Source organism: Mirounga leonina, unplaced genomic scaffold (genome assembly GCF_011800145.1).
Source record: "Mirounga leonina isolate KUSES-001 unplaced genomic scaffold, KU_Mleo_1.0 Mir_224, whole genome shotgun sequence".
Taxonomy (NCBI): Eukaryota; Metazoa; Chordata; class Mammalia; order Carnivora; family Phocidae; genus Mirounga; species Mirounga leonina.
This window is the reverse complement of record NW_023270615.1, coordinates 14,825,015-14,963,376: the sequence shown is the minus strand read 5'-3', so window position 1 is coordinate 14,963,376 and position 138,362 is coordinate 14,825,015. Positions and strand designations below refer to the sequence as shown.

General features: G+C 45.1%; 1 protein-coding gene across 2 annotated transcripts; it reads right to left on the bottom strand.

Annotated features, from left to right (window-relative positions):
* Window positions 1-38,382: 38,382 nt before the first annotated feature.
* On the bottom strand, window positions 38,383-101,393 carry RCL1 (RNA terminal phosphate cyclase like 1). Of its 2 annotated transcripts, XM_035029153.1 has the most exons (9): window positions 101,101-101,366; window positions 81,931-82,002; window positions 79,127-79,302; window positions 72,593-72,667; window positions 71,602-71,726; window positions 57,989-58,114; window positions 53,554-53,710; window positions 48,701-48,804; window positions 38,383-39,115 (listed from the first exon to the last, which is right to left on the bottom strand). In XM_035029153.1, the coding sequence occupies exons 1-9, from the start codon at window positions 101,234-101,236 to the stop codon at window positions 38,965-38,967; spliced, it is 1,122 nt and encodes a 373-aa protein (XP_034885044.1). In that variant the 5' UTR covers window positions 101,237-101,366; the 3' UTR covers window positions 38,383-38,964. The 2 variants fall into 2 exon arrangements, with proteins under 2 accessions (XP_034885044.1, XP_034885046.1); XM_035029155.1 differs by lacking the exons at window positions 38,383-39,115; window positions 48,701-48,804; window positions 53,554-53,710; window positions 57,989-58,114 and adding exons at window positions 63,982-65,312; window positions 65,897-65,973 and having other exon boundaries at window positions 101,101-101,393.
* Window positions 101,394-138,362: the final 36,969 nt, after the last annotated feature.

Sequence of the window (138,362 nt, the reverse complement as noted above, 5' to 3'; positions counted from 1 at the left end):
GATAGATAGATAGATAGATAGATAGATAGATAGATAGATAGATAGATAGATAAAACAGCAAGAGGGCTCCTGGGTGGCACAGTCAGTTAAGCATCTGACTGTTGGTTTCAGCTCAGGTCATGATCTAAGGGTCATGAGATCGAGCCCTGAGCTGGGCTCTGCAGGGAGTCTGTTTGGGTTTCTCTCTCCCTCTCCCTCTGTCCCTCCTCACCACCCCCATGCATGTGCTCACTCTCTCTCTGTCTCTGTCATTCTCTGAAATAAATAAATTAATCTTAAAAATAAAAACAGCAAGACTACGGAATGCAATTTAATATTTCTTTGTGGGGGCACCTGGGTGGCTCAGTTGGTTAAGCGACTGCCTTTGGCTCAGGTCATGATCCCAGGGTCCTGGGATCGAGTCCCACATGGGGCTCCCGGCTCAGCGGGGAGCCTGCTTCTCCCTCTGACCCTCTCCTCTCTCATGCTGTTTCTCTCTCGCTCGCTCTCTAATAAATAAATAAATAAATAAAATCTTTAAAAAAAAAAATTTCTTTGTGGGTTTTTGTTCTTTGGATATACCGCATTATGGATGTAAACTCAAAATACTGCATATTAAAGTCACTTCTAGTAATGATTTTGTGTGGTTTTAGCATCTTGATATATAGTTGATACACAGGGCCATTTGTTTCCAATTCCGGGGATTTCTTTGTATTCCTTTTTAATTTATTTTTTTATTTTTTTATTTTATTTTTTTAAAAGATTTTATTTTATTTATTTATTTGAGAGAGAGAATGAGATAGAGAGATCATGAGAGGGGGAGGGTCAGAGGGAGAAGCAGACCCCCCGCTGAGCAGGGAGCCCGATGCGGGACTCGATCCCGGGACTCCAGGATCATGACCTGAGCCGAAGGCAGTCGCTTAACGACTGAGCCACCCGGGCGCCCCTCCTGTTTTAATGTAAAAACATTTACATGGCTCCAAAATCAAAACTGTAACAAATTAACTTCACAAAAGTCATGTTTATCACTGCCCAATGCCCTGAATCTTGTTCTCCCACAGAGAACTTTATTGTTTTGATTCGTATTTTGATTTATTCTTTGAAAATATAAGGCATACACAGAGATGTATATGTATGCCTCTTACACAAAGACCGTGTAAACAGTACTCACATCTTACTTTTTTCATTTAAATTATATCCTAGAGATATCTCCATATAATGTACAGAAATTTCCTCACTCATTTGTATAATTGCATGGTTAAGAGACAGCTTAAAAAAAAAAAAAGATTTATTTATCTGAGAGAGAGAGAGCACAAATTGGAGGAGGGGCAGAGGAAGAGGGAGAGAATCTCAAGCAAACTCCCCGCGAAGCGTGGAGCCAAAATCAAGGCTCAATCTCAAAACCCTTGAGATCAAGACCTGAGCTGAGATCGAGTCAGGAGCTTAACCGACTAAGCCAATCAGGTGCCCCTTGTAGACTTCTACTTCTTCCTTTCCAATTCTTCACAAATTCTCCTAATACCCCTTACTCTTTCTTTGGCTTCATCTCTAGTCTGCTTTTCTTCTCTTCTGTTTCCCTCCCCCTCCTTCCTTTCCTCTTTCCTGAGACCAGAAGATCCTCCTTTCTCTCCCATGAAGCCTGGTGCAGGAGGAGGATGAGGAGGCCCTGGGTTTCGTGTCTAACTTGGCCGTGTCCTCTGTGGTGTGGGAGTGAAGAAGTCACAAGTGGTCAAAGAGTGAACATTTAGGAACTAAATGGGTTAAAATCAGGCTCCACACTTAATAATCTCTGTACCTTAGTGTTCTCATCAGGAAAAAGGACAATAATAGCAGCTCCCATAGAGAGTTCTTGAATGGATTAAATAAGATACTGTTTGTACAATGCCTCCTTCAAAGTAGGCACTCAGCAAAGAACGTGTATTAGGGAACTATGGTTGAGACACAAGGGAGGGAGTAGAAAGGCCACACTCCAGTGTTTTCTCCCACTTTCCTCCCCTCTGGCCTAAAATCATAGGAATGGGATGATGGGAAAAGGTGGCGAGACAAGGGTGTGGACAAGGCAACATACTAAATCTTAAATCTTAATCCCCAATTTCGCTGCTGGATCTAAATCAAATACTTTGACATGACAGTTTTTATTTCATATATCTGATTTGATGGTTTATTCCAAGCAATAACTTAGAGTATTTGAAACAAAAATCTCGAAGAGAAAAATGCTCTTAGACGGAACCTCCTTGAAAGGGACACAACCAGATTACTCAATGGCTTCTCAAGAGAAAGGGAAACCTGGTGATGTCATTCCTCCCCTGGCCCACTCCAATAGCAACACAGTTTCAAATTCTCAGAAGGTAATGAAAGTTCCGGTAAATAAAGCAAACTCCCAGGGACGCCTGGGTGGCTCAGTTGGTTAAGCGGCTGCCTTCGGCTCAGGTCATGATCCTGGGGTCCTGGGATCAAGCCCCGCATCGGGCTCCCTGCTCCGCAGGAAGCCTGCTTCTCCCTCTCCCTCTGCCTGCCTCTCTGCCTGCCTCTCTGCCTACTTGTTCTCTCTCTCTGTCAAATAAATAAATAACATCTTTAAAAAAAAAAATAAATAAAGCAAACTCTCCAAAACTCATAGGGGTAGTGTGGTGAACGGGGCAGGGACAGTTTTATCTAATTAGCGACTTTTCCAAATATTGTATCTTTTTCTGCATAAAAAATATGCAGAGCATTTATTCCTAATGGTAGGTAATTGCAACTCACTTGGACAGCATCTTCAATGTAGGCAGACACATTTTTCAGAACAGGTGTTCATTGTATCACTATTGCTATACTTATAATCACTCCTCTGGTTTATAGAGGGGAGTGGGGAGCAAGCTGTACCATAGTCCTCTACGAAAATGCTTCACTTCCCTCTGTCATCGTTCAAACTTGATCATATCCAATTTCAGTGTTGGTGAATCTGCACTTTTAAGTAATAAAGAACACATTCTGGTCACTGCTAAGAAGATACGTCATCAGTCTTCCTGTTAGTATGAGTCATAACACAGAATTTGATGATTTGCAAGAAGAAACCACAGTTCACCAACAAGCACTCCAAGTCTTTAGGCCACAAAAGAATGGAATGAGCAACAAATTTTACTCTAAATTTTTTTGAGCACCTACTGTATACTAGCACTATTCCAGGATTTGTGAATATGCTCTTAAAAAAGAGGGGTACCTGGGTGGCTCAGTTGGCTAAGTGTCAGACTCTTGATTTTGGCTCAGGTCACGATCTCAAGGTTATGAGACGGAGCCCTACATTGGGCTCCGTGCTTAGCATGGAGCCTGCTTAAGATTCTCTCTCTCCCTTTCCTTCCTACCCCCCCCACCCTGCTCATGCGTGTATATGCTCACTCGCTCGCTCTCTCTAAATAAAAGAAAAAAGAATATTATGTGCCCACAGCCAGAAAGCAAGCAGCAATACACCCGAAATGATCTGCTTAAGGAATCTTAGAGATTGAACACAGCAATTTGGATATAGTTCAGTTTCCAAAGCCCCAAGAAGATGAAGAGCATGAAAGGTAATGTCAGTTGAGCCATTTCTATGTGCCAAACATCGTGCTGAGTTATTTTCACGCACTGTCTCACGTGTTCCAACTTTGCTTCGAGGTAGCTATTATGATTTCTACCCTACAGAGAGGAAAACCAAGATTAAGAAAATGTTCTAAGATCCTGAGCTAGTAAGAGATGTAGCATATGAACACAGACATCTCACTCTGCCACCTCTGTGCTCATGGCCTGTTGGGCTTCATCTGGGGGTTGGATTCTGCCAAGTTTGGCTTCTAACTGCATTTCTCCTTTTAAAGGGTCACTTACCCTCACTACCTTGACTTTAAAATGGGGTAATAAGGTCTAGTTTCCAGGATGTGGTGAAGATTCTCTGAGCTAACATTTACAAAGATCCAATGCAGGGAGGGCAGAGTTCAGCCCTCATGATATGGATGGGGGCGCAGAGGACCCCATCAGCTATGCCCAGGTGCATTTGAAGAGGGGCAGCATTGTTACCAGGGGTAGTGATAATGCGACTTGAGGCATGAAAAGAATTAGGGCACTCTAGTCACACTGCTGACCTCGCTGTCACTGACTTCTGAAAAAGGAGGTTCACACACACTGGACTCACTTTAATTCCTACCCAGACTACTTCTGCCTTTGTCCAAAACTGCTCATACTGGGAACACTGGAATCATCCGCTTCTTTCCTTGTCATGAAATTTGTGCCAACAACCAAGGCTGAGTATTTTCTATAGATGCAGTCAGGTCTCCTACCACAATGTGTCAGAGCACAAAAGCTCAGAGCACTCACACCTATGCACGACTCTCTTTTCTAAGGCTTGCATTCTCCTTCCAATGATAAAGATACAGCGAGTCTATGAAATACCTCTTCTGTTCCTGGTTTGAAATTCTTACAGTTGTGATGAGATTCTCCATCTACAGGAAGCCGGACACAGAGCTACTCCAGGCAGCCACTTCCGCAGTTTTGTGCTTATAATCAAGTGTCATAAGGTAAGAGGAAGAGGGGAAGGAGTTGAGCTCTTAGCAAAAGGACTGAGCCTTCCAGCCAGCTGATGTCCTGCTAGCATTGGCCCTGAAAGGTAACTGCAACAGGAGAGCCATCTGCTACCATCTGCCTGTTTAAGAAAGCCAAATCTCTCTCCATATCCAGTCCATTCTGGGTTGAGCATTGATACTGAATTTTTATTTCTGAGACCTTACATGCCAGCTCACAATTAAATCTATCATTTGTCACAGACCTGTATCCTCTGAAACAAATAATAAGTTACATGTTAATAAAAAAAATAAAATAGCCAAGACAAAAAATAATAAATAAATCTATCATTTGTTAATTGAATGCAATTCTCATTTCTATTGTCAATCAGCGTAACTAATTTTCAGGTAAGAGTTTGTTAGTATCTTTTTTTTTTTTAATTTTTAAAGATTTTATTTGTTTATTTGATAGAGAGCGAGAGCAGGAACACGAGCAGGGGGAGTGGGAGAGGGAGAAGCAGGCTTCCCACTGAGCAGGGAGCCCGATGTGGGACTCGATCCCAGAACCCTGGGATCATGACCTGAGCCGAAGACAGACGCTTAACGACTGAGCCACCCAGGCGCCCCGAGTTTGTTAGTATCTTATACATGCCCCAGGAACCTGGAAATCAGTGGAAACCAAGTAGAGTCCCCTCTTTTCATATTTAATTGTAGGTAGTTTCCATTGGTGTCTCCTGGGTCTTCAGGGTTCTGTCCACAGGACTGCCTCATGTTCCCTTGGACTAGACTTCCCTAATGGCCACCCTCATCATAATGTCAACATATATCGAGTCCTTACCACACATACTTCACATGACTGACCTCGCCCAATCCATACAACCCTGTAAGGTTGTTCTTGTTACCCCATTTTACAGCTGAGGAAGTTGAGCCATAGAGCGGCTTCTTGCCCACAAATCAAAAAACTAGAAAGGGATGGAGCTGGGATTTATAACCACGCTTTGTGTGGCTCTAAATCCTGAGCCCTCAACCAGTCTGCCATATATGCTCTCCCATGACTAGGACCTGAAAAAAACTTCATTTCCCTCTGTTTCACTAAAACTCTGGCCCAATAAATTGCAAGTTACAGACTATTTATTAAATTATAAGAGCGTGAATTCAGTCTAAAGTGAATGACAGCTGCCTGAATGGGGATGAGTCCAAATTGTCTAAATTAATCAGGTTCAGAAATAACTGAGCTGCATTTTGATGTAAAGCGATAGATGTGAGGAAATATGGGTCTCTCTTCTTTTATTCTTTTCTGTGTGCCTTTGGGTAAGTAGCTGAGTAGCTTCTCTGCCTCTGGAGTGGTACTGGATACAGTTTAAGTTAGTGTTTTTCAAAGTGCATCTCACAAGCATTAGTGGGTAATAAAATCAATTTAATGAACCAGAATCATTAAACTTTAAGAAATTAAATAGGATATGGGATGCCTGGGTGGCTCAGTCAGTTATGCATCTGCCTTCAGCTCAGGTCATGATCCCAGGGTCCTGGGATCGAGTCCTGCATCGGGCTCCCTGCTTCTCCCTCTGCCTCTGCTCCCCCTGCTTGTGCTGGCTCTCTCTCTTTTTCTCTCTCTGGCGAATAAATAAATAAAATCTTTTTTTAAAAAAGAAATTAAATAGGATAGTAGAACATAAAGAATAAAAAAGTTACTCACATATAGTAAGAAGTACCTTTGATCAATTTTTTGTTTCAGGTGTGTGTGTAGGGTGTGTGTGTGTGTGTTAAATCATAATGTAAAATATATTTCCTTTTTTCTTTAGATTTATTTATTTGAGAGAGAGAGAGCCCGCACAAGTGGGGGGAGGGGCAGAGGCAAAGGGAGAGAGAGAATCTCAAGCAGACTCCCTGCTGAGCACAGAGCCCGATTCGGGGCTTGATCCCATGATCCTGAGATCATGACCTGAACTGAAATCAAGAGTCGGACACTCAACTGACTGAGCCACCCAGGCACCGCTGAAATATATTTCTTATGGAGGATCATAGTCAAAAAGTTTGAGTAACACTTGACTATGGTTCTCTACCTCAAAGTGGAGGATTGTATCTAAGAGTTATGATACTTCAGTCACACTTGAATTTGCAGACTGTAATTCTCTATAGTTGGTTAGTGACCATCTCACTGGTAAAATTCAGCAGAGAAAAGAAAGAGGGAAAAAGAGAGTCAAATGGAATCTAATGATGTTCAGTGTCTCCTTGATACCCAAAGATCTTTTTCTCATCAATAAGAAGTTAAATGTATTCCGATTGTGAAATAATGTTTTTCCTCTTTAATTCATGACTATTGTCATATTTTCACTGCTTTAACATAGTCACAGAAAGGACATCTATTACTTTCTTTGCTCAATAGGATTCCATGAGTGATAAGAAACCAGAGTAACACAACTAATCTGTCTGCAGATCATGATTTGTCAATACTTAGGCAAAATCCTCATGAGATACTTGGTATATTCCTCTGATTCCATTTGCTTCACAGCTGCACTCCTCTCATTTGATCCAATATGACAAACTAATGTAAAAACATGACAATCTAGTCTCCCAAGTAAACTAGACCACATCCATCTCTTGATCCATCCATCTCCTTATGTAGCAGAGAAGAGTCTGTTTCTTTTTGAGCAGGTACCAGATCAGGCCATGGTGGTCAGTGTTAGTAGGCTGCCAATGGAGTACTTGGAGGGTCTCCATAATGAAGCCCTAGGGCATTGATGGTCTCCACAAAGATCCCTCCCCAGTACAAATGAGATACAAGGTCTTGGGAAGGAGAACTAATAAAATGTCCTCATAAAAGCAGCAGTTCTCCAAAACTCAAATCTAAACGCACCAGAATCCTCAGGGAGCTTTTCAAACATAGATTCCTAAGCCTCTTACATAGACAGTTAAACTAGGTACATATTCTAATTTGGTAAGCCTGAGATAAGGCTTAGAAATCTGTATTTTTTAAAGGACGAACAGCATATATATGGAAAACTGTAAAATCATAACTGTATGGTTGGAAGAGTTTTTACATAATGAACATACCTAGGTACCCAATCATACGAAGAAACAGAACAGTCACGCATGTTTAGAATCCCCTTCATGTTCTTTTTTGAGATTCTGCCTCTTCCCCCCCAAGGCTGGCCAGTATCTTGACTTCGAACAGCATAGATTGGTTTTGACTTTTTTTGAACTTGGTATAAATGGAACTATACAATATTTACTTTTCCGCGTCTGGATTTCTTTGCTCAACATCATGTGAGTTCGTGAAGTTTATATTTGTGGCCTGTTCATGCTCATTGCTGTTCTGATGGGAGACATGCAGGTTCTTTCCAAACTGGGGCTGTTGCAAGTGGTGCCTCAATAAACATTCTTACACATGGCCTTTGGTGCACATACATATGCATTCTGTTGGGTACATACACTGGGCCAAAGACTAGCCATGTGTTTACCTCTCGTAGATACTGACAAACAGGTTTTCAATATGACTGTATCCAGTGTGAGTATTTTAAACTATTTCCCAGTTGACTTAATGCCAGGTTTGGTAACCTCTGAACTAAAGCATGAGCATTTGAAGGCAGGCACTACACTGACCTCTTTCTACCTCCCCCAATGTACTGGACAGTATCTTACACATAATAAGAGATCAACAAATAATTGATTTAAACTGGACTTTGATTGCGCTACATTTTCCCCAAGTATTAATCAATACTTGAGGAACATCAATGCTCTCACTTCACTTTATATTCTGGTCATCTTTTCTTAACAGTTTTACAGAATAGTGTTCTAAATGGGACAGTAAAAGGAGACATTATCTTACCAGAGCTGTCATCTGTGAAAATCCTGGAATGATCCCAGGGTCCTGGGATCGAGTCCTGGGGCTCGAGTATGGAGCTCCCCTGGGGCCAAAGTCCCTCAGATCCAACTAGAAAAAAATTCTTAGGGCTACTGCTGGCTTAACTACAGACACATTCTGTTATGGACTGAATGTCTGTGTCCCCCTAGAATTTATACGCTGAGGCCTTAACCCACAGTGAGGCTGTGTTTGGAGAAAGGGTCTCTAAGGAAGTAACTAAGGTTAAATGAGGTCAGCAGGGTAGGACCCTGATCTGATAAGATTAGAGTTTTAATAAAGAGCTCCTCTTCCCAGCCCACTCCCACCACACACACAGACCAGTGCACCACGAAGAGGTCACGTGAGGACACCGCGAGAAGACAGCCAACGGCAACCTGCAGGGAGAGCTCTCACCAGAGACCAACCACCCAGGCACCCCGGTCATGGATGTTCTCCCCAGAACTGTGAGAAAGTACATTTCTGCTGTTGTGGAAGCCCCAGTTTGTGATATTTTGTTACGGCAGCCCGAGCAAACTAAGACACACCCCCGTGCAACTTCACAAGCATTCACTGAGCCTCCTGGGTTGGAATGCCAACTGAAAAATTTAACTAGGTTCCAAAAGAAAAATGGAAGTTAACTTTCAGAGGCACGCTTTAGCAAACGATTGCAAAGCCACCTGTTCATTGACTTCCAGGGAAAGAGCTTTCTCATTTCTGCCTCCATCCAGGAGACAGACCCTTAAGGGGCAGGTTTAGATTGGTCCAACCAAATCCCCAAGTTCCAATACCCACAGTTGGCAATAAGAGCAGATGATGCCGGCAAGAGCTCCCAGAAAGAACGATTCTATACAGAAAGTCTGAAAGTGATGACCAAATATGCTTATGTCTAAAATACTAACGGGCGATTTCAAAACAATACTTACAGCACAATCCCAGTTTTTTAAAGCCTATTATCTATCTATGTATTTCCATATACTCATACCTTCAAATAAGAAAAGAAACAAAAAGCTTAAATGGGGAAGCAGAGAGTCTCTTATATGTCAATAAGCCTGGAGCTCTGTTAAGCCTTTATGGAAAGCAACTTGACCAATAGCTTTCAAATTTTATTTATTTATTTTTTTATTTTTTAAAGATTTTATTTATTTATTTGACAGAGAGAGACACAGCGAGAGAGGGAACACAAGCAGGGGGAGTGGGAGAGGGAGAAGCATGCTTCCTGCTGAGCAGGGAGCCCGACGCGGGGCTCGATCCCAGGACCCTGGGATGATGACCTGAGCCGAAGGCAGACGCTTAACGACTGAGCCACCCAGGCACCCCTAGCTTTCAAATTTTAAAATATGTCCTTTGAGGGCGCCTGGGTGGCTCAGTTGGTTAAGCGACTGCCTTCGGCTCAGGTCATGATCCTGGAGTCCCTGGATCGAGTCCCGCATCAGGCTCCCTGCTCGGCAGGGAGTCTGCTTCTCCCTCTGACCCTCCCCCCTCTCATGTGCTCTCTCTCATTCTCTCTCTCTCAAATAAATAAATAAAAATCTTAAAAAAAAAAAATATGTCCTTTGACCCAGTAATTCTAATTCTGGGATTCTTCTTACAGATGTATTAGCATATAAGCTCAACCCCAAACGTACAAAGATGTTTATTTAAAAAAAAGAAAAGAATGTAAATGCTCATCAATAATGGAATGGTGAAAATAAATCAGGATATACTCACACAGTGGAAGACTGCACAGTCTTCGGTGAGAATGCAGGAGGACGTACTAATGTGGAAAGCTGTCTGGATATATAGTTAAATGAAAAAAGCAAGTTGCAGAGCAATATTTATAGTATGATCCCATTTGTATAAACTGTATAAAGAAACTTCCTGTGGATGACTCTGCATGGGCAAAAGCACAGGATGTAAGTCTGGAAGAACAGCGTTGGTCGTGGTTACCTCTGGAGAGAACAGTGGGATACAGGGTAAAGGGTGTGTATTAGTTTGCTAGTTGTATCACAAAATACCACAAGCTGGTGACTTAACCAACAGTAATGCACTTTCTCAGTTTTAGAGGCTAGAAATCCAAGATCGAGATGTCTAGGGGTTTCTTCTGAGACCCCTCTCCTTGGCTTGCAGATACAAGGACCTCTTGCTGGGTCCTCACGTGGCTTTTTCTCTATGAATGCATCCCTGGTGTGTCTCTACGTGTTTAAATTTCCTCTTCTTCTAGGGACACCAGTCAGACTGGATTAGGGCCCACTCTAACAGCCTCATTTTAATTCAATCCCCTTTTTAAAGACCCTATGTCCAAACAGTCACAGTCTGAGATACTGGGGGTGAGGACTTCAACATAAGAATTTTGAGGGGGACACAATTCAGCCCATAATAGGGGGATGTCCACATTTTGTCTATATTGTCTCTGTTTTTTTTTTTTTTTTTTATGATGAGCACATATTTCTGTTGTAATTTTTTAAACAATAAAAAAGAGAAAAAATTGACTGGAAGACAAATGTTACCAGCACAATATTAATAGGAGTTACCTCTAAGGATTATAGGTGATCTTTATTTCCCCTGCCTGTGGTTTTTAACATTTCTCTCTAATGCTCTTCAATGAACATGTATTACTTTCCAATTAGGGAGCAGAATAAATGTTCTATTTTATGAAGTATTTTAATGAAATAAATAAACCCGACAGCTTCCCCTTCAAAAGCCGGGAAATCAGACATAGTCACAGACAGTAACTACCTTTAGAACTGGCTAGTGATCTTCAATAATTTACAGCGACACTTGGGCTGCGATAAGCTATTTGAAACACAGGATCACTCAGGGATGGCGTGTGATTCTCAGGTTGTGCAAACTGGCACACCTTCTCTCAGTTTCCTCGGATACAGAAGCAAGGTGAATCTAGTCTTCACTCAGTACTGCCTTTTCAAGCAGTTATTCAAATTACAGATTTTCCAAATGAGTACTGCATTATGCCTAAGGTAGGAATTGCACACTTTTTTTTTTAACTTACTAAATTTCATTCAGTAATGAGTCTTGATCCCAACACCAACAATGTCCTGTTTTTTTCCCAAGACATGTACAACATAGTCACGAATTAAATAATCCCATCCTGTTGTGAGATCACCTGTGGAGAAAGGTGTCAAGAATAAGAAAATAGTCTGTGACTCCAGTACTAGCCGTTCAGCCTCTGGGTTTAGAGCTCCATCAGAAACACCCGTGGGATGCGCGGACTTCTGAGTTCTGCTGCTTTTCCTCACAGCCTACGGGAGCGACCTACCGTCAGGTGATGGGTCTGTCAGTCTAGCTCTCAGGGAGTTCCAGTCTGCAAGTGGAGAAGCACAGGATGCTTTGAACAGAATTTCCTAACAAGGAAATGGCTGCATGTTCCCCATGTGGTAATTTGAAGGATGAAGCAATGATGTCTTCCAAAGTGGCATCTTCTTTCTTTTTTCCTCCTTTTTTCCTGAGAAGCTGCCTCTAGTGCTGATAATAGTGGATCTCCCAGAGGTGGAAAGCAATCTCAAGTAACAAATAACTGGAAATTTTGATAGTTTTCTTTTTGTGGTCAGTAATATCAACAGTCTTCTTCCGACTGGGGAACCACTCATAATTCCCAACTGTTCATTCATCCACTGGAATGGAGCAGACTTGGAAATTCCCAACCTCCAGTGTTGTCCGGGATCAATTTCATCAACCATACCAACCCTTGTCAGCCACAGCGATTCACATTTACCCGTGCTTTTGGAAACGGGCGGGGTTTCTTTTCCCTTCACATTTTTAGGAATGGTAGAGTCAAAACAAACATTTTGGAGAATGACTGTGGATAGAAGATGAAGGAGTGAATGGCATCCAGAATTACATCACCGAATATGATGTTCCACAAACTCTTTGGCAATAGCAACATTATATTTACAAATCCTTCCTTCCTGTAAAACTAAGCTAAAAGTTGGCTTACATTAGCAATCTCCTAAATGCCTATTCCAACTCTACCCCAACTCTATTCAAGCTGTGAAAATTAACCATGTTTGTCTACCTGCTGGGTAAAAAGAGTGGGACAGAAAGAAAAATGGCGGATAGGCAAGTGATTAAGAGCTACTGTTTGTTCTCTTCCATCTTTCAGGTGTAGAACCTATGCCCCTTTGTCCCTAGAGAGTAAGAAGCAGGCTCTTTGCTGAGTTCTCTGGCAAGACTGGGGAGGTACCTTGTGCTGCTGATTAGCTGCGGCGGTTCCATGTGGGCAACTGAACAGCACAGTTTCAATGGAAGAAGACAGAGCGAGAAGGAGAGAGGAGGCTGCTGGACAGGGTGGACTGGACCTTGGCTGCTCTTCCTGGTCCTACCCTGGCAAGCAGTGAGGTGAGCCCCTGTTCACCAATACTAAGTAGTTCTGTACAGTCTTCCAAGCACTTGTACGTACAAGAACTCGTCTGGTTTTCTCAACACCCCTGTGTTGAAGCAATGGCCAGTATATACAGTAAATATGATTTTGTATCATATCCTATTAGGTTTTCAGGCTTTGGAGTCCCACTATTGGGCTTCAAATCTTAACTCAGTCACTTCCTGGCTAGGTGACCTTAAGTAAGGTAATTAACTTCCCTCTGCCCGGTTTTTCTCAGTCATAAAAGGGTGATAGCAAACATACCTACTTCAAAGGATTGAGGTGAGGATTAAATGAGATAACACAAGTCCCCAGCACGTGGTCCAGCACCATAGTAAGCCCTTAATAGACGTTAGCTATTATTTGCAATCGGTGTTTGTTTGTATGGTTTCTGTCTCGGGTATCATGCCTAGAAAGTTCTTTCCTTCCCTAAGATTAAATATTCACTCATATTTCCTTTGATGATCTTATGTTTTACATTTAAATCTTTTTAAAATTTTATTGTGCTAAGAACATTTAACATGAGATCTACCCTCTTAACAAATTTTTAAGTGTAAATACTGGATTGGTAACAATAGGTACAACGCCATACAGCAGATCTCTAGGATTTATCCATCTTTTTTTTTTTTTTAAAGATTTTATTTATTTATTTGAGACAGAGAGAATGAGAGACAGAGAACATGAGAGGGAGGAGGGTCAGAGGGAGAAGCAGACTCCCTGCCGAGCAGGGAGCCCGATGTGGGACTCGATCCAGGGACTCCAGGATCATGACCTGAGCCGAGGGCAGTCGCTTAACCAACTGAGCCACCCAGGCACCCAGATTTATCCATCTTGCTTAACTGAAACTTTATGCCAACTAATTAGCAACCCCCATTTTCCCTTCCCACATTCCACTCTTTGATTCTATGACTGTGACTATTTTATGTACCTCTTATACATGGAGTCATGTATATAGAAGTACTTGTCCTTCTGTGACTGGCTTATTTCACTTATCCTAATGCCCTTAAGGTTCCATGTTATGGTCTTAGGTTTTATATTTCAATCTCAGAACTTATTTGGGTATATGGAATAAGGAAGGAATCTAACTTTACTTTTTGCCAAAAGGTCACAGGGCATAATATTTTAAACAACAAAACCGTGTAATACACAATTTACAGCAAGAGTAAGGACAAGGCCATTCCTTCATAATGAGAGCAGATCAATTTAATCTTTTAAAGATAATTTCTACCTAGAGTGCTCTCTTCAATAAGTTCAAAATGAAATTAGATTTTATTAGTTCATCTTGATTTCCATCATTTAAAAAAACCCACATTTATGTATCTTCTCTAAATATTAGCAAAAGAAGAACACTCCAAAAGGGAATGGCGGTAAAATGAGAAACTTATGGCATGCTGGTGGCACCAACTAACTTCTGTCTATTGCTGGCAGGAAGGAGCTATAAAAAATCGGTACTTCCATACAGATGAATTAGAAATGGACCAGAAAGATAAGGTAAAAGAAAAATAAGAGTAAGAGCATAAACAGGAAGCAGCAAGGAAGTTAATCTAAAAATATCACAGTATTTTGTGCACTTGCTATGAGTGGGCCACAAGTTATCTCTTTCAACTATCAGTACAGGATCCAACATAATCTCAATCACATAATGCAATGATCTATACAAAAAAGAAAAAAAAGAGCAAGGCAATTTCTTAGAGCATAATACACAGAGGTGGATATTGTTGGTTGTCTTGCCAGAATCTGTTCTCCCCTTGATTCTTCCTAAGAGAAACTCAATTTTGTTCCGGTCTCTACCCCCTCCTCATGCAGCACTCATAACTGAAGGAATCTGATCCCAGAGGTGGACCCACAGTACAAGCCAACCAGTGATTGGCTCAGGAATGAACATGATTGCATTTCGGCACATAAGACACAAGGAGATGGTCGATGCAGACTTTGGGGAATTTCTTTCTTGGCCTTAAGAGAGAGCGGTGAGAAGCCAGTGTCTCTTTCTTGCTAAATGTGAAAAGAAGCTGCAGTTGCTGCTGGCATCCATCTTGAAACCATGAGGGAAACAAGCCTGAGGACAGACCAAACATATGAGAAGAGCCAACAAGATGGTTGAAAAGAAATGGACTGAAAACCCTGATCACACTGCACCTGAAATCTACGCTATTCTAGCCATCTACCCATAAAAGCCTCATTGTTTACTAGTTTGATCCTGGTGTCTGACACCTGCAATCCAGAATGTGTTGATACATACTCCCTCAAGTGTATGAAAACATGCTCTTTTTCCTAAACTAGCCCTCTAAGTCAAATTGAGAGCGCATAATAACCATCTCCCATTCAACCATCCATACCACAAATAATTCTTGAACACGTATTATCTGCCTACTGTGCTAAGTTCTGGGAATGTAATGATATAATGGTGATGTAATAAGGGCTATGAAAGAGTACTTTCTACTGAGGGAAGGGGGTCTAACCTATTCTGGGAGCAAGAGGGCTCCATTTAAATAGAAACATGAAGAATGTGGAGACATTTGCCAGAAGACAGAAAATGGAGGAGGAAGGCTGTTCCAGGCAGAAGAAAGAGCATACATCAGACATACTGGGAGTGAAACGAGTCCAGTGGAGCTGGAGCTGAGAGAATGAAGTGGAGAATAGGATGAAATGAAGCCAAAAAATAGAAAGAGGCCTCCTAAGCCATATAAAGGCCTTCAAGCTTTAGCCTAACGGTGATGGAATACCCTACAAGAATTTTAAGCAGGAGTGATGTAATGTACTTGCACTAAAAAATTCTGACAAGGGGTAACAGTGGAAAGTGGAAAGGGGCAGTAGCGGATGCTGGAAGTCACGTTAGGAAGCACAAGCAGTAGTCAAGGTGACAGATGATGATGAAAGGGACAAGATTGGCAGCTATGACCAAAAAAGAAGTACACTGACAAGAAAAATGTATGGGAAATGTAACCTACAATATTTGCTGATAATTTAGATCTGAGGGATGGGCAAAGAGGGGAGTAAAGAACAACCCCAGGCTTGTGACTTGTACAATTGGGTCAAAGATGGTGCCCTTGGATGAAACCAATAGGCTTGAAGGAAGTAGGAAGTGATAATGAGTACAGCTTGGAGGTCTGTTAATTTTGTCCAATACTTTATTTCGGAAATGTCCAAATATATAGAAAAGTTGAAAGAACTGCACATTTTACATTCATATATCCACCACCTGGGTCCTCTAGTTAATGCTGGATTGCATTTTGTTTATCACATCACAACCAATCCATCTCATTTTTTGATGCATTTCAAAGTAAGTTGCAGAAATTAGCATATTTAACCTTTAAATCCTTCAGCATGCATACTATCAATTAAATATTTGTTTACCACTCTTTCTTTTGTTTTTTAAAGAAAGGCAGACTGCCACATGCAGCGCCTCATTTGGATGTGTCTGGAGTCTCAGAAGCTTAACTACCCTACATTCTCCTACAAATGGACCTGGGGAGCTTTGGGGAGTAGAGGAGCATAGCTACTTGTATACCCTGGACCTAGAAACGGTTGTCCTCTATCAGGGAAGGTCATCCTCTTTGACAGAGTGCAGTTTCGGGAGGGACGCACATGGAGCAGTGAGGGAGGAGGGGGACACCCGCCTCACCAGCCAAATCAGCCGAATCAAGCCTGGTGATCAGTTGGGTGACAAATGTTGCAGGCTGGAGAGCCGTCACATCCTATGGCTCTTCTTGAAGTAAAATTTACATGGATTGAAATGCACGTATCTGAGTGTACAATTTGATGTGTTTGGTAAATACACATCTGTGTGACCTAACCTTATCAGAACACTATCATCACTCTAGAAAGTTCCTTTATGCAACTTCTCAACAATTTTACTCCCCAACACTCCAGAGGCAACCACTGTTCTGATTATTTTTCACTACTGATTAGTTTTTTGCCCGTTCTAAAATTTCATTAAATCAAAATTTCATTAAAAATCAAAACACAGTAATCTCTTGTGTCTGGCTTCCTTCACTTACCATAATGTTTTTGAGATCCATCCATGTTGGCACATGGATCAGTAGCTCATTCCTTTTTATCACTGACCGGTATTCCAGTTGTATGAAGATTGTGGTTTATTTTCTGTTGCCTTGTCTATTGTACCTCTTTTCCTCTATTCTTGCCCTCTTTTATGTTAATTGAATACTTTCTAGAATTCCATTATAATTCATCTATTGGCTTCTTACATATACTTCTTTGCATCATTTCCTTAGTGATTGCCCTAGAAATTAAACAGACATCCCAAACTTCTCTTAACTCTATTTAGACTTAATATAATACTACTTTATGTAAAATGTGTGATTCTTATAACTCTATATGTCCACTTACCTCCTTTGTTCTTAATGCTATAGTTGTCATTTGTATTCATCTATGTTGACATTTGTTTTTTTTTTCTTTCAGCACTTTAAGATGACTGGCCTCCGTGATTTCTGACGATGTGTCCACAGTCACTAGAATCTTTGTTCCTCTGTATATAATGTATCATTTTCTTCTGAATGCTTTCAATATTTTCTCTTTATTTTTGGTTTTCAAAGTTTGGCTATGATATAGCTAGACATGATTTTTTTTTTTGTATTTATCCTGATTGGAGTTCTTGAATCTCTGAATAATGTCTTTTACCAAATTTGGGGACATTTTTGCTATTTATTTCTTTAAATAAATGTTAGGTCCTGTTTTCTCTTTATTCTCCTTCTAGGGCTCCAATTACCGATGTTAGACCTTTTGATACTGTTCCACAGGTACCTATGACTAATTCATTTTAAAAATATTTTTCCTCTCGGGCGCCTGGGTGGCTCAGTTGGTTAAGCGACTGCCTTCGGCTCAGGTCATGATCCTGGAGTCCTGGGATCGAGTCCCACATCAGGCTCCCTGCTCAGCAGGGAGTCTGCTTCTCCCTCTGACCCTCCTCCCTCTCATGCTCTCTGTCTCTCATTCTCTCTCTCGCAAATAAAAAAATATATATATATATATTTTTTTTTTCCTCTCTTTCCTTCAGATTGGATAGTTTTGATTGCTATATCTCCATGGTAATTACTTTAGCCATTTCTATTCTGCTGTTAAGATGTCCAATACATTTCAATTTATGATAATACATTTTTTAGTTCTAGAAGTTCTATTTTGCTTTATTTCATAATTTCCTATTTCTGCTGAGATTTTCCATCTGTTGTTCTATAATGATGAGCACATTTCCTTATCTCCATGAGTTACTATAATAGTTCTAATAGCTGTTTTAAAATATTTATCAGCTAAATCCAACATGAGTCATTTTAAGGTTGGTGTACATTGATTCTCTTTTTTTCTTAGTATAGAATCACATTTTCCTATTTCTTTGGAAGCCTAGAAATTTTGGATTTTATGTGGACACTATGAACCTTGTAGAGGCTCTTGATTTTGTTATATTCCTCTAAAGAGTGTTGATCTTTTTTGTTTGATCAGGCAATTAACTTAGGTGAGCTCCATGTCTAAACTCTGCCTTTTCCTTCATGGACAACAGCTAAGGTCTCTCTTCAATACTTGTAGCCTTGGCTAGTCTTCTTGGAGCCTACCTCAAGTGAAGAGGTCAAGTAGGTGGTTAGTTGAATACATGGATTTAGATCTCAGGAGCAAAATTTGGACTAGAGATGAAAACATTGAGAGGAATAACCATATAGATGATAGGTGAAGCCAAGGGCTTTCATAACACAGACTGGATAGCTTAAACCACAGAAATTTGTTGTCTCACAATTTTAGAGGCTAAAAGTCCAAGAGCAAGGTGTTGATAGCATTTGTTTCTTCTGATGTCTTTCTCCTTGTCTTGTAGAGGGCCATCTGTGTCAAAATTTCCTCTTCTTATAAGGACACTAAATTCCCAAAGTTAGCATCAAACCACAGCCTAGTGGTCAGTCACTAATCAAAGTCCCAGGGCTCCCATACCTCTGAGCGACCTGCTACAAATTGATAGTTCCCACAAACCCCTCCTCAGGTTTGATAATTTGCTAGAATGGCTCACAGAACTCCAGAAAGCACTTTTCTTACTATTACTAGTTTCTTATAAAGGATACAAATGGCCAGCCAGATGAAGACATACATAGGTCAAGGTCCAAAAGGGTCCTGAGTACAGGAACCTCTGTCCCCAGGGAGTTGGGAGTACAGCACACTCCTGGCATATAGATGTGTTCACTAATCTGAAAGTTCTCCAAACCCCATAGTTAGGGGGTTTTATGGAGGTTTCATTATATAGGCATGATTGATTAAATCACGGGCAATTGGTGATTAACTCAACCTCTAGCCCCTCTCCCCTCCCTGGATGTCAGATATAGGTGGGGGGAGGCTGAAATTTCCAACCCTTTAATCATGACTTGATCTTTCTGGCAACACATCCCCATTCTGAAGCTCCCCTGGGGTCCCCAGCCATTAGTCCATCTCATTAGCATACAGAAAGACACTTATGACTCAGGTAAGTTCTTGTGGCAGGAACCAGGGACAAAGACCAAATAGATATTCATTATATCACAATATCAAAACCATGTTCATGGATTGGAAAATTCAGCATTGTTAAGGCATCAGTCCTCCCCAAATTGGCCAACAGATTCAGTGTAATCAGAATAAAAAAATCCTAACAGGCTAATTTTTGTAGAAATTGACAATCCAGTTTTAAAGTTTATATGCAAATGAAAAACTTGTAGAATTAGCCAAAATAATCTTGGGAAAAAAAAAAAAAGCAAAACAAAGTTGTAAGACATCAAGTACTGAATTTAGAAACTGACTGTAAAGAAACAGAAATATTACCCTTATGTGCACCTGAGACTTGACATCTGTTCCCCACACACCAAGGCATCTTTTGTGCAGTAAGAGAACATCATTGAGATAACCTAAGTCAAAGCCTTCCCAGAGATGCAAGTTGTGATGTTATCGTATCATCCATAGTAGAGAACATAGCCAAAGCAATAAAAAGTTCTTGATCTCAGGAGAAAATTACCGGCCTACTGTAGATTGATTTTCAATTCTGTTTACCTTAATCCACTATTTTTCAAAGCATATTACTTGGTAATGGTGTTTCACAAAAAGGAAAAGGAAAGAAGGGAATTCATTTTTATTTTTTAAGATTTTTAAAATTTATTTATTTGAGAGAGACAGAGAGAGCACACAAGCGAGGGGGAGAGGCAGAGGAAGAGGGAGAAGACTCCCCGCTGAGCAGGGAGCCTGACTCAGGGCTCCATCCCAGAACCAGAGCCCAAGGTAGACGCTTAACCAGACTGCCACCCAGGCGCCCCCAGAAGGGAATTCCTAACCAAATAAATTTGGAGATTGCTGAGTTCAACAAATCTTAATTTACTGCCACAGAACTTCCCAGAACCTTTAATATGCTAATGTGCACTGTAAGTCTCCAAGATGGCAGAGAGTAGACCTTTGTGTTTGAAACCCTTTTAAAAATTGACTAGTGTTCAAAGGAACAACATACTTTGAGAAATCTACCTCAGGTCAATGGGAAAATGCTACAAATATAAATTATTTTTTTCTGACTCAAGAAGGAAGAAGTAATCTTCAAGCTTATTAAGGCAAGCCTTATATTTTAGGTGATATGAAGCATCTACTTTTTTTTTTTAAGATTTTATTTATTTATTTGAGAGAGAGAGAGAAACAGCATGAGAGGGTCAGAGGGAGAAGCAGGCTCCCCGCTGAGCCAGGAGCCTGATGCGGGACTCAATCCCAGGATCATGATCTGAGCCAAAGGCAGTCGCTTAACCAACTGAGCCACCTAGGCACCCAAAGCATCTACTTTTTAACAACAACAACAATAACACCAAACCATAGACTAAGCAGCCAGAAGATGTGCTTTCTTCTAAATATCTCTGTGAAGTTGGGCCAGTATTGCTTTAATCCCTTCTAATCCAATTTGTTTCCTAAAGCTGTAAAAGCAGAAATCCCCTAGTCACAGAGTTCTTTGTGGTGGCCAAATATGAGCATATTTGAATAACACAAAATTAAAGAGAATACAAATGTTAGGATGGAAATCCCCAGACTGTCTGATTAGAAATTCCCTGCAATTGTCCTGGTTCTTGCTCTTTGAGTACTGACCACAGTATGACCTTGGGCTTGGTTCCAGTGTCCCCACAGGCAGAGCAAGCTGAAAAGTGCATGTTGCTGGGCAAAGCCACCAGGGATGGGGCAAATCAGCAAAGACAAAGAAGCGTCCACTTTGTGGGCCTTCCTACCCACAGCTGCACTCCCTCACACGTCCACTCCTCAACCAGGCCTATGGGAATAATCGTGTGGGAAAAAAAGCAGGGAAGGATCTTTAAAGCACCTACAGTTATTATAAAACCCCAAAATAATCCAGATGATTAGCCCTAGAGGGAGAATTTGAAAAAAGTCTTTACAGTTGGTGACAGTACATGCTCCAAAATATCTTTCACCGTATTTTTTTTTCATTTTATTTTGTCACAGTGAATCCCAGTCATTAAACACTCATTCAATGCACACTCATTTTAGAAAATTGGAAATATCTCTAGTAAGGCTGAAGTGTGAATTTATTCAATGGGGGCACTTTCCTCTTAATACTTGAAATTACTTGTACTGGGAATAGGACTGTGATTGGCAGTATAGGGAGGGTAAGACCTTTGGTGGGGAGGGGCTTGCATGTCACTGGAGGAGGGCATGATGAACAGGTACAGAGTAGACATTCATACAGGGACAGAGAAGTACAAAAATGGAAGTGGGAAAGGAAGATGCTAGAGACAAATTATCCAATTCCAAATGCCTACTAAGGCTTATCCTTCTCCCATTTCTTCTTCCTCCCTCCTTCATCTTATGCTGTCCTGCTCAAGGAACCAGGAAAGCTGGGACCAAGGTTAGGCTACATCGTGAGTGAATTTAGTTTTTATAAGCTAGTTTAACAAGCTAAAAACCACCTCCCATTATGATGGCCAAGCACATTCCAAATTCCAAGGGCCTCTTCACAAGAGAAACCTTTTGGGTTATAACCTGTCCATGAGCTGGGAATTTCCAATAACATCCAGTCAATACATATTGACTAGGTGCCTACAATGTACAGGCCTTGCTAAGTGCTGAAGGTACAATAGAGAGTAAAAGACACCATCTCTATTCTCACAAAGTTAATCATCATATTCGTATTACAAAGGTTACTCAGAGGTGCAGAAAGTGGGTTGGAGGGAAACAAGATTGGAGCCAAAGATCAGTTAGGAGGCCCCTTCAGAAATGCAAAGAAAGATTGGTCCTCAACCTTCATTTCTGAATGGAAGGGTATTAGCAAGACAGTAGTCTTGTGTATTTTCAGTGGAACTTGTACTTTGATTAGTGTAATAACAGGCACTCTGTGCCTCTAGGATTATAATGAATAATTGGTTCGGTTTTAATATTCTACACCAACACCTGTCGGTCTTTGGTTGAGGACTGTTCCCTCTCTAGCTCTCAGGCAGAACGTCCAGGTGCTATCAGTCAGAGGCTCTGTCCTATAACTGGAGTGATAAGGGGAGGACAGTAGGGTTAGGGCATATATATCTGCTACCCGCCCCCCACTGGGGTGGGCAGTGACCTCTATATCCCTCCGTAGTTTACAGGAAGACCATGAAACCAGGGACAGTGTCTTAGGCCCAGCTACTTAGACACCTCTCTCAGCCATTTCTCTCTCTCTTTTTTTTAAGATTTTTATATATTTATTTAACAGAGAGATAGAGAGAGAGCACAAGTAGGCAGAGAGGCAGGCAGAGGAAGAGAGAGAAGCAGGCTCTCTGCTGAGCAGGGAGCCCAATGCAGGGCTCGATCCCAGGACCCTGGGATCATGACCTGAGCCGAAGGCAGTCACTTAACCGACTGAGCCACCCAGGCGCCCTTTTCTCAGCCATTTCTAACCATCTACCTGGGTATTCCACATGCTCTGGTGACCCACATTTTGAGAAACACAGCTCCAGTCCTTTGCATAGCGCTTAGCAAAAGTAAAAATTGGCTGAAAGAACTTAAGAGTTTGTTTATGGAACAGCATGTGTTCATATTCTCCATCATGTCTGTCTTTGTTTTAGTTTTTAATTTTCTCTCCTCTTAATCATGTGACTTGGTTTTGGCCAGTGGACATTAGCAAACATGACTCAAGTGGAGACCTGATAAGGGTTTGAGCATTGCAGCTTTCTCTCTTGGAATACCGCCACTGTCGTGTGGGGAAGCCCAGTCCAGACTCCTTGAGGATGAAAGATCATGGAGAGAGAAATCCAGCTGTCCCAGTCATCCCAGCTGAGTCCAGCATGCAAGGGACCTCATGAGAGAGCCCGGGCAAGACCAACAGAAGAACCACCCAGCCCTGCCACAGGATCAGAAGAAATAATTGTTTTGTAAGCCAAAGTTGGGGATATTTTGTTATGCAGCAACTGGTAACTGAAATGTATGACTTGTTTTCAAGGTCCTCCTCCGACTGTCATGGAAGAGCTCCATATTAGTCCTGAAGGTCTTTGGTCAACTCTTCACACTGCTATGCCTAGGTCTACCATGCAAGAAGGAAGAGCATGAGCTCTTGAATCCACCTTCTGACATCAGAGCCTTCTGGGCTATGTAGCTTTGGTTTTCATGTATCAGTTTTCAGCCTTAGAGTGGTGTTTCTCAAAATGTGGTCTACTTACATCAGAATTACCCCGGGTTTTGTTAAAAAGTAGGTTAAGGAGCTATTCTTATAACAGTCCCAAACTGGAAACAATGTCAACATCCATCAATTGGTGAAAGGATATAAATATTCATACAATGAAATACTTCCCAGCAATAAAAAAACAAAACAAAAAAACCACTATTGATATACTGAGCATGATAGATTTCTTGCCTGCAAATTTAAACTGGGCTAGTTCCTTGAATGAAGGAGATTAAAAACTGGGAGGGTGTAGGGAAACCACTTTCTTCCCACAGGGTAGACTACGAAGCAAAGAAAGGGGGATTTCAGAGAGAGAAGACTGTAGCATCTCAGCAGAAAGGAGCTGCCTGGGCCCGATTACTTCAGGTTCCCTCCAGAGGCCCAGCTCTATGCCTGCCTTGCATTCCGTGAGACACCCCTGCATCCTTATAACAAATTCCCCGTTTTCTTTAAACGGACTTGACTTACATAGTGGAGTGTAGCGCTGTAATGTCTAACACTGTGTTTCCCTACTCCCTCTGTAGATTTCCCTGAGAAATCCCTGCCCCAATTTTCATGAGGTTCTAGTAGGACAACCCACCATGGACTCTCCTCCCAAGGGTGAATGCATAATCCAGGCTGGCCGATCTGGGCACCCTGTTTCCCTGGCCACGATGACTGGCTTGCGTATGGGCACAGGACCCAAGCAAGGCCAATCAGTGTCTTCACTAGAACTGATAGAGGGAGCTGGAAAGAAGTTCTTTTTCTGCTAAGGTGGCTGAACTGAGACAATGTGAGCTTGGGACACTCAGCCACTATTTTACCCTCTTTGTGAAGAGAGCTTGCCGGGAGGAAGAGAGAGAGAGACCGAGACAGAGACACCTCTGAAGACATGAAGCTTTAGATTCCATCCTGCCTAAAGTCAGATCCATTTCTAGAATGTCCAGCTATGTCAGCCAATAGATTTCTTTTTGTCTTTGTTTAACCCAGCTGGAATTGGGTTTCCATCCCCTGCAACCAAAACGGCCCTGGCTTATATAAGTTCATTTGTATTACTTGCCACCAAAATCCCCACAACGGAACAATATATACAAATATGGGATTTTATAAAGCCTCAGAGTTTAGACACTTGTCCCTATAGAATTAACAAGACCACTGTTTTGGCAGGGGTTTTCAAGTAACCTCCACAACTCCTCCAGGTCCACCTGCTGCAGGTCCTTCAGCCTTTGGTCTCTCTTATGGGTTGAATTTTGTCTCCTCCACCCCAAAAAAGAGATATGTTAAAGTCCTCCTCCAGTACCTCAGAGTGTGAGCTTATTTGGAAATAGGATTATTGAAGATGTGATTGGTTAAGATGAAGTCATACCGCAGGAGGGTGGGTCCCTCATCCAATATGAGGGATGTCCCTCCATGAAGATAGCTACATGAAGACGGAGACCCAGGGACAACAGCAGGTGAAGATGGAGGATGCATCTACAAGCAGGGAATGCCGAGGACCACCAGAGCAAAGAGAGAGGCATCTGGAAGGGATTCTCCCTCGGAAGGGACCAAATCTGCTGAAACCTTGATTTTGGACTTCTAGCCTCCAGAACTGTGAGTGAAGAAATTCCTGTTATTTGAAGTCACCCAGATTGTAATAGTTTGTTACGGCGGCCCGAGGCCACTAATAGTCCCCAAGCCAGGAAGTGCTGTCTGGGGGATGGTTGCTGGTACAGAAGGTGCTGCCTTCGCTGCCTGATAAGAGGCTTGTGATTTTCTTTAGGTCGGAACAACTGTCCTTAGACCACCTTCCAACTTCACTACTCCCCTTTCCTGCTCTAGGGTCACTGCAGACTTAGACGGAAACTCTGATAAGGTGGCCAGAGTCAATCCAAATGGAACTGAGTTCAGAGCCCAGTTTCCAAAGGACTCAAACATCTGAGGAAGTGGCATTCACGACTGGCTGCAAGGTGGGGATGAAGACAGTGAGAACCACATGCCTCGACAGAGCCCGCGGCAAGACAGGCGCCCCATGGCCGGCACCCGAGGCCCCATTCCCTGCCCGTGTCTGGGCAGTGTGTATGCTAACCAACCTGGAGAATGTGGGACCCTCCTTCTCTTTTCCCAACAGCCAGCCCCACAACCCAACACTACCTCTGGACAGCCAACCCAGGGCACAGGAAAGCGCGGGAGATGGGGGGCCGGACAAGAAGTGATGCACGCACGGAGCCTGGCATCTCCGTCCCAAGGACAACCACCCAGAAGACCCCAGCCTGGCTACCTGTTCTCTACAGCAAACTCACAGAAGATGGGGATGACTTAGCACAGCACAGGATGAAAGGCACCCAGGCTAAGAGCTATGCAGTCCTGCTGACAATGGTGTCTCAACAAGCTGCAACAGAGATTCAGATGAGCTGGTAATTGTAACCCAAATATTTTCTCCTCTAGAGTGTTTCTTCTGAAAAGACCATAATCTCCCTTCTCACTCACAAACTCCTCACTCTGCCTTCTGGGAGGCCCTTCTGCCCTGGACACTCCTGGCCCTCCGGCTAATTGTGGGAGACGCTGCTGACTGTGTTTTCAGGCCTTGTCAAATGGCGGGGAGGAGAGTGGATGGGGAGCCATTTTCCTACAGACAAAGAATAACCTAAAGAGCAACAAGGGGCGAGTTGTGGTTTTAGGAAAAAAAAAATCTCCTCCCAGGAGATGTCAGATACTTGATTCCCGGCAACGGCTCCATTAAATTGGCATTTATTGATTTAATGTTCAAGTGAAGTCGGTGCCAAGGAGTAGAGCAAACTGTTCTTATCCTTTAGCCCACACAGGTTTTAGTGACCGAAATTCCACAGGCAAGTGAACCGAGGTCAGGCTTCTCTGTATGACGCAAGCCTCCCCCAGGCACTGTGGGTGACCAGCAGCTTCGTCCCTCCTCCCCTCACCCCAGCCCTTGCCTTGCCCCTGCCTCAGTGTCCTGTCTAGCCCCCACTCCTCCCTTCACTCAGCTCAAGCCCAACCTGAGCTCTCTGTTTCTAGAAATCTCTGGGTATCTGGATCTAGGGAAGATGTGGAAAGGATCACACCCCATCAAATTCCTCCCCAGAAAGGTTAGTGTATCCAAGGACACCAAAGTGGAGATTGTCATGGAGGAGAGAAATGAAATCCTGGGTTTGGGGTTGTTGGGTTTGTTGGGTTTTTTGTTTTGTTTTGTTTGCATTTCTTTCAGCTTTGGATATAGCACTTAAAAATGTGTCAAACCTTGAGACTGGAATTATCCTTAAGGACAACCCACTCCCACACCATAACCATGTGGCCCACATTGCTGTAGGCCCAGCGGAAATTCAGTCAAAAGACCCCAGGAGAACACACAGTAGAGTTCTTGCCCAGATGCTCTGTCCCCAGTGTTCTTCCACACTCCTGTGCCCCATCCCTGTCCCTCTGGGCATCTCCTTCTAATGCCCACCCTTTGATGGTTTAGAGTCTCATCTCACTCCAGGTACATCTCTTTTGCACTTTTCTAAAGGAAAGAAGAAATAGGAAAGAAAAAAATGACTCCAATTTATCCCCTTCACTATCTCTTTTTCTCTTGCTGACTCTCTAAGAAAAAACTCAGTGGCCCAGAACTATCAGTGTCTTTAGTGGCCCAGAACTATAGTGTCCAGGTAGGAATGACTCAGAAGTATACATGCATGGCCATGGTCAGTCCAGTCACTGTCGATTTCACTTAGTGCAAGAAAAAAAGAAAAAACTAAAGTAAAGGCAGGGACAGACCCAGGCCCCTTCTGGGAAGCAATCAGTAGAGGGAGAGAAAAGCAAGAAGGGGAATTCCAAGTACAACTGGGGCCACCAGACATTCTCAGATCAGTGGTGTGAAGGGCATCCCTGCTGATGCAAATGAACAGCATCTTCTTCCAAGTAATCACCTGGGAAGGCAATAACCTTATTTCAACAGAGAAACTCTTTGTAAGCTCTATGTTGCCTTTAGAATTTATACTTTATTATTCCAGACGTTCTCAGCAACTGCAAATCCTTTTAGGACATATTTGATGACAGGAAGGAGTTTAAAGTCATTTGGAGTAAAGCTTAACTAGTAAGCTGGGCAATTCCCTTTTAGGTCAACATCCAGGTGTGGCTGGTTTAGTCATCATTTTTCTCTTATGCCCTGCAAAATTGCCCAGAAGGGAGGCCAGGCTGGTAGGGCAGTGATCATCATGCCCGCCGCCACTCAATGGGGCGTTGACAGTGTTAGATCCAGTGTACTAAGTACCACTGACTAGCAGGGTCAGTGCCACTGGGAGGAAAAAGTCCTTACCCTCTGAAGACGTTTACTTTTCTGGGTGTGTGGTAGCCTGAGTCTCTTCTCCAACCCCCATCTCCCACGCAGTTCCCCATCAGAGGTACTTTGCCAGTCTTCCTCAAACCTTGCGATCAAGGCCAAGAGTAATCCCCCCCACATACCCTCTATTCCCCTGCAGCTCAGAGCCCCGCCCCCTTAAGCCGCCCTTAAACCACCTCAACAACAGAAAATAGGTAAAGCAAAAAGCAAACATCCCCTCCCCAATCTCACATGCCTAGGCTACTCCTGTTATCGGCCTAATGTTTCCTTCTGGACGTTTCTCTTGGGGGACTCTAAAGCATGCTCTTTTACCTAAATCAACACACATACCGGGAATGCTAGACGGAGTCCCTTGCAGTAGCTACACAGGCACATCTCCGCAGAGCCGTCAGCAGGTTGTGAATGCCTCGGGCCAAACTGCCTTCAATCCAGAGTATGGAGATCTCTTGGTCCAGCTCCAAGCCATACCAATCTCAGTCCCAGTGGGACCCGGGTGGGCTGTGGGACAAGCAAAGCTGCGCTGCTGGGCTTGCCCAAGAGCCAAGTGGCCGTGCTTGCTGGCCAACAGCTAGGAACGTGGGGCCGGGCTCTGCTCTGAACTCTGTCCTGGGGTGAGCTCCTCTGCTCTCCTACCTACTCACTTGGTGAAGACAGAGTTGGTGTAAGAGGGAGCCAGCTGGGAAGGTGCTGGGGGAACCAACCTATACTGTAATGAAATAGGGAAAATTGTACTGATCAGCCCTCTGCTCAGGGAGTGGCCTGAATGTTGTTTAAAGCAATATTCTGATTAACTGCAGGGAGCTAGGGGGACATAAGGACATTTCTATAGTACATGTCTGTTGGCTTGGTCTGCCCAGCATCCATTTCCTTGCCTTTTGGCATAAGAAATCATAGTTTCCTTGGGGAACCACCTCCCCACGTTCACTGCATGTGGTTTGGGAGTGGGACTACTCCAGGCTCTAGGTGTTGGCATGTGACCCAAAGCATGGCCAATCACAGCAACCAATCCCTCTGGTTATAGTCATTGATTACTATTTGGGCAAATGACCAAAGTCAATTCCATGATACTCAACTCTTTGGGGATACTTCTGAGAACTGTTAGACTCTTTCTATTGGGGCAGCCAAGAACTCCTCACAGCCTCTTGCCACCATCAGTGGGGAGATCCTGCTAGAGAACAGGGCAGGAGAAGGACCCAGGAGAAGGACCAGAGATATGAGAGAAAAGTGATGAGTCTTGATGACATCAGTTAAGCCTCAGGACCTAGCTAGGCCCAAAATGAGATGTAGCCCTGGCCTTTTCCTTCAAATGAGTCAATACATCCCCATTTTTGCTTCAGTCTGATTGTTTCCAGTCATTTACACTCAGGAAACACAAAACATCCTGGTTAGTATGGCTTCCTAAGTCAACAAACATGATAAAGCTGGGCTCTGGTTCCACTGAGATGTGGAAATCTGGGGTGCTCCTTTTCTACCCTCCCCTCACAGAAGGTTCATCTGCTCATCTCTAAATAAATACTAAACAAATATTTAAATAATACCCATTTAAAAAAGCACCAAGGTATGGCCAGCTAGAGAAATTCATACATCATGGTTCAGAGCTAGGAAGCACAAGTTCTGTGTGCACGTTCCATCTCTCTACTCATTGTGCGGCCCTGAGGACGTCTCACAGCTTCTATAGGTCTGAACATAAGTCCTGTGAGGCTGACGTAAGTTTGGAGAAGTGTTTAGAAATCCATATGGCAATGACAATTGCAAATCAAGGCACTGGGCAACTTGGAAGGCTGAGGCTTTGTGGAGGAAAACATCCTGAGGGAAGAAAGTATCAACTGATCTCAAAGTGAGGAGGCTTAGCTTGGACGACATTTCACCACCAGCAGATCAGTGATGCCAAATGGAACTTCACCTGTTTGAGTGACAACTGAGAATGTCCCAATAACTGAACTGACCTCCAGGACCCCATACTTCTCTCTCTCCTCACCTACCCCGACACAAGCAAACATTCCAGAACAGTCCAGAATAATCACATGACCAAAGTAGGTTATCGACAGGAGACCACTACTGGGAAGAACATAATTACACAATGTAAGAGTCATTCCAGCCTTTTCAAAAAAATATGGGAATCTCAGCTCTTTTAAACATCTAAAATTTTCACAAACCTGTTTCTCCACAATAGAATCTGTTGGTTGAGAAGGTATTTAATGGAACAAGAATGAATTCAGTAGGGATGCCTGGGTGGCTCAGTCGGTTGAGCGTAGGACTCCTGGTTTTAGCTTGGGTCAATCCAGGTCCTAGGATCGGGCCCCAAATCAGGCTCGTGCTCTGTGTGGAGTCTGCTGGGGATTCCCTCTCCCTTTCAGTCTCCCTCTGTCCCTCCCCCTACCCCCACCCCCCACTCATGCACACATGTGCTCGCTCTCTCTCTAAAAATGAATAAATAAATCTTTTTTAAAAAGAATGAATTCAGTAATGCTTTACACAATGAATTTATATATTATTCATAATAGCAGTAGTGCTTAACATTTTGGAAAGGGAGCCACACGAGACTGCATCAGTTGTATTATGTGTTCAGTGTTCACGGTCCTTTTGGGGCCAAGGATTCCTGGCAAACGGATTAGACAAGTAGGACAGCCCCTGAGGCACTGGGGCTGCCCACCCACTGCTGTTCTCCCTGGAGTCCCCCTGGTTTTGCCAGAGTTGTTTTCTTGGTATTGTTAACAGAGGCGCTGGCCGCACGCTCCCTCAGCCTGAGGTTCAGCTGTCTTCCACATCCCTTTGCACTCCTCTTCTTCAGGTAGGTAGACAGGAAGTTCAAGTTCTCTTCGCTAGCTCCTACTCTGGGTCAAATTCAGGGCTCTGATCGAACCTTTGCTGTTCTTTCACCTTCTGAACTCCCAAAGGCAAAACTCAGGACTGTAAACAGCACCCACTCAGGTTGTCAGGAGCTGCAGAAGTTTATCGTTGACGTACAGATCAGCTGCTTTAGAAAGCACCCACCTAAGGTCTACATTTTAGATAAGACCCTCAGGGAGTACACGGGCAGACTCTTTCCTGGAGAGCCCATTAGCAAAGAAGCAGGGCTGGCAGGGGCTTGTTTTAAGTGTGAGTCCCTTTTCTTTTTTCTTTTTAGGAGTCTCCTTTTATAAGCCCACTTAAAAAGCCCAAGCCTTCTCCCCATTCCTAGGTCCACTGCCTCAAAAACACTATCTTCCATCTGCTAGTAGGTGATGCCCCCATCAGAGTTCTTTCAAAATCCAGATGTTTGGGAGCTCAGGCTAAGAGTACCGCCAACCATTTCTCCATGGACCCCCTCCCCTGACCTATTACCAAGACCTGGGCTAATCAGCCACAAGGCTCTGGCACTCTCCCTGGACCCCCAGTCAGAACTTCTACACACATCTTCTGACCTCTTCTTCCTGAGAGCTCAAGAGCTCTACTGCCATGTTAAGGTTCTGAGCCAAGAAGTAAGGAACTGTCAATGCAAAGCTCAGGAAACCAGGGACACCATAATTATGACATGATGGGAAAAAAGTCCCCGCCTATCCCCATACTTGACCCTTGTAATTCTTCGAAGCCCTGACAGGAAGAAAAGATGGTACAGGGATGGGTGGGGCTGGTGGTTGCTGCTTTGAAGCTCATGTGTGTGGGTGACTAATACAGTAAGTCTGGGGCAAGGGTTAGACATGACTCTGGATTTCCCACCAGGTTCCTCAAACTGCTCAGCTTCTCACAAATACTCCAATCAAGAATGGAAGAGTTGAAGCCAGATGTCCACCAACAGATGAATGGATAAAGAAGATGTGGTGTATACACACACACACACACACACACACACACACACACACACACACCACAATGGAATATTATGCAGCCATCAAAAAAAATGAAATCTTGCCATTTGGAATGATGTGGATGGAACTAGAGGGTATTATGCTAAGCGAAATAAGTCAATCAGAGAAAGACATGTATCATATGACCTCACTGATATGAGGAATTTTTTTTTTTAAAGATTTTATTTATTTATTTGACAGAGAGAGAGATAGCGAGAGCAGGAACACAAGCAGGGGGAGTGGGAGAGGGAGAAGCAGGCTTCCCACCGAGCAGGGAGCCCGATGTGGGACTCGATCCCAGGACCCTGGGATCATGACCTGAACCGAAGGCAGACACTTAACGACTGAGCCACCCAGGCGCCTGATATGAGGAATTCTTAATCTCAGGAAACAAACTGAGGCTTGCTGGAGTGGGGGTGGGGTGGGAGGGATGGGGTGGCTGGGTGATAGACACTGGGGAGGGTATGTGCTATGGTGAGCGCTGTGAATTGTGTAAGACTGATGAATCACAGACCTGTACCTCTGAAACAATACATTATATGTTAAAAAAAAAAAAAGATAGTAGGAAGGGAAAAATGAAGGGGGGTAAATCGGAGGGAGAGACAAACTATGACAGACTATGGACTCTGAGAAACAAACTGAGGGTCCTAGAGGGGAGGGGGGTAGGGGGATGGGTTAGCCTGGTGATGCGTGTTAAGGAGGGCACGTTCTGCATGGAGCACTGGGTGTTATGCACAAACAATGAATCATGGAACACTACATCAAAAACTAATGATGTAATGTATGGTGAGTAACATAATAAAATTAAATTAAAAAAAAAAAAAAGACTGGAAGAGTTGATCTTTTCCAAAAAAAATATCCTTAAAAAGTACCAGAAGACGAGGAACACCCAAAGTATGATCTGCAGTATAAAAGCACTATGTGTTTTATATATATATATATAATTTTTTTTTGGCAGGTATGGAGAGTCCTGTGGTCAAGTCAGCTTGAAAAGTGGTAGGATGAACAAAGACAGTTTCAACTGTCAGACTTCGCAGAGCCTCTGCTAAATTAACGCACATTGTGATGCTCAAACCTGAGCTGGAGGTTATAGCGATGTCCACACCTCTAACAATCCTTTCCAGGGGAAGCATCTCATGATGCTCGTGTACCATGCAGCATGCTCTGGAAAGTGCTACAGTGGACCAGATCTGGTCAATCAAAACACTGTGTAGTCAGGAGAGGGAGACACAACTCGGAGAGATTTTTTTTTTTTTTTAAGTATTGGGCAGAGACCGTCTCTCTGTCCACCATGGTTGCTGAGAGAATAGGATATTCAAGAGAATGCCTGCAGGAGGAGGACAGCACTGAAGAAGGCAGGCTGAGGTGGGAGAGAGCTGAATTCTAACGACATCGTAGTTCCTCAGGTGGGTCTGGTGTGTGCACTAGCTCTAGGATCCAACAGCCCTGAGGCAGAGCCCGCCTTTTCAGTTCACCCTGGCTGCACAGATCCTAGCACTCTGCACTGGAACAAGGTGAACTTCATGGAGATGCCTGCAGGCCCTCTTTTGAACTCCAACATTTGTCATGGGGCAGTTTGACCCCAAGCCCACGTAGGTGCCACCATCTCATCTCTGGCCTTCTAGCTGAGCACATCCATGTACCAGATGTTAAAGATAAACCCTGTGACTCATGCTGATGCTAACCTGTTAGGCTGAAGCTGCTTTGAACCTTCACCAGGGACCAACAGCTAGCATTTAGTACATAACCATTATGTTTAAGAAATCTTCTCTATCCCAGGGTAGATGGTAGACAATTCCCATTCTGCAGGTGAGGAAATGAGCCTCAGATGCAGGCCCTGCCCAAAGCCACACACCAGCTAACACAGTTAGGGTTCACACAGGACTCATTCCTACTGTAGTTAGTTGCCCAATGCTCTACTGAAACTTGAGAAACCAAAAGCTTTCCTCAGAAATTACTAAATTAATCTTTTTAAAAATAAAGGCTTTCGGGGCGCCTGGGTGGCTCAGTCAGTTAAGCGTCTGCCTTCAGCTCACGTCATGACCCCAAGGGTCTGGAATCGAGCCCCGCGTCAGGCTCCCTGCTCAGTGGGGAGTCCGCTTCTCCCTCTACCCCTCTCAAATAAATAAAATATTTTAAAAAATAAAGGCTTTCAAAAATAGCTTTAAAATCATAGCCATATCAAACCTTAAAAGATGAACTCACTCCATCCCATCACAGGTTGACAGCAGGGACAATTCAGGAACAAATGACTGAGGGTGGTGAGTGCCAAGACAGGGGAGGCCCCCCCGGGTCTGTGAGAACATGTAGCTGGGGATGCATCATGGGATGGGGCCCCCCTCAGGAACTGCTGAGGCTTTCGGTCTAAGAGGGTGGCTCAGGGACAGGGGAGGGCTCCCACAACTTTTTACTTTCTAGGCCTCTTAGGAACAGCATTATCAAACCACACATATTAAAATGTAGCCACATCATAATTTCTGAAGCTTTTTATAATTTTGTCTTTTAAATTGCTTAGGGAACCAGCAATTCACTTAAAAGATGATTAGCTATGGTTCCTTGGCAGTCATGTCTGCTTAGAAATGCTTGTGAAGAAAGAAACTCTCATCTCTGTTGTTCTCAATATTTAACAATTTAGCAAGGAAATGTTTCATTTTGTGGGTATTTAATAATTTTTGCTCTTTTCCTTGCATAATTTGGAGCCAGGATATTTTTTTTTCCTGGTATTTTTCAAACATTTCCATTGGTTCTTCAAAGCTTACAGATCTTAGGCAAGACGACTTTAATTGCCTAACAGGTAAAATAGCAGGAAGGTCAAAACAGAGCGTGAGACGAGAGAGGAGTATGTAGAAAGTCCAGAACCAAGTGAACTCGGCATTTAAAAGAGCCTGATGTAAGCTGTCACAACCTGAAGTTGGACCCCTCCAGGTAGCACGCCAGGCACCATTTGAAAATATATGGTCCCCACCAATGTCTTTCCTTGAAGACCTATGACGAGCTTCAGGATGTTCTACCATACCCCTTCCTTTAGGGCATCATCTGCTCCCCAGGACCAGTTGCCCAAATGGACACCAGTGAGTCCAGCAGCAGGGCCAACCATTTTCATGGCTGTGGCGACAGGGTGTTCAAGGAGTGGACACTCAAGATGCATCTCCTTGCTGGGCTGGTTCCTTATCCTTTGTCTTTGAGCTGGCCTCTGATTTCTAGAAATTCATAGGTTTGAATATAACATTTCCCAAATGGTAGCAGACATTATTAACAAATTAATCAATCAATATTTTTGGGTGCAAAGCTCTTTAGAAGGTTGGGAATGGGGAGGAAACAGAAACAGAGTGTCCTGAGACCTCAGGGAAAATATCTTGATATTTATAAAACAAAAACTCACACCAACTAACCTCCCTGCTGCCTCAAATAAACATATAGGAGAATATGGGGGGAGGGCTGGTGGGGTAAGTAGGCAATGGTGGGCATCTTTCTGATTTTTTTTGGCACCATCTCACACACTGACCTCAATTCCACAGAGGAAACCAAGTGTGGGGATGTAAATTATTTAATGTCATAACAGCTGGTCAGCAGCCAAGCTGAACCAGAAAGCAAGCTGCGCCCCCCTTACCTCCTGAGATTACCATCACCTCCCCTGCAGACCCAACGGAAGGGTCTCAGCAGAGCAGGAACCACATCCAGAACCACCAGCATCAGAAGGACCAGGAAGAGAGGGAGTGGCCCCTCCACCAAAACTCTTGACCTGGTCTGGTCAACAGGGCTGACCCAGAGCCCGTGCTCAGGTTTGGGGTCAGACTATCTGGCAGGTGTGGGCCAAATATGACGAGGAATTAGAGCAGTCCCCGACAAAATGAAAGCTTTTATTTGCTTGAGAAAAGGAGTGATGTGGCTTGGCCTCTGTAAGATGCCAAACACTGATAAATTATTTCACTCGAATGGCCTCTTAGACTTAGTCAACTCGAGTCCAAAAAGACTCGGCGTGCCTATTGACATACCCATTAACCATTAGTCCTTGTGAAGAACAAGCTAGGGTGGTCTGACCGTGGATACTCTGACCGAGCGCAAGCTGCTTCTCATCCACCCTGGAGTCAGGTGAGGAACAACGGAGATGTGGGTGGGGCATCTGGTCGGTGGTGCTGCTTCCCTACTCATCACAGACTGGCAAACATTGCCCACACTCTCATCCACAGCTCTCCAATTAAGTACCAACAGGCAAAGCCAATGGAACCCCACATCCTAATCCTCACACCATGACCAAAGCCCCCAGTAAATCCATTTCATCAGCCCGCCTTGGTCCCTGACCTCACTCAGGTGAGTCCCACCCCCACCTTAGGCAGGGCCAACCCTGTGGGAAATTCCTTATTTCCCTGGTGTTTCCTCCTCTCCATCTACCTTTGATCTTATCCACTTCTTCCAGACTCCTCTACTCCATCCTGCCTACTTCCGAAGGTTCCACTCAGCATAAAACTATCTGCCACCATGGGCCTCACTGAGGAGGCCCCCGAAACAAAAGACCGAGCAGGAAATGGCCACCTCATGGGGTTTTGTTGTCCAGTGACAATGAGAAGACAGGCACCATGATGCAACTTAAGCTTTGGGGTTTTCTTGTTGGGTCTGTAATCAGTGATGTCCTTCACCACTTTTTTTCATAAAAGATTAAAAACAAACCATGAGGTTCAGCTGGCCTATGGGAGGGCAATTTGGATTTCCACAGAGCCTCCTGTTACTCTTTCCCCATCAGTATGGTATGCTGCAATATCCTGGCTTCCTCCCACCCCTTATCAACTGCCTTGATGAATACGGTAAAGTAATTATGATCAAGGAGGCTGGCTGGTGTTTACACAGAATGTAGTTGAAGGGTGTTGAAAGACAGAAGTAGGCAGATGATAGAAAGGCAAAAAGCAGTGTTCTGCCATGACCCCCGACAAGGTCAAAGGAGCATATGCCCTTAAAAAAAAAAAATCACTAGGCTCACTGAACTCAGAATGGTCTGTTTCTGTCCAACAGGGAACAGAAAAACCAAGCCTAAAATGCTAAAATCTCTCCTCCATCTACCCCAGGGGCAGCTGGGCCAACCAGGAGCGAATCTAAGAACAAGGCAGAAACTGGAGGGGCCCAATGTCAAAGACGGACCAGCCACCTGCAGAGAATGGCTTCTGCCCAGTGAACGGTATTGCTTCTCAAGGGCATTTGAGAAGGGGCTGGGAGCGCGCTGTATGAATAAATATTACATTTCTCCTCCTTTGGCAATATCATCACCACTACCAGATATTCCCATTGCAGAAGGAGGGCTGGAAACACTGGACCCTCCCGTGTTCACAGCAGAGAGGAGCACACATCCCTTCTACTGTTTGCAGTGATCTGCCTGGAGTCCACATGCCACCCTCAACATTTGCAGAGCTTGCTACAACAGACAGAAAGCCCCTGAGGACAGTATCTCTCGTGTCCAAAGCAACGTGGCCCCTTACTTCTGAATTTAATCATGGGCAATCTGGGTTCAAACGTCAGCAGCAGTAAATAAGACGGCAGCAGCATGTGTGGTAGGCAGAATTCTCAGATGGCCGTCCAAGATTCCCGGTCCCCGGCTATTCAAACACAAACTCAGGTACTGTTGTGATCAGGGGACCTTCAAATAGAGAGATTATCCAGGTAAGACAGGAGGCATGTAAAAGCAATTAAAGCCATGAGTTCTCTTCAGCTGGTACCACAAGAAAAAGTCAGAGTCAAAGCGCGAGAAAGACTGGATGCAACAGGATTCAAGGTACCGCTGCTGGCTTGAAGACAGAGGAAACCAAGTTACAAGGAATCCAGGCCATCTCTACAAGCTGAAAGACGTCCCCAGCTGACAGCCGGCCAGAAACAGGAATTCCAGTCCTAGAACCTGAATTCTGCCAACAACCTGAATGAGCTAGAAGCTCATTCTCTGCCAGAGCCCAGCCCAGCTGACACCCTGACATCAGCCTTGTGAGACTCTAAGCAGAGAATCCAGCCAAGCCCACCAGAACCTCCAATCTACATAACTGTGAGAGGGTACATAGGTATTGTTCTCAGATGCTAAGTTTGTGTTCATCTCTTACGCAAAACACAAAACTAAGTGGAATGCCATGATTCAAAATGGCCTGGCTCTCTGCCATGTTAGGCTTACATCTCCGCAACTTCCCACACCCCGAGTCATGAGAGCGCAGACTTCCTCTGGTCCCTTTTCCCCGAAAAATAAAAGGGTACAAAGATTAGGGAGGCAAAGACCTTTCCTTACTTCAAACTACTCACTGCCCCCAGACGGAGAATACCATTTGTAATTCTCGTAGAAAGAATTATCTTTCCCTTCCTACCAACTGCAGCCACATACACATACCAAACGTAGACTCTGTTAGTTGTCAGGGGCGACCCACCATGGGCTGCATGTTCCTGCTCAGGAGGCCCTTCCCTGGGCCCTTTCTCCTAATAGTGTTCACAGCAAGCAGCCCTGAGCAATGCAGTAATGTCCCCATCTGGAAGAAAGAGCAGGCTTGCTGGAGAGGAGCAGTCCCCAGGTGTGCAGACTCCTTGGCCGTGATGCAAACCCATTGCATGCTCGGCACCTCCTTTCCTCTCCTCCCTGCACATCATCACTGTGGGACTTGGGGGACAGGGGAAACCGATACAAACATGAGGCCCATGCTGCTCGCTGTGCTCTAGGTAACAAAGTTCTCTGTCTCTGACCCAAGATCCGCAGGTCTTCCACCAGCATCCACAAAACAGTAATAATCTGACTTCGTAGCTTGTGAGTAGGGTCCAATTCCAGACTCTGACGCTATTACATGCAGCACTTTAAATCAGGAGATGTAATGTCTTTACATTATAAATTTCAAAGGGATAAAACACCCTTTGTGAACTTTCTTAAGAATATAATAAAACCTACATCGAAGAGCTACCATGAGGATAAAGAAAATGTACCGCACACGTTAGATAGAGAAAATATCCAGTAACTTTAATTGAGCCCTGCCCTCCCCAGGCACTCCTCGCCCCACATACACATACGATGAGCCAGACAGGCGGGTAGCACCTGCCTCCGTGATGTCAGTCCATTCAGAAGACGAGGGACAAGTGAGCTTCACAGACCAATTGACACGTGTGGAGCAGTGCACTCCACCCCGTATTATCTCACTTAATCCCTACACAGACACCGAGGCCCAAAGCAGTCAGTCCTCGCAGGAGGAGGCATCCCTAGAAGCCCAGGGATGCAGGTGTGAGACTGTTTTAGCAGCACAGCTGTGTCCTGAAGGCACACTCTTCATTCAGGTGAGCCAAGGGAGCGCTCGTCATGACTGGGCCTCCTGAGCAATGTCCGGGCCACTGCAGAGGTGGCTAGAAACCACATGATACAGAGATGTCTTTTATTTAAATATTCTGACTTTTTTTTAATGGGAAATTAAGAAATCCTTGATGCAGAAGCATATCCTGTCCTGTATGAATGTGGACTTGGTCCCTTCGGGTGTGCGTGGCAGCTTCTGCTTGTCGGTAGGCGCTGGGGCCTTAGCTGGTGACAGTCTCACTTGAGGGTCTTGCTAAGGTTGGAGAAACCAACACCAACACAGGCCATCAGCACTTTATCCCCACCCTTGAGTTCTTCACCACATGGCTTGGTTTCAATTTTAAACATAATCTGGAAAAAACTCTTCAAATGCCGCAAAAACTCTATCCTAAAAAGGAAAAAACAAAAAAACAAAAAACGAGGGAGGAGTGAAAAAGAAATCCTATTTTCAAAAGAAGCTCTCCTTCCCCCACCTAGAACCCAAGCCTTTACTTTCACAGATCAAGAATATCTAAAATTAAGAACATCTCAATCAAAGTTCCATTAAATAGTATTTATTAACAGCCTGCCATTTTCCAAAGCGGATCTGGACAGCCTATAGAGATGCACACAATACAAGATAAATTAAATACATTTTTTAAAGGTCCGAGGTTAGTACATGACACATAAGTCATCAGGCCCCACACAGTGTGAGTGGACACAAATTCGGCATTAGTCTATGAGCAGCTCTTGCAAAGAGAGAAAAACATGGACTCCCATGACTCACAGCATCATGACATAAAACCAAGCAGATGCCAAAATAGAGAAGTCTCTCTCTTCATTCCTCAACCTCAATATAACCTTTCCATTCACTCAACACACATTTACTGAGTGTGTACTAGGTACCAAGCACTGTTCTTGGTGCTGGGGACGCTGTAGTCAACACAAAAATCCCTTCTCTCATGAAGTTGTCAATGTAGTGGGGTAGACAAGTTAAATACTCCTTAAAAGTACTATGGAAATTTAAATAAAGTAAACGAGGCAAAGGAGTGGGAAGAAATATGGGTATAACAATATTTGTGTGTATATGACAGGCCATAGTAAACAAGATGGCCAAGGAGGAGCTCACAGTAAATGTGACAATGGGTTTCACAGGGCTGTTTCTCATCATCTCCTTTAAGACAGAATGATGGCTTCATCCCAACGGTACCTTGGGAACAGCAATTCCATGGAAAGATCATTGTACAGGTAAGCAGGCTTCTACTGGTCTGCCCCAGCAGATTCACCATCTCCCCAGCTGGCCCGACCATAAGACTCACCTGGAAAGTTCATTAAACACACAAGTTCCTGAAGGTTCTATTCAACTAACAACTGGTAGGGAGCAAGGGTCCACATGGTAGAGCCTGGAAGCATAGGCCAACACAAAGACAGCCCCTCCCCACCCTTTACAGGCCATGTCTCCTCAGTGCACAGGGGCCAGAAATCTACTGTTAACAAGGATCCCTGGTGATTTTTTTTTTTTTTTAAGATTTTATTTATCTATTTGACAGAGAGAAAGCGAGCACAAGCAGGGGGAGTGGCAGAGGGAGAGGGAGGAGCAGGCTTCCGGCTGAGGAGAAAGCCCGATGAGGGGCTCGATCCCAGGACTCTGGGATCATGACCTGAGCCGAAGGCGGACGCTTAACCGACTGAGCCACCCAGGCACCCCTCCCTGGTGATTCTTAATCAGGCAAGTTTGGGAACACTGGTTTAGTTAAGAAGAGATGGTCTGCGTCTCAGTAATGAAGTATCCAGCAACCTTGTATCCTTCTGCCCCCCAACTGAACCATCCAAACTCCCTACCCTAGCCAGATGGTTCTAACCCTGCCTGCACATGGAATCACCTGAGAAGCTTTCAAAATACTGATTCTAGACATAAAGACCAATAGGAAAGAGTTGAGAGTCAAGAAATAAACCCACACATTTATGGTGAATTGATTTTTTCTTTTTTTTTTTAAAGATTTTATTTATTTATTTGACAGGGAGAGAGACAGCGAGAGAGGGAACACAAGCAGGGGGAGTGGGAGAGGGAGAAGCAGGCTTCCTGCCGAGCAGGGAGCCCGATGAGGGGCCCGATCCCAGGATCCCAGGATCATGACCTGAGCCAAAGACAGACACTTAATGACTGAGCCACCCAGGCGCCCCTGGTGAACTGATTTTCAAAAGGGGCACCAAGATAATTCAATGGGGAAAGAATTATCTTTCAACAAATGCTGCTGGAACAGCTCCACATGCAGAAAGATGAAGTTGGGCCCTTTCCTCACATCATACACAAAAATTAACTCAAAATGGATTAACGACCTCAACTTAACAGCTAACACATGAAACTCACAGAAGAAAACACAGGAGAAAATCCTCATGATCTTGGGCTGGACACCGGTTTCTTAAATACAACACCAAAAGCAGAGTGATAAAAGAAAAAAACAGATAAATTGGATTTCATCAAAATTAAAATATTTTGTGCATCAACAGACACTATCAAGAAAGTGAAAAGACAACTCCCAGGTTGGAAAAAGAAGTATTTGCAAATCATGTATCTGGTAAGAGTCTGGTATTGAGAATATAAAGAACTCTTACAACTCAATAATAAAAAAAAAAACAAATAATCCAAGATGGGCAAAGGATCTGAATATACATTTCTCCAAAGACATACAAATAGCTAATAAGCACATGAAAAGACACTCAACATCGTCAGTCATTAGGGAAACGAAAATCAGAATGACTAGGAGATCCCATTCCACACCCCACAGAGTGGCTACAATCAAAAAGAGAGACGTCACATGTCTGGGCGAGGATGTGAAGCAATTAGGTGCCTCAATACTGTCGGTTGCAATGTTAGTACGGAGTGGCCCTGTGGAAAATAGTCTGGCAGTTAAATCTCAAGTAAAGACTTATCATATGATCCAGTAATTCCCCTCTTAGGTACAGGACAAGAGAAAGGAAACATACACCCCCACAAAAGCTTGACACTAATGTTTGTGATAACATTATTCATAATAGCCAAGAAAGAAGGAACAACCCGAATGCCCATCAACTGATGAATGGATAAACAAAATGCAGGGTATCCGTACAGTGGAGTACTATTCGGCCTTGAAAAGGAGTAGATAACTGACCCACGCCACAGCACGGATGAACTCTGAAAACACTGTGCTCAGTCCAAGAAGCCAGTCACGAAAAACCACGTACTATATGAGTCTACTTGTATGAAATGTCCAGAACAGGCAAATTACAGAGGCAGAAAGCAGATTAGTGGTTGCTCAGGCCTGGGGGTTGGGGGGAGCAGGAAGGATAGGGAATACCCGTGAATAGGCAAAGGGTTTCTCTGTGCAGTGGTGAACACATTCTAAAATTATGGTTATTCTGAAACTGGGGTTATGGTCACGCAACTTTGGGAATATACCAAAAACCACTGAATTGTACACTTTATTTTTTTTACAGATTTATTTATTTATTTTAGAGAGGGAGAGTGCAAGTGCAGTGCACTTGCCTGGGGGGGAGGGGCAGAGGAAGACGATCCTGAGCAGACTCCCCCCCAGAGCGCGGAGCCTGATGTGGGGCTCGATCTCACGACCCTGAGCCAAAACCAAGAGTCGGACGCTTAACTGACTGAGCCCCCCGGGCGCCCCTGAATCGTACACTTTAAAAGGGTAAACTGTGTGGTATGTGAATTATATCTCAATACAGCTGTTCAAAATGAATAAATACACGATATTTGTGAAATTCAAAAGTGGTGGGCCCGGCTCCCACCCTCACACAGTATATACCCGAATGAGCGCAAAGCCTACTGCGGTGAATTGTGCACCCCTCCTGTCCCTCCATCCTTCAACCTACAAAGGAAGGAAAGGGGGCGGCACAACTCCTCAGCCGGTCTGGCTGACATGAGCAGCACATCAGGGACGAAGAGAAGAAACAGTAACTCCCCGCACAGTGGGTCTGGTGCATGGGGCGCGCTCGCACAAAAGTCCCTCGCTTCTCTGCTCTCTGTTCATCTCCATCTTCAAAGTAACATCCCATCTGGCAACTCTCCTAGGAAAGCTTCCTCGGCCAGCAAGCAGTGTGGTTTCCACGGCGCTCCTGGCTCTGCTCATGGGGTCTAATTAATGCTCTGTAGAGCTGTCTCGCAACTGCCCACGCCCCCTTTGGCAGAGCACCTCCCGGGCAGAGACTGAGTCTGCCGCTGAAACCCATTCTCCCTGCCGGGCGCTCGACCAGCTGCTCAGCCACGAGGCACTGAAGGGAGAGGGGGTTTGACAAGTGACGCCCTCATTCTCAGCAGGGAAGGGAAGCCCGCTCCGGCCGTGCCGGCTTCCCTGTCTTCCTCACCAACTGAAATGCTCCGTTTCGTGCTCTCTGTCCGGGCCCCACCACGTCCCCCCCCCGTCCTAGGAGAGAAAACAAACACATCGAACCCACAGATAAACAGTCGACATCTGCGGGCAGCGCTTCCAGCCGGCAGCAAGGCAGAGCGCCAGCCGCCTCACCCACTTGTCTGTGCTCTGGGGAGAAAACGGCCTGTCCTGTCGCTGCCTGGGGCGCGCTCGGCTCCCAGCGCCGTCCCGGCCAGCTGTGCTGGGAATCGCTGGGCTGGGCTGGAAAACCCAGACGCCCCCGGCAGCTGGCAGAAGCCCCGAGGGGCCTCCGGGCGCCCCGAGCTCCTGGAGAAGGATGGAGAAACACAGGCTTGAGTGTGCAGGCCCACACGTTTGCAGCCGCGGGGCATGTGTAGCCTTTGGAACGGCTAGCCAAAGCAAAGTCGGGTCCACGTTCTACAGGATGTTCTGCCAGCCCCGCTGCCTGTTTGAAGGGGCTAGGGGGAGGTTTCAGAATGTCCTCCGCCCTCCAGCTGGGTCTCCAGAAGCCGAGAAATAACCACAGACGATGTGAAATCCTAACTGCCTGCTGAAGGAATTCAACAAGTCACATCCACGCTGACCTGCACCCTTCCCCACGCGCAGCTCTGCGTGGCTGCGCCTGTTCCTCCCAGTGCAGATGCCCACCCCTCTCTCTCCCCAGCACCACACTGCGGACTCCCGCCTCTTGGACACAAGCACAGAGCCACACGGGAGAGGAGCTGTGGCTCAGTGACAGCTACTCTGCCCCTCGGGGGGCACGGTGACCACCTGCACGGAGTAACGGGCAGCTCTGCAGACCGACCATTTTAGACAACTGGAATTCTTTCTATACGACTCCTGTGTGAAGGATTTGAACTCCTGACTTAGACAACTGTATGGTGAGCCATCGGGCTCCTTGCTCAGCGGGGCTCCATCCCAGGACCCCGGGATCATGACCTGAGCCGAAGGCAGACGCTCAACCGACTGAGCCACCCAGGCGCTCCTGTAGTGAGTTTTCTTGTTATTCAGGAAAAAGTGAGGATTTATTTTCGGAAAAAACAAAACCAAAAACAACAATACTTTTGTAGAAAAATACTTTTCTATGAAAGTCTCCAGTCCATCTGACAAACTTACAGAGACTTCTGGAGCACAGAGATCCTTTTTCCTGCGTATTTTCAAAGGGTGGGTTGTTCCCACCACCACTGTTGGTCAAAAGGTGAAGGCCACTGGGCTCATGGGCACCTGCCCACTGAACCCCAACTGCCCGGGACTTTCCAGGCGGCCCACCCCACCCCTTGAACACCACGCCAGGGGGGTGCCAGGATCACAGGAGAGCCCTCTGTCCCGGAACTCCACAGACACAAAACCCGACAGAGGGTCCTGCCTTCTGTTCCACCAAGTCACTTCGCTATTACGGTTACCTGCTTCTCAGGCCTAAGGGGTTGCTCTGGAAGTTGAGGGGAAAGTTTCAGGGGCAGGAAGAGCAACTGTTCAGTGGGACCCCATAGTCATCACACACCAGCTTTTAAAAAATACACGGGTGGTGCTTTTTCTGCCCAACAGTGGCTTTCCTGAAGCCCGCTGACCTCTGTTCCAAGGATGAATGCTCATGGTGAGTCCCCAGCCCAGCTCGGCCGAGGCCCCACATCTCCCCCAGCCTGACTCTCTGCTCCCTGCCGCCTTTGTAAGTGAATTTAACTACTTCTCTCTTTTCATCTGAAAAGTAAGGATGTCCCTGGCTTTTCCCACATGCCAAATACGTTTCTGGGGTACAAACGGCATAACAGAAGGGACGGGGCTTTGCAGGACCTCCAGCACTCCGCAGAGGTAAGGTGGAGCGGGCCGCACTAGCTTGCAGAGAGCAGCTAAGCCACTGAGCCCAAACCGCCGGGTGCTCTCTCATTTGGTCTCACGCTGCTGTGCTTCAGACTGGGGGAGCCCACCGCCCCGATCAGTCTGTGTGAACAAGGACGCTGGGCTCTCACTCCCCCCCAAGCACTTCACACGCAGTGGAAAGAGGTCATTTATTAAAGTGAGGGGGAAAAAAAACAAAGTGGCATGGTTTATTTTAGACTTCTAACTAAAGATAGAAGGAGATCATTTTACAATGAGGACTCTCTGAAAAGATGCAGCAGGGCACCCTGCCTGAGGCAGGGAGGTGCCTGGGGCCCAGCGATGTGGATGGAATCCCAGCTCTTACACAAGAGCACAGTGCATCAGGGAAGCAGGGACTCTGGACGAGACTGTCTCCGTCAGAACCCCACTGGCTGACCTGTGTGCCCCCAGGGGACAGGATTCCACCTCTCCAGCCTCAACCCCTTCACCTGTAAAATGGAGCATGAAGAGTACCTACCTGCCTTTATCGCCCCCATAGGGTCATCATGAAAACTACATGAGTTCGCATTTTAAAGCACCTAAAACAACATCTAGACAACAGTAAACACTGTAAGTGTTCATTAGATAAACCTACCCTACAGAATTCTTGGAATCGCAAATCAGACATGTGTGGTGTTTAGTAACATGACTGCAGGAGGTTGGTCATAATGAATACCGATTTAGAGATAGCTGAGCAGACAATTTACAGTGACTTCAGGCTCGAGAACACCCAAAGCAGTTTCCTAGGCCTCCTGGTGTCCAAAGAGACCTTACCGAGAGACTGGACTTCCCAGGCTGAGGGGACGCCCAGGCACAAACCTGCTTCCGGCATGGACTGAGCTCTGTGAGGCATACTGCACGGCTGGAAGGGCTGAGCACCTGACCTCGTTCAAGCCTCACTCCATCTCCACAAACCCACGACTTCAGGACCATTCACCGTCTCTACTGATGAGACAAATGCTCAGGGTGCTCAGTGCCTGGTCCACGGTCTCCCAAGCCCCAGGGCAGAGCCAGACCTGAAATCCAGGTAGGCAGGACTCTGATACCTGCGCACATGCAGAATGCAGCAGGCTCTGGAGACCGCAGCCTCCAGTGATGAACAATTGCCCAAAATGCTAAGATGCTCATGAATATTCATTTTTCTTGCTGTTCACCCTGCCTTTAAATAAAGTGTATATCCTTCCCTAAATTCTAAAGTTAAGCTTTTTGAGGGGAAGGCAGAACCACTGTCACCAACTATAACCATCTAAAACTCAATAAATTCAACAGAAATAGATTCTACACATACTAGCATGCCATTTAATACTATTCTATTCTACTGAAAAAAAAAAATCTCTCTGGCCTTCCTGAAGAATTTCACACATACAGACTTACTTTCTCAAGTAACACAGAACACCACCAACAGGAATCTCCTGAAGTAAGACAGAGGGAAAAGGAAAAGGAAGGAAGAACATTGAGACCCTTATTTTCCAGAAAGGATTTAAAAGCAACACTGCACGAAAAAAACATCCTCCTTAATCCCAGTGCTCTGTAAACAGACATTTGAAAAGCTATTTATAAAAATCAAAATGTGCAAAGTGCCAGAATACATTTCTTTAAACCAAGGAGGGCCTTGCTTCTGGTTTTTGTTAAAAATCAGGTTTCAGAAAACACATTTTTATGACTTTATCTGCTCTTAAAAGTAAGTGTGACAGTTTGATCTCAAAAGCTCTTGAATCTGACTAGGATAAACTGCTCCCCCCCAGTATTATCTTCCTGATTGTGGATTTTGTCCCTTTTCAACCTTAACTGTTCACAAATACGATGTTAACTTCGCTTATCAGGTCCCTCAAGGACACACAGTTCTTCCTGCCTTTGCCCCTTCATTACTTTGGGCCACTGGAGCCTTCCATGAGGAAAATGGGTCCCAATCAGATACAACTTCCAAAAATAAACTCCCTAACCCCCACCCTTGTGCTAGTTTACCAAAAAGAAGGTAGGCTGTCCCCTCCCTGACATGAAGCCCTGGGAGGCACGTAATCCAGAGGACAAATGTCCTGTAAGGCCTAGACCCAAGTCTCAAAACACATAATTTTGCAATGTGTCCAACTCCTCTAAAGCTCCATTCAGAGCAGACCACTTTGTTTTCCCAGGAGACGTTATAATTTTAGGCAAGGTCTCTGGAAGACAGGAGACCGCAATTAATGTTTGGTGAGGAGTGAGTCGAGGAGGACAGGACACAGGGACTTTTAAAAATGCCCAGTCACATCTTGACCATCTCCACAGGGGCTGCTGACATGAAAAGATTATAAAGGCCCTGGAGCCAAACTAAAAAAAAATCTCCAAAAGAAAAAAAGAAGAAAAAAAAAAAAAAACACTGTGACGGAAAAATAAAAATATACATTCCATTTTTCACATAATGTTCTGCCAAACCCCATGCCCCATGACCGCACACGTTTCTAGACACAGCCTCACGCTACACGAGCAGTCAGGCCTGCGGCTGCCCCAGAGCAAAGGTCAGGAAGGCGCGAGGGCTGCTAACCAGCCGAAGGGGGCTGCGGCGGGCCCAAACTGTCGGCCCTGGCAGCAAACTCTCCACGGGAAGCAAATCTCTGCACTCGGGGTGCTGAGCTCCCAGCCCTGAACCGCTCTCGAATTGCCGGTGTTACAAAGTCTATCTTGGTGTTGTTGATTCCTGGCGTCAGAGTGCCATTTACTCAATTTCCTGTTTCCTGTGCTGTGAAATACTTTACACGAGCTATCGGGAGATAGTGTGGTCCTCACCACCCTCCTGCTTATCAGTCTTCCCCCTCTGTTAACAGAATGTACTCTCTTGCATCTCCTTGTTCCAAAACAATCTCCCACCAGCAATCAAAAAAAAAAAAAGCCTCCATAAGAATCTCCTCCAGTCTCCTGGTCTCCCCAGTCATGGCGGAGCGTGCCCCTCTCCCAATGTGATGGCACCACCATTCTTCAGTTATCACAGTACTGTACCTTTCAGATATACAGCATCGGTACCATGATAACCGAAAAAGGACAGTTCAGTCTCATATCTACCTGAGTATCTCCGCCCACACGAGGCCCACCCAGCCCGCTCCCACCCACAGATGACCAGGTAACGATATGAAGTAGATATGCACATACACACACACACACACACAGTTGTCGGCTGTTACTATCAATAGGAAATGCTTCTCCTCTGCTGTGTATCATTTAAGTCTTGTTTATCATTAAGTCTGAGCTGCTCTTTTTGCCTCAGTGGTCAACTTCGGATGACACCCATGGCCTCAAACTCACCTCTCTATTTTCCCCACTAGTCCAGCGGCAGGACTATGAACTTTGCCTCCTCGTTCATCTTTCCAGCCAGCTCACACCCTATCGTCTTGGACAAAAAGATAGTCCTCTTGGCCACAGCGAAGGAAGAGGGGGATTTAAAAAACTAACAACAAAATCCAAGCTATAACAGAACCGGGAGTTTACCTCCAAAATGGAAACAAAATCTAAAGCACAGACAAGAGAACGGCCCAGTATTTGTCACGTAACTCTGATGACCTGGGAATGACAGATGGGAATGGTGAAGCTACAAGAAAGAATGGAAAGCAGGATCCTTGTTAAACAGCAGGTTTAGGATGACAGGCTCTGGCTCTCTATGCATCAGCACAAGCCGGGCTTCACAGAGACGAGCTGTGTGGCACACAACACCTGTGTCGTTCTGGGCCATTGGAAGACTAAACCGGCCAGCGCGGTAAGGCTGAAGGGCAAGGACTCACGTGTAGGGAGACAGCGGTCCGAGCAGGACTTTGGAAACATCCTGCTGTCCAAGGGTCATGAGCAACAGAGCCAGGCTCTGGTTGGTCGAGTCCACACATCCACCCTGTAAACACAAACACCTTAAAGATTAATCGTTGTGCCAACCAGAAAATGGAAAACCAACAAAACAGAGGGAAGGAAAACTGCAGACACCCAGAGGATCAGAACCACGGAAGAGGAGACTACAAAGTGCAAGCAGTAATAAAATAGAGGGCAGGTCTTTGAGGAGTAACCCTTACACCAGCTGACTTTAGGGAATGAAAGTAACAGTTAATAAAAACAACTGTAATCACGGAGACTATGCGAATGAATAGACATTCAGCTGTATCTAGTGAAAAATGAAACCCTGCCTTTGTAAGGAAAGAAGAGGCAGGACATACAAGCAAAAACCCCTAATCAGCTCTAGGCAATGTATAGTTAATTACCTAGGGCTATGTGAATGCCGCCTCTCTTGTGATCTGTTCTGGAGCTAATCTGACGTGAATTCAGTCACCTTCCACGGGTCTCACCTATGCCCACATTCCGTCACACTCAGATACTGCTGGCCTGTTCCAGGAGCCTCTCGGCTCTCTCCCTGTGTGTGCCTTAGCACTGGGGAACTACTGCGCTCAGCCCGTCCCTCCTCACTGCTTGCTTACGCATTACTCCCCGCCACTTTCCCTTCCTTCTCCTCCACACCAGAACACAGCTGCTTTGGTTGTCTTCCTTCTTTCATTCTTGAACTTCTCCACTGTCCTGCCATTTTGCATCTGCCAATGCATGCATTACAGCTGTTGACATCTGTGCCCTTCAAAGTGTCTTTATTTCTCATCCTACTTCCTGGGAGAACTTGATTTACAATTCAAACTTGCATTGTGCACACAGTGAAAGCAGGATGACCCCGGTCTCTACGTATTTTGTAGGCATCAAGGTGAGACACCCTGTCTCTGAGCGCGGCTCTCCCGGACTGTGATCGGAATGGGTAGCCCCCCACTGCTGCTTCCGTGGCTGCACCTGTCCTCTCGGAGTGTGTGCAGTGTAGGGAGTAAGTCAGTGCTCAGGCGCGGCCACCCGTTCTCTGCTGCTGGACTTCATTTGTGACCATGGAGTCAGAATATAAGGGGGTTTATGCTACAGCTAGCCTTGATGAAAACCCACTGCCCCCCCAAACTACCAGAGATACTATAGGACAGTGTTTATCTCATTTAGCAAACCTTAGGACAAGAAGGGTTACAGCTTATATATTTCCATCTAAAAAGGACAACCTGACCCCTGAGGAAGAGGAGGCCCAACAACACTAACTCTGCCTTACAGAACTTGCCCCCTCTCCTAACTGCCTAAAATTAAACTGTTCTCCATCTCTCCTTCTTATCACTGTGCTGCTCTTCTACCATCCTCACCGCTAGGTTTCCAGTTAGGTGCTAGGGCGACGTTTCAGCGTGATCACTGTTATGTGTGCACGGGACACCACGGAGGGGGTAGTGGAGTCATCCCCAGGGCACAGGCTGCAGTCCTGGTACTGAGTGGCTTCGCTCTCACTGCAGCGATGAGAAAGGAGCAGGAACAGAGACAATTCAGGCGGAGCCAGTGCTATGCATTCGTCGGGGGCTGTGGGCACTGGGGCTGCCAAGGCGGGCAGGGGAGGGCGGTCACCCAGCTGGAACCAGAGGGAGACTCTGGGGACAGGGACCTGAGGTGGCCCCGGAGCAGGAGGATGGGGCAAACAGGACCCAGGGCCAGCAAGGAGCAGCTGAAAAGCGGCTGCACGCTGTGCAGACGGACGAGAAACGGTCGGGAGAAGGGAAAGGACAGACTGAGTCAGGGATTTTCTAATCCGGCCAAGGGTTTTGACTTTATCATGGGAAAGTGAGAAGCTGGAGAAGGTCTCTGAATGCAGGAGTGGAAAGATGAGATCAGTGTCTCAGGGTGAGATCTGAACAGAAGAGATGTTCGAGAGGTGGGTGGGAGGGAGGAGAAGCAGATGGGGCAACAAAAGATGAGCGAGAAAGGCAGTTCCAGGGAGCCTGCCACAGAATCAAGGGGGCTCAGTCACCGAGGAGACACAGATGGAACGAGGGATCAGAGAAGAGGATGAAAACTTTGATAAAAAATAAGTGTACCCTCAAAGGGATGGATTTTTATTACTCATTTAAACCTTGTCACATCACACACCTATAAAAAATGATTCATAGGGTCCCCTGGGTGGCTCAGTCAGTTAAGCATCTGACTCTTGATTTCGGCTCAGGTCATGATCTCAGGGTCGTGAGACCCAGCCGAGCCGAGCCCCCACATCAGGCTCTGCGCTCAGCAGGGAGTCTGCTTGTCCCTCACCTCCCCCTCTCACCCCCTGCTTGCACACACACGCTCACTCTCGAATAAATAAAATCTTAAAAATAATTATTCATAAAAGCATAAAGCACTTTCATCCTTTTAAAACTTAAAGATCCTAGACGTATATACAAAGGATGTTTTCTTAATGATTAAAAACAAAGGCAGAGGGGCACCTGGGTGGCTCAGTTAGTTAAGCGACTGCCTTCGGCTCAGGTCATGATCCTGGAGTCCCTGGATCGAGTCCCGCATCGGGCTCCCTGCTCGGCAGGGAGCCTGCTTCTCCCTCTGACCCTCCCCCCATCATGTGCTCTCTGTCTCTCTCATTCTCTCTGTCTCAAATAAATAAATAAAATCTTTAAAAAAAAAAAAAAAAAAAAACAAAGGCAGAAAACCTGGTCCAGGCATAAGAAAATAGTATAAAATAGAACTTAACTGGAGTGTAAAGAAAAAATAAAATAACCAAATCCAGATTGTATGTCTTCTCTCTTGTGGACTGATGGGCTGGCTGTGCTTTTACCTAGAAGCTTATGATCCACTATTTACGGGGATACAAAATGGGCTCCCACTGGGCTATTCTGTGACTCGATGCTTCCAATGCCCCCAGGTCCGCTGGAAAGAGACAGAACATCCCCCACAGTCAGGAAGAGGGCCTGCCAGCCACCACAGGACCCAGGAAGGGACACCTGCACACGTCAACAGGGGCTGGAGGATGCACGTAAAACACACAGGCTTTCCTCACACAATCCTAGACGACAGACTTCCTGAACTAAGTAACGGGCAGCGCAAGCTCTGGATCATTATTCCCAGCTTCCAGTTACTACCTGTCTTTCAAAAATCAGCGAAATAAAAAAAAAAAAAATCACTAAATTTAGCACCAACCATTGGGCTGATTTAGCATCAAAAGAGCTGAGGCCAGACCCTGACCACACTCTTTTTGGAGGATTTCATCTGACACGGTGCTTCCTTCCTCCACTACTTCCCAGCTGAACGGTGAGTACAGGGACATACAAGGACAGAGACACTTCACTGAAGACATACTTACAGGCTCTCTGTCTTCATCTTAATTAGGTGGACATGAAATAAAGCCATTTAGGACCTGGAAATCCTAATTAAGTCTGAAACAGTTCATTCTTACTTGTTCCACCTTGTGACCAATAACATTTTCAAGAATGCTGACTTGGATCAGGGGAGTAGACTGTTTATAAGCTGTTTTCCTTAATGCGGCCTGTATAGGGATCCCATGACCCAGCCATCACCTTACCACAGTTATCAGTGACAGTGGCAAAAGGAAGATGTGAATGAAAAAAAAAATCACCACTGTACCTGCCCTACTGGTTTTATTTCGCTGGGCTCACATGTGATTTTTGTTGCTTTCCCTGGGAGACTCCAGGAAGGACCCACAGAGAGGTCTAGTAACTGAGAATGAATACACAAATACAGAGATGAAAGGCTCTTGAGCTAGACAGAAAAGACAGGTGACAAACACCGTACACCATCTAGTAGCAAACCACCCAGAGTACAGTTCTCACCGGTGCTCAGTTCAAGAACGTGGGGCCTCGCCTACACAGCAGAGAAGTGAACATCCCTCAAAGCCTGAACTGGACTCTGCATTTCAAGGGCGAAGTTTCCGCTTCCAGATTTGGAACCAAGGTGAAAGACAGTGCAGAAAAACAGAAACCGTGGAGCTGCATTTGTGACTCTCATCTAACCAAACTTATGGGATCTTAGAGAATATTTCCAGGCAGCTTCATCTTATTTTCTCCTGCTGTCATTCTTCCTTCCCTTCCAATTTCTTCCTTGCTTCTTTTAGGTCAGCTCAACTGCCTTTAGGACACAGTAAGTGTGTGTGCACGTGCACGCAGAGAATACTCTGGCAACTGGAAGGACAGGCTGGTCCAGGCAGGTCTGAGCTGTCCCACAGCAGAGCTGCAGAAGCAAAATGGCAACTGGTGAAGTCCTGTCTTTTGCCGCATTCTGATCTTTCCAAGCCCCTACTGTGCGCCGACGCAGGACTGCCTTCCCCAGACAGCATTCTGTGCCACAGCACGCTGCAAAACCTAGCCATCGATACGATTTTCCATCTGAGTTGTCACATACAAATCCAGATCTCCGGCTTCTCTTGAAGGAGCTGAGAACAGCGAGCCCCTGCTCCCCTACAGCAGGGACTCGAGGAGCTGAGAGATGGGCAGTGTGTGCTCTTCACCTGGCCAATCACCACCAAACCGGCTTCATTTTTTAACCCTCTCTCTTTTGTATGACTCTGTTCTAGTTCCTTCCTTTCCCCATTAAACTTACCTGCCCTGTTTCCCAAACCAGTGGGGCTGGATCTCTGTCACCGACTAGCTTACTTAATCCATTCAAGTAGTTAATGCTAAACCGCTGAATGGGTAGGAACAAGTTAACTCCTTGGCTTAAGCCCTTGGAAGGGAAAAAAGTCACTAAGGAATAAAAATGAGAGACAATGATGGCTTTGCTCCCAGACCTGCAGAGACAGAGGACATACCCTATAGATCTCTTCGAGCAGCAGCTTGGCACAGTTCCTGCCGAGGTCCTCCGGAAGCACTGCTGCTCCCTGGCCCTGGGGGTTGGAGGCCAGTTCAGCACTGAGGAAGGTGCCATTGGTGGTCTCGGCAACCAGTGACAACCCAAAGCCAGGAGACCTGGGGATTCAAAGGCACAGACATGAGTAGGGTTCATAAAGTGGGGGGTGGGGGAGGTGGGGGGGGTTCACATTCACCAGCAAAAGGAAAAGAGAAGACAAACTTCTCTTTGATGGCATTCTCTCTGGCCACAGCAAGCCTTCCTAGAGATCCTACTAGCTTATGCTAGAGATATAAACAACTTAGTGAGAGCACACAAGGCAGAACCAAGATTACGCTCAAGTTTGCACGGCTTTTCCCATTGGCCTGCCTTCCTTCCCCCCACTCCAACACTGTGAAAGATCATACTGTGCGAGCCTGTAACGATCAACATATAAAGTAACATGAACAAGGGATACCAGACATTGAGCACCTACTTATGGCCAGTTTGAGCTAGGAGCTTCGACACCACAACTCTGCAGAGTAAACATTACCACCCTCATTTTACAAATGAGAAATTAAGCAACCAGCACCAAGCCCACACAGCTAGAGAGTGACTGAAATGCATTTCAAACACAGGTCCTTCCACTCCAAAGCCCGTGAAAGTTCTCCACCACAGTACTAGGCCTTCAACCAATCCAGAAAATATCAGTGGCCGGAGGCCACCGATGACAGCTTTCTTCTGAAATACCAGGCTGCTCCCCCGTAATGAAAAGTACCACATGAGCCAGAAAGGGCCTACAGACCTTTGTTTGAAGAACATCCCTCACTCAGAATTCACTTATTTTTTTTTTAAGATTTTATTTATCCATTGACAGAGAGAGAGAGCACAAGCAGGGGGAGCGGCAGCAGAGGGAGAAGCAGACTCCCTGCTGAGCAAGAAACCCGATGCCTGGACTCGATCCCAGGACCCTGGGATCATGACCTGAGCCGAAGGCAGATGATCGACTGAGCCACCCAGGCGCCCCTCAGAATTCATTTAATCTAACCAGTGAGCTGGCACCGTGTTCTCTCCTGTTGTGTTCCTACCACCAACAGCCAGAAGCTAACACCAGCTGACTCACTCACTCATGCATCCAACAAACATTTGGGGAAAAGCTGCTTCCATGGCCAGGACACCAAGCACACGGTAAACACAGGAGTTCCTGCTCTCACAGAGCTCAGTGACAACCGGTTTGGCACAAAATAAAATCAGTCCACGAACAATAACAACAGCACCTCTCCATAAAATTTCCAAGTTTGACATCACAGACATCTACTTTGCCCAGTGCCTTTTAAAAAAATATGTATTCCCAGCAGTATATTCGACATGCAATCACTACACGTGTCCCCTTTAACACAATTCAACATCCATGTTCCTAAAGCACTCTGTGTCCAGCACAAAACTAGCCAAAACATCTGTTTCAGAAAAACTACCCAGCCAAGGGTTAAGGACACCTGCCAAGGGAAGGGGGCGAGTGAGAACAAACGTTCTGGAGCGCTCCGAGTCGTGCTTTACCGCCTAATGCCGTGCCGCCCAGCCATCCCACCACGCGGCAACCTCGAGCTGCCTTCGAGTCACCTGACCAGGAGGAAGGAGGGCATCCAGCTCAGTGGTACCGGAGGCGCCATGCAAACATGGAGAGCAGGAAACAGAGGGAGGCAGAACCAGGAGGCAAGCTGCCCTCACTGCTTTCACCTGCTCACTTACAGTTCCCAAGAACTTCCGAATTTTTCCATCCATGTGAAATCTTTGAGGTGTGTGTAGTTGTTATTACAATAAGCTTTGTATTTAATCAAGACTGTTCCATATAACACTGTATTTGCTTTAGGAAAAACACAAGAACACACGAAGCCATGTGTGCATTACGCGAATTTTCTCCCTCCAATCTGGGGTGTGTGTGTGTTGTCTGGCCTGTTTCAAGTTATGATGACAAAGCAGCTGGTCACCGGGTGACCTCACTGAAGACCTGCCTTAGTAATTTGCAAGTGACAGTCTCCAAAACTTCCCAATTGGTGGGCGCCGGGGTGGTTCAGTCGGTTAAGTGTCTGCCTTCAGCTCAGCTCATGATCCCGGGGTGCTGGGATCAAGGCCCACATTGGACCCCTGCTCAGCGGGGGACTCTGCTTCTCCCTCTGCCCCTCCCCCCTGCTCATGCTCTCTCTCCACTCTCTCTCTCTCTCTCAAAAAAATAAGTAAATAAATAAAATCTTTAAAAAAAAATTCCCAATTGGTAAAGGACTAGATTTTTTTGAAAGTCCTGACTGTGAGAGCTTTTTTTTTTTTTTTAAAGATTTTATTTATTTATTGGGGGGTGAGGGGAGGGGGAGAAGAAGAGGGAGAGGGACAAGCAGACTCTGCATTGAGCATGGAGCCTGACACGGGGCTCAATCTCACCACCCTGAGATCATGACCTGAGCTGAAATCAAGAGTCAGACGCTCAACCGACTAAGTCACCCAGGCGCCCCCTGACTGTGAGGATCAAAAGGGGACAACAGACAACTGTGCATACCGGTCAGAGTGCGGACACAGGCCACCCCAGAGCTGCCGCTCCCCACAGTTCTAGGCCATGGCCACAACACACACTCTCAGTCTCAGAGTTCAATAAACCTCATTACATGGATACCCCACCGAGTCAGAAGAGGAAAACGCCCACTATGACTTCACCATTTCCTAACAGAGAAGGAAGAGCACCATTTGTCCTCTGTAACTTGAGATTTAGAAAACACAAACCTAACATCATGCATTGCTTTCACGTGTAATTTTTTTTTTTAAGTGGGGCTTGGAGTTGATGACCCACAGATCTCCATCACGCCCACGTCCTGATCCACGTATGAGCTTCCTACTCACCCTCAGCAGGGATAGGACTGGACCACACGCCGGGGTCAGCTGAGTCGATGGCATTAGGAAAAGCTGCACCATCGTGGGGGCAGCATGGCCTTCAGGCCTCCTCTGCTTCATCCCTAGACACCCTCGTGGAGCCAGGGGCCAGACAAAGGTGGCACAATGGAGACCAGGCCACCCAGACAGCTGCTGCTGCGGCTACCTATCCCCCCATGGCTCTGTGATCCCCTCCCCCCAGAGAAGGGCCAAGAAGGGGAGAGAAAGGGCGGGGAGTGAGGAGCAGCATTAGCATTTCTGCAGGACCTACTATGTGCCAGCCACTGCCTTAGTGGCTTACCTATGTGGTCTTTCAACGTGGACGGTAACCCAACGATGCCGGCATTATGACTCCCATCACATGAACAAGGAAAACGCTGGCGATACCTGAGCAGTGCACCAAAGATTTGGGACCATCACTGACCTTTCCAAACCCAGAGAAAGGGCCAGCCCGGCACACAAATCCTTTCCCAACTGTATCCTCTGACACCCCACCCCCATTGCTGAAATCACCTTCGTCTGTCCCATGGACCTTGTCAAGGTCAGAAATGCCGTAACACACTCAGCCCTCCTGTGCTCTCTCTCCTTCTTTGGCTGAAGTCAAAGGAAAGCTCAGACAGAAGGGCTATGAGAGAGGAGGGGCTGTGCTACTACTTAGCAAAAAAATGATTCCTGAACCCACAACAGTCAATCTCTGACATTCTTATTTTTAGGAGACACGACCTGCAAGCTTCAGACTGTAAGCACTGAAATGATTCAGCAAAAACAAAAACAAACACAGAAAACTCACACACAAGTAAATTTGGCAAAACATTCACTGTTAACTACAAGTAGTAGGAACACACAGGTGTTCACTGTGCTAGCCTTTCAACTTTTCTGTATATTTAACATTTTCATAATAAAAAAATTAGTTTTTAATTGCTTCCCTAACTTACTGGTTGCTAAATATACAAGCAAAGCCTAAAACAAGTATTTTCATTACACAGATCATCATTAACTTTTTATTTTCTAAAGTGAGGTTTTCCACAAAGGCTTTCCCTAAACCCAAGTCAAATCTGCAGTAACAACTTCCTTTGGCTCTAGGGGTGCTGTTCCCCCTGATGGAGGGAGAAACCAACTGGCACAGACCAACAAAGGGTATTTTCCCCTAAACTGTTATTTACTCAGGGTGGAAGAACTTGTTTGCTGTAATTTTTTGTGGGAACAAATGGGATTTAAAGCTGGAAGCACCGTTTATTAATAGCTGGGTTTTAACTCCCCCAGGCCAGGGTCTGGACCCCTCATCCCCAGCTCCGGCCACTATGATGCTTCCCACGTGATAGGTGCTCAGAAGATGCCCGCTGGTGACAACAGCAGTAAGTCGGGAGGAAATTAATTCTGAAATCACTCTTCCTCTGGCTGCCGACACAGAGCTGGCAGCTTCCACTGTAATCGGGACAGGAGTGCGAAAAGGCTGGGTTAGCTGCAGAAATAAGCTTTAAAAATGCACAGACACTTACTTCCCAGAGCTGACTCCTTTCATGTGGTCTGTGTAAATATAGATATCGGGTATAAACTTGTTGAGGATGCTCCTTGCAGAATCCACGATCCGGTTGGCCATCTGCGGTGATACGCGCACGGAGTACCTGCAATCCACGGTTAAGGGTGCCATTCTGCTTGGACTCCACACAGAGAAAGGTCTTTTATAAAGCTAGCGGCTATTTGTGGAACTGTAATAAAATGCCATTCTAATGCCATTCTATTTTCCAACTGTATTTAATTGCTTAACTTTGTCGTAATACCTTAAGTCGATTTTTAGATCATTATTTTTATTTATTACTGTATTACTATATAGTTTTTATATTATTGTTATAAAACAATCACAATGAAAAACACACAGATGTAGAGAGTTGGAAAGTATAAAATAAGAGTTCCCAACCCTGCTCTAGAGTTCCTACCCAATGCCCCTCCCCTCTCCGAGATATGGTTCAACTCAATTTCGGAACAAAAGGAGACAACGGCCTGCCTGTCTGGCATGAGCCAGGCTCCCTTTGAAGTGTTCTCCGACCCTCCCCACTGCTGGAACCAATGAGTCTTTCCCTTGCAAACCTAAGGCCAGAACAGACACACCACACTGGGGCTCACCTGGGCCAGTCCCAATCCACCCCTGGTCTGTTCACAGGAAAAGCAGAAAAAGATTAGTGAAAGAGAGTACAGTAGCTGTTCATAAAGATCTTAATAGGTTTGTTGCAACTCACAGAGCTTATTTTCAATTATTTGTCATTTACTCCATTTGTGGATAATACAGGCTCCTCACAACTGCTACCTTATAATAAAAGTATTGATAATTAGCATGTTTACACCACGGCACCCCCAGAAAGAAAAGGAGGAAGATAAAAGCAACTCAAATGAAAAGACTGGTGTTTTGTTTTGTTTTAATTTTTTGAGAGAGAGAGAGCGCACATGGCAGGGGTTGGGGGGGCAGAGGGAGAGGCAGAGAGAGAATCTTAAGCAGGTTCCATGCCTAGTATGGAGCCCAATGTAGGGCTCAATCGCACAATGCTGAGATCATGACCTGAGCTGAAATCAAGAGTTGGATGCTGAACTGACTGAGCCACCCAGGGGCCCCGAAAAGGCTGATATTTAAGGAAACAGAAACAATTACCTAAAATTAGACTTTATTATAGAGACTGGCTCTCCCCAATGCCACGAATCCAAAAATAAGTAAGTATGGAGCACTTTCGATGTGCAACGTTCAGTCAAGAGGTGGCTACATACGTGGGACAAGGGGTTAAAGAAAGAGAGAAGTAACAACATGTGATCTTCCCATTACCCTGACACAAACCCCACATGGCAAGTCCAACAGGGAAAACAAGGTGTGTGGTCTGCCTATTCCAACCCAACTGTGCAAAAATTACCATCAATGACAAATTCAATTTTCATTTGAGCTGCAGAAATGAAATGCTCAGAGACTGCAAAGACCTTGGCTGGCATCTAGCTCCCCTCTCTGATCCATCCTGCACCCTCCACTGAAAGATCAATCTTCCTCATGCTAGTGAGAATCCGCAGTTCCCTTAGTCTGGACCCTCCCAGACCTCACGGTCAGTCTGTCTGCTCAGTGTCCGTCCCCCCACCCCGACACCATTACCCCCACCACTCACCCAACTGTTCAAATTCTCCAACCTGAACCGCCTTCCTTCATTTTTCCTTCCTTCTCCCCCACACCCTCCAGCCAGAACCAGACCGTGATCTTCACTTGACCTTACCGTACATCTCCCTTCATCTACACATGTCCTTGCCCATCAACCAAGACCATGCCTTCCATAAGAAGAGGGGCTCTGCTTCCGTATGGAGCAGAGCTCTCTGATGACTCTCATACCCTACTTTTGTACTCAGCAATACTCAATAAATATTTGACTTGACTCAAAGGACAAACCTGAAGTGAGGAAAGAGCAAAGAGGGATTTTTCAATACACACACAAGGCCCCGTTACATCACCACCTCTCTGTCCAGAGTGTACTTTTGGCCACAGGCAGCTTAGACAAACAATCCTGGGTCTCACACCCTTTGGACTGGGTGGGTGCTGTCCTTCTGAGCCTGATGCTGCCCACTCTCCTAAGGAGAGCACAGATGTCACCATCCTGACATATAATCCCACAGCATCCATGGCTCCCAAAATTCTTTCAGGTACATTAGCAATTGATCTTATGCTCACAGTGACCCCATGAGCCACAGCCATGGATTCCTACTTCCAGGGCTTAAACTGAGGACAACCAGGTCACAGAAGTGAGATACAAAATTGAACAGATCTGACTTCATAAAGACAACCTCCTCCCTCCAACCCCCACAGACATGTGGAAACCGGGTGAGGAACTGTACCAACTCAGGGCCAGTGGAGTCCTATACCAGAATCCTGGCAGTGGAGATGGACAAGGTGGCTATATGCCAGAGTCACCATGGAACCATCCGGCTTGGTGTGAAGGACCTACCAAGGAATGGCTAAGAGTTCTAGAATCAGACCATCTGTACTCAAGTGCCAGCTCCAGCAAACTGCATCATTCTGGGTCTGGTGTGTGTCCACCTCCTCATCAGTAAGAGAAGAATAATCACAACATTCTCCTCCCAAGGTATGGAAGCTCAAATGAAATAATGCATGTAAAGTGCTTAGTGGTGCCTGGTGTGAGGTAAGAGCCCAATGAACGCCGGCTATTGCTTTTCTTGCAGTTAGTCCAAGATTCAAACCCCAAAGCAGAGGTTCCTATCCTTTCAGAAATCAGAGACCCCTCTGGGAATCTGATGAAAGCTATGCACATGTCATTTTGCAGACAATTTCAGGGGACTGTGAATCTCCTGAAGCCCTTATATGAATACCATATTAGGAACTCATATCCAAGAGAGACAATTTCACAGCTACAGGCCATATGGAACTCCTACCCTTATCCCTCCCTGGTGTCCCAGGTCAGAGAAAGTACACACAAGTGAGCAAAAGTGTGTGTGTGTGTGTGTGTGTGTGTGTGTAGAGACAAAGAGGCTGATTCTCTAAGTACCTGCCCTACAATCAGAGAAAGGAAACCAGTTTGTCCTACAAATTCCAGCTCACTCCCATCTTCTGTCTCTACCCCAGCTTCTTCATTTGACTCTTATGTACCAGATCATGAGCTTCTGGGATAGTGCCACAAACTGAAAAGAGAGTGCTCCCTTCTCCCCACCCCCCTCCTCAGGCAGGGGGAGAATGAGAGTGGGTGGCATTAAATAAAAGGTAACCACACTGTCCAGTCACTGCTGCTGGCAGGAACCAACACCGGCTCCCTCCCACGCCCTGGACAGCCGGTCCAAGAGGGAAAAGATGCGCTCTGGGGGGTAACTCAGTTAAAGCCACAACCACCCACAAGAGCAGGGCCAGTTCTCCTGACCCAAGCCCTCCTATGGGGAACGCAACCTCCAAGCTCAGACCAACAGTTAACCAGACTTGCAAGTAAAAAAAACCTATAAAACCAGCTAAAGCTTTTTTCCAAAGCAGCTCTTTTTTCCCAGGCCCCAAAACTGGCCAAGAAGGTGATCTCAGTTCAAACCCACATTCCACTGAGGTGTTTGTGAAAGGGGCAGCTCTGGAGACCAGCAGCTGGAATGTCTGGTTTGCAGACAAGAATCTGAGCAAGGCCACTTGTATCTACTTTCCTGGGGAATTGGGAGGAAGACTCTGCAGGTCTGATGTGTCAGGAAGATTCAGGTGTCCGAGCCCCAGCCCCAGGCAAGGGGCTCTCCAGTGTCTTCCTGGCACTGGTTCTATACCGGGAAGGCTTAAAGAACACCAGAGGGAGAAGCCACGGAGGAACAAAGTTACACCCCAGTGCGTGGGGCTCTTTTGTGTCCTCCTCTGTGCGACCCCCAAGGCTTCTCCATTTCTCAGCGTCCTCATCGAAGGCTAACTCATGAGGCTTTTGCACACCCAGTACTCCTAGTACTGTGGGACCCCAGGAGGCAGTCTCTGTGAAACCTACATAGTTACCACAAGACTGTGTCAAAACAAACAGCACACTCTGGAAATCACATTTCCAGACTACAGGGAATGGATTCCAAGCAGAGTTCACCACCACGCTAGAGCTATTAAAGGGAACAAATCTCAAATGAGTAAAAACAAACTCAGTCCAGAGCGTGCATAGGATTTTGCGTGCAAGGCCGTCAACTGCATGTTCAGCAACAGAGGAAAATGGAAAGCAAGTCAATGACCACCAGCAGGGTTTCATCCTGGCTTCTTTATATGGTAAAATACAGTGCGCCTGTTAGCGAGAATGAGATTGAGTAAGTGCCAAGGGTCAAGTAGAAAAGGCATATTTGGTTAAAAAGAAAAAAAGAAAAAAAAACCCTACCTACTTGCATTTCCATTTCTCTATGGAGAACATCACCTTAGAAAGTCAGTTTAACCACATGCGTCAATCTGGGGCCTCCCAGGACAGGAACTGTATCTCCCCCCGCTGCCCACTCTCTCATTTTTACCGGGGAATGGCCCTGAGACACACCCCAGGAGAGCCGAGCAGAGAGAACAGGCCGCCGTCCAGGGAAGCTCTGTTTTACATTCCTCTTATCTTGAGGATTTCTACAAACTTCAGGCAGCACCCTTTTATCTCAACAACGGCTTTCTGTGCCTGTGGCTGTGCCGACCACCCTATTCCCCTCACCACTTACTGTTCAAGCTCATCAAGGCCCCTCCATACTTCTCCTCCAAGTAGGACCACCCCAAAACCTCCTGAGAAACACAAAACTTGACTTTTTAGCACCTAACCCACCCCTGAGAAGCACACACCCTGATCTACCCCCTTTGTCAAAGTCCCACCAGGAAAGCCATCACCCAACCCCATCCAGCCCCCTGGCCTCCAACGCCTGCCCTCCCCCAGATCGGCACCCAGAATTTTACTACTTTTAATATCTGAAACCCCAAAATACAATTCCCCCAACACAAGTTCTTGTTCGTCTGCCCAGCACACATACCTACTGCCACTCCATCTTTAGAGCTATTTACATTCAATCTTTGAATCTGGTAAGCGTTCCAATCCCTTGACCAGATGTCCCTCTACCCATCCTACTGCACCAGTCACTCTCTGCCACCGTACCCAGCCCCGGATGAAACTGACCCTCTGGCCTTCCCGTCCCCTCCCTCTGGGCTGCCAACTGCTGCCGGACGTGGCCACATGGCCACCCAGCCGACACAATGATAAAATCTCATCTTCAGCTGAGCCCTTTACTGCTGTCCCCCAGCCTTGGTCTTCCCTTCAGCTGCTGTGCCCCACTGTGACAGCACACTTCTACACCTGTCACACGGTCTTATCATCCTTCCGCTAATGCCCTTATCCATGATCCCCTCCTAACTCTTGAAAAATGAGAACTGCTCCCAACCCCCTTCCGATCACCTCCAGGTGGCTCAATGTAGAGCCATCTTCGACCCACACCCTCCCAAATAATAATAAAAACAATACTAGCTGCGACGCACCAAACGCTTCCTCACACAACAGCCAGGTGCCTCGCCCTCTACATCTACTACCTTGTCCAACCTTCGCTGCAGCCCCACACCGCGGTTTTAATGCGCCCGGTTAGAAGGGAGTCAACCAAGGCGTGGGGCCGAAATCCTGCCATCCATGGGCAGCAAGGCCAGAGTCGGAACCCACACCTGAACCCAGCACCTTGTTAGTGTTACCCCGCTTCCTCAGCGTCCCCCCTCCTAGAGGTCTACTCTACTCAGACAATGGAAGTACTCCCATCACCACCATCACCATCAACCTTCTCTTTAAGAAGGGAGGGGATCTTCTCAACTCTCTCCCTGTGGCAAGTTCCCACCTTTCCTTCCTCCTGCTTCTCTTTCCTGTCAAGATTCTTTTTTTTTTTATAAAGATTTTATTTATTTATTTATTTGAGAGAGAGAATGACAGAGAGAGAGAGAGAGAGCACATGAGATGGGGGAGGGTCAGAGGGAGAAGCAGACCCCCTGCCAAGCAGGGAGCCCGATGCGGGACTCAATCCCGGGACTCCAGGATCATAACCTGAGCCGAAGGCAGTCACTCAACCAACTGAGCCACCCAGGCGCCCCATCCTGTCAAGATTCTTCAGAGCAGCCCCCACATTGCACCATTTCCCCAGAACTGGTCGTCAGGGCTGGCTCCTCCTCTTTGGAAGGAGCTCCTCCCCAGCCGTGTGCTGCCCAGAATGTCCTCCATCCTAACGCTGACTCCTCTGGGCTCCTCAGGGCTTCTAAGAAGCTACGTTTTCTTGGGTGCCTGGGTGGCTCAGATGGTTAAGAAGCTACGTTTTCTTTATTCTCCTCTCAACTGCTTGACTCTCCCTGGTCCCCCTTCCTGGGAGCATTTTGCTTTTGCTTTCAAGTCTTCGCGATGTCTCAGGGATCCACCTGCCTCTCTCCGCATTCTACATGATAGCTGACTCCAAGTCACCCACTTCTGGCTCTCACCTCACCCCCAAGTTACAGATGTACATTTCTAATTTCCTTTCTAGACCTATCTCCCTGTAACCATTGTGAAGGGCTCTCAAACCCAAGAGGAAGAAAACTGAAGTATCACCAATGCCCCCACCCCACCTTACACTGCCCCAAACATGTAGCTACTATCAGAATGTACATCTCTCTCCAGGTGCCAGGGCACACAGCAGAATCATCCTCAAGGACTCCTTATCCCTCTATCACAGAGCCAGGTGGGGACGGCTTCCCACGCATGCTGCCCCCAAGCTCTCTGTAAACTTGCAGCCCTCACCTGTGCTCCAGCCACTACCCTCACCATCCTCTTCGGGCAAAATGACTCCCTAGTATCTTTGCCTCTAAGTGGTCACCATTAGGTACAAGGTACACTTGTACCTTCCAAAGTTTCTACAATGAGCCAAGCACAGCCGGAAGTTCTTTCAGCACCACCGACGTTATCCTCTTACTATGGAAATTCTCTCTCTAGAAAATTACAGACTTCGGAATGAAAGCCAACTGGTCAGCATGGCCTTCAATCTTCACTGGCTCCGGCCCTATCTTTCACATCCCATCTTCTACTACCGAACACCGGTGACAGACCTGCCCTCAGGCCACACCGCACGGCCTGCCACTCCCAGAACCAGGGTGCACCACTGCGTGCGCAGAAGCCCACACGCCTGCCTGAAGCACCCCTTCCTTGCTCCACTTCACAGGCCTCTGTTCCTCAAGGCTCAATCCAAATGCCCTCCCTTCTGCTAAGAAAAAGCAGAGGTTCAAAGACTGGGCTGCAATAAGACAGGGCTCAAATCCCAGCCCTGCCATTATGAACAGTGTGATGTGGATGCAAATTCCTTCAGCCTGTGAAGCCTCGGTTTTTCCATCTGCAAAACAGAATGCAAGTAAACTCAGAGTCACTTGGGCTTAAAAATAAAGAATATAAAATGTAGATGGATTAAACTCCACAATCAAAAGAAACAAAAGTGGCTGAATGGGTAAAATAAAATTCAACTATATGCTGTCTATAAAAGACTCACTTTAGATATAAGGACATATATAAGCTGAAAGTGAACATATTCCATGCAAATGGGAACCAAAAGAGAGTAGGACTGCCTAAACTTCCATCACACAAAACAGACTAAGTCCAAAAAGACTTTAAAGTCACAGGAGACAAAGACGTTAATTATACAATGATAAAAGGGTCAATTCAACAGAAAGATATAACAACTATAAACATATAAGCACTCAACATCAGATCACCTAAATATATAAAGCAAACATCAGCAAATTTGAATAGAGAAACAGCAATACAACAGTAATAGGAGATGTCTTACCCCACTTTCAATAACGGATAGAACACCCAGGAAGAAAATCAGTAAGGCAACAGGTGACTTGAACAATGTTATAAACCAAGAGGAACTAACAGACATCCACAAGACATTTCACTCAACAATACCGGGATACACACTCTTCTTATGTGCACATGGAACATTCTCCGGGATCACACGGCAGATCACAAAACACGATGTAACAAGTTTAAGAAGGCTGAAATCTTATGCTAAGCGAAATAAGTCAATCAGAGAAAGACATGTATCATATAGTCTCACTGATATGAGGAATTCTTAATCTCAGGAAACAAACAGGGTTGCTGGAGTGAGGGGGTGGGAGGGATGGGGTGGCTGGGTGATAGACATTGGGGAGGGTATGTGCTATGGTGAGCACTGTGAATTGTGTAAGACTGATGAATCACAAACCTGTACCTCTGAAACAAATAATACATTATATGTTAAAAAAAAAAAAAAGATAATAGGAAGGGGAAAATGAAGGGGGGGCATCGGAGGGGGAGAGGAACCAGACTATGGACTCTGAGAAACAAACTGAGGGTTTTAGAGAGGAGGGGTGTGGAGGGATGGGTTAGCCTGGTGATGGATATTAAGGAGGGTACGTTCTGCATGGAGCACTGGGTGTTATACGCAAACAATTAATCATGGAACACTACACCAAAAACTAATGATGTAATGCATGCTGACTAACATAACATAATAAAATAAAATTAAAAAAAAAAAAAAAAAGAAGGCTAGGGGCGCCTGGTGGCTCAGTCGTTAAGCGTCTGCCTTCCGCTCAGGTCAGGATCCCCGGGTCCTGGGATCAAGCCCCACACTGGGCTCCCTGCTCGGCAGGGAAGCCTGCTTCTCCCTCTCGCACTCCCCCTGCTTGTGTTCCCTCTCTCGCTGTGTCTCTGTCAAATAAATAAATAGAATCTTTAAAAAAAAAAAAAAAAAAAGGCTAAAATCACCTCAGGCACCTTTTCCAACCACAATGGAATGAAACTAGGTATCAGTAACAGCAAGAAAATGGGAAAATTCACAAACAGATGAAAATGAACGGATTCTTGAACATGTGGTCAAAGAAGAAATCAAAAGGGAAATTGGAAAATATCTAGAGATGGGCACCTGGGTGGCTCAGTCGGTTAAGCGTCTGCCTTTGGCTCGGGTTGTGATCCCAGGGTTCTGGGATCGAGCCCTGCATTGGGCTCCTTGCTCAGCAGGGAGCCTTCTCCCTCTCCCTCTCCCTGCCACTCCCCCTGCTTGTGCTCTCTCTTCCAAATGAATAAATAAAATCTTAAAAAAAAAAAATCTAGAGACAACAAAAATGAAAACACAACATACCAAAATTTATGGGACGAAGCAAAAGGAGTACTAAGAAGGAATTTTATAGTGATAAGCACCTACGTTCTTTCTACAAAAAAAGAAAAGATCTCAAATAAACAGCCTAACTTCACACCTCAAGGAACCAGAAAAAGAACAAACTAAAATCCAAAGTTAGCAGAAGGAAAAAAATAATAGAGTAGATATAAATGAAACAGCAAAGTGAAAATCACTAGGAAAAAATAATCAACAAAAGTAAGAGTCAGTTTTTTGAAAAGATAAACAAATTAACAAACCCTTAACTAGCCTAAGAAAAGAGAGAAAGAAGATACAAATAAAATCCAAAATGAAAGAGGAGACATTACACCTGATGCCACATTTTTTTAAAAATCATAAGCTACTATTATGAACAATTACAAGCCAACAAACTGGACAACCTAGAAGAAACGGATAAATTCCACCAAGTCTGCAACAAGATTAAAGCTTGTAAGTAAGGAGTCAGAATCAGTAACCAAAAACCTCACAAAAAAGAAAAGCCCAAGACCAGATGGCTTCAGATTAATCAATTCACTGATGAAGTCTACCACACATTTAAAGAATAATTAATACCAATCCTTAAATTTCCAAAAACAATGAAGAGGGAACACTTCCAAATTCACTTTATGAAGCCAGCGTCACTGATACCAAAGCCAGACCTTAAAGACACTACAAGAAAAGAAAACTATAGGCCAATATCCCTGATGAACACGGATGCAAAAATTATCAACAAATTTTAGCAAACTAAATTCAATGATACATTAAAAGGATCACATGACATAACCAAGTGGGATTTATCCCTGGGATGCAAGAATGGTTCTACATATGCAAATCAATTAATGTGATACACCACATTAACACATTAATGAAGGACAAAAATCAGATGATTGTCTCAATAGATGCAGAAAGAGCATTTGACAAAATTCAATACTCTTCCATTATTAAAAATTCTCAACAAATTAAGTTGAGAAGAAAATTACATCAACACAATAAGGACCATACATGAAAAGCCCACAGCTAACATCTTCAATTGTGGAAAACCCAAAGCTTTTCTTCTGTAATTTGGAACAAAGCATGGATGACCACTCTTGCCACTGCTATTCAACATGGTACTGTAAATCCTAGCCAGAGCAATTAAGCAAGAAAAAGAAATGAAAGGAATCCAAATTGGAAAGGAAAAAGTAAAATCATCTATCTGCAGATGACATGATCTTATAGGTAGAAACCCCAAAGATGTCACCCACCCAAAAAAAGAACTATTGGAATAAATGAATTTTTAAAATTTTTAAAAGTTGCAGGATACAAAAATCAACTTACATTGTACACTAACAATAAACTATCTGAATAAGAAATCAAGGAAATAATCCTATTTACAATAGCATCCTAAAAAACCTAAATACTTAGGAATAAACTTAACCAAGAAGGTAAAAGACTTGTATACTAAAAAGTATAAAGCACTTATGAAAGACATTTTAAAAAACACAAATAAATGGAAAGACAGCCCTCGTTTATGGACTGAGAGAATTCATATTCTTGAAATGTCCATACTATCCAAAGTGATCTACAGATTCAATGCAATTCTTATCAAAATCCCAATGATTATTTTTTATAGAATAATAGATACAGAAAATACACATAAAAAACAATCCTAAAATTTATATGGAACCAAAAAGGACTCTAGATAGCTAAAGCAATTCTGAGCAAGAAGAACAAAGCTGGAAGAATCAGAGTTCCTGATTTCAAAATCTATTACTAAGCTACAATAATCAAAACAGCATGGTACCAGCATAAAAACATGCAACGCAATGGGAACAGAAATAGATCATATCTTCGTATCTGTCCAACAGACTAGCACCACGTAGAAAAATCAACACAAAATGGATTAAAGATAAACTTAAGACCTAAAACCATAAAACTCCAAAAGAAAACACAGAGGAAAAGCTTTTTAGCACCAGCGATGCTTTCTTGGATGGAATACCAAAACAAGGGCAAAAGAAACAACAAAGTGAAAAAGCAACCCATAGAATGAGAGAAAATGTCTGCAAATCATACCTCTGATTAATATCCAAAATACATAAGAAACTCATTACAACTCAACAGCAAAAAAATAAAAATAAAATAACCCGGGGCACCTGGCTGGCTCAGTGGGTGGAGCGTGTGACTCTTGTTGATCTCAGGGTTGTGAGTTGGAGTCCCACATGGTGTAGTGATTACTTAGAAATTAAATCTTAAAAATAAAATAAAATAAAACAACCCAATTAAAAAATGGGCAAAGGACCTGAATAGATATTTCTCCACAGAAGACCCAGAGATGTTCATACCTTCATGTGGAAAACTGCTCAACATCACTCATCATCAGAGAAATACAAATCAAAACCATAATGAGCTATCACCTCATGCCTGTTGGAGTAGCTACGATCAAAAAAAAAAAAAAAAAAGATAACAAGTATTGCTGACGGTGTGAAGAAAAGGGAATCCTTATACACTGTTGATGGGAATGCAAACTGGTCCAGCCACTATGGAAGATGGTAGGGAGGTTCCTCAAGAAATTAAAAACAGAACTACCATTTGATTCCACAGTCCCACTTCTGGGTCCATATCTACAGAAACTAAACAAACTCCCACACTCATTTCAGCTTTATTCACTATACCCAAAACATGAAAGCAAGTTAAATGTCCAGTGAAAGATGAACAGATCAAGAAAATGTAATATTTACATACAATGGAATATTATTCAGTCTTAAAAAAAAAAAGTAAATGCTGTCATTTGCGACATGGTGAACAAGGAAAACAGTGTGCTACGTGAAATAAGCTAGACAGAGAAGAATAAATACTGCATAATTCCACTTATATAAGCAATCTAAAATGGTCACACTCACAGAAGCAGAGAGTAGACTGGTGGTTGCCAGGGGCTTGGAGGGAGGGGGAAACGGGGAGATGTCAGTCAAAGGGCACAAAGTTTCAGTTATGCAAGATGACTAAGTCCTACAGATCTACTGTGTACCATAATGCCTGTATTATATACTTAAAAATTTGCTAATTATACTGGGGTTTAAAAAATAAAATTTATTTTATTTTTTTAAGATTTTATTTATTTATTTATTGAGAGAGCATTCGAGTGATCAGGGAGAGGGGCAGCAGGAGAAAGAGAATCCCAGGCAGACTCTGCGCCGAGCATAAGTACTGCGCCCGACGCAGGGCTCAATCCAACGACCCTGTGACCACGACCTGAGCTGAAATCAAGAGTTGTTCGCTCAGGACGCCTGGGTGGCTCAGATGCTTAAGTGTCTGCCTTCGGCTCAGGGCGTGATCTCAGGGTCCTGAGATCAAGCCCCATGTCGGGCTCCCGGTTCAGTGGGGAATCTGCTTCTCCCTCTGCCTCTGCCTCTCCCCCTGCTCATGCTCTCTCTCTCTCTCTCAAATGAATAAAATGAAAAAGAAATCTTTAAAAAAAAATAAAATTAAAAAGAAAAGTCAGATGCTCAACCGACTGAGCCACCCAGGCGCCCCAGTAAATTCTTTTCAAATTTGCTAAAAGAGTAGATCTATGTCAAGCGTTATTATCACAAAAAATTAAAAGTGTAAAAATAAAAAAAAACTAGAAGGCAGAAAGTAACTTTTGGAGGTAACAGATATGTTTATGGTACTACTATGCTGCTGGTTTCACAGGTGTATATTCATCTCCAAACTCATCAAGTTGTTCACGTTGAGTATGTATAGCTTTTTGTACGTAAAAATAAAGTGGTTTTTTGAAAAGAAAATAAGTGTATTATCACAGTGCATGCAGAGTAACCACTTAATAAGTAGATCTTATTCCTGCCCTCCTACATCTTCCAGACAGAGTGTGCCATCCTCTGTCTTAGCTCCCCCAACCCACTGTGCATCCATCTACACCATTTTACACATTATATCAGAATTACATGTTTGCACGTTTCCCTCATCAGACAACGAGCTCTTCTGAGGGAGGGACTGCAGTGTATTGGTGGCCCCTAAACCAAAGCCCTCAGGAGAGCAGCACATACCCGGGAGTTGTTTGCTTCAGCATTAACTAAAAAAACAGTAAGGAATGGATCAGTCTGGTCATGGTGAGACAGATAATAAAACATCGTATCTCAGCCAACAATTACAATTTCACTGTTAAGACTTCTCCAAGACTGTTGTCTAAAACGTAAATAACTTGGGGCGCCTGGGTGGCTCAGCTGGTTAAGCGACTGCCTTCGGCTCAGGTCATGATCCCGGGGTCTTGGGATCGAGCCCCACATCAGGCTCCCTGCTCCGCAGGAAGCCTGCTTCTCCCTCTCCCACTCCCCCTACTTGTGTTCCCCCTCACACTCTCTCTCTGTCAATTCAATAAATAAATAAAAACTTTAAAAAAAATAAATAAAAATAAAATGTAAATAACTCTGGGAAGAAGCAAATTGTTATGAGTCATTCTTATCTTCATGAGGCAAGTAAAAGATCAGAAATCTAAATCAAATGCAAAGGATACGCAATCCCTCTGATCCGCTTGATTTTCCCTGGATCTGTGAGCTGGACAGGCTTGAGGACCTTCCTTACGGGACACGAGAAGAGCACTTCCCCTCCTCCTCCAGGAGGCATTCCCCGCCGCACCACCTGCACAGGTGATGAGAGAGAAGAGGTGAGGAGGTGGCAGAGTGGGGGACCCTGATACCCAGCCTGGCTGGTTTAGGCCAAGGGGCTCTTCCTCAGAACGCAGTTAGCTCTTTCGTAGCCAACGGGTCAACCCCTTCAAGACCATTGAGAGGGCACGTGCTGAGCAGGGACCCCGAACGTCAGGAAGAGCAGAGGACACAGGGCCAGCACGCCCCAGGGGTCACTTCACCCCTGCCACCTGTTCCCTCATGCTTACGATGAGCGGCTCAACTGCTTTCTTAACCATCAGGAACCATTTCTCCTTCCTATGCAATTAACTAATCTAGCAAAATTCATTTTACTAATAAAAATGAAGTCATTTCCCTTGTTTAAGACATTAACTTAAAAAATAGAGATGCTAAGCAGCTTAAGATACCCAGTTAACTTAGTGATGTAATAATTCCTTCCAATAGCAAACAAACAGATGCTTAAATTACTTCTAGGTTTTGAAAACACTGAAAACTCTCCGGGGCATCCAGGTTGGGAGGCCCGGGACGCGAATTACATCTGGGTGACCTCGCTCAGAGAGCGCGTGTGGCCGGAAGCCTGGCGCGGCCGCTTCCCGGCAGAGCTGCCGTGAGGGATAAAGGAGTCCGTCCGTGTGCAGGGTGCACAATGCCGCTCACCACAAAGGAACGGGCGCTGCCACTGCTCGGGTCCCTTCTCGGCGCAAAGTCTGTCATGTTTGGATCACGGCTCCTGTGGGGCTGGCTCAATGGTGACTTCAAACGTGACACACACAGACACACTGCGTCCTACAGCTCTTCCAATGAGTTCATAAGAGAATATTTTACACACGTTTCAGCCAACAGTGTACACACTCTTACCTTTAGCTCAAATGATTCACCGTCAATTCCAAACTGCTTCAACAGAGGGAGGGCTGTTGCCTTAAGGACATCAACCTGTAGAATTATTCCAGAAAAAAAAAAAAAGTTTAATTAAACTTTGAGGGACGCCTGGGTGGCTCAGTCGTTAAGCGTCTGCCTTCGGCTCAGGTCATCATCCCAGGGCCCTGGGATCGAGCCCCACATCGGGCTCCTGGGGTGGAGCCCCACATCGGGCTCCCTGCTCCGCGGGAAGCCTGCTTCTCCCTCTCCCACTCCCCCTGCTTGTGTTCCCTCTCTCGCTGTCTCCCTCTCCCTCTGCCTGTCCCCCCAGTTTGTGCCTTCTCTTTCTCTCTCTAATAAATAAATTAAATCTAAAAAATTTTTAAAAATAAAAAATAAACCTTAAGAGGTGGAAAGAATAAAGAGCCCATGAAAGCAGGATGAGGTTTAGCAAGCAGGTAGATGATGCGGTCCTGTGAAGAGAAAGCACGCTGGCTTACAACCGAGGGAGTGGGCCAGCTCTGCTCCCAGGTAAGACAGCAATTTTACAAGCCACTGGCTTCTCTGAGCCCCTCTTCCCTCACTTTATACATTATACACCTACCCTGCAGGAGGATCACATGCATCATGCAAAAAGCATCGAGAAATTGCTGAGTTCATCCAAAAAACAAACTGGGACTTCTGCTCATTCTGTTCTTTTTTTTTTTTAATTTATTTGAGAGAGAGAGAGCGGGGGGGAGGGGGCCATGCAGGGCAAACAGGAGAATCCTCAAGCAGACTCCCTGCTGAGCTCAGAGCCCGACGTGTAGCTCGATGCCAGGACGGTGAGATCATGACCTGAGTCAAAACCAAGAGTCAGACACTTAACCAAATGAACCACCCGAGGGCCCCGACTTCTGCTCATTCTTATAGGCATAAATGCTATAGAAGAAAATACCAGCCTTTTTTATTATTCTTTTTCCAACATGGTTGTTTAATGTTTAAAGCTGGTGGCACTCTAAGCCAAAACAAACCAAATGAACCTGAGCTGGAGCGACCTGGGATCCTGCCGATGCCCACCACACAGGCAGTTAAAGGGGAGGTGGTGAGCCCACAAGGGGGTGGGGGCAGACGGGGAAGGGCAGCCGCCAACTCCAGGAGCGGCACAAACCTGGACCGTGACGACAAGACCCACAGTTAATGGCAAGGCTGTGCAAAGTGCTGCTGTTATGTCCTCCTCACTCGGAACTCCGGGGAGGCCTGGGCTCCTCTGCTTACTTATCTGCGGACTCCCCCGAGGGAATAGGATGACACTCAAATCCAGCCAGCTAAGTCCGTGAACGTCATCTCAACAGCAACTTGGGAAGAAAAATCACTCCCTCACTTGCTCCCAGTGCAACAGAGCTGCTCCTCAGCCTGCAGGAGCTGACCCTATCTGCAGGCGGCGAGGGCAGGCAGGGTGAGCGGGGCGCAGAGGGAATAGTCTGGTCCTGGTCCAGGCTCTGCCTCCAGTTAACTGTGTGGCCTCAGATCAGAAAATCCCACATGTCTGAATTTCCCTGTCTCTAAGGTAAGGGGCTCAGCCTGTCTCCAAGCTGCTAAGATTCAGCACAGCAATATTCCAATAAGGCTTCAGAGCACAGAACAGGCCCCCGCTAAATATTCTGATACCGCAAAACTAACCAGAGGCAGAAATGACCTATGAAGCCTAGGAACACGGTCAGAATGGATCAGGTGGGGCAGAAGCAGTTACGAAGACAACTCATTAAAGATTAGCTAATTTCGTTAAATATTAAAGCTAAACACACGTTAAAAACTTAAAATATGCATCTGGGGTTGCCAGAACAGAGAAGTCAGTCTAGACTAGAATGAAGGGCAACTGGAGAGAGGCTAAGCCAGACTCTGGGAAAAGTGGGGGGGGGGGGTACAGGCTGTTCTGAGGGCATGACTCCCAGGAACTAGGCACCAGCCCTCCTGGGGGAAAGAAAGGCGAGAAAACAGGGCATCACTTCCGGCTCATCCTACCTATACTTGGAGTCAAAAGGACGCGGTCAAATTGACTCTGAAGGCCAGCCAGAAGCCCCAGTGTAACCGGAGGTGTGGTCCTGTCTCCTGACACTCTCCATTTGACATGGAGGGCAGGCATCGTGATGCATGGGACCAGGGCCGGAAAAGCAGATAGGGGCTTGAGTCGCTCTCTGCCTCTCACCAGCTGTGACACCTCGACACTTCCCCACATCCCCAGGGCCTTGGGTGCCTCCTGCATAAAGTGAGGGGCTGGACTGGACACGCTCCCCTGGCTCCACACACTCTAATTTTAGCAGAGCAAGGATGGTCTGCAAGTCCTGCTTAAGGAAAAGAAGCTACAACTCTGTAATTACAGGCAAAAGTCTGACCCAAGTGGCACCTGAGGGCAAAGGCATTACCCTTCTGTCTAGTCAATCAGTCATCAGACAGAAATGTGACCAGATCCAAGCCAAAAAGAAAAAGGGAGAAAACCCACTCCCAGCTACCTTGTCTGAAACAGTGATAAGAACACCCACCTCACAGTGTTGGTAAAAGAATTAAATAAATAAGGATGCATACATATGAACACAGGTTCACCCAGAAGAGTGCCCAGCACACAGCAGACGTAACTGTACTTCTTTTCCCCTCCCAGGAGGGAACTAAAAAAGACTGGAATCTTCACTTGCCTCTTGACCAGTGGCTCTGGAGCAGAATTACTGAGAATCAGAGGAGACCTCCTCAACTTTTATTCTCCTCAGAATTTGTTCCCACTTCCTGTCCTTTTGTCCCCAGGGGAAAATGTCCCTATTCTTGCACAAGGCTCACCCCAACGCTTCCACTGTTGACCCTCACCCCTCCAACTGTTGAGTCAGCCTTACAAACACCCCCACTCCTTTTATTTTAATTGTTCCTTTCTCCACTACAGCATCTCCTCTGCCCACAAGCAAGATCAAGCTTCCCCTCATTCAAAAAACAATAATCAAACCAAACCAAAACAAAAACTCAGCTCCTAAAGAATCATCCTATCTAACTTTCTAGAAGAATCTCCCGGTTTTCCACGGTTCTATTTGCTACTCATTTCCTCAATGCATGCCTGTCCTTACAGTCCAATGACACCACTCTCTCAAAGGTCAACACAACTTCTCACTGCCCAATCTCCCCACCCAGCCCTAAGGGAGCTCCTGCAAAAACTGGCTCTGTGAGTCACCCCCTGCTTCTTAGAACTCGACTCCAATCTCATGGTCACTGCCTCCAGCCCCTCTTCTCCCGCTCACACCTTAAACATTCATTTCCTCTTCTTCCTCTATTCTCAGTCTCAGGAGCCATGCGGCCCACAGAGGCCAGAAAGGGAATTTTAATGGACCATGAGGTCAGCTAAGATCTGTGTCCAACCAAAGAGCTCACGATTTATCCAAAGAGGGCAGGGCCACGCAGGTCCAGCGGATGGCCACCCAGTGCTGCCACATCAACCTACTATAATAGAGAATCTGGAGTCTCAAACATGAACCACCAATTCGTATAGACACACCACCACCACACTGCAAGCCGCAGGAAGAATACCTGTAGGATTAATTCAGTCAAAAAGCCACCAGTGTTCAACCTTGGCACTGGTTAATCTCATTCTCCTAGGGACTTAACTATCAATAGGTAAGATCCTGATGACTGTCTCTGAGGCTCCAGACAATAATTTTAACTGCCAGCTGGACATCCCCATGTGAATATCCTACCAGTACTGCAGAGAAGAGGATCAAAATTAAACATATCGTCCATCATCCTACCACAATTTTCCTCTTCCCTGTGTCAAATGTTATCTGATCTCGATCCTTCCAGTCAAGAATAGAAATCCTGGAATAATTTATAACCACTTCCTCCTATCCCATCTCCAATCAGTTGTCAAGTTAAGAAGTCTCTCACTCCACAACGTCCTTCAGATCTGTCCCTTCCTTTTCACTTCCATGCCCATAATGTTCAGTCTAGTTGATGCCTCTTCAATTCATCCTCATCTTCCTAAAATCGGAGACTGACTCTGGCTTCCTTTCCTTAGAAAACCCTCCCCAGCCCTCAGCACTTTGCTTATACCTTTGACAGGGGTGACCCTGTAGTCTCCCTAGCTGCCTTCATAGTTGTCCACCTCATGAGATCAAGTTCCAGAAGGGAACTCTTCCAATTCGTCCTTGCGTGCACAGAGTGGACATGAACGGGGGGGGAGCCACACATTCAAGAGAAAGCTTGAAATGAAGAAGCCACAGGCTGAAGAAGTTACACATATCCAGGATTAGGTGTATTTATTTTATCCTGGTCTGGAACCAGGTACTAACCAAGGTCATTTTAGCAGTGCAACTAGCAAAAGCAGAGAGCTCTGCAACATGTGAAAATAGATTTTTTTTTTAAACACTCTGCATGCAAGGGGGTCTGGGTGGCTCAGTCGGTTAAGCGTCTACCTTCCCCTCAGGTCATGATCCCAGGGTCCTGGGATCGAGTCCTGCATTGGGCTCCCTGCTCAGTGGGGAGCCTGCTTCTCCTTCTCCCTCTCCCTCTCCCACTCCCCCTGCTTGTGCTCCTGCTCTCGCTCTCTCTCTCTCTCTGTCAAATAAATAAATAAAACCTTAAAAAAAAATACCGTATGCAAGAATTAAGTATTATTTCTGCGGAATTCATCAGTTAACCTTTGTCATTGTTAATATATAAAACCTTTTTGAATAATGCCAGTGGAAACAGCTTTTAAGATTATTAGCAATTATAGAGAAAAAAAAAAAAAAGAGTGGAAAACTGAGACACATAGTGCCCAAGTTTCCTGCATGCTTCACCCGAGTTTTTCCCATTATGCAAGGCTCCTCCCTCCTCCCCACAACTCCATTCTAAAAGTATAGAGGCCTCCTCTCATACTTTTAACTGAAAGGTGGTTTCCTAGAATCTTCAGAAAAGGCAGGAAAAAAAAGCAATCATCTGAAATTAGTTTAAAATTCTAAACAGTTTAAATAAATAAATCTTTTAAAAAAGCGGGGGGGGAGGAGGGCACCTGGGTGGAACAGTCGGTTGAGCGTCCAACTCTTGGTTTCAGCTCAGGTTCTGATCTCAGAGGGGAGACGGGGCCCCGTGTCAGGCTCCACGCTCAGCAGGGAGTCTGCTCAGGATTCTTTTTCTCCTTCTCCTTCTGCCCCTCCCCCCACCAAATAAATAAATAAATCTTTAAAATTCTAAACATTTATAATGCAACATTCCTTTACAACTGAGAATTTCAGATCTCACACTGTACTCAGGATCCTAAGAAAAGAGTTTATGTACCTGAATTCCCAAGAACTGAGGAATAAGTCTTTTAGTACCTAGCAACACATTAACCAGGTTTATACCTTAACAGATATCTGGGTGAATACCAGCAGTCTCTGTTTTAGAACTCACTGTACCACCCAATTGGTCTTTCCTGGTTAGGAAAGCTACACACTTCACATTCTGCCTCAGAAGACACCCCCTCAATAGTCCTGGTCCAGTATCAGTAGAGATGAAGACAAGTGTCCTTGGTAAGGATTTCACATCATGGCCCTCAGCTTTAAAATACCATCTGTGGCCAGCAAAGAACCCAAAGAGGGGGATCCTTCCCTCCATACAAGAGAAGTACAAGGCAGGCCTAGACAGAAAACTGCTCTAATCTCTGTCTCTGTCTCTCTCTCTCACACACACACACACACACACACAACAAAACCCATCCTAGATAGGCATTAAGACAGCTGTGGTGACCACAGTGAAAATCCCACATGTATATTAAACTATCCTTCCCACACATGCAGGACAATTAGGATGCTTAATAAGAAGCTTGCTGGGGCACGTGGGGGGCTCAGTTGGTAAAGCTTCTGCCTTCAGCTCAGGTCATGATCCCAGGGTCCAGGGATGGAGCCCTGCATTGGGCTCCCTGCTCAGTGAGGAGTCTGCTTCTCCCTCTCCCTCTGTTCCTCCCCACTGCTCGTACTCTCTCTCTCTCTCAAATAAATAAAATCTTTAAAAAAAAAAAAAAAAATAAGAAGCTTGCTAGTGCCCACAAACCATGCAAGTGCATGTATACCTTCCCTGCCCTTGCCCTTTTTCTAAATCTGCAAACTCTTCTCGGGAGAAGAAAAGTCCTAAAATTTATGGTTAAAACCTGAGTAAGTCAAGATTATGCTATAGCAACCAAGGAGATATTATTATTTTCTGTCTAAAATTCTGGTCTGCTGCCTTCCAGCCGCAGCCAACACATGACCTTAAGAAGATTCCATTCTCCAGCACTTGAGCCAACAGAGCTTTATTTCATGTCAACCGTGATGAGACTGCACACATCTGTTCTGAAGGCTCTTAGACACGACAATGAAAGGCACCTTGATGAATGTTAACAATCGTCACCGAATCTGATGATTGCAAGTCTCGGTTCATCTGCTTCCTAGTGATTAATGTCTAAACCTCAAGGTAAATAACAAAACAAAGACACTCAGCAATAAACCTGTGTTTTATCAGGAACTTATTTCTCTAACGCTGGGTTGCTGCAAGAGACAAAACGACTCACTACTGACTACTCACCGAAGGGTCAACCTGGTCATTGGTTACTCCTCGCAGAACGATTCTCAACGGGTGCTTCATAAATGGAGCCAGGCAAAGAAGACTCTCCAGGTAATAGCCAATGCTGCGAAGGACATTACAGTCATGTTCCACAGACCCACCACACAGGAGACCAGGCTGGTAATACAACGTCGTTCCTTACACCGGAAGAAGAGCCACATTCAGCAGAAAACAAAAAAAAGGGCAAAAATAAAAACAAAACAAAAAAGCACTAAGTGTCACAAAGGCAACAAAGGCAGTAAATCCCAAGGGGAAAGTCTGACAAGGGCATCCAAGAAGTTCAAAATGCCATTCCTAAGAGCCCACACTTCACTCCAAAAGCTGACTCATTACTGTCAAGCCCCTGTAACAGTAATAAACTGTGAGTGTAATTTAATAAACGGTAATAAACCCCTCCCTAAGCATCTGAGTTGCCAAAGTCGCGGCAGGGCACAGAGGAGAGATGCTAACAGGCGCTCTGGTCTTCCAAGAGCACACTCTGCCTGTGGGTGGGGGGCTTTACAAATGATGTGCCGAAACCATCACACCAGCAACCAGCTTCTTCTGGGCCCTTGAAACGAGATTTCCCATGAACTGCACTCACCAACAGGCTTCCTAGAGAAGGCAAGTACTTGATGGCACTTAATTCTGTCAATAGTAGCTATTTTAATAGCAACAAACGGAAAGATCTAAAATTACCGAATAGCTTTAGTAGAAGCTCTATTATTTTTACTCACTCTTTCTCATATTCGTATCATCCAAAAAGTTTCTTATTGGGTGTATGCATTAGGGTGAAAAGCAAAGTAAAATATTCTAGATTACTGGGGGGTGGGGTGGCGCATAAATGGGTGAACAAGGGATTGTTGCTGCTCAAAGTCTTTTGCCACTGTCTTCTGGCATAATTTACCAATAAATTTAACATTAGAGAAAAGAGATCTAGGCTCGGTCACTCAAAAGGAAAGCAGCTCTTTGGAGTTATGTAAAATAAAAAAATTTACATAAAAGAAAAAAAGAAAAAATTTATATAAAATTAAAAAAAAAAAAGACTATATCATCACTAAAGTCTGCAAATCTGTGCCTGCAAATTAACCAAGTGAGAAATTGGTCAGATCATCAGAATGAAGGCTTCTACTCTGGTGGGGCAGGGGGCATGAACTAGAAGCAGGATCGTGTAAAATGTCACTTCCCAAGTTAAGCTGCAGATATGACCAGAAAACAATTATGAACCTCTGAATCCCCGATAAAAATTGCTGAAAAAACAATTTTTTTAATTTAAAATCTTTTTTAGATCTCCAGCAATTTCAGAGTAAGTCAGTCAAGGAAGACTCGAGGAATCATAGGTTGCAAAGGGCATCTGAAGTCTCATTCCTGAAACTTTTTTTTTTTTTGAAAGATTTTATTTATTTGACAGAGAGAAAGACAGCGAGAGAAAGAACACAAGCAGGGGGAGTGGGAGAGAGAGAAGCAGGCTCCCCACTGAGCAGGGAGCCCGACGTGGGGCTCGATCCCACCTGGGATCATGACCTGAGCCGAAGGCAGACACTTAACGACTGAGCCACCCAGGCGCCCCTCATGCCTGAAACTTGTTCTCCGTAGAGTAGAGCCGAATGCAGCTACAGATCAATGAGTCTCATGTGATGTAGGGGCCACTTATGAGGCCAACGCTGTCTTCTTTCTTAAGACAGCCAACGAATGAGGAAGTGCACAGTTTCCTTTGTGGACTATCTGTGCACAGGTGAATAGTTCATGGAGCCAGCCAAACAGTGTTTGCCATGGTTTCCCATACAAGGTCGAGAAAAGAGTTTCTAAGAGCCAACAAACAGCTAGAAACAACCTAAATGTTTATCAGTAGGGAGCAGTTAAATAAATTATCATGGCTCCATACAACAGACTACTAGGCCCACTGAAATATTGAGATGGGCCTGCATGTGCCCGGCAGGAAAAGTTCTGAGACATCTGTGATAGTGAAGAAAAGCAGCTGCGGAGCAACATGAAGAGCGTGACCTTGCTGGCAGCTTGAGGTTCAAAGTGTCCATGCAAGCAAAGGCATATAACAGAGACCAGGGCACACACCCCAGGCTGTGCCCACGGCTGCCCCTTGGGGAGGGAACGGAAGAAGAAACAGGTGAAGGGATTTGCACATCTTTTGCATAACTTGTGCATACTTATTTTTTTTAAGATTTTTTTTTTTTTTATTTGAGAGAGAGAGAGAAACGCGCATGTGGGGGCTAGGCAGAGGGGGAGGGAGAGGAAGAGGGAAAGAATACCAAGCAGACTCTGTGCTGAGCGCGCAGTCTGATTACAGGGCTCGATCTCACAACCCCGAGATCATGACCTGAGCCAAAACCAAAAGCTGGACACTCAACTGACTGAGCCACCCAGGTGCCCCATGCATACTTATTTTAAAAGACAAAATTAAAAAAATAAAATAAAATTCAGCACATAACGACTACCTCACAGAGTTTGCTGTGAAATTTTATTGTGACAAAATAAATAAATGGACTTTGAAAAGTTATGCATAAACTTTAGGTGTAAAGTATTTTTGTTGTTGAAAAAGAGGAGGTGCCTGTTTGTTGATCTGAAATTTCCTGCTTTCTAACTTCTTTAAATCAAATGCGCGCCCCTTATATTGGCAGATTTCACATACATCTCCGCACAACTCTATCACAGACAGGAAACTGGCTCTTTGCACCCGAGTATGTATATGGTCAAAAGGCATGAGAAGTAGAGGAATAGTTAAGTAGTACATGTGGGTGCTTTCAGGAACGGGAAGAAAGAGAGCTTACCTGTTTGGTTTATTTCAATCCGAGAACCATTAGTTATTTTGTCCAACAGCCTTATGAAGCTGGCTTCAAAGTCTGTGGGGAAAAGAGAAAACAGACTGGCTTCATGTGAGGTCACCATTTCCAGAGCCGCGGTGGAAGGTACGTGACTCCCGGCGTCACGCCCAGGTTCCTGTCAGGACCAGGGCGGGACCACTGGCTGAGGACACTGAAGCAGCTGAATAGCACTGGCTAGCACACAGATGTTTGGTGGGACTATCAGAAACAATTCACCTTTCATATCCCACAAAAAACAGCAACTCTACCAGCAATCTAGTGGGGTATTAATTTCAGCAGCCTAACACCCATGTAAAGACCTGCTCTTCTGACCTCAGGGGGGAACGCCAAATAAGGGAGAAATAGCAGAAAGTGGGGAAGCGTTTTAAAGTCCACTTCTTATCTGTTCCAGAATACATGAGAGGGCAGATGAAATTGCAGGTCACTCCTCAGTCTCAGAAGCAGTAAGAGGTCACTGTCTCCCCCACTCAACTCTGTCCCTTTCTCCCTTCTGCCACCCTACTCATCTAGAGCTATCTAACCAGTTCCATTTTTAATTTCATTACAAAGGTGCTTGAATGTACAGTATTACTACCACCTTCTTCTTAACACATGAAAACAGACTGGAAGAAAAAACACCGCATGTTAATGAATGGATTTCTCTTCATGGTAGGACTTGGTACTTTACATGAATTTAATTTTCTTGTTTAAATTCTCACGTATAAATATACTTCAATTTCTTTTATAGACAGATTGTTATCCAAAAACATAAAAGATGGTCATTATCAAAAGGGGGGGTAGAAAGGGAGGAAATGGATTTTCAATGTGAACTATGAGAGGAGGAAGAGAGAAGACTCAGGCAGGAGAATATGTCCTATGGCCTTCCCCTGAGTGGATCTCACACACACACTCACACACACTCACGCTCACTCCCTCCCTCTCTAGAGTCAACCTCTTGCCCGTGAACAAGGGGCAGGAAGACCAGCTCTCCCACACCAAAGGCATGGTGGCCACGTGGCTATTTAGGCAGTTTCCACCCCCTGCAAGAAACTAGCAGAATTTTCAAGCTCACACAGCAGCAGTCACCTGAACTGATCCCAGAGGGCGAGCACATCAACTTAGCAATGCTCGTCCACCTGTTCTGTTACTGAACGCTGCCCCACAAACTCCTGTCCCCGTAGATGCTGCAATCTGTACAGAGAGTCCTGGGCTAGAAGTCAGAGGAAATCCAGTAAGTCCCGAAACCAGGAAAAGCGGCTACTTCCAGCAGGTTCGCATTAAAGCCTCCCGCGCAGCCAGACATTCCCTCGCCTAATCCTCAAAGCCCCGCGGCAGGGAGTGTCGTTCCCATTTTACAGAAGGCTGAGGCCCAAGAATGAGACTGGCAAGTGACAGAGCCGGGGGCTGAGGCCAAGCCCCGGCTTCTCCGGAGTCCGCACTCCTAACCACACCATATACCAGTGTGCCAAACTCCGTTTAATCCCTCAGCGTCAACCACCTCCTCTAGAAAATCATGGAACCTTTTAACTGCAGGCGGAGTGATCTACTGCAGGATCGTGCAGACCATTTAATGGGTCCCCCAACAACATTTATTTTTAATGAAATTAGAGCAGAATAAACAATGTCAGAGTTAACCCTACATAGGGCACTGTTCGTGAAACCTCGGTGGGCTTTACAACTATCTGTATATGTACTGGTTGTGGTGTTAAGTAGCATCACAAAAGTTTGAAAATAAATCAACTACAAAATTGTTTCCATGGCCTCTTAATATAGAATATTCTGTTTTTAAAAAAACCAGGCAGATCCAGACCACAGTGCCACTTTCCACCGATCTTTCTAGCAAATGCAACGGGCTCTGCACAGAAAAAGGAAAACTCTTGAGGTGGCTAAGCTTTTGAGGTGCCTAAAGGGGAGAGAGGAACGGACATTTATGAATAAAGTCCACGATTAAACTCCATAGCTTTTACAGATTAGGAAAGAAAAAAACAAAACAAAAAGAAAGCATAACGTCAGAATTTTTTTTCTTCTGCAATCCACAGGGGCACTTAAGCATGAACGCAGTCAGTTAAAAATGCCCAGCAGAGGAACAGGGCCAGGAACAGAATGGGCACATAAAGAGACCTCCAGGCTGGACCATCCCCTGATCACAGAAAATGGGTGATTCAGAAGCAGTACTTCAAAGAACCAACCAGAGCTAGTTCCAGAATCCTGGCAACAGTGAAGATATAGCTCCATCACGTGGTATGAAAAAGATCTCAAGTTCACCTAATAATAGTAAGACTGATGTCCTCAAACTTCATTAAGACAAGATGTGTAGGGGGGGCGCCTGGGTGGCTCAGTTGGTTAAGCGACTGCCTTCGGCTCAGGTCATGATCCTGGAGTCCCTGGATCAAGTCCCGCATCGGGCTCCCTGCTCGGCAAGGAGTCTGCTTTGCCCTCTGACTCTATCCCCTCTCATGTGTTCTCTCTCATTCTCTCTCTCCCAAATAAATAAATAAAATCTTTAAAAAAAAAAAAAAAAAAAGACAAGATGTGTAGGATTCCTTACCCTTTCACTTCCCACACATCCTCTTTAACTCTTCCTCCTCAAGACTGCTCTTGGGGATACAGAAGTTCAGATATCTAAAAACACCAGGGAAAAACATCCAAAACCAGGCACAATTTTACTGCACTGTTTGGGAATACATAACTAGGCCATAAAGCTATAAGACAATTAACACAAAGACTGTACTGGTCAGGAAAGCGGCTACCAGCAGGGGTAGAGGAGGGAATCGTGCCCCAAGAGGCCCCGTAGGTGCAACAGTGTTCTGTTTCTTGACTTGGATGGGGTCACACGAGTGTCCATTTTATAATCTTTTAAGCACTACTTTTATGTTTCATGCATTTTTTATGTTATTATATTTGACATTTTTTAGAAGTTTATACTATTAGGACCTTCAATCTCAGAATTCCTTAAATACTGCCCGTGGTGCCTAATGCACTCCCCTCCTCAGCCCCTCAAGAGGTGAGCTCATCACTTCTTTAAAGGGGCCATTAACTCTGTAACACAATGCCTGACCCATTCCTCACTAAGAAAGGCAAACTGTCTCAAGGGCAGTGAGGGAAAGAATACAAGCCAAAGACCTACACTTTTAAACAAGGAGCAAATCTCAATCAATACAGTTTCAACTTAAAAGTATCATAACAATTTAAATATCTAGAAACAGTAACTGTGCTAAAATAAATTTCTAATATTATATACATGTCACATATAATATAAATGTTAGATGTATACATATTGGATATATATCAGAACACTCTGCAGCCTTAAAATTAATAAGGAGAATTTTTATGTACTGATGTAAGTCACCTCCAAGATATACTGAGTGGAAAAAAGTAAGATGCCGCTGGCCATTTGTGTGAAAAAAGGAAAACGTGCACACGTATTTGCTTATTTATGAAAAAAAGAGCCCTGGGAAGAAACACAACAAACTAGTAACACTGACTGCCTCACAGGGAAGGGAGGATGGGAAAGAGACAGAGACACACTGTGTAAACCCTCTTTACTCCCTCTGAATTTCACACCATGTGTATGTTTTTTAAAATACATAAAATTTAAATTAAAAAATACAAATAAAGGTACTGTAACACAATTTTTTTTCAAGATTTTATTTATTTATTTATTTGACAGAGAGAGAGAGAGAGAGAGTAGAAGCAGGGGGAGGGGCAGACAGAGGGAGAAGGAGAAGCAGACTCTCTGCTAAGCGGGAGCCCGATGTGGGACTCAATCCCAGGACCCTGGGATCACGACCTGAGTTGAAGGCAGATAGATGCCCAACCAACTGAGCCACCCAGGTGCCCCGTCTATAACACAATTTAAATAGCAAATAAAACTGCTCTCATTAAATAGCCTATGAAAGATCTTTATAATACTATACAGCCATTAAAAATAGTTTAAAATAATTATTTAATTACATGAGGAAATGCTCACATTAAGGAAAAAATAAAAAATATATACAATGTGATTTCAATTTCTTTAGAGAAGTACCTAAAAAATAAGACAACAAGCCATTAATACATGAAATTAGAAATCATTCTGGGACGCCTGGGTGGCATCTGCCTTCGGCTCAGGTCACAATCCTAGGGTCCTGGAATCGAGGCCCGCATCAGACTCCTCGATCAGCAGGGAGCCTGCTTCTCCCTCTGCCTGCCACTCCCCCTGCTTGTGCTCAGTCAGTCTCTCTCTCTCTCTCTCTGACAAATAAAATCTTAAAAAAAAAAATTATTCTTATCCTCATTAAATCCCAAAAGGTAGATATTATAAACACATACACAATTCTCAGAATTAAAAGATGTCCATTCACTTGGAAATATGCATAAAACATACACATATCTTATGTATAATATGTAATTACACATGATTCATAATAAATTATATTTTAACTGAAACATGTAACATCTTTCCTGAATTGTCAACACAACAAGAAAAAAACTACAGAACATACTAAAATATTTTAAGCAGAAATATCAATTTTACCAGAATACACAGCAGTCAACCAAAAAAAAAAAAAAAAATTTACCACTCTAAATACCTTAGTAATTAAAAAAACAAAAGCAAGAGCAAAATGAACTGAGATTTTAGAAATGGAATAGAATTACAAGCCAAAAAGTAAATGAAAAAATAATCACAAAAGAGATTTAAAAAATGGAAAATATAGCAGAAAAAAAAATCAAGTAATTCATTTAAAAAAGACAACACAGATCAATAGTCTCATTCATCTGTACAAAGAAAAAATGTAAGCTAATAATAAATAACATAATTAATAGAAGATTATGAGCTTTTGTGATAAACTATTCTCTGATATTTACTAATACATTTGGAATTAATATAACTATGTAAAAAGATGATAAACAGATAAACAAAAAGATACAAAAAAGAGAAACCCAAAACTAAGAGAATAAGAGAATTTATCAATAAACCGAAAAGAGGGGGTGACTGGGTGGCTCAGTCAGTTAAGCGACTGCCTTCAGCTCAGGTTATGATCCCAGGATCCTGGGATAGAACCCAGCATCTGGCTCCCTGCTCAGCGGGGAGTCTGCTTCTCCCTCTCCTCCTGGCTCCTGCTCTCGGTCGCTATCTCTGCTCTCTCTCTCTCTAATAAATAAAAATCTTTAAAAAAACAAAAAAACTGAGAAGAGCACTGATAAAGTTGCTGAAAAAATTTTTCCCAACATTCAAAGGAAAAATTCGTCTATTACACATTCCAAAGAACAACAACAAAAGCATGAAGAGATGCCTTCAAATGCAGAATAGTTAAGAGCATCACATGCAAGAAATAAAAAATAAATCTCAGGAAACAAACTGAGGGTTGCTGGAGCGGTGGGGGGTGGGAGGGATGGGGTGGCTGGGTGATAGACACTGGGGAGGGTATTGCTATGGTTAGCGCTGTGAATTGTGCAAGACTGTTGAATCACAGACCTGTACCTCTGAAACAAATAATACATTATATGTTAAAAAAAAAAAAAAGAAGAAGATAGTAGGAAGGGAGGAATGAAGGGGGGGAAATCGGAGAGGGAGACGAACCATGAGAGACGATGGACTCTGAGAAACAAAATGAGGGTTCTAGAGGGTCCGAGGTGGGGGGATGGGTTAGCCTGGTGATGGGTATTAAGGGGGGCATGTTCTGCATGGAGCACTGGGTGTTATACGCAAACAATGAATCATGGAACCCTTCATCTAAAACTAATGATGTAATGTATGGGGATTAACATAACATAAAAAAAAGAATGGACATAAAAAAATAAATAAATAAATTGAATTTAATAAAAAAATAAAAAATAAAAATGATAAATTTCCCCCCAAAAAATAAATTACAAACTAACTTCATTTAATAAGAACAAATAAAATATCCCCACATAAAGCCTTAGAAAAGAACCCATAACACATTTTTCAACTATCCACTACAGTTAAGAAGAGGGCCTCCCAGGAAAGGACCACACCTAAGGCACAAGGAAGATGACAATATTATTAAATATAAAAACAGGGGATGGGGGAGAATCAAGTAACTAGCTTGACTGCTACTGAAAAGGCATCTGAGAAAATTCAGATTTTTATTACTTTAAAAAATCTATTTTATTACTAAAAAATCTATTTTTTAGTAAAATTCTGTTTTAAAAGTATGAAGAATGAATTCATTGTAACAGAGTTTACATATAAAAACAGAAGCCTCTGGTGCCTGGGTGGCTCAGTTGTTTCGCGTCTGCCTTCGGCTCAGGTCATGATCCCAGGACCCTGGGACTGACCCCCGTGTCAGGCTCCTTGCTCAGCGGGGAGCCTGCTTCTCCCTCTCCCTCTGCCTGCCACTCCCCCTGCTTGTGCTCGCTCTCTGTCAAATAAATAAAATCTTTTAAAAATAAATAAAAATAAAAATAGAAGTCTTAGGTGGCGCCTGGGTGGCTCAGTCGGTCAAGCATCTGCCTCTGGCTCAGGTCATGATCCCAGGGTCCTAAGACTGAACCCCATGTCGGGCTCTCTGTTCAGCAAGGAGTCTGCTTCTCCCTCTTCCTCTGCTTGTGTGCTCTCTTTCTCTCCCAAATAAATAAAATCTTAAAAATAAACAAAAAAACAAGAGAAGCCTTAGAAGTTCCAGAACATCTTCTTGGCCTTGGGGTAGACCAAGATTTCTTTAAAAAGACACAGAAAAATTTATAAATTGGACTACATTAAAAGAAGTATCTATTGCTCATCAAAAGAAACCATTAGGGCGCCTGGGTGGCTCAGTCGTTGGGCGTCTGCCTTCAGCTCAGGTCATGATCCCAGGGTCCTGGGATCGAGTCCCACATCGGGCTCCCTGCCCGGCAGGAAGCCTGCTTCTCCCTCTCCCACTCCCCCTGCTTGTGTTCCTGCTCTCGCTGTCTCTCTGTCAAATAAATAAAAAATCTTTAAAAAAAAAAAAAAAAGAAACCATTAAGTGCAAAAAAACAAGTCAGAGCATAACCAGATATTTGCAACAGCTTAACAGAGAATTGTGCCATATTAATAAAATGTAGTAGCATGCTACAGCAATGAACACCAGCTACTGCCTCTCCAACAGATATGACTCTTTTTTTTTTTTTAAGATTTTATTTATTTATTTGAGAGAGAGAGAATCAGAGAGAGAGAGAGCACATGAGAGGGGATAGGGTCAGAGGACGAAGCAGACTCCCTGCCGAGCAGGGAGCCCGATGCGGGACTCGATCCCGGGACTCCAGGATCACGACCTGAGCCGAAGGCAGTCGCTTAACCAACTGAGCCACCCAGGCGCCCAGATATGACTCTTAAAAACACAAAAGACAGCAAAGAAACCAGACACAAAAGACAGCAAAGAAACCAGACACACACAAAAAATACATACTCTATAACTCCATTATATAAATTACGGTTAATATTTCAGAAATGCATTCAATGGTGTAAAAAGTCAACTTATTATTTACATTGGGAGTGGGAGAAAATGGTGTGATGGCACAGCATGGAAGGGTTTTAGGGTTGCTGGTCATGTTTTATTTCTTGGCATGGGTAGCATATCCACTTTGTAAATTCATCAAGCTATCCATTTATGGTCTGTGCACTTTTTTTTTTAGAGGGGGGAAGGGACAGAGAGAATCTTAGGCAGGCTCCACCCCCAGCACAGAGCCCAACACCTGGATCCCATGACCCTGAGATCATGACCTGAGCCAAAATTAAGACTCAGCCATTAAACTAACTGACCCATCCAGGCACCGCGGTCTGTGCACTTTTCTTAGTATGTAGTATCCTCTGCTAAAAGTTTATTTTTTAAAAATAAAAATCAAGGGGCGCCTGGCTGGCTCAGTCAGTTGAGCGACCATCTCTTGGTTTTGGCTCAGGTCCTGATCTCAGGGTCCTGAGACTGAGCAACCACGGGCTCCATGCTCAGTGGGGGGTCTGCCTGAGATTCTCTCTCTCTGCCCCCCACCACCCCTCACCCCTGGCTCACACACGTGTTCTCTCTCAGACGAATAAATAAATCTTTAAAAAATAATAAACAAAAATCAAATTCAAAGAAAGAGTACCTTTAAAAATTATGAAACAAGCAAAGAAACCCAATCATCTCTCCAATTTGCCATACTACAAATGCCATTAAATATATCTCAAAAAAAAAAAAGAAAGTGTCAATACAAGGAAGAAGCAGCAATTAAGGGAAAGGATATCTTACCAATTAAGCAAGAGGATTTCACATACTTTGATTTGACCCCACATTTTAAAAAAGCATAGTCTTTGACCCAGCAATTCCACATCTAGAACTCTATCCTGTAGAAATAGAAGTATGCTAGGATATATGTACAAAAATTTTTACTGCTGCTTTATTTGTAATAACAAACACTGAAGATTACTTTTTTTGTCCCATGCCTTCAAATGTTCCTAGATATCTCGCTGTGCTTATATAAAAACATATAAAAGTGGGGCGCCTGGGTGGCTCAGTCGTTAAGCGTCTGCCTTCAGCTCGGGTCATGATCCCAGGGTCCTGGGATCAGGCCCCGCATTGGGCTCCCTGCTCTGCGGGGAGCCTGCTTCTCCCTCTCCTGCTCCCCCTGCTTGTGTTCCCTCTCTCGCTGTGTCTCTCTCTGTCAAATAAATAAATAAAATCTTTAAAAAAAAAAAAAACCTATAAAAGAAATAAAATCAACAAAGGGAAATTTAATTCTCTGATTTATGCTATTTTATGACCTTTCAAGTTTCCTATTTGTATACAAATTTTTCAGTTCTAGTATTTTTCTTTACAAACACATTGGGAAGAAAAGTCATACAATCACATCAATTGGTGTAGAGTAGGCATCTGACAAAATGCAACTCATTCATAATAATAAAAAAAAACTTCCTAGAAAAATAGGAATAGAAGGGAACTTTCTCACTGATGAAAGCATCTGAAAAAAACAAAAAACAAAAACCATACAGCTAAAAGTACACTTAGCACCAAAACAATGGACGCTTTCCCCTAAGAGAGGGAACAAGGCAAGGCAGTTTGCTCTCATCGCATACTTAACATGGTGCTAGAAGTTCCAGCCAGCGCGGCACGGAGAAGGAAGTACAAGGCATAAAGTTTAGAAAGAAGAAATAGTATTATTTCTTTTTGCAGATGACATGTTTATCTACATAGAGAATCCCAAAGAATGTACAAAAAGACACCTACAGCTAACAAGTAAATTCAGCATGGTTAGAGGATAAACATCTTCCCAAAAATGAACTGTATTTCCATATACTAGTATTGAACACATGGAGACTGACATTAAAAATACTGTATCATTGACAATTGGTCTGACAATTGCTCAAAAAAGTAAAATATTTACGTGTAAATCTAACAAAATGTTTATATGACTTGTATGCTAGAAACTACACAATGCTGGTAAAAGAAAGCAAAGATCTAAATAAATGGAGAGATATACTATGTTTATGGATTAGAAGCCTCAGTAAAGATGACAATTCTCCCCAAACTGACATATAGGTTTAACACAGTTCCTGTCAAAATCTTAACAAGATTTTTGTTTAGATAAAGACAAGATTATTCTAAAACTTATAGTGGAAAGGCAAAGGAACCAGGATAGCTAAAACAATCACAAAAAGTAAGAATAAAGCTGGAGGTATCACTCTACACGCTTATAGGCACAGTAATCAAGTTTACATGGTCCTGCCAAGGGGACAAACATATAGATCAGTGGATCCAAATAAAGGTCCCAGAAAGAGAGCCACACAAATGTGCCCAACTGATTTTTTACAAAGATACGAACGCAATTCAATGGAAGAAAGCCCTTTCAACAAACGGTGCTGGAGCAACTGGACGTCCATAAGCAAAAAAAAAAAAAAAAAGAAACTCAACCTAAGTTTTAAACCTTATACAAAAATCAAATGTAAAACTATGAAACCTTTAGAAAAAAACATTGAAAATATTCTAGATCTAGAATAGGCAAAGAGATCTTAGACTTAACACCAAAAGCATAAGCCATAAAAGACAAAGTTGATAAATTCTATTTGACTAAAAGTAAAATCTTTTGCTCTGCAAAAAACCATGTTAAGAGAATGACAAGACTGGGGGCACCTGGCTGGCTCTGTTGGAGCAGGCGACTCTTGATCTCAGGGTCATGAGTTCAAGCCCCATGTTGGGCGTGGAGCTTACTTAAGAGCGAGAGAGAGAGAATGAAAGACAAGCTGTGGAGAGGGACACAGTATCAGCCATCCACATATCTGACAAAGGACCGGAACACGTAAAGAACTCTCAAAACATAAGCTTAAAAACAGATTAGTTGGCAATGAACAAAAGATGTCGGAGGAGGCCATGCTGACGGCAAAGAGGCATAGGGAAGGATGCTGGCCATCATCAGCCATTAGGAATATGCAAATTAAACAAGACAGCACAACCAGGACGGCTAAAACCAGCAACCCCCGAGCCCAGCGGCCCCAGGGCGCAGCAAGGAGGAGCGCATGCACGAGGCACAGAGGCTGCGAGCCCAGAGGAGGCGCCCCCAGCCCAGGACTGGTCCTTCGTGGAGTCCTTCCTCCCACCTCTCAACGTGCGGGCCCTCCTCCCGCTCCTCGGGGCCCCTCCGGTGAAGGCCACCTGCTGCAGGCTGAGGGCCGCCTCCCCAGCTGTGGCTTGTCTGCGCTTCCTGCGCCCATGCTGGCCACCTTGCGTGGAGGCCTGGGTCAGGCCCGGGCTGCCGTGGGCACGGTCCCCGCCTGGTCCCGGCCCGGTCCCGGTGCATCCGCGGCGGCGTCTGGCCTGTGGCTCCTTGCAGGGAGGACTGCCACTCACAGCACAAGTGGGCCACGGGCTCTGTCCTCCTCTTCTCTTCCGTCCTCCTCCGCTCCCGGGTTGGGGGGGGGCGGGGATAGAAGGGCACTCCTGAGTCTCCTGATCCTCCTCTGAAACCAGGTCACACTCACCGGTGTTCTGGTGGGAGTTCACCACCTCTTCCCTCTTCTTTCTGAAGGCCATCATTGGCCTTCACATCGATAGCATCACCCATCCCTGGCGACAATCAAGGAAATGTTAACCCGTCCCCCCAAATCTGAGAACATCAGGTTCTACAAGAAAGTGTGATCAAGATGGGACTTTTCCAACATGTGACCTCTGGTAGGGACAGGGGTGGGACAATGACCTTGAGCTGCTGCCTCTTAGCCCATAACCTTTGGGGACCATCCAGAAACAGCCCAGCAGACTCTGCAGCTGGTCTGCAGGGCCAGAGGCCAGGACGGCGCCTCAGTGCCCCCAGCTGCACAGGCTTAGCCGTTATTAAAATGTTGATTTTAGAAGAAGTAACACCTTTTAAAACCCTTGGGGGAGGGGCGCCTGGGTGGCTCAGTCGTTAAGTGTCTGCCTTCGGCTCAGGTCATGATCCCGGGGTCCTGGGATCGAGCCCCACATCGGGCTCCTTGCTCAGCAGGGAGCCTGCTTCTCCCTCTCCTCCCCCTGCTTGTGTTCCTCTCTTGCTGTGTCTCTGTCAAATAAATAAACAAAATCTTAAAAAAAAAAAAAAACCCTTGGGGGAAAAAAGCAGTGACAACACCAAATGCTGGCAAGGGTGCACAGAACCTGAATCACTTACACATTGCTGGTGGGAATATAAAATCGTAAGCCCACACTGGAAAACACTTTGGCAGTTTCCTAAGTATGCAAACTACCATACAGCCCAGTGGCTATACTCCTGGGCATTTATCCCAGGCAAAGACTTATGTTCACAGAAAAACCTGTACACAAATGTTTATAACAGCTTTATTCATAATGGCCAAAAAACTGGAAACAATCCGGATGTCTTTCAACAGGTAAATGGTTAAAAAAAACTGTGATACTTTCATACCATGGAATACTGTTCAGCAATAAAAAGGAACAATCCTGAAAAAAACCTTAAATCTTCAGAGGATCATGCTGAGTGAAAAACGTCCACCGCAAAAGGTTACTTACTATATGATTCCACTTATATTCTTCGAATGACAAAATTATAGGAATGGAGAACAGATTAGGGATTGCCAAGGGTTAAGGAGTTGGTGGGGCAAGAAGGAAGATGGTGTGGCTGAGGAAGGGCAACCTGAGGAATCCTTGTGGTAATGGAAATGCTCAATACCTTCACTCTTATCCCTGTCCATTTCCTGGCTGTGATATGGTACTACAGTTTTTCCAGATGTTCCATGTGGGGGAAATTGGGTGAAGTTTAGACAGTATCTCTCAGTATTATTTATGACAACTGCATGTGAATCCATAACTATCTCAAAATTAAAAGGCTTACTTTAAAAAAAAAAAAGATGGTGCACAGTTCCATCTGGAATAGCATTTTACAGCTTCCAAGCAACAGCAGATCTGAAAGCAGACGATTAGGATTCCTGGCATTTGTCTTTCAAAGATGAGTATCTCGGGACACCTGGGTGGCTCAGTCGTTAAGCGTCTGCCTTCGGCTCAGGTCATGATCCCAGGGTCCTGGGATCAAGCCCCACATCAGGCTCCTTGCTCAGCGGGAGGCCTGCTTCTCCCTCTCCCACTCCCCCTGCTTCTGTTCCCTCTCTCGCTGTGTCTCTCTGTCAAATAAATAAATAAAATCTTAAAAAAAAAAAAAAGATGAGTATCTCATTTTGGGCACCCAATAATCAACATGTGACAGCAAACTAACAGTCAACAGAGGCACAAGAGGGCAGGTTCCCAATCCACAAGACAATAGTCAATCAACTATCCTTCGTAGAGTCATCAGGTTTCCCCAACTCTAGTTACTAATTAGTAACTCTGAGTCTCAGACCATACTAAAACAAAATACAGGTGCATCCATGCGGTATAGTAAGAAATGTATTTGGTCTTTGTCCCCGATTCCTGGCACAGAGCTCCTAAAACCCTTGGAAATTCCAAAATAATAGGAGTGTCTCCTAAAATTTATTCATAAGGAGCCCCTTTTGAGTACACTTGACTTTATGCTGATGAGTTGACTTAGGATGGGGCCCCTACACAACCTCAGGATGAGACTGGTCACCAGAAACACCATGTCATTAGAGGGTTGGAACTTTAAGCCCTACCTGCTGGCCTTGAGGGAAGAGGAGATTAAACCCTATTAAAACTCTTGCACAAGGAGAGAACTTCCAGGCTGATGAATGAACACACGTGCTGGAAGGGTGGTGCACACCCTGGTTCCAGAGGGCAGAAGCTCCTGTTTCAGGACTCTGCAGGACCTGGCCCTACATACCTCATCTGTGTGTGCTCAGCTGTATCCTTTATAACATCCTTTACAATAAACGGGTGAATATAAGTGTTTCCCCGAGCTTTGTGAGCCATTCTAGCAAATCATCAGACCCAAGGAGGGGACGGTGGGAACCCCTGATTTATATAACCAGTTGGTCAGAAGTACAAGTGACCTGAACTTGTGAATGGGACTTGTCCGAAGTGGGGGCAGTTGTGGGACTGAGCCCTTACCGTGTGGGATCTGCTGCCATCTCCATGTAGACAGCGTCAGAATTGAGTTCAATCTGTAGTACACCCAGCTGATGCTCACTGAGAATTGGAGAACTGCTTTGTAGGGGGAAAAACCCCGCACATCTGGGAGAGTACTGAGAGTAGAGGAGAAAGTTTTCCCTTACAATTCTCCTTCTAGAAGATGCAATTTATGAACAGCCAGATTTAGCCCCAAAACAGCACATCAGTTCACCAAAAGATGTTTTCCTTTCAAAGGACCTCTATGTAGCATGTTTCCTCAACACATTTTAAGGAATTCTTTTGCTTAAAACTCCACTTGCCCCTCCCTTTTCAGAATCTCATCTGATGAAGCCATGTGCAGCACTCCCTTGGGCCCACATAACTCCTCTCTCCAATTTCACAGGGGAACACTGTGAGGCTCAGTCATGGGACTGGCTCAGGGTCCCGCGTCCTAACCGTTAAACCAGTGTTCCTGCCCAAGTCCATCTTTCCCTATTCCCACTTTAAACAATTATTCTCGTGGAATTCTTTCCATTCTTACCCATAAACTGAGAACTCAACCTAACCCTGCAAGACACAGCCCTCATGAAATCCAGAGCTGGGGGTGCTATGGACAGCTGCCTTCCGGAACGCCGAGGAACAGCCGAGTCCGGCATGCGGTTAAACGGGAGAACAAGCCCTCCAGGCGGGAGCCAGCTGCACCCTCCTTCCAGCTCTGCCACTCAGTGGACTCCAACTTTGCCGGCTACCTCACCTAACCATGCCTTGGCTCTCTACCTGCAGGAACACAGCGGCAGAACAAAGTATTTACTTCCTCCTCACTGAACAGCAAGAGTAGAATGAAACATAGTTGTCTGTGTTTCTCAGAATGAAGCAAAAACTACACATGTGGTTGTGTAATTAGTAAAAACCATTCCAAGATCATCTTTCTTTGGGGTTCAAAATCTTCTCATTATACACAATCTGCACTGGAAGGAGGCAGTTTTATTTAAGAGATTAGCTTGTCTGCCTGCAGTCACAGAGTTTGACCTGTGTCTCATCCCCTTCTGAATCCCTGTGCGGCTTTCTTGGTCCACACACTGCTATCCCCAACCACTGGAGATATGGGGAAAAGAAAAGAAAAAAAAGGCATAATTAATCTCATATGCCAGGGGTTTCAACATCCACACTATTGACATTTTGGGCAGAAGCAGTCTTTGTGTGAGGAAGTTGTATGGTGCATTGCAGGATGTTTATTGGTATCCCTGGGCTCTACCCACCAGATGCCAGGAGCAGCCTCCCAGTTGTAACCACCAAAAATATCTCCAAAAACTGCCAAATGTCCCCCAGGGGAGCAAAACTGCCTTGTGTGAAAACCACTACCTTATACATAATACACACAAATATTTGGAAGACATCACCCAAAAGGAAAACTTTAGACTGAAAAGAGAGGACAAAAAGAAGGCATAATTCTCTTTAAATATGTGAAAAGTTTCCAGATAGAAGCAGGAACAGGGGCTCCTGGGTGGCTCAGTCGGTTAAGTGTCTGCCTTCGGCTCAGGTCATGATTTCAGGGTCTTGTGATCGAGCTCTCTGCTCAGCGGGGAGTCTGCTGCTCCCTCTCACTCTCCCTCTGTACGCTCGCTCTCTCTCTTTCTCTCAAATAAATAAATAAATAAATAAATCTTTTTTAAAAAATCTAAAAAAGAAGCAGGAACAGATTTCGGACGCCGGAGAGCAGAATTATACTCGCAGGTAGAAGTTACATAATAATAAAACCAACTAACATCATTTTTAAAAGATTTATTTATTTTTTATTTGAGAGAGAGAGAGTGCACGGCGGGGGAGGGGGGAGAAGGGGAGAAGCAAACTCCCTGCTGAGCATAGAGCCAGAGATGCAGGGCTCAGTCTCAGAACTCTGAGATCATGACCTGAGCCGAAATCAAGAGTTGGACGCTTAACCAAAAGAGCCACCCAGGCGCCCCAAAACCAGCTAACGTTTATTTTTCCTACATGCCTGGCACTGTTCTGTGTACTTTAAGTATTTTTTTTTTTTAAGATTTTATTTATTTATTTGAGAGAGAGAAAGAGCATGAGGGGGGGAGGGTCAGAGGGAGAAGCAGACTCCCTGCCAAGCAGGGAGCCTGATGCAGGATTCGATCCCGGGACTCCAGGATCATGACCTGAGCCAAAGGCAGTCGCTTAACCAACTGAGCCACCCAGGCGCCCGTATTATTTTATTTAATCTTTACAATAACCCAATGAAGCTGGTGATGTTGGCCTCACTTTATAGATGAAAAAACGGAGGCTCAGAAATGTTAAAGAATTTGCCTAAGGTCCAAGAGCTAATAGCAAAAGCAGAAGCAGGACTCAAACCAAGGTCTAACTCTGAGACCAAGCTCTTAACCACCAAGCTACTACAACCACAACAAATTCAGGATTTTACTTCAACATAATAAATAAAGAACTCTTTGACTTACAAGCTGTTCCTTTCACCAACCGTGATTCTGGCAGCCACCATCGCATCTGTCCAGACCAGAAGCAGACCCAGAAAGTTTTCCTTCATAACCCCCAGGGAAGCCTCTGCCCTAACTCCCCTGAGTCCCTTTACAACATTCAGCTCTTCCTACTTGACGTTACTCAAGCTACTCTGTCAAGCACTTCCTACTCGGAAAGCTCCTCCAGAAGTGGGGCAACCAGCCTCTCGTGTTTACACTCCCACAAAGACTTGCACACACTGGGGCTCAGGAACCTTTTCTAAACCACTGCCCCTGAGGCAAAAGGCCTCCACACCCCCCACCCTCCAGAGCCCACACCAGGAGGGATGATTAAGCAAGCACCTTCGAGAGATGCAATTTTTATACTTAAGCTGAAGATTTTATTGGATATGCTCTGAGTCTTTTCCAATTCTCAGAATCTGAGTCAGAAAAGAGTCAGAAAGGGAGAGATGACTGGCAGCACAGCCTCCTGGATACATCTTTAATCAAACTACCAAGGACTCGCTTGACTATGACCACATAACCCCTGGGGGTTATGAAGGAAGACTTTCTGGGTCTGCTTCTGGTCTGGACAGATGCGATGGTGGCTGCCAGAATCACGGTTGATCCCAGAGTCCTGGGATGGAGTCCTGCATCGGGCTCCCCGATTCTCCCTCTGCCTGCAGCTCCCCCTGCTTGTGCGCGCCTGCTCGCGCTCTCTCCGACAAATAAATAAAATCTTTTAAAAAAAATTTCTTCGGGGCGCCTGGGTGCTCAGTTGGTTAAGCGACTGCCTTTGGCTCAGGTCATGATCCTGGAGTCCCTGGATCGAGTCCCGCATCGGGCTCCCTGCTCGGCAGGGAGCCTGCTTCTGCCTCTGACCCTCCCCCCTCTCATGTGCTCTCTCTCTCTCATTCTCTCTGTCTCAAATAAATAAATAAAATCTTTAAAAAATAAATAAATAAAATTTAAAAAATAAAAAATAAAAAAAATTTCTTCGAGGGAACTGAGATATTTGTGTGTATATATATGCATTCATAGATACACACACGTATGTGTATATACACATATACATACACACACGTGCATATTTACGTATATAAATACATGTAGCCCCTGATACACAACCACTGAGCAGGGAGCCGGACTCGGGGCTCCATTCCAGGACCCTGGGATCATGACCTGAGCCAAAGGCAGACGCTTAACCGACTGAGCCACCCAGGTGCCCCCCTCTTGAAGAAATTAAGCGAACATCTACAAGATTTCTGAGGACCTGAAACCATCACAAGGAAATCTAAGTCAGGAGCCTCTGTTTTTTCCCTTGGTGTATTAATAAGGTAAAGCAAACAATGCTCCACGTAGTGCTCCCCATAAAATACCAACACATCTGCCAAAGAGCACTACCTCCCCCAAGCAGTGGAGCTTGGTATCCTTTCAGGAAAGTGCCAAGTGGCCAAGCCCTGTTGGAAGAAATGAGAGTGAAGAAATGTTCACAAACAGCGGACGGTAGGGAGGGGGGGGTACGCATCCTTCGGAACATTAAATATTAGTCTGGAGGCCACCTGTCAAAAGACAAACACTAAATTGTATCTTACAAGCACTATATTTCCCACCAAAATCCCAGGTTTCCAGGCCAAAGGACTTCTATTGCTATTTAAAAACAAACGACAGGGTGCCTGGGTGGCTCAGTTGTTAAGCGGCTGCCTTCGGCTCAGGTCATGATCCCAGGGTCCTGGGATCGAGTCCCACATCGGGCTCCCTGCTCCGCGGGAAGTCTGCTTCTCCCTCTCCCACTCCCCCTGCTTGTGTTCCTGCTCTCACTATGTCTCTCTCTTCAAAGAAATAAATAAAATCTTTTAAAAAAAATAAAAAATAAAAAACAAACGACAAAAAAACCTATGCCCACTGTTCACAGAAGCAGAAGCCTGTCTTCACCATATCTAGCTAGTGGCAAATTCCCTAGAGTAAACTGGAGGTAAAGCAGAGAGCTGGCTGAGAATGCCACAGAGCAGAGCAATCAAGCAACTGCTTTGCCCACGCCGATTCAAAATAAGGACAGATGTTGAGAACACCTGGCAGAAACCATGCTAGGGGTCCCTCCTCAATGTTCTCAGTGTTTCTGAGCGGTAGAGAGAAGAATCATGTACCAACACAAGCCCTTCCCATGGTCACCAGGTACGGAGGGTCTTTCTTTCCCAACGGTCTATCTCCATCAATGACATTGCGTTTTCCCTTTATGTGCAACCAATCACCCACCATTCGAGAGAGGCAGAGACGTAACCCTCCAGAACACGCAGACAGATGATGAAATGGGCCGGCCACCTAGTACAGAAGTCGGTGCAAAAGTAAACACTTCAACAGGACCGACATAGCTTCCAAGACCAACCACAAACCCTCTCCTTCAATTTGCAGATAGGTTTTCCCTTTTTTCCTTTGAGTGAATCTCCCAATCTGCGATAACCAGACAGAAGCTTTCAAATGCATGTGTCTTATTCCAGGGGACCAGCTGAAAATCGGCACCACTTAACTTGATGTGAGTTTAAACAGGGCCTGTTTTTTCATCAATCCACCTGTGTCGGGCAAAAAAGTAGCTTAGCGCTTGTCGTCAAATCTGACTGAAGTCAAGGCAATTAGGCCCATGACTTAAAAAAAAAAATTATCACAAAGCTTCTGTCCTGCGCACATCCCAGTTACGGCTAAAAACAAACACAAAATTTTAATTTTTTCTTTAATCCACACCCAAGGAGAGGTGTGAGGGCAGCTGAGAAATCATGGCGACAGGGACAGCCGATGTCCGGGGGGGCAGCTGCTTCTGAGACGTGTTTTGGGCTAGGGCACGGAACCAAACAGTGGCACTTTTCTCTCCAAACCTCTCTGCATCTTGTACCTGCCCAATCACCACATTCCGGTCCAGCAAACTGCCTTTCTCCTTTGAGAGGCTCACGGCGTGAGCAAGAGGACTGAAGGCAGGCGAGGGGGCGATGCCCGAGGTCTGCGGCGACACGCAGGGCTGGAAAACGTGTAGCTGTTTACTAGCAGCGCCCGGGAGACGCCAGCGCAGCGCGCAGCCGAGCACACCCCTCGGGCCCGACCCCGCCCCCCCCGCCCCCCGCCCCAGTCCAGGCGCGCTCGGGTGCGGGGGCGACGCGGCGCTCGGCCTCCCCGGCGCGCCCGCGAGACGCACTGGCTCCCCGCGCGCCGCCCCCAGGGCATCGGCGCCGCCCCCCCGCGGCCCCCGCGCGCTGCCCGCCCCGCGTTACCTCGGAGGCCCGGGTTGTCGTCTCTGGCCCGAATCTTCCGGATTTTGACGGGGCGCCCACTCAGGGTGGACAGGACCAGTCGCTGGCGCAAGAAGTTGCAGCCCGCGTAGCTGAGGGAGTGCGCCTGGGTCGCCATGTGCGCGCCCTCCGCAAAGGCGCGGGCGGCCGGGGCGCGGCGACTTCGGACGGGCGCGGGGGTCGCGACCCCGGCGGCGGCGGCGACAGCGGCGGTGGCGACCCGGGCTCTCTCCCGTAGCCCCGCAGCCCCCGGCGCGTCCACGTGGTTTGGAACAGGAAGACGGAGAGACGAGACACCGGGTCAGAGGGGAGAGGGGCGGAGTCGGTGGCCGTCTCCCCGCCTCCCCACCCGGCCGGGGGCGGCTCCCGCGCCGGGTCTCGCCGCTATTGGCCCGCGCAGGATCAGGGCGGTGCCCCTGAGGCGCCGCCATTGGCCCGCGCTGGAGCTGGGCGGTGCCCGGGCCGCGCTGCCATTGGCCCGCGCTGGGGTAGGGCGGTGCTCGGGCCCCGGCAACAGCGCGCGGCGGGGGGGAGCGCGTGCCGGGGGCGGCCTGGGAGCCAAGCGCGGGAGCTCCCCTTCCACCGTAGTGTCCGTGCGTTCTCTCCACTGGTGTGCGCGCCGGGGAGGCGACGGGCTGGGGTTGGGTGCCTACTGCATGCCCGGTACTTAGCCTCAGTACTTAAGGCAAACCCTGGATGTAGATGGCATTATCTCCCCCGCCTTTTACTGATAGAGGAGAAGATGGGATTAGCGCGCTTACCCTGTTGTGGACTCGGTGCTGAGCGCGCAGCCGGGGCATTCCTCTCGCTCCCAGCTGTAACCCTGCGAGGTGCTCCCTTACACGTGAGGAAAGACGCGAGGAACATTGCAAAGGTGGCCGTGGCCTCGTGCCCGGGGACCGGAGTCTTGCGATACCAGGCCATTGCTTACTTCATTATGAGACACCAAGATTTGCCCCTTTCACATCGGTCCCTTCACATGCACAGCGCTTCTTGCCAAGTCAGTTCCTCCCATCCCGCGTGGCTCAAAATGGGTAGTTGTAATAACTTCACACATACACACACAGACTCTGCTTTTCCCTCTTTGGTGTCTTTTAATCCTGCACACCAGAATCTTCCCAAAGATTGGATTATGTCACTCCTCTGCTCAAAAACCTTAAGAGATGTGCAGACATCTATCAAATGACTACAGATTTATGAATCCAATATCATAATAACATGGGTTTGCAACCGTCCTTGGATAATGTCACCAGATGGTGAGTTCCAGAACATTTGGGGGGTAAGGGGCAGTGATCTGCAAGGTTGGACCTTGAGCAAGATTAGCCAAGGTAGCAAGCCTTGTGTAGATAAGACTCAGTTATGAGGAACCACCAGGGAGGTCTGCTCTCCCATAGGGTGACAGGTTATTAACCCTGAAGTCCATTGAGGGGGGTGGGTAATCCACTAATACTACTGCCATTTCTTAAGACTGCCTTTCAGGAAATTGGCAGCGTCTCCTGATGTGAGCATTGAAATCTCCTGGACCTCAGGGCCTCCCTTCAATCCTGCAGTGGCGTGTTCCAAAGCAAGAACAGGCACCATCACGCCAGGAGTGGATTTCTTTGTGTATCATCTCATTTCAATTACTCAGCTACCTATACTCTGTAGCAAACCCCATGGGTGCCCTGTTCATATCCCTTAAGCTCTTATCATTTTCAATGCAAACCTGTTAATTTTCCTCCAGCAGCACCTGTATCTCTTTGAGGGTTTTTCCCACTTGCATAGATCTCAGCACACCAAAGGTGCTGACGAATTAATGTTCTCCAGAGTCTTCAACCAATGACTGATGGGAGTTGACGTATAAATATCCCAGCTTCGGGCGCCTGGGTGGCTCAGATGGTTAAGCGTCTGCCTTCGGCTCAGGTCATGATCCCAGGGTCCTGGGATCGAGTCCCACATCGGGCTCTCTGCTCCTTGGGAGCCTGCTTCTCCCTCTGCCTCTCTCTCTCTGTCTCTCATGAATAAATAAAGAAAATCTTAAAAAAAAAAAAATATCCCAGCTCCTCAACCCTTGGATGAGATAGCTCTGTAACATAGATTCTATAGTGTTTCCCCAGGTTTCCCTAGAGGTTTTAAGCTCCAGTTGCCCACAGTGGTAACTTGCTTGATTAACTTTTACCAGCTTCCTTCTTTCCCTGTACACGTCTCAGCTCCCTTCTGATATTTCTTGGGATTAACTCCTAAATAAACTACTTTCACTCAAATTATTGCCTCGGAGTCTTCTTCTGGGCAACCCCAAAATAAGTTCTGATTTTTAAAACTTGAGAACTGAGGTTCAGAGAAAATAAATGACCCGCTTCAAGTGGCATAGCTAATAAATGACAACCAAAATAGAAACTCCGTCTGCTTATCTGTCTCTCTCCCTCTCCCACTTTGCCTCCCTCTCCCTCTCTCTTAAGTCCTGTATCTTTGGAACCCTGAATCTCCAATAAAAAGCCTGGCTACCATGAAGCTGCCATGCCAGAGAAACCGCACAGAGAGTTGACTGTTCCAGCTGACAGCTAGCATCAATCATAGACAAAGGGTGATGGAGCCTTCAGGTGATTCCAGTCCCCGGCCAGCCCCTGATCAGTTTCTGGAGCCACTCTGGCTGACACCATTTGGAACACAGATAAACTGTCCTCGCTGAGCCCTGCCCAAACTGTATGTTCCTGAGCTACACAAATTATTGTTACTGTTTTCATCTAAGGGTTTGGGGGTAGTTTGTTACACAGTAACAAATAACTAAAACTGCATATCCCTGAATTCCCTTCCTTGCATAACTCTAGGTGTGCAAACCACAAGAAACATCTTGCATGAGATTTGGAAGACAAAAGTGAAGTCACAGCCACATTGTTTATGTTTGAAAGGTCGCTGCAGGGTTCCAGGCTCTCTTGCAGCTCACATACTTGTATGATACTGATCTTGCCTATTGGGCTGGAGCAAGAGTTGGGCCCATAGCTCCTCCGGTTCTCACCTGATCCTGCTTTAGCAACTCCAACTGCTGGGCCAATGTACATTTACCTCCAACTGCTGGGCCAATGTACATTTACACCATCCTCTGCTGGTCACTCACATCATTGAGCTTGGAGATTTGCAGGCAGTGAGGACTGATGCAGGTTCCAGCACATCCTACTGACTTTGGGTTCTATCAACAGGCACAAAGACAACAGCCTCACAGACTGTGAAACCAGCCCCCACAATTGTATCTGGTCAAATCCCTATAACAAATCTCTAGTGAGTGGTCTCTTTTTCTGATTGAACCCCAACTGGTACAACAAGCTGTTATTGAAAGCCTATTGAGAGTAAGGGTCTCTCCTAAAGGCGGAACTACTGCTTACACTGTTCCAGTTTTAGGATGAATTTCTGTGTTCTGTGCTCTGCCTCTGGGCCCCCACAATAACTATTCACAACTACATTTTTGCATATATATCCTTTTATAACCTGTTCACGTGCAGCTTTTCTAAAAATACTTAGTGATCCAGTGAGCACAGAAACCACGTTTTATCATTTAGAGCAGAAATAGTGGGGCACCTGAGTGGTTCAGTCAGTTGGGTGTCTGACTCTGGATTTCGGCTCAGGTCATGATGTCAGGGTGGTGAGATCAGGCCCTGCATCTGGCTTCACGCTCCGGGGGGAGTCTGCTGGATATTCTCTCTCTCTCCCTCCACCCCTCCCCCTGCTTGCACTCTCTCTTTCTATAAACAAACAAAGCAAGCAGAAACAGTGTCTTATCATCATATCCTCAGTGTTTAGCACCTAGCAGGAGTTCAATAATGTGACTAGAATCAATTACTTAATCAATTAATTGAAAGATAAATGGAGGGCACCTGGGTGGCTCAGTCGTTAGGCATCTGCCTTCGGCTCAGGTCATGATCCCAGGGTCCTGGGAGCGAGCCCCACATCGGGCTCCCTGCTCAGTGGAGAGCCTGCTTCTCCCTTTCCCACTCCCTCTGCTTGTGTTCCCTCTCTCGCTGTGTCTCTCTCTGTCAAATAAATAAATAAAATTTAAAAAAAAAAGATTTGAAAGATAATGGATGGCCTAAATCAATAAATTCAGAACTGTCTAAACCAGTGGTTCTCAAACCTTAACATGCATCAGAACTGCCTGGAGGGCTTGTTAAAACATAGATTGCTAAGGTGAAAAACTGAGAGCTTTTTCTCTAAGTTTAAGAAAAAGACAATGATGTCCACTCTGAAAACTTTTACTCAACATCATGTACTGGAAGTGCTAGCCACAACAATCAGACGAGAAAAAGAAATAAAAGGCAATTGAGTTGGTAGGGAAGAAGTAAAACTTACTATTTGTGGATGACGTGACACTATACATAGAAAATCCTAAAGACTCCACCAAAAAACTATTAAGAGTAATAAATGAATTCAGTAAAGTTGAGTCTCTCTCTACATACACTAATAATAAAGCAGTAGAAAGACAAATTTAAAAAATAATCCCATTTAAAATTATAACCGCCCCCAAAAAACCTAGGAATAAACTTAACCAAGGAAGAAAAGACCTGTACTCTGAAAACTATAAGACATTGATAAGAGAAATTGAAGATAACATGAACAATGGAAAGATATACCATCCTCGTGGATTAGAAGAATTAATGTTGTTAAAATGTCCATACTACCCAAAGCAATCTACAGATTCAATACAATCCCTATCAAAATATCAACAGCATTTTTCACAGCACTAGAACAAAGAATTCTAAAATTTATATGGAACCACAAAAGACCTCAAATAGCCAACAATCTTGAGAAAGAACAAAGCTGGAGAAATCACAATCCCAGATTTCAAGATATACTACAAAGCTAAAGTAATCAAAACAGTATGGTACTGCCACAAAAACAGACATATAGATCAATGGACTATAATAGAGAGTCCAGAAGTAAACTCATTGCTACATGGTCAATTAATCTAAGACAAGAGAAGCAAAAATATACAATGAGGAAAAGACAGTCTCTTCAACAAATGGTGTTGGGGAAACTGGACAGCTACATGCAGAAGAATGAATCTGGATCACTTTCTTTTTTTTTCTTTTTTTTTTTTAAAGATTTTATTTATTTATTTGAGAGAGAGAATGAGAGAGAGAGAGCACACAAGACGGGGGGAGAGGGAGAAGCAGACTCCCTGCTGAGCAGGGAGCCCGATGCAGGACTTGATCCCGGGACTCCAGGATCATGACCTGAGCCGAAGGCAGTTGCTTAACCAACTGAGCCACCCAGGCACCCCCAGATCACTTTCTTACACCATATACAAAAATAAACTGAAAAGGAATTAAAGACCTAAATGTGAGACTTGAAACCATAAAACTCCTAGAGGAAAACATAGGTCATAACCTCTCGGACATTGGCCTTAGCAACATTTTTCTAGATATGTCTCCTCAAGCAAGGGAAACAAAAGCAAAAATAAACTATTAGGACTATGCCAAAATAAAAGGATTTTGCACAGCAAAGGAAACTATCAGTAAAACAAAAAGGCAATCTACTGAATGGGAGAAGATATTTGCAAATGATATATCCAATAAGGGGTTAAAATCCAAAATATATAAAGAATGTACACAACTCAACACCAAAAAAAGAATGATCCAATTAAAAAATGGCTAAAAGATCTAAATAGACATTTTTCCAAAGAAGACATACAGATGGCCAAAAGATAGAAGAAAAGATGCTCAAAATTACTAATCACCAAGGAAATGCAAATCAAAACCACAATGAAATACTACCTTACACCCGTCAGAATACCTAAAATTAAAAAGACAAGAAATAACAAGTGTTGGCGAGGATGTGGAGAAAAAGGAATCTTCAAACACTGGTGATGGAAATGTAAACTGGTGCGAACACTTTGGGAAATAGTACAGAGTTTCCTCAAAAACCACAAAATGGAAATACTCTATGATCCAGTAATTCCACTACTGGATATCTACCTCCCAAAAAACACAAAGCACTAATTCAAAAAAATATGTGCACCCTTATGTTTATTGCAGCATTATTTATTATTGTTGCAGCCATACAATAGCCAAGATACGGAAGCACTGTAAAGGTCCATCAATAGATGAATGGATAAAGAAGATATGGTATATACACACAATGGACTATTTCCCATAAAAAAGAATGAGATCTTGCCATTTGCAACACCATGGATGGACCTAGAGAGTATTATGCTGAGTGAAACAAGTCAAACAGAGAAAAGACAAATGCTATATGATTTCACTTACACGTGGAATCTAAAAAACAAAACAAAGGAAAACACAAAACAGAAATAGACTCATAGATACAGAGAGGGAAACTGGTGGTTGCCAGAAGGGAGGGAATTGGGGTGATAGGAAAAATGGGTGAAAGGGAGAAAGAGGTACAGACTTCCAATTATGGAATGAGTAAGTCATGGGAATGAAAGGTAAGTGTAGGGAGTATAGTCAATGATATTATAATCGGGTTGTATGGTGACACATGGCAGCTACACTTGGGTAAGCACAGCATAATGTGTAGACTCGTCGAATCACTACGTTGTACACCTAAAACTACTGTAACATTGTGTGTCAATTTCACTTAACACACACACACACACACACACACACAGATGTTGGGTCTCATCCCCAAAGTTTCTTCAATACATTTGGAATAAGGCCTAAGAGTTGACATTTCTACCAACTTCTGAGGTGGTGTTGATGCTTCTGGCTTAAGAAACACACTTTGAGAAGCTTAAAAAACAAACAAAAGACGTATAGGATGCCTTCTAGTGTACCAACCTACACATAATGGGAGTTGCCGAAGAAGGGAAGAAAGACAAAGGGGCGGAAAGAATATTTGAAAAATACAGTGAGCAAATCTTTCCAAATTTAATGAAATACATAAATCTACACATCCAAGTTGTTAAAGTCACTACGTAGAAGTTGAGCCTGTGGATGAGAACCCCATCCTGGCTGACACCTTGATTACAAGCTGGTGTGACCCTGAAGCACAGAACCCAGCTAGGCCATGCCTGAACTCCTGCCCCCACAGAAATGGTGAGATAGTAAGTATGTGTTCACGGGGCACCTGGGTGGCTCAGGTGGTTAAGTGTCCACCTTTGGCTCAGGTCTTGATCCCAGGGTCCTGGGATTGAGCCCATGTTGGGCTCCCTCCTCAGCGGGGAGTCTGCTTCTTCCTCTGCCTCTGCTCCTTCCTGCCCTGCTCCTGCTCATGCTCTCTCTCAAATATATAAATCTTAAAAAAATTTAAAAAAAGTATGTGTTCAAGCATGGCTATTTCTTACCCAGCTACAGAAAATTAATACACTGGGTTTCAAACCCAGGCCTGTCTGGCTCCCTCATTCTTTGCTCTTTGTCCCTTTCCTGATTAGTTAAATGTATTGTGAAAGGTGTTAACTGAGGAGTTGGTAGAGATTACAGACTTACAGAGTTCCAAGAAGCTCACAGGTCATTAGTCCAGCCCCCCTATGACAAGCAGATCCCCCTCTCTCAAGGGAACACCTAAGAAGGTTGGGATATTGAGCTAGAAAACAGTGGCCTGAGTCCCACTAACATTGAGATGATCACTAGGGATAACTATAAGTAGTGCTTTTAAAGATTTTTTATGATTCTTGGAGACCCATTGATTGTGATCTTTAGTCTCTGTTTTCCTATAATTGTTAGCAGTAAGAACACTGGTAAAATTTGAAAACATCTGTGTGCTTGTTTCAGAGCCTTTGGGACAGGGTGGGGTGAGGAACTTGAGTCTTGTTTCACAGACAACCATCTTCATTGACTGTGAAAGTGACAGTGACCAAAAGTGAAGTGACCGAGTGTTTATCACCTGCTCATAAACACTCGGAGCAGAATTTTCAAGGCACTATCACTAATCGTGAAGCCATATCATAATTATGAAACATTATGATTTATAATTTTGAAACTTCAAATGTGAATTGAAGCCTAATACACAACTGTAACATTGTTACATAAACAATACAGCCCTGATTTTCTAGGACTGTTGAAAGTTCTCATATTTCATTCACCATCTCTGTCAAATCACACTCATCACTCATCAAATCACATGTTCCAATATTTGATTCAGAGCCATCTGCATTATAATTTTTCACTGTTACAAAAATACTTAAGCATAAAAAGGAACTTATTGATCCATGAAAAGTCAAAGGGTACCCAAATGTCCACTGTACTGACAAATGGATAAACAAAATAGAGTATATCCATACAGTGGGATATTAGTTAGCAATAAAAAGGAATGAAGCACTCTACATGCTATATCATGGATGAGCCTTGAAAACATTATGCTAAGTGAAAAAAGCCATCTATGCAAAAAAAAAAAATCCACCTATTGTATGGTTCCATTTATATATGGAGTGTCCCAAACAGGCAAATCTGTAGAGACCACAAGTAGATTAGATGGAAACAAAGATGGTCATTGGAGGGGGGGGGGGGGGGATGAGGTAACTGGGTGATGGGCATTAAGGAGGGCACATGATGTAATGAGCACTGGGTGTTATATGCAACTGATGAATCACTAAACTCTACCTCTGAAACTAATAATACACTATATGTTAATTAATTGAATTAAAAATTTAAAAAAGATTGTCATTGGAAAGTCCAGACTCATGTTCCACCAGCTTAGCAAATCCAGAGCCAAGAAGACACCTCTTTCCTGACGGCACAAGCAAATCTGGAGTAGAGGTCTCACTGCGTCACGTACCCATTTCTGAACCAGTTGCAGTAGTCTGGGGGAATATATGCTCTGATTGGCCAAACCTGGGACACAGGCTCATGTCCTTTGTGGAGAAAGTCTTGCCAGTGCCTCTCAGACTACAGGAATGGAGTACAAGAGGAGTGGCTCCCCTCAGGAAAACAACAGCGCAGTCATCACAAGAGGTAACAGACGCTAGACGGGCAAAAACAGTACACGACCACCTCACCAAGCCTACCAAAGAGTCTCATCAACCTAGAATCTCTTCATGAATTAGTGGAGTTAAAACTTCGTAAGATGTGGAAATCTTTCCAAGTCAGTTCAATTCCATGAACATTTATCTAACACCTACCAGCATGCTAGGGGTCCCTATGCCGGGAAAGTACAAGGATACAGGTGAGAGACTAACGCAGAGGTGAGTGAGACTCAGACCCTCTTCTCCTGTTCATAGCCTGATATAGGGGTTCTTGAGCTTTATTGTACAAAACAATTTCACCTTGGGGATCTTATTAAAGATCTGTATTTCTGGGCCACATTGTAAGATTTTCTGGTTTGGGAGGGGTGGGGTTGGCTCTAGAAATGTCTTCAACCATGCACCTGAGGTGATTATGCTGCATGAGGTCCAGGGACTACTCTTTATGGGATTCTCTGATACGATAGAGAAGAAAGACATGCAAAAAGGAAGGGACAGTGCATCAGAGAGTTGCCACAGGACTAGGGTGAATGCCTGAGAGGCAGGGAGGACGCAGTGTCCTTGTTTAGCTTATATTATGCATTTTGCACAAGATATGGTTTCCCATAAAGGAAACTATGGGATTACATCCAGCCTACTATGAATGTTTCTGATTATGATGAGCCTGGGGATATTTGGAAGATGAGAAACTAAGAGTTGGCTTTTGTTCATTTGCTTGTAACAACCCTGTATATTTGCTCTCCTTTAATTCCAGTGAGAATTTTTAGCGATAGTGCAAATGAATTTACCCTTCAGAATCTATCCTACCCCGGGTGCCTGGATGGCTCACTCAGTTGAGCAACTGGCTCTTGGTTTCAGCCCGGGATCATGAGATCGAGCCCCTCGGTGGACTCTGCACTTGGGACTCTCTCCCTCTACCTCTGAGCTTCCCCCCTGTTGGCCAATGCGTGCACTCCCCCCCACCCCTCTCTCAAATAAATAAACCTTAAAAAAGAAAGAATGTATCTTACCCTTTAGTACTTCCTTAACTGAAAGTTATCCCTCTTCACCTTTCTTTCTTCATCCTTCTTTGTTTCTTTCAAATTGTTTCAATATATCATTTCACTTCTATTTTATTTTTTAATTTATTTGTCAGAGAGAGCACAAGAAAGGGGAATGGCAGGCAGAGGGAGAAGCAGGCTCCCCACTGAGCAAGGAGCCCAATGCGGGGCTCGATCCCAGGACCCTGGGATCGTGACCTGAGCCGAAGACAGATGCTTAACAGACTGAGCCACCGAGGCATCCCTCATTTCACCTTTAAAAATAATTTACTGTTAGGGCGCCTGGGTGGCTCAGTTGTTTAAGCGACTGCCTTCGGCTCAGGTCATGATCCTGGAGTCCCTGGATCGAGTCCCGCATCGGGCTCCCTGCTCGGCAGGGAGTCTGCTTCTCCCTCTGACCCTCCCCCCTCTCATGTGCTTGCTCTCTCTCATTCTCTCTCTCTCAAATAAATAAATAAAATCTTTAAAAAATAATAATAATTTACTGTTAAATACTATTAGAGTTCCATTCAGATTGACTCTTTTAATAACAAGTAAGGAGGTATCTTAACCTCATTAGATGTAGGTACAATCTCTCAATATATCTGCAGTCTTTTTTATTTATTTTATTTATTTATTTATTTTAAAGATTTTATTTATTTATTTGAGAGAGAGAGAGAATGAGAGACAGAGAGCATGAGAGGGAGGAGGGTCAGAGGGAGAAGCAGACTCCTGCTGAGCAGGGAGCCCGATGCGGGACTTGATCCTGGGATTCCGGGATCATGACCTGAGCCGAAGGCAGACGCTTAACGGACTGAGCCACCGAGGCATCCCTCATTTCACCTTTAAAAATAATTCACTGTTAAATACTATTAGGGTTCCATTTAGATTGACTCTTTTTTTTTTTTTAAGATTTTATTTATTTGCGAGAGAGAGAATGAGAGACAGAGAGCATGAGAGGGGAGAGGGTCAGAGGGAGAAGCAGACTCCCCACTGAGTGGGGAGCCCAATGTGGGACTCGATCCTGGGACCCCAGGATCATGACCTGAGCCGAAGGCAGTCACTTCACCAACTGAGCCACCCAGGCGCCCTAGATTGACTCTTTTAATAACAAGTAAGGAGGTATCTTAACCTCGTTAGATGTAGGTACAATCTCTCAATATATCTGCAGTCTTTTTTATTTTTATTTTTTAAAGATTTTATTTATTTATTTGAGAGAGAGAGAGAATGAGAGACAGAGAGCACGAGAGGGGGGAGGGTTAGAGGGAGAAGCAGACTCCCTGCCGAGCAGGGAGTCTGACGCGGGACTCGATCCCGGGACTCCAGGATCATGACCTGAGCCGAAGGCAGTCGCTCAACCAACTGAGCCACCAGGCGCCCCTACAGTCTTTTTTATACTAGCGAAGGTTTCTGAGACTAGAGTTTCTATCACTTTAGGATGTCGTAGGCCAATAAAATAAAATAAAATAATTTAAAAAGAGGCCAATTGTGATGGTTTAGAATGTGTCCACCAATTCTCTATAACTCCCTTCAATGGGTGGATCCTAATTTCCTCTCCCTTGAGTATGGGTTGGGCTTAGTGACTCACTTCTAATGAATAAAATATGGCAGAAGTGACAGTAAGACTTCTTTTTTTTTTTTTTAAAGATTTTATTTATTTATTTGAGAGAGAGAGAATGAGAGAGAGCACATGAGAGGGGGGAGGGTCAGAGGGAGAAGCAGACTCCCCGCCGAGCAGGGAGCCCGATGCTGGACTTGATCCCGGGACTCCAGGATCATGACCTGAGCCGAAGGCAGTCGCTTAACCAACTGAGCCACCCAGGCGCCCGACAGTAAGACTTCTAAGACCAGGTCACGAGAGGCACTGCAGCCCCTTGCTTATTCTTTCTCTTGGATTGCTCGCTGCGAGAGACTCTAATTGCCATGCCATTAAGACACTCTGCAGCACTACAGAGAGGCCCTGTAACAAGGGACTGAGGCATCCAGGTAATAGCCATGTGAGTAAGCCATCTCATAAGAGGATCATCCAGGCTTAGCCAAGCCTTCAGGGGACTGCAGCTCCAGCCACTATCTTCACTGCAATCTTGTGGATGCTGCTGAGCCAGAACCATCTGGCTAAGAAGATCTCAGATATGAGATGTTTGAACCTGCAAAGTTTGGGAACAATTTGTTATGTAGCGGTAGAAAACGAATACACTGATAAAAAGATTGCTACCCTTTTATTTTAAAGTAAAGAAAACTTCTTTAAACTATCATTTGTTATCACCATCATTTTATTTTTTTTAAAGATTTTTTTATTTATTTGAGAGAGAGAGAGAACATGCAGAAGCAGGGGGAAGAGAGAGAGAGCAGAGGCAGAGGGAGAAGCAGACTCCCCGCTGAGCAGGGAGTCTGATGTGGGGCTCCATCCCAGGACTCCGAGATCATGACCTGAGCTGAAGGCAGATGCTTAACCAACTGAGCGACTCAGGTGCCCCTCATCAACATTTTATATAATAAATGATTAAAATCCTTTAACTTGTTATCACGCACAATTTTAACATACCAGAGAGTGAACCCTCATATACTTATCTACCCAGTTCAACAACGATTAACTCATGGCCAGTCTTATTTCATGTAGACCCCCATCCATCCACCCATATCCATTGTAAATTATTCTGAAGGAAACCCAGACATCGTAACATTTCATCTGTAAATATTTCAGCATATACCTCTAAAAGATAAATACCCTTTTATTTGCTAAAGAAACTACTTCGATTGTCTTTTAGAGTTTCCCACGATCTGATCTTGTTGATTGCATCCCTGTGATGTCACTTGACCTGTTCCCCTGTCACTATATACATAATTATACGTAAATTGATTATTTGATCTAAAGTGAGATTTCTCAAGCCCAGCACTATTGACATTTGGGACCATATCTTCATGGTGGGGAATTGTCCTAAGCTGCGTTGGAGGTTAAGCAGAGTCTCTAGACTCTAACCATTAGATGCTAGTAGCATTCTCTCTCCTAATTGTGATAATCAAAAATATCTCCAGACAATGCCAAATGTCTCTTGGAAGGCAAAAGTGTTGAGAGTCACTGATTTTTCCTTGCTGGTATTGCAGAGGGTATACTTTATAGGTAGGATATGCACTTCCGTCCTGAGGCATAGATGTCTAGATATCTGTTCTCTTTGCGTGCTTATTATTGCTACTGATGATCATTGCCTCCCTCCGTTAATTCATTAGGGGATGCAAAATAGTCATATTCTAATTCAGTGATTTCTTCTTGTTTATTAACTGGAATACTTCCATAAAGAGAAGCTTCCTCTCATCCACTATTTGGTTACCTAAGGTGCAGTTCACAGAGGAAAGGTAAGATCTCTTCTTTTATCTCCCGGTTTTCAAAATAACGAGCTCTGCAATGGTCTCCACTGGGGATTTGCAGGTATATGAGCTGGTGAATTCAAGCACATTTGATGTGTTTCAAACCACTGCAGTTTGTATTCTTACAATTGTTCAAAGTATCCCCTCTCTCCAGGAAGAGACCATTCAATCTGGTTGCTGAGCCTTTTTGCACGACTCAAGTATTCGCTGATAAATTTCTTGCCTTCTTGGATCACATGATGTTCCAGGCTCAACCTGTATATTTCCTGTGCCTAATCTGGAATCAGCCATTTTTCCAAGAAGCTTGATTTCTTTTAGTGGGAAGTGGTAATTAGAGGCCATAACCTGGGCACTCCTTAGCGACTTTCTTTTTATTTCTAGGCTTTCTCAGTAGACAGAGCTGGAAAATACTTCTTTTCTTTTCTTTTCTTTTTTTTTTAAAGATTTTATTTATTTATTTATTTGAGACACAGAGAGAGACAGAGAGCATGAGAGGGAGGAGGGTCAGAGGGAGAAGCAGGCTCCTCGCCGAGCAGGGAGCCCGATGCAGGACTCGATCCCGGGACTCCAGGATCATGACCTGAGCCAAAGGCAGTCGCTTAACCAACTGAGCCACCCAGGCGCCCACTTCTTTTCTTTTTTAAGAAAAAAATGTACTGAGTTCATAGCGGTACTTCCAATTCAAAATCAGGATTTGAGTGAAATTAAATTAACCTCGTTGTTCTTACGTCTGTTCCTCTTTGATTCCATAGCGAAAATTTTGCTTTCCGGCACCTCCAACATAATTACTCCATTGTTTTCTCCCATAAGACATAAAAAATTGTCTCAGAACAACAATACTAACACTACCATTGCAAAGCTCTGTGTCTGAACACTAACCCCGTCCCTGGCACATGGATTTCTGTTAGTTTCCTGGCACATGGATTTCTGTTAGTTTCTGCTTCGGAAGTTTGCCTTTTCTTAGACATAACCACGGAGTTGGGACTGATGAGGGCGCAGAAGGCTAACTAAGGACAAAGCACGATCTGACACCCTGCAACCTCCCCCCAGCACACACACTCCTGAGTGGGAGATGGGTCACATTCCTCCAGGAAGCTCCCAACTATCTTCATGTTAATGCCTTGCTAGAGGGAAAAACAACCTTTTTTTTTTTTTTTTAAGATTTTATTTATTTGACAGAGAGAGACACAGCGAGAGAGGGAACACAAGCAGGGGGAGTGGGAGAGGGAGAAGCAGGCTTCCCGCGGAGCAGGGAGCCTGATGTGGGGCTCGATCCCAGGACCCTGGGATCATGACCTGAGCCAAAGGCAGACGCTTAACGACTGAGCCACCCACGCACCCAAGGGAAAAACAACTTTAACTTGACAACGGCAAGGCCTCCGGGATCTTGTGAATCTTCTTTAACGCATGAAAATCCTTTTGAAACCTCCCTTTTCCTTACCTCCCCCAACTCCCAAGGATATAATCAGTCACCCCTCACAATCCTGGGGCAGCAGCTCTTTCTGCCCACCGGTCCAGTCCCTGAGCTTTAATAAAACCACCATTTTGCATTAAAGACGTGTCAAGAATTCTTTCTTGGTCATCGGCTCCAGACCTCACCCAACCAAACCTCACCTATATTCCCAAACTACACAAGGACTACATCTTACTCTGGGCCCTGGAGCCTGCCCTCTAACTGCAATAATGCTGAAACTGCTTAAGAGCACAAAGAATAAACTGTTCCCAAGCCCCACGAAGCATTTCAAAAGTTCTATTCACATCTGAGTTTTAAAAAATTATAAGCTACATGCCACTTATATTACGAACCATTTCTATTTGCCTGCTAAAAGAAGGCATAAGCATTTTGCTGCCCACCTGATTTTAGGGGTGACCATGCACTTTGCTTTGGCCAGTGAAATGTGAGCAGAAATGACATGCGTCACTTCCCTCTGAAGCTCTTCCTTCCCTTTAACAGGGTGACTGCCATTTTTCCGGGTAGTAGATGCTCCATTAGCCTGGGTCCTGGAGTGAGGACAAATAGGATGCAGTAGTCAGTCCACCATGGACATGGAGCCTAAGTGAGAAATAAAGTGCAATGCTCTGTCCATCATACAGCCTTCCTGGACCATAAGTCCCAGAGAACAGTCTTCTAGAATCTTCTTGAAAATTTCCCTGAGTAGACAGCTTATGTCACATGAAGCAGTATGCTCCATTTCCTGACAACTTTAATTGTTCTTTATATATCAGGCTGACTTCATTCTTCCTCTTATCATGATGCATTGCTTCTTTGAGTAGCATTTAATCCCTCTTCTACAAAGCCCCAATGTCCTACCTTCTCATGGTGAAATATGCCCAGTTTTTTTGCAGTAATCCTCAATGTCATTATTTCCAGATGATTCTTTCCCAGTCACTCACCTCTGGGCCATCCTTCAGTCTAATAACCAAGAGGACTATGAATTTGGCATGCAATATTCTCTACTCCCCTCCCCACCCACCCCTGCTACTTCCCCAAGCTGGTTTGCTCCTCTAATGGAAGCCCTACCACAATAAAACAAACCCCTAAAAGACACTTTTGATGTGAAAATCCTCCAAGAGATCAAAACGACATCAAGAAGAATAGCTAATAGTTAGGTTTGGGACTATAATTACAAAAAAGGGACAAATCCCTGAATTTTGGCTTCAAGGGGAATTATTGGAACAATGGACTTACTGTATAATTCCAGCCCAGAGATTTTTGGGACCAAGCAGTCTGAAACCAGAGAAGGGAAACCAGCTGCAGAGAATTCCAAGAAACATCAACATGTGTGTACTTCCTGGAGGGAAATTTCTAGTGATTTCTGGGAACATTTAGTAACTTCTGTGCTTACATATGTTTGGTGTGTAAAGGCAAGTGGTTACCCCAAAGCTATTCATTCAGAAATTGACACAGTGAGTCTTTATATTTTTGTTTAAAAAAAGTATCCCATATTTTTCCTGATTTATAAAAATAACACAGGCTGTCATAGAAAATTTGGAAAACACGGAAAAACATACATTACACGCAGTTAATTAGTTATGACAGGTACTCATACAATGAAATCATTGCATATTCAATAGATAATGGCAAACCTATTAGTGGTCATGTCTGATGTAACGAAATTATGGCTCAAAACTATTTGGCTGTGTCCTTAATATGTAACAGGGCTTAGAATTTTGAAGCTTTAACTCTCTTTCTGCTAGAACTATAGAATTTATTTCAATTCCTTGACTTTCTGTGCAAGGAAATCAAGAATCATAAACCTGATGACTATGTCATGGCTGACCACGTTGTCAAAGAGGCTTTTCAAAGAAGTCGACAGAGTGTGGCTGTTCTCCCGTGGCCCACAGGAAATATTTAGAGTCATTTCAAACTCAACATGCCTAAAAACTGAGGTTTTCCCTAGTCATGCTATTCTGTTTTCAAAGAGATGAAGTAACGCTATTTTTCTGGCTCACCAACCTTACAACATCAGTGACTCTCTCCTTCCCAACATATTTTGGAAGATAGGAATTCCTCCTTTAAACTCTCTCTAGGATTCCATCCTTTCCTCTTGCATTTTATCCCGTTACCTTAGGCCCCATCAACTGGCAGGCTGTTAGTAAGGAAGATCCATTGATGTCCATCCAGCTGCCTCCATCATTCCCTTTAATGTTCTAACGTGTCTTTATGCTTTATCAGTCCTTTTTCCAGAATGTGTGAAACTCCTCCTTGCAAATCTAAGCTCTTTGGCCTAATGCCACTCATCTAAAAATTATTATCTACTCTGTGCCAGGCACCGTGCTGGTAGGAAGGATACAATGATGCACTGAGCAGCTCCCCTGCCCCACGGTGCCATAGTCTAGTGGGGGAGACAGATAACAAAGTGAACAACACAATAAACGTATGACTTGTGCCAAGTGCCTGAAGGAAATGACCTCGGTGCTGTGCCCAAGAACCACGGTGGGGGGATGGTTACTGGCTGCTGGGAGATGTGTAGATTGGTGGGGGTGGGGGCGGTGAAAGAGGAAATGGGGAGATCAATAAAGAGGCTCCTGTTGGGCAGCCGATGATGATGGTTTGGATTATCGTGGTGGCGGTGAAGAGAGGAGACACAAAGGGGAAGGGGGAGGGCTGAATCGAAGATCACATCCAGCTTTCTGGTTTAAACAATTGGGTAGATGGTAAGTTCCAGTTCTGAAATGAGGAATATGAGACAAAAGTAGATCTGGGAATTGAAAGCAAAAGTCCCATGGTGGACCTAACCAACCATCTAAGAAGGAAGAGCAACCAGCCCTGGAATCACCGTAGTAACAGCCACCGGAGAGCAGGCTCCCATGACCTTAAACCCAGCTGTCCCAGAGAGAATCAGATGCTTTGGGCAGCCAGTGGTCAAACAGTCATCATCCCAGCTGGAGATCCTTCCCAGAACAGCTTTGACTTTGGTCTGTTGAGTCATATTCTACAGCCTCCGGGGAGGAAGAGTCTAGCCACAATTCTCCCCCAGCAGCACCTGCTCCTAACTACCCCCTCTCCCCTGGGGCTTGAGCAGGAGAGACAGAGAGAAGGGCACTTTTTCTGAAGACTCCCCCATCGAGCAGTGGCACCTTCTTTAGACTATCTGTGGAATAGAAAGAAGGGGATCTCCTCCCTCCCATCCTTCCAAGGCTGGGACCCCTTCCAAGAGGAAGCATTGCCCCCCACAATTTCCTGTCAATCAGGAGAACGTAGATCTGCCTCTCTCTGATCTGGAGGGGGTGCTCCACCTGCTACAAGCAGAGAAAGGCAAAGTCTGGTCACGGCCATCCTGGGACTGAGTCCTGGCATCCTGTCTAGTTCAGCCTTATGGGCCAAAGCCTGTCCCATGGGTGCAGGACTTCCGGCTGGATGGCTCCCTGCCCCCTCCAGGCAGACCTCCCTGGACAAGCTGAACCAGATCTGCCTCCCTGGCAGTAACACGGGTTGTGTGGCCTGCGGAACCTGCTCCTGGCTGGCTGCTCTCACCCCAGCCATCAGGGTGAGGCCCTTAACTTCCTGGAGAGAGACATTACTGCTAGGACTGCTGGCCTTATCATTTAGGCTGCCCAGAATGTGTGAACTGTGTTCTCTGAGGCCCAGTGTTCAGTCTGCTCAGAGATCACGGGTGCTGCCTGTGGGTGGGGCAGGCCCGGTTCTCTGTCCAGGGGACAGCTCCTTCATGCCCAGAGCAGCCCTTCTTCCCAGGCTGGAGGAGGGAACATCAGACAAAAACAGGAACATTAATACTGGCCACCTGACACACGCCTGCTCGGTGCTCCCCAGCCTCCGGGCCACTGACTCCATCTAGAGGTAGCCGTGGAGGTAACCCCTTATCAAGAGAACCATCGGACTCATGTGGGGGGCCTGGGAGGATGCACTTGCTTGCAGTTGTTACCGGGAGCAGGCCATGAAGTCCTAACCTTGCTTGGCCTCCCACTTAATGACTTTTGAACTTGACTGTTGAAAGAATGAAAAGAAAGGAAAAGGTGAATTGTATTTTCTCACATTCCTCTGAAGCACTTCCATCTAGTTTATACTGGGTCGTTCAGAACTTAAAACTCAGTACTTATTTCTACTTGGTAGTTATTGTCCTTAATTTGTGTGATGCCTTTAAATTGTGCCTTCCCTGGGCACCTGACTGGCTCAGTTGGTAGAGCAGGTGACTCTTAATCTCAGGGCCGTGAGTTCAAGCCCCACGTTGGGCGTGGAGACTAATTAAAATAAAATTAAAATTAAAAATAAATAAACGGTGCCTTCCCAATAAGATTGAGACTATGCCCCTTTGTGCTCACCACTCTCCTTCGTTTGCCTAGAGCTGAAAATGCAGCAAACCCCACCCCTGGTTCACTGCAAAGGAAAACAGCTCAGCCCCTAGCTCTGGCCTTCCCTGATAGTCTTCCCTGGCCCCATGCCAGCCCTATCAGTTATTTGCACATGGATGCCCCTGGGGGGCAAGAGGGAGGCTGGAAGGGGGAGGAAGGGTTGTCTGTGGGGCCCCTGTCCCTTAGGAGAAAGAAGTACTCAGCTCAGGAGGAAGACTCAGGCTTTCAGACTTTGGATTGTGAGGGAAGCGATTTTGAAAAGGTTAACCATGGGGGCACCTGGGTGGCTCAGTGGGTTAAGCGTCTGGCTCTTGATCTCAGCTCAGGTCTTGATCTCAGGGTCTGAGTTCAAGGCCCCTCTGGGCGCCTTTGCTGGGTGTGGAGCCTACTTAAAATAAAAGGTTGACCATACAGGTATGTGACAGTCCATAAAGAAAACCGGGAAGGACTACCAGAAATTACAGGATGGCTCCACCCTCTTGCTGAAATGGCATATTCTTTTGAATGCTTTGGGTAATTTCACAACACTCAGTGCTCGCTAGGAGCAGCTTTCCATCATTGGGGATGGAAATGAGGGTAATCAGAAATATCGTTCCGTCTGCATTGCCAGCTCAGATCTTCTCTGTGACCAGCCTCTTTCCCCTTTGCTTGTCCAAGTCCTCATCCCGTCAGAAATCAATTTATTCATGCAAGTGGGACAATGATAGGCAAATTGAGCAGGAAAAAAAAAATAATAAATTCAACTACGCAGCATTTGAGGCTTGAATTCCAGTAAAACAAAACTTCCCGTCTTCCTCCTCCCACTCACACGAAAGCATTTACGTTGACACAGCGCCATCTGCTGGCACCCCGGACCAGTGCCGCCCATTGCACTCACTCATTGCAGAGCACTGGTAGACCTGCATGAAAGCATGGCACTCTCCTGTCACAAGTCAGAATCATCTCGGGGAATATATATATTTGTTTGTTTATTTTTTTATGAGAGAGAGAGAGCAGGAGCAGGGGGAGGGGCGGAGGGAGAGGGAGAAACAGACTCCCCACTGAGCCAGGAGCCCCACTTGGGGCTCGATCCCGGGACCCCGAGATCATGACCTGAGCCAAAGTCAGACACTTAACTGATTGAGCCACCCAGGCGCCCCTTGGGGAATCTTTCAAATGGAGACTCCTATAGGCTTTGCCTTGCAACAATTCTGAGTTGGTGGGTCTAAGGTAGGTCCCGGGAGCCTATATTTTAAACAAACTTCCCGGGTGATTCTGAAGCAGGGAGTCCATGAATCACATTTTGAGAAAAACTAAAGATGGAGAAGTGATAGTGCAATCCACTCTTACAATGTAATCTGGTAAATGCCACAACGTATAGACAGAGTCTGCTGGGGACACAGAGAAGGGACATCTAATCAGACCAGGGAAGAGACTGGAAAAAACTTCCCAGAAGGTAAGACTCCAGACAAATAGAAGTTGACAAGATGAAGAGGGGGACAGAGGATCCAGACAAAGGGTGTGGCATCCACAGAGGCAAGAGGGCGTGAAACTGCACACAGGTTGTGTGGGAAGCTGGAGCCAAGCGTGGTTGAGAGTCAGAAAGGAAGGACCTGGGATACTAAAATCTAACTTTATCCTCAAAGCTCTGGGGAATGCGGAAACTGTCAAAGCAGGAGAATGATGAGGCCAGACCTGCGTTATAGGAAAGCCCCTCTGGGAGCAATGCCTAAGGGTGCAGGACTAAAGGAGGGGACGCATCGGGCAAGAAGTGGCGGGTCTCTGCGTGGAGGGTCTGGCATGGGGCCAGGAGGAGGAAGCAGACACAGGAAGAGCTAAGGGTGTCCAAACAGTAGAACCTAAGGACCAATACACTGGGCAGGGGGCAAGTAAGAAGACCTAAGGATGATGCCAAGGGTTTGGCTTGGAAGACCAGATGGCATCATTTCCAAAGACAAAGTACACAGAGCCAGAGACAGGGTTGGGGAGGGTCGGGAAGAATAGGAGAGACACAAAAGGGAGGGAGGACACGAATAGTGTTCCTTTATAGTGTAATTATCCCTGTCCTCCTCTGCCATTTACTGTGTGATCTTAATTCCTCCCTAACCCCACTGTGCTTTGGCTGTGTTTCATCTGTAAGATAGTACCATAATAGTATCTACCTCATAGGGTAATTTTGATGGTTAAATGTATTAACACATGCAAGATATTTAACAGAAGTGCCTAGCACATAGTAAGACTCAACTGATGTTATTATTTATTGTCAGATTACTAACCAATTGGGGTACACTGAGCCATTGCTCTCAATGCTGCACTCTGCTTTAGAACTGTATACCCAGGGGCGCCTGGGTGGCTCAGTCGGTTAAGCCTCAGACTCTTGATTTTGGCTCAGGAGTCGTGAGATTGAGCCCTACGTTGGGCTCCGCACTGAGTGTGGAGCCTGGTTAAGATTCTCTCTCTCCCTCTGCCCCTCATCCCCAGCACTCTCTCTGTCTGTCTCTCTCTCAAAAAATTAAAAAAAAAAAAAAAAGTTTAGGGCGCCTGGGTGGCTCAGTTGGTTGTGACTGCCTTCAGCTCAGGTCATGATCCCAGGGTCCTGGGATCGAGCCCCACATCGGGCTCCCTGCTCTGCGGGGAGCCTGCTTCTCCCTCTCCCACTCCCCCTGCTTGTGTTCCCTCTCTCGCTGTGTCTCTCTCTGTCAAATAAATAAATAAAATCTTTAAAAAAAAAAAAAGTTTAGAATTGTACATCCATGTCCTTTGCTAAATGACTTCGCAGCACCTCCCCCTAGCACGGAGTGCGTTCCCCTGTTCGGCATCCATGCCTGCTCTGGCCAATGCAGCGTGAGTGACACTGGGACCTAAGCAGAGGCTTTAAATGTGCTCGTGAGATTTGCTTTGCTCTTTCGTGTGTATGCCATTCACCAGTCACAACCTCGGTGGTCACTGGGCCCGGAATGACAAAGACCACAGAGCAGCCCTGGGTTAGACCTGCAGCCTCAGTTTAGGGGGTTGGGGGGCAGTCAACCCACAGGCTTATGAGCAAGAAAATCAATGTTTGCTGTGTGTCACTGAGATGCGAATAGTATTGTTACAGAGCGTTATTGCAACAACCGCGAATACACTGATGGAGGAAAACATTTTCTGGCAAATTTTTTTACACTTATTCAAAGACTCTGATGTCTCCCTACTAAGCATCTTGAACTAGCAGCATGAGCTGCCCGGGACCCTAGATCTCTGACAGTACACCAGGCTTTCTCAGCCTTTGTTTGTTTAAGATTTTATTTATTTATTTATTTGAGAGAGAGTGCATGAGTGGGGGAGACAGGCAGAAAGATGGGGACAAGCAGAGTCCGTGCTGAGCAGGGACCCTGACGCGGGACTCGATCCCAGGACCCTGAGATCATGACCTGAGCCGAAGGCATATGCTTAACTGACTGAGCCACCCTCAGCCTTTGTTAAGAGCAATCATCATAGAGGTTTTCCAACTTGTAGCTGCTGAGGGGTGACTTTGGGTGTCTTCCTGTCCATGAGAAGAGAGGTACTGAGCCGGAAAAGTGGCAGGTGCCCAAACCACTTCTGCTTATACCTTTCCTTCCCCTTGGCCAAGCTCAACTCATGGCCCTGACCACAGAGTGACCCAACAAAGCTAAATTTAATTATACGCTTGCAACATAAGTGGCCCCAACTTGTCCTCCAAACATCCTAAGAACAGCAGCATTCCCAAGGCCATACGCTGTGTGGAAAGGACCCACAGGAGTGGTCAGGGAGTTCTGGGGTCTTTTCCCATTCCTCAGTTGTACCTGATAACCCTGCTTAACTTTAGACAGCAGTGTGGCGAGAGCACTGAGTCAGGAGTCCAAAAAAATTGCTCTGCTGCCTACTTGGCTGATATGGAGTATATCACTTAAGCTGCTGCCTCTCAGTTTTCTGTCTGTAAAATGGGGACGATAGGACCTGCCCTCCAACCCTTCCCTAGTTGTTGTAAGGATAAAATGGAAAAGTGCTCTCAAAACCGTAAAGTGAGGGGTGCCTGGCTGGTTCAGCTGGTAGAGCGAGAGACTCTTGAGCTCACGGTCATGACTTCCAGCCCCACATTGATGGTGAAGATTACTTTAAAAAATAAAATAAGGGGCGCCTGGGTGGCTCAGTTGGTTAAGCGACTGCCTTGGGCTCAGGTCATGATCCTGGAGTCCCGGGATCGAGTCCCGCATCGGGCTCCCTGCTCGGCAGGGGGTCTGCTTCTCCCTCTGACCCTCTCCCCTCTCGTGCTCTCTGTCTTTCATTCTCTCTCTCGCAAATAAATAAATAAAATCTTTAAAAAAATAAAAAATAAAATAAAATAGGGGTGCCTGGACAGCGCATTCGGTTAAGCATCAGCCTTCAGCCCAGGTCATGATCTCGGGGTCCCGGGATGGAGCCCCAGGTCGGTTCCCTGCTCAGCGGGGAGTCTGCTTCTCCCTCTGCCCCTCCACCCCCGTGCGCGCTCTCTCTCAAATAAATTTTAAAAATCTTTTAAAAAGTAAAGCAAAATGTACGTATTTAAAAAAAAAAAAAAAACTGTAAACTGAAATCCAAAGGGTAAGTCCTATCACCTGGAGCTTCATGGGGGGCTGGGGTGGGGGGAGAAGGAAGAATACACAGGAACAGCACCTCCTTCTGTGCGTCTCAGGAACTACAGCACAACGAGGCGCAGCCTTATTCCCCGGAAGGAGTCTGAGGCTCGGGCATCTCCCGGTTTTCTGCTACTTGAGGTTCCCTCCATCCGTTGCTTTAAGACTTTCCTCCCGGTTTTTTTTTTTTCTTTAAAGATTTTATTTATTTATTTGAGAGAGAGAATGAGAGACAGAGAGCATGAGAGGGGGAGGGTCAGAGGGAGAAGCAGACTCCCCGCCGAGCAGGGAGCCCGATGCGGGACTCGATCCCGGGACTCCAGGATCACGACCTGAGCCGAAGGCAGTCGCCCAACCGACTGAGCCACCCAGGCGCCCAAGACTTTCCTGCCGGTTTAACCTGTACCCCTCACTCTCCCTCCCCCGCTTTGACCTCAGTCGGGGCACAGGACCGTCACAGCCGAATCCCCCACCTGAGCAGCGATCATTTCGTACCCGCAGCCGGGCTCCGTGCCGCGCGGTGCGCCTTTCCCGGAGGGAACTCGTGACAGCTGTAGGACGCGTTAGGGTCCCTCAGAGCTCATCTTCTCCCGTGTGGCTTTTTTTTTTTTTTTTTTTTTTTTTGCTCATCAGTTAGTGCTTGCTGAGAAATCAGTATGCCTCGCCCGCTCACCCACATATTCTGTGCTGTTCTCCATCAGTGAATTAACTACAAGCCCAGGGCAAAACTGCAAAGACTGCTTGCCTTGTCTTTCCTTTCTGAACAGGGTTTGTTTTGTCTTTGCTTTAAGCACCAAGAGCCTAGGACCAGGTTGTTCTGGAAACAGGACGCGCAACTCCTCACGGGGCCCCAAGGCACCGCGGTTTTATTTGCTGGGACTGATCTGAGTAATTAATTTTTTTAAAGTTATTGGCTACATGATGGTAATGCGCTAACATGTTCGTTAGCGGTCTGTGGAATCTTGAGGCAAAGGTCGGGGGTTGGGGGAGATAAAAAGGAAGAGAACTTCAGTTTCAAATAAAAAGAGTTGCCCCAAGAGATTATTTGTGCACCCAGACTGACCTTTACAAAACGATGGAGGGCGCCCACATCGGGAAGAGCCTCACCGCCTGCTCTGAGACTAGGCCATCACCCTTTACCGGGAGGAGAGTAAGGCTCAGCAGGTTAGGAATTCGCTCAGGTCTGTGGAACCTAGGACTCAGCCTAGGACTCAGCTCTTCGACTCTGCAGCTCGTTCTGCTCTAGGGCATATCCCATGAGGCAGAGGTTGCAAATACTGACAGAAGAGAGAGATTGATATTTAAAAGAATTGGCCACAGATTTTAATTTTCCTTTGTTTTATGGCTATTATTATAGTATTAGTATTATTTACTTGATTCGTTGTGCAGCAATCTTTAAGATCCTCGTCTCCTGCTCACTAGAAGGAAGACTCCGTGAGCGGAGGAGCTTTGCTGTGTTCACTGCTATATTCCTAAAACCAGGCCCGACTTTCTGTAAATACTAATTGAAACCAAAAAAAAATAAATCAATCAATATGAATAATAAAAACGCGATGTTATCAATTGTACCTCAATAAAGCTGAAAAAAACAGGCTGAGAAAAATCCACTGTCATTTTTTTAAGTGATGTTATGTGAAATTGGATTTATTTTTATTTAAGATTTTATTTATCAGAGAGAGAGAGCAAGCACAAGCAGGGGGAGCGGCAGGCAGAGGGAGAAGCTGACTCTCTGCTGAGCAGGGAGCCTGATGCGGGACTTGATGCCAGGACCCCGAGATCATGACCTGAGCTGAAGGCAGACGCTTAACCGACCGAGCCACCCAGGCGACCCTGGATTTGTTTTATTCTTAATATGAGATTTGGGGGGATAAAAATTATATAGGTTCATTACATTTTTTTCAAATGAAACAGAAAAGTGAAAAAAAAAATTAACACATGACACCCATTAAGACGGCAACACACAGAAAAGAGGCCACGTGAGGACAGAGTAAGAAAGTGGCCATGTGGGCACCTGGGTGACTCAGGTCATGATCTCCAAGGGTCCCGTGATGGAGGCCCGCCATCTGCTCAGCAGGGAGTCTGCTTCTGCCTCCCCCTCTGCCCTCCCCCCCATGCTCTCTCTCTCAAATAAATAAATAAAATCTTAAAAAAAAAAAAAAAAAGCACCATGTGCAAGCCCAGAAGAGAGCTCTGACCAGACACCGATCCCGATGACACCTTGATCTTGGACTTCCGGCCTCCAGAGCTGGCAGAAAATAAAAATTGAAGCTGCTCAAATTATGGCATTTTGTTATGGCAACTGGAACAGACCAACGCAGGATATATGTCTACATTTCTCTTGAGTAAATACCTAGGAGAGATTGCTTGGTTTTATGGTAGACATGCATTTAACTTTACAAGAAATTGCCAAACTGTTTTCCAGAATAGCTGTATCATTTTGTGTTGTCATCAGCAATGTATGAGAAATGTAGCCTTACATCCTTGTCAATATTTGTTGTTACCTGGCGGGCTTTTTTTTTTTTTTTTTAATTTATTTTTATTTTTTAAGATTTTTTTTCAAAAGGGAATTTGAATTTTGTTTTGTTTTGTTTTAAAGATTTTGTTTATTTATTTGACAGAGAGAGACACAGCGAGAGGCGGAACACAAGCAGGGAGAGTGGGAGAGGGAGAAGCAGGCTTCCCGCCGAGCAGGGAGCCCGATGCAGGGCTCGACCCCAGGACCTGGAATCGTGACCTGAGCGGAAGGCAGACACTTAACTGACTGACCCACCCAGGCACCCCAATATTGAGTGTTTTATGCATAAACACGGTATGTCTAACCATTTTTTTAGGTCTCTATAATTTTTCTTGGAAATATTTTGTAGTTTTCAGTATTCAGTCTTTGCACTCAATTTGTTACAATTACCCCTAAATATTTTTTTATTTTAATATTACCACAAAGGGCACTTTAAAAACTGTTTATTTGTAATTGTCTGTTGCCAGTGCATAGAAATCCCATTGTTTCTCTGTGTTTGATCCTGAATCTTGCACCTGGAACTCATTAATTCTAATAGCTTTCTTGTAGATTTCCTTAGAATTTTCGCTCTTTTTTTTAAAAAGACTATTTATTTATTTATTTATTTATTTATTTATTTATTTGAGAGAGAGAGAGCACGAGCAGGGGGAGCGGCAGAGGGATAAGCAAGCTTCTCCGGACTCGATCCCAGGACCCTGAGCCGGAGGCAGATGCTTAACCAACTGAGCCACCCAGGCGCCCCCTAAATGTTCTCATTTTAACACTTCCCCACATGTCTACATGCATAGGTATTACATTAATGTCTTAGAGATGTATCACCCCAATAGATCATATTTTATTGTTTAATCAATAAATTAATTTTTGTTTACATCTTGGAAAACATTTAGCATCAGTACAAAAAGCCTTCCTCAGGGCACCTGGGTGGCTCAGTCGGTTGAGCATCCAACTCTTGGTTTTGGCTCAGGTCATGATCTCAGGGTCATGAGATAGGCTCTGAGCTCAGCACGGAGTCTGCTTGAGATTCTTTCCCTTTTCTTCTCCCTCCCTCTCTGCCCCCCCCAACTCTTTCTCTCAAAATAGATAGATAAATAAATAAATAAAATCTTTTTTTTTTAAAGCTTTATTCATCTATTTGACAGAGAGAGAGAGAGCACAAGCAGGGGCAGTGGGAGAGGGAGAAGCAGGCTCCCCGCTGAGTAGGGAGTCCATGTGGGGCTCGATCCCAGGACCCTGGGATCATGACCAGAGCCGAAGGTAGACACTTAACTGACTGAGCCACCCAGGCACCCCTAAATAAATAAAATCTTTAAAAAAAAAAATCCTTCCTCTTTCTGTTTTTGTCCTCCCTCCTGAATGCCATTACATAGCATTTCATTATATGGATGGACCACACTTGAGTTGACCAGTGCTTCCCACTTTAAAGGGTTTTTTTGTTTGTTTGTTTGTTTGGGGTTTTGTTCTTTAATCAGGAAGGCAACTTTCTTTTCTTCTTTCTTCTTTCTTTCTTCTTCTTCTCCTCCTCCTCCTCCTCCCTCTCCTTCTCCTCCTCCTCCTCCTCCTTCTCCTCCTCCTCCTCCTCCTCCTCCTCCTCCTCCTCCTTCTTCTTCATCTTTTGACCCCTTTCCTCTCATTTCTCCCACTCTCCATCCCTGCCTCTGGCAACCACCACCAATCTGTTCTCTGTATCCATGAGCCTGGCTTTTTGTTGTTGCTGTTGTTTGAAATTCCACATAGAAGAGAGATCATACGGTATTTGATTTCACTTAGCATAATGCCCTCAAGATCCATCTGTGCTGTAGCAAATGGCAAGAATTCATTCTTTTTATGGCTGAATAACATTCCATTGCATATACCACAATTTCTTTATCCATTTGTCCATCTGTGGATGCTTAGGTGGTTTCTACATCCTGGCTACTGTAACTAATACTGCAATGAATATGAGCGTATAACTTTTCAAATTTAGTGTTTTTGTTTTCTTCTGACAAAAACCCAAATGTGGAGTTGCTAGATCATATGGTAGTTCTAGTTTTAATATTGTGAGAAACCTCCATAGTGCACAGTGTTTTTCATAGTGGGTGCATTGACATTCCCACCAATGGGGCACAAGGGTTCTCTTTTCTACACCTCCTTGCCAATGTTTGTTATTTCTGGTCTTTCGCCAGCATCTTATAGCCATTCTGACAGGTGCGAGATATCTCATTGTGGTTTTGATTTGCATTCCCCTGATGATTAATGCTGTTGAGCGTCTTTTCATGTACCTACCTGTTTGCCATCTGTAGGTCTTTGGGAAAATGAAATTCCATTGTATGAATATACTTCATTTTATTTATCCATTCATCTGGTGAAGGAGGTTTGAGTTGTTTCTACCTTCTGGCTATTATGAACAATGTTGCCATAAACACTCATATACAAGTTTTTGCAGACATAAGCTTTCAGTTCCCTTAATTATATACCTAGGAGTGGAACTGGGTCATATGGTAACTGGATGTTTAATGAGAAATTGCCAGATTGTTTTCTGAAATTACTGCATCATTTTATACTTCCACCAGCAGTGCATGAGAATTCCCGTTTCTCCACCTCTTCACCAACACCTGCTGTGATCTGACTTTATTTTAACCTCTTCCTTACTTTTCTATTTTATTTTATTTTATTTTAAAGATTTTATTTATTTATTTGACAGAGAGAGAGAGGGAACACAAGCAGGGGGAGTGGGAGAGGGAGAAGCAGGCTTCCCGCTGAGCAGGGAGCCCGATGTAGGGCTCGATCCCAGGACCCTGGAACCATGACCTGAGCTGAAGACAGATGCTTAACAACTGAGCCGCCACCCAGGCGCCCCACCTCCTTACTTTTCAATTTTTCTTTTTCCCTACCTCCTTCACTTGCTTCCCTATTTCCTCTCCTCCCTTGCACAAATCATCAGAATTTCTAATATTACTGAGACCTTAAAATAGTTCCACCAAGGAGCCCTTTCCCCTGTGTTTTCTTAGATCCTAAACTCCTCTTCAGTTAAAATCGCTATTGACCTCTAAACCCACATTCCTACTATGCCCATCTTTGAATTTCTAATCCTTAGCAGCCAAGCCCCCATCTAAATGGCATTGTACTCCATCAATGTTTCTAAGGATCTCAGGGCTTGAAAAGATCCTTAACTTTCCTAATCTAGGGGCGCCTGGGTGGCTCAGTCGTTAAGCGTCTGCCTTTGGCTCAGGTTATGATCCCAGGGCGTCTGCCTTCGGCTCAGCTCATGATCCCAGGGTCCTGGGATCAAGCCCCGAATCAGGCTCCTTGCTCAGCGGGAAGCCTGCTTCTTCCTCTCCCACTCCTCCTGCTTGAGTTCCTTCTCTCGTTGTGTCTCTGTCAAATAAATAAATAAAATCTTTAAAAAAAAAGTTTCGGGGCTCCTGGGTGGCTCAGTCGGTTAAGCGGCTGCCTTCAGCTCAGGTCATGATCCCAGGGTCCTGGGATCGAGCCCCACATCAGGCTCCCTGCTCAGCGGAGAGCCTGCTTCTCCCTTTCCCTCTGCCTGCCGCTCTACCTACTTGTGCTATCTCTCTGTCAAATAAATAAATTTTTAAAAATCTTAAAAAAAAAGTTTCCTAATCTAATTCATTTTGTTTAATGAAGGATGGAGATGGAAAGAAAGACTGAATGAAAAGAAGGTGGGAAAGAAGAAAAGAGGAGGGAAGCAGAGGGAGGGGAAGAGAAGGAGCACGGAGTATATGCCTGACATTTTACATACATCACCTTATTTAAATCTCACAATGACCCCATAAGATTGGTGTTATCCTCCCCCCTGTTTCATAAATGAGGCTACTGAAGCTAAGAGAAGTTAATTATTTTGTTCAAGGTCCCTCAGCTTGTAAGAGTCAAATTTAACTACCTACAACTCCAAATCCTGGGATCCAAGAACCTCTTGAATTTCAAGGAGGAGGATTACCCTCAAGGGTGTATGATTACCTTATCCCTTGGTCCTGGGACAGACATGCCCTGGATGGACCACAGCTTTGGAAATGAAGGGGCATTATTAGGAGAATAACACAGTATCTCATTTCTGAAAGGAGTTGGTGCTATGATGGGACTAGTTTTGTCTCAAAGGACAGGTGATGCCTCAGGTGAGAACATAGGCAAGGAAATTGGCCAAGGTTATGGTATTTGTCACCTGGAAGGAATGCCAAAGTTAGATATGTGAGATAGTATGGAAAATCCCGAGAGAAAACTTCAGAACATGGGTTACCTCAGTACCAAAGGAGGCTACTCATATGTCTGCAAGCTATTCGAAGAGCAGCAGTGATTTATAAAAATAGACAGAACAAGGTCATTACACAACCAAGTTCATTTGTTTCGTTTTGCCTTTGACTTTTAGGGCTTGCTTCTGAAAACATTTTTAAAAATTATGTCTTGGGGTGCCTGGGTGGCTCATTGGTTAAGCATCCAACTCTTGATTTTGGCTCAGGGGGGTGATCTTGGGGTTGTGAGATGGAGCCCCACATCGGGTTCCCTGCTCAGCCGGGAATCTGCTTCTCCCTCTGCCCCTCCCCCTGCTCGTGTGCTCGCTCTCTCTCAAATAAATAAACTCTTAAAAAAAAGAGAGAGAAGTCTGATCTCCTTCTCTGTCTCTCTGCCCCATTCCCCTTCCCCCTAGAGGTAATAGGTGTTTTGTTTTGTTTTGTTTTAAGTAGGCTCCATGCCTAGCATGGAGCCCAATGCAGGACTTGAACTCACAACCCTGAAATCAAGACCTGAGCTGACAGGTGGTGATCTGAGGGTCATCGGTTAGAGCCTGGAGTGGGGCTCCATGCTCAGGGCGGAGTTGGCTTGAGATTCTCTCTCCCTCTCCCTCTGTCCTTCCCACTTGTACTCTCTCATTCTCTCTGAAATAAATATATTTTTTTAAGATTTTATTTATTTATTCATGAGAGAGAGAGAGAGAGAGGCAGAGGGAGAAGCAGACTTCCCGCAGAGCGGGGAGCCCGATGCGGGACTCGATCCCAGGACTCCGGGATCATGACCCGAGCTGAAGGCAGACGCTCAACCATCTGAGCCACCCAGGTGCCCTGAAATAAATAAATCTTAAAAAAAAAAAAAATAGAAGAAAGAAAAGAAAGAAAGAAAGAAAGAAAGAAAGAAAGAAAGAAAGAAAGAAAGAAAGAAAGAGAAAGAAAGAGACCTAAGCTGACATCAATATCTGAGGTGAGATCAAGAGTCAGATGTTTAAACAACTGAGCCACCCAGGCGCGCCTAGGGTGTGTTTTTTGTTTTTTGTTTTTAACTTATTTGTAAGAGAGAGAGAGAGAGAGCACGCGCGCGCATGAGCGGGGGGGGGGGGGGGGGTGCAGAGGGAGAAGCAGGCTCCCGGCTGAGCAAGGAGCCCAATGTGGGACTCAATCCCAGGACCCTGGGATCATGACCAGATCCGAAAGCAGACGCTTAATCCACTGAGCCATCCAGGCGTCCCTTCAATTGTTCTTTTAACTTTGTTTTTATCTTTCTATTTCCTTTTTTAAAAAAAGTAATCTCAATGACCAAGGTAGGACTCGAACTCATGACCCTGAGACCAAGAGTCGCATGTTGTACTGACTGAGCCAGCCAGGCAACCCTTATCTATTCTTTGAAAAATATAAGGTATACTCACCTCCTCTTGCCCCTCTAGTTAAATGGTAATATATTACCTTCAGTTTTGCCACCTTGCTTTTTTTCACTGGGGATCATGTCATAGCAGTGTATAGAGATATTTCTTATTTGTTTTTAGAGCTGTGTAGTATTCCAGTATGTGAATGGGTCCTAGTTTATGAAATCATTCTGTTATGGATGGACATTCGGTTGTTTCCAGGCTCTTGGTATTACAAATAGTAACATTGGTTACCTTGAGTAACCTTATGTATTTGTCTTTTTGTATTTTTGTCAGTGTATTTTTTGGCTTGATTCCTAGAAGTGGGATTTCTGGATGGACAGGTAAATGTATATGCAATTTTGCTAGATATTGCCCAATTTCTCTCCCCTTGGATTAGACCATTTTTGCATTTCCACCAGCAAAAAATAAAAGTGTTTGTTTCCTGACTACTTTGTCAACACATTTTGCTGTCAACCTTTTAGATTTTTGCCAATCTGATAGTTGAGAAATAGTATCTCACTGTAGTTTTAATTTGCTTTCTTTTGTTACAAGTATGATTGTACATTTTTTCATATATTTAAAGGTCCTATATTTTCATTTATTTTTTTTTTTGTGAATGTGTGTTTATATCTCTTGCCTATTTCCCACAAGGGGATGGTTTTCCTTTTCTTCTCCATCTTTTTAAGCCCTTCATATATTAGGGATATTTAGAGTGAGGGGCTGGAGGTGGCTAGTGGCAGCTTACAAGTGTTAAATCGTCAGGAATTCTATGACCCAGTAGATGCCATATCAGTACAGTTGAGTGCATTTCGGGAATTTAAAATCTGTTTTGGTGGGAATATTTAGACCATGGTAATTGGCAAGCCCTATGAATCAGGAAGTCCTCCGTGCCCTCCAGGACACAACCATTGGACATGAATCTTCTATAAGTTGGAAATATTTTTTCCCAGTTTTTAACTTGTCTTTTTGTTTTGCTTATGATGTGTTTTGCTATGCAAAAAAATTTTATTGTTGCTGTTGTTTTGGATAATGCAAATTTCAGAGGGAGAAGCAGGCTCCCCACTAAGCAGGGAGCCCGATATGGAACTTGATCCCAGGACCCTGGGATTATGACCCGAGCCGAAGGCACACGCTTAACCGACTGAGCCACCCAGGCGCCCCTGTTTTTGGATTTTTCTACTTTATTTTATTGATCTATGTATTCAGGTCCCAGTACCTAAATCTTATTATCCAGGCCTTATAATGTTTTAATAACTGGTAGGGCTAGCCTCTCTTCATTTTCTTCTTTCTCAGGGCTTTCCCAAATATTCTTGCTTATTTAATCTTCCAAGTGAGCGTTATAATAAAATTGTCTTAATTCTAAGGCTCCTTCTTCTGTTGCTTTTGCCAAGTGTTAAAAAAAATACGGCCTTGTATTTTCTGACTTGTGACTCCTCTGGCCTGTACCCCCACTTTAGTGGGGACCTTCTCTTTCTTTTCCCCCGATGTCCTTGTTCTCGGTAATTTGAATTCTACTCCCAGGTGTTTCCTCGCAGAGAAAGCATTTTGTAAACTTCATCTAGCACTTCTGGAAATCACTAATTCTGATGCTGAATAGCTATGGGAATTTGGAACAAAACCATTTCCAGATTTTTTCAGCTATATACTGTAAATTAAAAAATATTCTATTTCATAGGGGTTTTGTTTTGTACAATTAGAAGTCATTTTCAGTCCGTTCTCAGTCGTACCTATCAGCGGAATTGGACTCCTGTAAGCACTCCCTCCGTGAAACACATTTGGCTGACCCCTCTCCTCCTCACACTCCTTCAGTGTTTCCTCCTCAGACTCCAAATGGTGGAGCGCCCCAGAACTCAGATTTCAGACCTCTTCTCTCATCTAAACTCACTCCCTTAGTGAGTTTATACTATCTTGAGAATTTAACTGAGGACTTTCAAATTCTGTATCTCCAGCCTGGACCTGCACCACGTCCTCAAAATGTGTACCTCTACCTCTAATCGCTTCCTTATCAACTCCCAATGGATGTCTCCAAGGCGTCTCCAATTTAACTTATCCCAAAACAATTCTGATATTCTCCCCCCAGACCAGTTTCCCTTACAGTCTTCCCAAGCTCAGTTAATGACAATTCTGTTCTCGTAGCTGAGGGGAAAAACTTTCTGTCCACTCTCGAGTCCACCTACCCCCGGGTTCACTCATGCGGCCACAGGGAGCAGCTCGGCTGGACCGGCTGGAGTGACAGGGCCAGGCGGTCTCTCTCCACACTGGTCTATCTCGGGCTTCTTCAGGCCTGGCTTCAGCAGGATTCCTAGAGGGCAAGCCCCGGCATACAAGCCCTTCTTAAATCTCTTCTCGACTTACAGCTTCTGATGTAGCAGTATGAGCTCCATGTCTTTGCTACTGGAGCCAGGGAACTGGCCCCCTGGATGCCTACGTATGGATTACTGTGCCCGGTCCAGCTGCCAGGAGATTTCCCAGTGTGGCAGTTACTTACTCATTTGTAATCAACACACTTGAGCAAAGCTGCAGTTAGTTGGCAGCTTTGCTGGGCCTATTGATGTGACCACAACACTCAGCTTTTCCTCCCCAATGACAGGATAATTCCTCAGCTCTTTTGTCTAAATGCTTTTTTTTCTAAGGCAAATTCCCCCAGGATTTTCTTTCGGGGCTCTTTTGCGGCTAAAAGCTCACATGTCCCCAGCTTTGGGGAATAGACGCCTTTGCTCTACACTTTCAGGTTTCCTAGTGTTTCATAACTTGTACCTGCCCAGACTTTTCCCGTCTTTTGTTAGTTCTGTTTCGTAAATTTTCCAATCCTTTCATGCATGTTCTTTTTCTTTACCTAATCCCCTCCTTTGATTTCCGTGGGTTATTTTCATGTCCTTTTTCTAACCACAGGAACTGAATGTTTAATTCATTTGTTTTCATTCTTTCTTAATCATATTACAAGCCATTAAATTTCTTTTTTTTTTTTTTAATAGATACTGACTTATTTGAGAGAGAGAGAGCACGCAAGTGAGCACGAGGGGGCAGGGAGCAGACTCCCTGCTGAGCAGGGAGCCCAACTTGGGACTTGATCCCAGGACCCTGAGATCATGACCTGAGCCCAAGGCAGATGCTCAACCGACTGAGCCACCCAGGCGACCCCAAGCTATTGAACTATTAAATAAGTACACCACCTTCTACCCATTAAATCCCCCCATCCAGTCACCCAGCTCAGATACTCACCCTGTAGCTGGTATTGTACTTTACACACATTATATTTACAACCCATACTAATCTTCCATGCCCATTTCACAGATGAAATACGTACTCAGATGTCTGTCTTGGGGCGCCCTGCTGCCTCAGTCAAAAGAGCATGTAAGTCTTGATCTCAGGGTCGTGAGTTCAAGCCCCACGTTGGGTGTAGAGATTACTAAAAAAAAAATAATAATAATAGGGCGCCTGGGTGGCTCAGTTGGTTGAGCGACTGCCTTTGGCTCAGGTCATGATCCTGGAGTCCCTGGATCGAGTCCCACATCGGGCTCCCTGCCCGGCAAGGAGCCTGCTTCTCCCTCTAACCCTCCCCTCTCTCATGTACTTTCTCGCTCTCTCAAATAAATAAATCTTTAAAATAATAATAATAATAATAAATTTTTAAAAATGTCTGCGTTGTGGTTCTATTCCTGGGACATTTGACCATTCAGTTTTAAGGCTTCCTCCTAGGCTGTGCCCGTCTCCCTCTATCTCCTAATTCGATGCTCATAGCAAATGCCATTTCTTCAAAGTAAAGGTTCGTCAAGCACTGACCACCTGATCTAAAACAGCCTCCCTCCACACTTCCACACATGCTATTTTATTCTGTTCATAGCACTACCTCAAATTATCTTGTTCATTTATTTGTTTCCTTGCGATGGTCTGCGTCCACCACTGAACTTTAAACTTCAGGGAACAGACATTTTTGTCTTGTTCCACGCCGCGTTCCTGAGGCTCCTCAGAGTCGGGGGAGCGCACTGAGCGTGAGTAAGTATTTATGGCATCAGTGCGCGGCCGAAAGCAAACAATGCAGGTGTGCAGGAGCCAGCGCTTCTGGACTCGGCCGGAGTAGAAGCAACCGCTACGGGGCCCCTGGGTGGCTCAGTCCTTAAGCGTCTGCCTTCGGCTCGGGTCATGATCCCAGGGTCCTGGGATCGAGCCCCGCATCGGGCTCCCTGCTCAGAGGGGAGTCTGCTTCTCCCTCTCCATCTGCCCCTATGCACTCCCATGTGCTCTCTCTCATTTAATAAATAAATAAAATCTTTAAAAATATTAATAGGGGCGCCTGAGTGGCTCAGTCGTTAAGCGTCTGCCTTCGGCTCAGGTCATGATCCTGGAGTCCCGGGATCGAGCCCCGCATCGGGCTCCCTGCTCCATGGGAAGCCTGCTTCTCCCTCTCCTGCTCCCCCTGCTTGTGTTCCCTCTCTCGCTGTGTCTCTCTCTGTCAAATAAATAAATAAAATCTTAAAAAATAAAAAAAATAAAATAAAATTTAACTGGTGCCCTGGGGCGCCTGGGTGGCTCAGTCGTTAAGCGTCTGCCTTCAGCTCAGGTCATGATCCCAGGGTCCTGGGATCGAGCCCCGCATCGGGCTCCCTGCTCGGCGGGAAGCCAGCTTCTCCCTCTCCCACTCCCCCTGCTTGTGTCCCCTCTCTCGCCGTCTCTCTCTCTGTCAAATAAATAAAATCTTAAAAAATAAAAAAAATAAAATAAAATTTAACTGGTGCCCTGGGGCACCTGGGTGGCTCAGTCCTTAAGCGTCTGCCTTCGGCTCAGGTCATGAACCTGGGATCGAGCCCCGCATCGGGCTCCCTGCTCGGCGGGAGGCCTGCTTCCCCCTCTCCCACTCCCCCTGCTTGTGTCCCCTCTCTCGCAGTCTCTCTCTGTCAAATAAATAAAATCTTAAAAAATAAAAAAAATTAAAAAATAAAATTTAACTGGTGCCCTGGGGCGCCTGGGTGGCTCAGTCGTTAAGCGTCTGCCTTCGACTCAGGTCATGATCCCAGGGTCCTGGGATCGAGTCCCACATCGGGCTCCCTGCTCGGCGGGAAGCCTGCTTCCCCCTCTCCCGCTCCCCCTGCTTGTGTCCCCTCTCTCGCCGTCTCTCTCTCTGTCGAAAAAATAAAGTCTTAAAAAAAAAAAAGGCAACAGCTACTTCAGAACCCGAACGTGTGATCGTGGGCGGTGGGGGGCGCCCCCGCATCGATGTGACTTGGGGCAGCTCACTGCATTTCAGCTGGGTGTCCCCTCCTGTGACAAGAGGAGCAAAGGGTCATAGGCACCCGCTGTGATGGGACACAAGTACAAACGAACCTCACAAACCGGAGGAGGAGCGGGGGCCCAGCAGCACAGGCGGAGGAGGGGACAGTGTGGGGACCCGGGATTGGCGGCGAGGGGGGCGCAGGGCTTGGGGGCGGCACGAGGGAGCGCC

Excerpts from the sequence above, each read along its gene's own strand:
- RCL1 (XM_035029153.1), bottom strand. The coding sequence starts at position 101,236 with ATGGCGACCCAGGCGCACTCCCTCAGCTACGCGGGCTGCAACTTCTTG. Across the intron at positions 48,805-53,553 it reads TGCTCGAAGAGATCTATAGG|GGTGGATGTGTGGACTCGAC; the intron begins GTATGTCCTCTG and ends TTGTGTTTACAG. Across the intron at positions 39,116-48,700 it reads GGACCGCTGTCTCCCTACAC|GATAGAGTTTTTGCGGCATT; the intron begins GTGAGTCCTTGC and ends TTTCCTTTTTAG.